This window comes from Glycine soja, chromosome 13, assembly GCF_004193775.1.
Source record: "Glycine soja cultivar W05 chromosome 13, ASM419377v2, whole genome shotgun sequence".
In the NCBI taxonomy this organism is placed as follows: Eukaryota; Viridiplantae; Streptophyta; class Magnoliopsida; order Fabales; family Fabaceae; genus Glycine; species Glycine soja.
Genome location: NC_041014.1, coordinates 27,882,660 through 28,026,838, shown reverse-complemented (window position 1 = coordinate 28,026,838; position 144,179 = coordinate 27,882,660). Strand labels below are relative to the sequence as shown.

Sequence of the window (144,179 nt, the reverse complement as noted above, 5' to 3'; positions counted from 1 at the left end):
CTTTTGTGTCTTTGATCCCTAAAGTGAATAAACTGGTGAAGTTGTGTGAATGGAAACCCCACTGACGAATTCAAAAACCAAAGGGGACTGAGGCAGGGCAACCCTTTGGCACCATTCCTCTTCCTTATGGTGGCAAAGGGTCTAGGAGGTTTGATGAGAATGGCTACTGATAAAGACCTCTTTGTCAGGCCCAAGGTGGGTAGGTAGAATTTTAGTATTATTGCATTGTAGTTACGGATGATGTTGTGTTTATAGGATGACCTTCAATTCAAAATGTGTTGACACTTAAAGTTGTACTCAAATGTTTCAAACCGGCCTCAAGTCTGAAAGACAACTTCTTTAAGAGTAAGTTGGCTGAAGTTGCAGTGGCTTCGGATCTTCAACAAAGATTGGCAGCCATTCTAAATTTTTGGGTGATGGTTATTCCATTCATCTACTTGGGGATACCAGTGGGTGCCAACCATAGAAGGGTGAATATGTCGACATGAAAATATTAATGGATTGTTGGACTAAAAATAGCACACCTCTTCATTGTCTAGCACATTCTTTAAACCCAAGGCAATACTTTATATCCTTAAATTAATTTGATTATATTTTTTTACATGCATTTCTTTGTAGGTTATATTAATTCATGTTTATATATTTTTTAATTGCTATAGATATTATAGTCATGAATGGTTAAGTAAAGATCCATCAAGAGTTCCCCCACATCAAGATGTGAAACTTACTAATGAAAGGAAGAAATGCTTTAAAAGATGCTTTGCTGATGTGGATGTAAGGAGACAAGTCAATTTGGAGTTTGCAAATTTTTCTAATGGAAGAGAAGCCTTTCATAATGTTGACTCTTTAAGAGATAAAGGTGAATTGGATGCAAAATCTTGGTGGCTTGTTCATGGTGCTTATGCACCAACACTTCTAAAAATTGCCCTTAAGCTACTTGGGAAACCATCTTCATATTCTTGTTGTGAAAGGAATTGAAGCACCTACAATTTCATAATAGTTTGAAAAGAAATAAGATGACACCTAAAAGAATGAAGGATCTTGTATATGTTCATAGCAATCTTCGCCTCATTTCAAGAAATTCCTCAAACTACAATGAAGAGGAAACTAGAATGTAAGATATTGCAGGAGATAGGTTTTCACTTGATGGCGATGGAATCCTTGAAATATCCAATTTATCTCTTGACGAACTAGTTTTAGAAGCTGTCTTTTTCAACAAAGATGACCAAGGGCTTTGACAGACTAATATTTAAACTTTTTGTTAGACTTGATGCCTCTTAGTCTTAGTACTTTTTGTTAAGCATATCTCTTGATGTCTCTTAATAGTTAGTACTTTTTCTTAGATTTATTATCATATGAATATATAAATTTTATTATCATGTTTGATCATATTTAAAATTTTGTGATGTTGATATTGATCATATTTTACATACATACATGTGTGTGGGTGTGTGTCCCATGGTTTTGATTATAGGTGTGTCTCCATGTCTGTGTCCGTGTCCGTGTCGTGTTTGAATATATGCTTCTTAGGTTGTTAACAAGCTCACTAGAATACACTAAAACTTTCTATAGGGAGCAAAAGGTGATGGAAGGAGAATGTATTGGGTTAATTGGAAGAAAGTGTGCTCCTCAAAGGATTTGGGATGCCTAGGTATCAAGGATTTAGAGACTTTTAATAATGCATTACTGTATAACTGGATGTGGAGGTTTTTGGTAGATAATAATTCGACGTGGGCTAGGACAATTAGAGAAAGGGCTAAAGTCTATGAGGATATTTTGTTATCTCCTTCTACGTCACTTGGTGGAAGGATGTTAGCAAGGTATGTAGTACAAGGAATAGCCAAGACTAGTTCTGGAGTAATAATAAAAGAGCGTTGAGGATGGACAAAATATAAGCTTTTGGGGTGATTACTGGTTGGGTCATGAGAAATTGACAATCAAATATAGTAGACTATTTTATGTATCTGCCCAACACAATTGTAAGATTAGTGATATGGGCGAGTGGTCAAATGACAGATGGAGTTTGAATTTGTTGTGGAGAAGGCCCCTTTTGGTATGGGAAAAGGAGTTGGTAGATAATCTGTTGAGTGAATTGAACTCTGTAAAACCAAATTTTAGGGAAAGGGACAAGTGGTGTTGGGGGGATGGAAGGGAGATTGATGGTTTCTCTGTGAGGAAAGCATATAGTATTATGAAAAATGTAGTATATTTGGAGGAGAATGGTTTTTATAAACAATTATGGGCAGTTAAGGCTCCCTCAAAGGTCATTGCACTTACTTGGATAATTGCCCTTAATAGTGTTCTGACTAGGGAGAATTTAATAAGGAGGGGTATTTCTTTAGTCAATAATGATGCCACTTGTGTGAGGAAGTGGAAGAATCTAATGCGCATTTGTTTTTCACATGTAATTTCTCTTCTGCGATATGGAAACGCTGCTTACATTTGTGCAATACTCAATCTACAATGTAATCACAAATTTAATGATCTCTATATGATTGGACAAATAACATCAAGGTGGTACTAAATATTGAAAGCATAGTTGTGAAACCTTGTTCGGTCCGACTGGTCAGACCGGTCCAATCAGGACCTAGTGGCATAACCAGGCCGGTTTTGCTATTGGACTGCTCATGCATGTGACCCAGGATGATCCGGCCAAACCCAGTTAGTTTTGTGGACGGTTTCAAAAACCCGGACTAGGTTGTGCACGTTAAAAAAATTTGTCACGCTTGAGAATGACGTCGTTTTGAATCAACCCTAAAACCTCAGTCACTTCTCTTCTTCATGCTCATCTTCACGCTCGATGCCACCGTTGCACTGCGAGGGAAGTTGTCGCGCCAACCTTGTTGCCAATAACGTGGACGAAGACGTCGACGACCTGGGAGGGGTCGAACTTCGGCGGCATTGTGAAGCGGTAATGATCGAAGAGGAAGAGGAAGAGGTGCAACAAGAAGAGAGGGTTATATATATTGGAGATTAGGGTTTTTGATTATTCTCAAACTATTGAAAACTTTTATTTGGGCTTAATCTGGCCGGATCCACACACTTGCTTCCTATACTTCTTTTATTGCTTCCTGCACTTTCCATTTTGCATTCCAAAATGGGTTGATTGCATTTAGTAATGGACTTTTCATTATAATGGGGAGTGCAAAAAGTTTATCCACACTCTTTTTGTTTATTGGAAAACTAGACTTTGACTCATTTTGTTTATTAAAAACTGGACATGTGTTTTAATTTAGGTAGTTGCTATTTACATTTTCTTTATTATTAATACACTTCACTTGTGTTATCAACTTTAAGACTTCAATTATTATTTTAAATTTTGGAGTATGAAATTATGAATGGATTTTTCCTAATCAAATAATGTTAGTTATATACTATATATATATATGCTGATAAGATTATGCAGTACAAATATAGTGGTAGACATACTAGTTTATTATGCTTCTTTTTTTTTTTTTCCTGATTTTCTGGCTACTGATTATGGCTTATGGCTTATTTAGTGTGTTGCTTTTCAAAATGAGTTGTAACCTTTAGTAGCCTTATGATGTTCCCGTTTCTCCAGTACTCCTTGTACTGTGTGTATTTATATATTTTTTTGGTCGATACAAAAAATATATTTAATGACATTTCTCAAAATTTCAGGAATGTTTTTTTTTTCAACTAATAAATGTAGTTTAAATTGTTAATCAATCAATAAATATATTCACTCACCTGATACATAAATGAGTGTCTCGCTTATAAACTTTACAATAAATTTAAAATATATAAAAATACATAATTAATGCATTTGAAAATAAAATTGTATTTCTTATAAGTAGAGAAAAAAATAGTACTGTATTTCTTAATCAACGACCGTATCTTATAAAAATATCACAAAGAGTTAATAATTGTTTTGCCGAGATAAACGAAATGGCCTTTATCCCTCTTAAAAGAACTTTTTGCTAAATGGAAAGGTATAAACTTTAGGATTCTGTTATTAATTATTAAAATTTTGACTATAGTTTTGCAATCGTGTCACACTTGTAGCATATGCAAAGAAAGTATCCAAACCATACTGGGGGACATTTCTTCACTTGGTCGGTTTGTCCGCCGGCTCATCTTCACAAGTGAAAGTTTTTCTTTTTTAAAGCACAAGTGAAAGTTAGTTACGCAAAAATTTATTTTCCCGTGACCAAAAAAAAAAAGCATCTTCTTTCTTTAATTGAAAATTTCAAATTAACTTAGTTTAATTATGATTTTAATTATTTAAAATCAATTCTCATAATATGATTTCTGCCAAATAATTAAAAAATTATATTTCATTCCATCAATTACCGATTGAAATACTGTTAAACAATAAAACATATAATGCATATTTGATTTAAGTTAATATTGATGTAACACACATTTCCAAATCAAACAAATAAAAACAAAAACAAAAACAAAAATCATAATGCTTTGGTAAAATTACTTTTATCGTGGGGTGTAGGTGAAAAAGTACTTTTAAAGTAAAAATTATTTTGACAAAGGATCACAATCCTTTTTATATATTGAATTTGTGTTGAAGTTATACACACAACATTTTTAAATTCAATCCAAACAAACATGCAAGCAGAGGTCATCACGTCATTGCAGAAATGGAGAACAGGAAGAATTTTGGACAAAGAGCTTTTACTACTTGTATGTCAATTTATACAACCGTTTCTTTACAAGCCAAATACAAAATCCTGCTCTTTACCAAATGACAACTTAGTTTATTGACAATTACCAGTCACTCGATACCTCCACAATGGCCTGGACTGGCATACTTCACTATGTATTATTATTCCTCTTTTTTTTCTTTTTTTTTCTCGTTTTCTACTATGGAAATTTATCTCACAAAACCCAAGTGCAAAGACCAAAAAAAGTTGACAAAAAAAGTGAAAAAAGACAGAGTTAGGCCAGCGGCAACTATCATTTTGAAGAAACTTCAGAAGCAGCACAGTCAGCTATAGGAAGATCACTTGGGGTGCATACAAGAGCCCTTTGCTGTAAATGTCTCAGACTCTGTTCCATGCTGACTTGAACCATCTCAGCCAGCATCTTCTTTGCCTTACCAGATTGATCATCGCCATCGATCTGTGATATGATGCTGCATACTATATTCTCAAGGGTATCAGGTTGAATTTCAGATCTCGGATAAGGAGACTCTCTCAGTAACTGCAGAAGGCTGCGTGCTTTGGACTGAGACTTTGGTGTTCCTTGGACAGTAAGCTCAAGAAGTCCTGGAATGACACCTTCTCTAAGAATTGGTTCCCGGTATTTACATCGGTCGCTTTGGCACATTGTCAGCAGTGCTCCAACAGCATGCTCCCTGCTTTGGAGAGTGCCAATTTCGAGAACTTCCACGACTGCAAGAACCCCGCCTTCCTCGGATGTCAAGGCAGTCCTGCCCTCATCATAATCCACCAAAGATTCTATCAAAGCACAGCATTTCTCAGCAGTTTTCGAGGATTTTTTACAGGTTTTGAGAAGATCAACTATGAAAGGGATTGGGTTTGTCTTAAGAATGATCCTGAGATTGTTAGGGTGTGTTGATAAATTAGAGAGAGCCATTACTGCCTCAGCTTTAGCTTGGGGGCTTCCATCTCTAAGGATCTTCACAAGAAGAGGAATGGCACCACAAGCACTAATGATTGGTTTGTTGGTTGAAGAGGCAGATAGTGTGAGCAAAGATGCAGTTGCAGACTCCTGCAGATTTAGATTTTGAGACTTGAGGAAACTAATTATCGGTTCTAATGCACCGGCCTCCACAATATTGATTTTATTCCTGCAAGATTAGACCAGGTCAAGTGATGAATACGACTGAATTATGACTAAAGATTATCTAGCAAAAAGCTAATCAGCACTAAATCTGAACCACATAAGAAATTAAGACTAACTGGCTGATACTTGTATAATGGTAACGCAACAAACAAAAAGCACAGGATACAACAAACAAGGCAATATTAGTTCATGATTAACTGTTATAACTTCATCAGGTTATGTAACACATGCCAGGCAAAAGAAATGGATATCCTGGTATATTTTAGACTTTATAGTAATTGGAGTTCATTCTCAAGCCAAAGTAGAATTAAATTTGATTCCCCTGGGTTAACTCTCCTGTGGTGGTTAGATATCATGTCATATTTAATTCCCTTCCTCTCTATTATTGAGCAATTTAGGCACAGCATCAAGTTCATGATGCTGGCTCAAAACTACTTGCTAAAGGTCCCACCAAAAGAAAGAAAGAAAAGAGAGTGGAAGGGAAGGAATGGATAAAGATAAACACAAAAAGAAGTACTGTTTTCTCATCTCAAAAGGATCTAGATTGACAATATTCATGTATTAAAACATGAGCCAAAACAAGAAACTTTAGGTATGCTTGTTTTGCATAGGATGGGAAGGTAGGAAATTTGGAATGAATCAAAATCACTTCACATTGTTTGGTATAACAAAAAATATAGGGAAAAGTGCAACTCATTTACACTCCACACCACAAATTTAGGTCACTCCTACAGCATGAAAGTGATTTTCCGCCCTCTGTCCAAGCAACAACGAGTAAAAATCAAAACTTTCTACCCCTCTTTGGTCACTCTTCACTTGAACAAAAATAATGAGGACAGGAGTATGAAAAAAGCCATTCAGTGGTTGAACATCACGTTCAATGCAGAGATCTGAACCATCTCTAGAAAAATTAAGTACACAGTTGTGAAATCACTAATTTAAAAGCATTGAAGAAAAATAGATAAGTTAATAACAGCTGGATTTCTCCCATTTCTATCCTAAAAATTATTAAGGCGTGCTGAATAGCTCTCCTTTTTAACTTGCTTTTTTAATAATTTTTGTATATGATATGATAAACATGGCAAACCAATATCTAAAAGTTTTAACTAGCACTGCTTTATGCAAATATTTAGTTACCAACTAGAAGCGACAGAAAAATAAAGGAATTAAAACTATTCCTTTTGCCAGAAGGTGAAAATTGACACGCAGCAATGAGCAATAAATGATAGTATAAAAGATTACTTCCGGAATAACACATGAGCGGAAAAGGAAAAGAAACAAAAGGTAAAAAGAAAGAGCACCATGTGAAACAAAGGAAATCCACCTCGCAATCGGATAAGTTTCAACAATGAAAAGCATCCAATTCTTTCTTGTGATATAGCATTTGTGTGCATGCATTTTTCAGCCATCAAAAAGCAATAATTATCATTCATAAAGCAACGTAATCGACATTCTAGAATTCACAAGACTACTCACCACAAAACACAAAATTAATAATAACAATATTATTATTAATTAATAATGATTAATAAAGAATAAATAATTAATTTCATCCCTTAAAGTGTGAGCTACTCCCTTAAAGTGTGACTTACTGATAAATTTGTTTCTGAAAGATGAAAAGTTCGCAAAGTATAAAAAATACAACAAATTAGTTCGACAAATAATTTAATGACAAATTGATCTTTAAATTTTGTATCTTAATATTAATTTGATATTTGAAAAATATAACTTATTGTTAAATTAAACCTTAATAAAAAAATAATTTCATAAATTTAACAAGAATCAATCCCACATTTATTTGTTGAAAGACTAAATTTATATTTTTCATTTTTTATATCAATTTATTTTAATCTTTCTGAGACCAATTTATCACCTCATCACATAATTTGTCTATTTACCCATTAATAAAAGGTAAATACCGTACCAATTTGCTGGCCATTTTCTCTTTTTTATAAAACAAAATATTTTAAAGAATTCAATCAACCACAGAAATGTGTGACTCTTGCATTCTAAGGCATGATAAAGTGGTATTTCAATTTCCTATTTTCTGTCAAGGATGCTAACTAACTACCCCTCCCTTCCCCCAAGAAAAAGGAAGGTATATCATGAATCATCCATCATCATCTTTTCAAACAAATATCTATGTAGATTTTAAAAACGAAAAATATAAAACAAAAAAGAAAAAGGAAACTGGGGGGACAGAATAAAGAACAGAATCAGAATCTCAGAGTATTACATCCACCATATATGCTATATAGTACCATATAGTATACTATATTATAGTATTATATTATACAGATACATGGAATCCCAAATTGACATTATTTTATTTCAATTTTATATCAAATCCCCAACTCGATGGCTTCAAGGTATCGCAAATGTTTCATAAAGCACACGAATTTCCAGAATCAGGAAAAAAAAAAGCACGTCAAACAACAACAACCAACAAAAACCATATAAATAAATTAGTAAATAAAAAATTAAACCCACTACAAATAAATTAATAAAACACAACAAAAAAATCTAATTAGTCAATAATTTAGGGTTTTATTTTATTTATTTTTATAAAAAAATATAATTAGTCAGGCTTAGTTTTGGAGGAAAGGTGTAATTAGTAACTAAAAATTAACAGAAGGCAAAAAAAAGGGGGAGAGATGTACGGTACTTTTCGTCTTTGACGGCGAGGTTGAGCAAGGCGAGGAGAGCGGGTTCGTGTGACTCGGGCGAGTCGACTCGGAGCATGGAAACGAGTGGACCGACAGCCTCGGATAACTGGCGCCGACAACGTTGTGACGTCTTCGTGAGGCGCCGGATGTCGCGAGCGGCTTGGAGGCGCAGGTCGGGCTGGCCGGAGTTGAGGAGCTGCAGCGCGCGGCGCACAGCCAGCGGCGTCCGCGGTTCCTCCGTCTCGAAGCCGGCGACGCCGTCGGAGGAGTAAGAGGAGGAGGATGAGGAGGAAGAGGGAGAGAGTGAATGGGGACTCTCCATTGAGGATGTAGTGAGAGAAAGAAAGAGAAAAAAATCTGTTTTATTTTAAGAGGCTGAGAAGAAACGCAAAGTGTGTCTGTTGTTTTGGGGTGGAGGCGTCTCGGAGAGGCGTTAAGCAACAGTTATTTGTAACACGTACATATAGAGAGAGAAGTTGTTGGTTTGATAGTTTGGTAAAAATATGTTAGAATAAGTTTCATTTATTTAGAGTCAAAAAAGAAGTTTCATTTATTTATTTACTTATTATTATTAGACACCAGGTGTATTTTTTACCTAAGACAACTAGCTTAATCAAATGAATGATATCATATTCGAGTTCTAAATATAAACTTATATTTATTATTTTAAGAATTTTTTTATCATTTATAATAATTTTATCCCGTTCAAATAAGATTTTCTCATTTAAAATATATATCATTTAGAAAAAAAAATCTTTTGACTACAATTAAACTTGAATATTTAAAGTGAAGTTTCATTTTCAAACTTTGTAAATCATTATAATGTTTTCTTGATTTTAATAAAATAATTATAAAGTTTTCTAATTTTATCTCTTTCTCTTTGCACTTCACAATAAATACTACATGAATAAATTTATTAAAGATTATGAGATAAATGAGAGTAAAATTAATAAATAATAGTTAATATGATCTTAAATTTTGCAAGAGACCAATAAATATAAATATTTCTTTTATAAAAACTCGACAATTATAAAGAAATGGAGGTAATAATAATTAAAAAAATAATTCAAATAAAAAAAATCTTGTAAATAATAATTTTTTTAAAAAAATATTTAACACAATTATATATTAATATTATTTATTTAACTAGTAAAATCTTATATTATATATTAGATTTTATGTTTATTGTATATTATATATTAGTTGATCCACTGAAATTATAATATTTTATTATTCTTTATGCTCTATGCTTATGTTGGTCTAGTCTTCAATCAATGTGTTTTACCATATTTTTTGTGAGCCTTGGGGTCCAGTATCATTGTAACCTTTTCTGCAGAATTGAGAAATGGCCAATATATTCCTTCCACGTGTTTTAAATTGCTTTTAATATTTTCAAGGGAGTAATTTATTTGCATATGGAATGTATCATTTTTTGTTTGGAAATTGGAATTAAAAATTTGAAAGGGATTCAATTCTTATTATCACAAGAATATGTGTATTAGAAACAAGGAAACGAAAAGGACATGGAATATATGTTTTCCTAACTTCACAATACATATCGTCTTTAGGTTTGTTCAATTTCAAACATATGAATTGAATATTCAAGACAATACGAAAAATGAATATTCAAGTGGGGAAATAAAAAAATATTTCCTCGTTGAATTTGTTTCTTTTAGGTCATTCTATAAAAAGTTTGATTTTTAAACGTGCTCATTTTATCAGTTTTTGGGCCGGCCGTAGTTAATTTATTATTGTGAAGTTATCATTTGATTCAATTGTCAGAAAAATAATGCTAAGCAAAAAAAATGTCAGGGAAATATTTATGTTAAATATAAGTTATTATCATTTCCATCTTACAATCTTTCTATATGAATTAAAAAATTTATTTTAGTCAGTAAAATTAAGTTTATCAATAATTTTTATTATTTTAATTATTCTAGAAACGGATAAAAATAAGTTTAGTAATCTCCATAGTATAAAGAACGTTAAATTAGTTTTTTTTTTCTCTATTTATTATCAATGTTTAATTTGATCATTTAATTTTTTAATTCAATTTGATCGTCTATTTTTTAAAACAATTCAATTTAGTCTTATGTTTTTAGTTCAATTGAATTACCTAATTTTAGAGCGGATTCATTTATTGGAAAATATGAGTTTTTGTGATTTTTTAAATCACCTGGTCATAGTTTTAAATTATTATAAGTATGGTTTTTTAAAATTTAGAATAAAGGATCAAATTGAATCTATTTGAAAAATTAAATAACCAAATTAAAGGAGGAAATTGAATAAAAAAAATTTAACCTATAAAGAATTAGTTTTTTTAGTGCATCTTTAACACATTTCCACGTGTCATATTTGTTTAACCTGGAAGAGTGAATAATGAATCAAATTTTTTTATTTTTTTATTAAAAAATTATAATAAAATAATTGATTTGTCTAACAAAATTAATATTTATCGATAAAAAAATAAAAGTAATTAATGAAAGAACTCAAATTATTAGGTAAAGAAGGATGAAACTATTCGGTGAATCCGCATATCATGATTTTCGAGAGAACCGTTTGAAGGTGGATTCCTCGGAGAGGATATGGAGTTTGAGGGTGCCTCCGAGAGTCAAACATTTTGTATGGTACGTAGGGAATGTTTACCTACCAGGGTTGGCTTTGTGGTACAGATATGGAGAACTGTTAACAAAGCAAGTCTGGATTAGGGCTAATATATGGGACGCTATTTCGGATATTGTTAACAAAGCATGCAAATCAACAACATCATCTTAAGAATATGCTAAAGGTACGGAAAGCCACACATAATTGGAGGATGGAAGCTCTGTGAATTTTTATTGGTACGGAAAGCCACAACTAACTGCTCTTACAACGTAGCTGTTATATAATATTTCTTCTTGCTTTTAAGTATTTCTTCTACTAACTATGGTATGTTTTATAGTTCTGTAATATCTTCAAGTGATTAGTGTTGTAGCAGTTTTATTTCTTGCTTTTAAGTATTACTTCTTGGTTTTTTAGACAATACAACCAACTGGTGATTACAGTACAGTTATCAAGTGCATGTCTTTGAATTAAGTGTTGGAGGGTTTCAAACCAATATCGGATATTGCTTAAGCTGTTTGAGTAAACAGATGATAGTGGACCTTATTAATTTATGTATTTAATCCTGAATTTTGTTCCTTAAAAATATTCTTTAATTTACTTTTTTATTGTATTCTTTTCGATAGGTTTGTTCTCTACAAAAATTAGAGAGCTGTAGATAAACAATCCAAACCCGCTTTCTCTCTCGTTCGCCATTCTCTCTCTAGAGCCCTCTCTCTCGCGTCTCCTTCTCTCTCGCATCTCCTTCGCTCTCTGTTGGCATTCTCAGTTAAATTTTCATCTCCTTTGATGGCTTCTTTGAGTTTTTTTTTTTTTTTTGATGCAGTCTCTACTTATCTCACCTTCTTTCCTGTCTATTATGTTGCTTCTAAGAGGCCAAACTCTTCTAATAGGGAATATTAGGTGATTTGGGTATCCACTTTTTTTTTCCCTCTTTACTTCAACATTCTCTTTTCGAAGAATCAGAAGCTTGGGCTGTTGCATTAACATTTGATCCATTTTGTTCTACTATGGTTAACCTAATTTCAAAAGGGAGTGAAGTGCCAGTGAAAAAAATACCACACCATATACATTTTAATTGCCAGAGCATTGTTCATTGACACACGATAATCTTTATTTTTAGGATGATAAATAAACCTCTCAGCTCATCAAAGTATCAAGTCTCCAATATGTAGCATCTAAGCAAGGAAGATACATACTTTTTTTTTCTCATTGAATTTGCAACTCCCACCAGAATAAGTGTTACATCTTCCAGTGACATTTGTTAACATTAGATGCAAAGATTATATATTACTTGTGTTTGCAACTATGGATCAAGTTCTATCTGGGCTTACAAGAATTTTAAATTTTTAACATCATCTTCAGAGCCACTCTTGTCATGTTTCCTAATCACGTACTCCGAAATTAGGCTGATGTATTGTATTTTATATTATTTTATGCAGTGACAATGGTGACAATGGAGAGTGACGACAGTCTAAAGACATGGGTATCAGATAAGTTGATGTCTCTACTGGGATATTCTCAGCCCACAGTTGTCCAGTTCATGATTGGACTATGTAATTCATTTAATATTGTTTTCTCGCCTTAAAAATTCTTCTATAGTCAATTTGGAAATCATGTTTGGGATTCATGTGCAGTATTTTGGTAATCTCTTTTTTGGTTTTGCAGCCAAGCAAGCTAGTTCTCCAGCTCATTTGGTGGGCAAACTAGTGGAGTTTGGGATCTCGTCAATGGACACTCATGCATTTGCGGAAGAAATTTACTCAAGAGTTCCTCGTAGATCATCTGGTATAAATGTGAGTTTTTCTATTTTATCTAACATGCAGTGATAATATACTGCCATCTTTGTGGTGTTTGTCTAGCAAATCCTTTCCTGTAGAAATATCTAATATCTGCTGTCTATTGAGAAGCTGCAATGTTGGCGAGGAAGCAGAAGACTTACTCAATTTTGAAGGCTGATAACGATAGTGACGATGACTATGTAGATAAATCTTCAGTAACTACTGCATCATCTAGAAGGTCTGACAACCATAAAAAACGTTTCAGGAAGAAAACTAAAGTTCAAGATGATCAAGATGATGAGGCAATGTGCTCATAACCTATTAGATTCATTTACATATTTCTTGCTCATGGTAAGCTTCTAGTCAATGGTTCTTCTAACAGCATGTGACTTGTTTTCACCAAATGCAATCCTGCAGGTAATTTTGAGAAAGGAAAAGGAGAGACAAGTTAAGAGAAGAACTTCCCCTAATGAAGTTAGTGATTCTGAGGTATTTTTCCCCTTTAAATGTATAAATAAATGTGCTTATACATGACAGTCTGTAACTGATAATGAAATTTCTGTCATATCCACTTGTTTGATTTATGTATGTTATTGCACTGCCAGCTAGATTGTTGTTTTTCCTAAGGTGTATTTCAGTAATCTTTAATAAACATATTCAACTCTATTAATCATTGAGTTTCTGGCTTTGTTTATCGGGTAATTAGGTCTCTTACTGATATTTTGATTCATATGTGCCATGGTGGTAATGAGCTATTATTTGCCTGACTTAAATATGATTTATGTTTTCAAAAGAAAACTAGATTTTGTGCAGTCTATTTTTTGTTGATAATGTGAAAGCAAAATTTGTTAAGAAAACTTCCCTTTGTGTATATGATGTTTTATTACATCAGTTTTGTAAAAGCATTTATTATTATTATTATTATTATTATTATTATTATTATCCGTTTCTTGCCTTGATATGATTCCTTGCTTATTTGCAAACAGTCCGAAGAAGAAAGATTGAAAGATCAAAGAGAGAAGGAGGAATTAGAGCAGCATATGCGAGAAAGAGATGCAGCAGGGACACGGAAGGTACTTGTCAGTGTTCAAATTGATTTGGTTAGGTGTACTTGGTCATTTTTCTTTAATGATTATTAGTACTATTATTGTTGTTGTTGGTTGAGGGCGAACCCTGGTGCAGCGGTAAAGTTGTGTCTTGGTGACTTGTTGGTCATGGGTTCGAATCCGGAAACAGCCTCTTTGCATATGCAAGGGTAAGGCTGCGTACAACATCCCTCCTCCATACCTTCGCATAGCGAAGAGCCTCCGGGCAATGGAATACGAAATTTTTTATTGTTGTTGTTGGTTAATACCACTGCTTAAGTTAGGGTGTTAAGTAGTAGCTGCATGAATGCTTTCTTATGGATAAAAGAAGAAAGTTTATTGGAAAGAATGAGGGAAATTGTGAGCTAGATGGTTAACAATGCCTAATATTTTTATATAAAAATTAAGATTTTCATATTATTATTAACCTCTGTGTATATTATTATTATTATTGTTTTATAATAGTATTACTTGTTTTTTATAAATGAAGAAGTTTTATTGGAGAGAAACTAGGAATAATGCAATTAGGGACTCCTTGATGACCAAAGGGCCCTCAAGAAACAAGGATATTCAAACTTTCAGTTTTAAACTAGCAACAAATTTGTCCATTCTATTCACATATAAGATTGTTTTGTCCCCCTTAACTGACCATAGCTGTAGCACCAAAGAAAGAGCATACACTAAACCTGCCCCATAGCATATGTAAGGGCATAGAAACACCTTTGAAGATGTCTGCATTCTACTCCAACCATATGCATGGTAGAACAAAAAAATTGCACTCTGCCACCAAGTTTCTGCTCTAGGCTAGAAGTATATAGACACACCCAGCATTCATTAAGAACTCCAAATCAATTATTCTTTAAGAAAGTAGTCACTCCAATTCAAAATAAATAGACACTTAGTGGCTAGATAGGGTAAATCAAACTACTAACCTTGCTTGCCTATCTCATGTGGTTGTATTACTGTAATTAGTGTTATGTTGCCCAACCCTGTGAAAAATTGTTAGTGGAATTTATGCCAGTTATCTTGGCTTGGGGGATGACTTAGATACCAACTGTATCTTGGCACAGAAGATTTTCTAGACTTTGCTATTATCAACCTTTAATGCATGTGGATCATACTTATTGCTCATAACATTATGAATGCTTAAGTTAGGGTGTTAAGTAGTAGCTGCATGAATGCTTTCTTATGGATAAAAGAAGAAAGTTTATTGGAAAGAATGAGGGAAATTGTGAGCTAGATGGTTAACAATGCCTAATATTTTTATATAAAAATTAAGATTTTCATATTATTATTAACCTCTGTGTATATTATTATTATTATTGTTTTATAATAGTATTACTTGTTTTTTATAAATGAAGAAGTTTTATTGGAGAGAAACTAGGAATAATGCAATTAGGGACTCCTTGATGACCAAAGGGCCCTCAAGAAACAAGGATATTCAAACTTTCAGTTTTAAACTAGCAACAAATTTGTCCATTCTATTCACATATAAGATTGTTTTGTCCCCCTTAACTGACCATAGCTGTAGCACCAAAGAAAGAGCATACACTAAACCTGCCCCATAGCATATGTAAGGGCATAGAAACACCTTTGAAGATGTCTGCATTCTACTCCAACCATATGCATGGTAGAACAAAAAAATTGCACTCTGCCACCAAGTTTCTGCTCTAGGCTAGAAGTATATAGACACACCCAGCATTCATTAAGAACTCCAAATCAATTATTCTTTAAGAAAGTAGTCACTCCAATTCAAAATAAATAGACACTTAGTGGCTAGATAGGGTAAATCAAACTACTAACCTTGCTTGCCTATCTCATGTGGTTGTATTACTGTAATTAGTGTTATGTTGCCCAACCCTGTGAAAAATTGTTAGTGGAATTTATGCCAGTTATCTTGGCTTGGGGGATGACTTAGATACCAACTGTATCTTGGCACAGAAGATTTTCTAGACTTTGCTATTATCAACCTTTAATGCATGTGGATCATACTTATTGCTCATAACATTATGAACTTGTTGTCCAGTTGTCCTTTTAAAGCTTGCTAGATTCTTTAATATCATTGAAGAATATAATGATGTTTATATTAGAAGCACATTTACCAAGTTCCATGCATACATTTGTAATATATATCTTTTTAATGTTTTATATTTTCTGTTGGTCCCTTCTAATTGTTTTAATTGTTTCTTGATTGTCAGTTGACTGAACAAAAATTAACACGAAAGGAGGAAGGTATGTCAGTGGTTTGTTAAACTTATATATATATATATATATATATATATATATATATATATATATATATATATATATATATATATCCATGTAATTTCATGCATGTTTATATGCCTTATATTCCTATGTTGGTTAACCTGTCTTCCAACAAAAGAGGCAATTCGAAGACCATTTTTTTATGAGCATAAAAAAATACTAATATATTAGCTTGGGCTGTTGCATTAACATTTGATCCATTTTGTTCTACTATGGTTAACCTAATTTCAAAAGGGAGTGAGGTGCCAGTGAAAAAAATACCACACCATATACATTTTAATTGCCAGAGCATTGTTCATTGACACACGATAATCTTTATTTTTAGGATGATAAATAAACCTCTCAGCTCATCAAAGTATCAATTCTCCAATATGTAGCATCTAAGCAAGGAAGATACATACTTTTTTTTTCTCATTGAATTTGCAACTCCCACCAGAAGAAGTGTTACATCTTCCAGTGACATTTGTTAACATTAGATGCAAAGATTATATATTACTTGTGTTTGCAACTATGGATCAAGTTCTATTTGGGCTTACAAGAATTTTAAATTTTTAACATCATCTTCAGAGTCACTCTTGTCATGTTTCCTAACCATGTACTCCAAAATTAGGCTGATGTATTGTATTTTATATTACTTTATGCACTGACAATGGGGAGTGATGACAGTCCTAAAGACATGGGTATCAGATAAGTTGATGTCTCTACTGGGATATTCTCAGCCCACAGTTGACAATTATTAGTATAAATTCACAAACTTAAATACTTTCTGCACAAAAACTTAAATGATATTAAAATTTCAATTATTCACATAAAAAAGAAAAAATATGAGAGAAAAATTAACAATTCCTATACGATTTAATCCCAAAATATATCTATATACAGCAGTTATCAGATAAGAAACTGACATGCATTTGAGTTAATGTTGAACTTAGTACACCCATCAAAACTGTCAACTAGGTAAGATTTGGACTTTTTTCAACACATAGCCTTGGTGTCTCCGACTTATTATTCATCAGCTATAAAACATGCATCAAAACTTTCAACAAGCTATTTTTCTGCCATGCTTTATGACTATGATACTCCTTTCATGTAAGCTACCCTTTGCAATATTCAGTAGCCTAATGTTTACTAGCATGATGCATTGAATGATTGTGCATCCATTAATGAGACAACTTTACTATTATACTATTCATGAATGTGCCATGCTTCACGAGACAATTAAGCTGTTGCATTTTTTTTACACTTTGATTCAACAATTCACTACATGCAAAAGGCCAAAATGGGATGGTGTAGTTTTTTTTGTTTTTTTTTTTTTTTGCACTTTGTCTCACCTATTCACTGCATGCAAATGGCCAAAATAATGCATTTTTTGCATTTTTCTTGCACTTTGATTCACTAGAAAATGGCCAAAATGGTGCAGTTTTTCTTTCATTTTTCATGCAGTTTGCTTCACAAATTAACAAACAAAATGGTGCAGCTTGGAAGTCAGTTACTTGACCACAACTTCAAAGTTATGAAGGATGGCACAACTTCACCATTTCAATGGACGACTTGGATTCGATTTCATGCAAAATGGATGATGGATGGTGGATGGAGGGCTTCAAAGTCATGAAACATGTTACGACTTCACTATTTGTTAACAGTCAACGTCTAAATCGAACTTTTAGGATTAATTTTACAGGGATTCATAAAACTGAGGGATCAAATATGTGAATTAAATTATAGGAGACCAAAATCGAAATTGAAATAAAACTGGAACATCAAAAGTGCAATTTAATCAATTATTTTTGCCAATTTGATTTGGAAACTCGTAAGAAGAAGACATTGGGGAGTGGTGCACCATGCACTGCACTAAGTTCCTATAAATTTGCCTAGGGTTTATATTTATCTTTTCATTGTTTCTCCTACTTTCCAAGCTTCGTGGCACGCTTCTCATCTCTATTCATTTTTGTTTTTTTTGTTAGCAAATCAAAACTGCTGTTATGGGAATGTGGGAAAGTTAGGAGAGCCTTGGCCTTGGAGCGTCCCCTCAAGAGTGACTGGGTCAGGTCAAATGAGGTTAAAATAATAAAAAAAATATCAAATGTGATAAAAACAAATTACATTTAGATTATAATAAATTTTAAATTTAAAGAATTAAAACAAAAAATTTTGTGTCCTATGAAAATATTTTTATTTTTTTCTAAAAAAATTGTTTAAAAATAATGAAAATATCATTTTTTTTAAATCCTACAAATATACGAGATAACTACAATTATTTAATTATTTAAATTAAACCACTCTAACATATTTTTTAATAAATCAAATTAATATATACAAATATCTTAATTTACTTTAAATTTAAAGATAATACAAAAATATAAATATAATAGGATTTCATAGAATTTTTAAACAATATTCTCCATTTACCTTTTTAAGAAGAAGAAAACTAATTTTTTTATTTTTATAATAATTAAATAAAATATATTAATAATAAATTTTCATATTTTTACGATATAATTGTTTTTACCAACATTCTATAAAAATTCTATAAAAGTTAAACTCTATTATTAAAAACAATTTTTTTATTTATTTTCAATTGAACTAATATCAAATAATTTATATAAATGTTTTATATTTTAAAATTTTAGTTTGATTTGTAAATGCTTATCTTTTGAATTTTTTATTATTTATTAATTATTATATTTTTTAATTAAAATATAATTAATAATTCAATATATGATTTTTTTTTAAATATATAAATAATTAAAAAAAGAGAGTTTGCAGTAATATAACCGATGTTAAAACTGAATTATTTTAACATCAGTTATTTGAAAATTGATGTCGTTAAGCACTTACAATATCGATTTTCAAATAACCGATATTAAAATCATACTAAATTCAGCTTTCAAATAACCGATGTTAATAGGACGATGTTAAAACTTATTTTTTTAGTAATGTGAGTCAGACCCAAACCAATCAAACCTATTGAGTTTTGGGTTGGGTCATGAGTTTTAATATTTGAACTTGCTAACCCGTTAATCCGATCCGTTGACTCGTTAATTTGTATTATATTATTATTATTATTATTATATGTAATATACAATATATATTTTTAAAATTTTAAAAAAGCAAATACTATTGATAATTGATTACATAGACTTATTGAGTAAAAATCAACGCATCCTTAACCTTCAATATCAAAGCGATACAGATTTCATTGATTAAGCCACTTCAGATGAGATTCTAAAAATATTTCAAATCTATTTACAAAGAGTAGATCTCGTAATGTCCCATTGATTTTAGTAGAAAAAAGTATTTGAAATTCATCCCTACTATGCTTATTAAAATTCATTTTCTCGAATATGATATACTTAATTTTTCATCTTCCATGGATATATAGATAGATAGGAGTTAGTGGAGTGGAGTGGGGTGGGATGTGACAATATCACAAAATTTTCTTTTTAATAAAAAGTCTAACAAAAAATAATTGTGTCTAATTAATCTAAACCATTTACAAAGGTTGAATTGAGTTGAGTTACATTTTTTCATTAGAAAATTGGCCCAAACCAACTCATTCAAATTTAATTGGGTTGAGTCATGAGTTTGACCAAACCCAACCCAAATTAATCCACTTACACCTCTAAGATTCAACATACTTAAGCAAACAAGCGTGGGGGCAAACCTAGTTAGATTGCAATATTTGTGTGAACACTTCCGAAGTCCATCTCTTGTCCTTTTTTACATTCTTGAAAGGTTAATTCATAATGTAAAATTACATTTTAAATTGGGTGACACCATTTACATTTCAAAAAGGCTAATCAACTTTAAGGCTGTAATTGTATGTTTCACATTAGCCTTTATACATTTTGGATTAACCTTTCCAAAATGTAAAAAAATAAAATTCAAAGGCAACCATGGAAGTAATTCTTGGGTGCAAGAAGCAATTGTCCACCGTTGTTGTGTTGTACACTTTTCACTTTGGGCTTATGACCACCCTTAGTTACCCTACTATCCCTTAAAACAAATTAAATTCAAAGGCAATCATGGAAAAACTAAAATTGTTCCACTTTGAAAGGTGATAAATTCAAACACACGAAACATTTCATTTGTACAAGATGTTGACATTTGGAAAGTAGTTATGAAAGATGTAGATGTTGGAAAAGTTTGTTACAACTTACATTGTGAACGATGGCTATCTCTCTTCTAGGTGTTAATTAACATTACTTTTTTTTTTACATTGTTAGAGTCACAATAGACTTCAAAACTTAAAAGAAATACTTACTCATTTAATCAACTCTTGTTACCTTATAGACTAACATCAGTGTGTCTGCCCCACGCCTTTATTTGATATAAAAAATATGTTTAATAATTAGGATGGTTAAAAAAGTAACTAGTGAACCAAATTGAGTTATCAAACAAATTGATAATGAGAGTTACAAAATTAAATTATTTTCAGTGTTTCCTTAAATCAAAGAAATTGAATAATTGTTCAAAACATATTAGAGAATAATATTAAATAATTATTTTTTTAGTATACACATTTTAAGACGGACAGACATTTATACATAATCATTTTAAAATGATAATTTTATAATTAAGAATAATAATTCTTTTTATAAAACCTAATCCACAATGAATTTATATACAAAAGGATCGTTATTTTATCACTATCGCGTGTACTTTGAAACTGTAGCCTTCTCTAAAATGGATCCTTTTCATTTCTTCCTCCACTCCCGGCACTTCCTTTGACTCTTGCCTTGGCCACCAGCTCACGGTTGCACAAGAGCATTACCGACTTCCGCTACTTCCTTGAATTATTTTCAGCAGTGCACTGAACCAAAGAAATAGTCTGTTTTTCAGTTCAATTCAATTCGAGACTGAGGAGCCGTTTTTCATCAGTTCAATTTTCTGTGTTGAACCGAACCATGAAGTATGAAGTATGAACAAGTCTATTTAAAATAATACTTTTATTCTCGTTCTTTTTTCTTAGTTCTCAGTTTTCTTTTTCTCTTTGCTTTGAGTTTTACAAAATGGTATCAGAGTTCATTTGAGCTCTAGATCTAGGCCATCATCTTTTCTTCCACTGTCACTTCGTTTGAGTTCTTTTACTTTGGCTTGATTCTTGCATCATGGTTGCTTAAAGTCAAACACCAGACCACACCTCACAAAATCCAACAACCTCGTTTTTTCTCCACTCTAGCAAGAATCGTTCGCTAATTTTGGTTACTTGAGTACTGTGGAAATGAGAAGAACTTCCTTTGTACTCCAAAGTTGGACATTTGAATCCCCTTTTATTGTCTATAATTTAAGCAAATTTATGCATTCTTCCTCTTCTCGCTATCGTGAGGATTAGTATTTTTTATTTCATGTGTTGTTGAGCAATTTCACATTTGAATCCCCTTTTACTGCCGTAATTTAACAACAAAAATTAGGCACAGTAATTCAAGTGTTTTTTTGTCATTATTTTTTAATCAAAATTAAAGTTTAATCTCAATAAACTACACCATAAAAGTCAACATTATTAGAGCATGTTTGGGATACCCTTGAGATCCCGAAACTCAATTTTCTCATAACGCTCCTAGTGTTTTTTTTTCGTTTAGATGCATTGAAATTCGTGTAAATAAGATTTTAACGAAAAAAACAAGCATACACTTAGTTGTTGGGGGCAAAACTCTAATTTTAATAAGAAAGAATAACACCTTTGTAGTATTAGCACCTAAGTTATAGTTCATAAAACAACATTAATCTATCAAAGAATTGAATATTAGTGAGCACTAGCACTTGAACCTTCATAAATTGAGAATGAATAGCCACCGGTTGTGACTACACCTACTCCTTTCCATGTGAACCTTATCAAACAATTACACGTGCGGTTAAGGATGGTTCCCATATTCATTTCCTGAATTAGAAAGGGAAAAAGTTCAATAATCTATATTTGAATTAGAATATGGACTGAATGATCAATAAACTGTATGACACTTTCGGTTAATATCTAAATTCAAATGAATTAAAAAAAATCTTTAAAAATATAGTTTTCTTCTTTACATCCATCTTCCGTTTCAAATAGATTTTTATGTTATCGTTAAAATACAATTTAGTTCTTGTATGATATCATTAAAATGTAATTTAATCCTGAAATATCAGGATTATCAGGATTAAATTACATTTTAATGATATAAAATGCGAGAACCTATCCGAAACAATAGACAAATGTAAAAAATGAAATTACTTTCATAGACTCTTTTTAATGTGATGAGTTTGGGTTAATTTGGGGAGCTCTACAGTGGTAAAATAGAAAATTTCTCCTTTTCCCAAGTAATAATGAAATGAAGATCGACTAAATCTAGATCCTTTAAAAAGCATTGAAGGTTTCGATCTATTTTATATCCGCAAGCCTGAAATTATGGAGAAGATGCCAACATGAATAGGTGGTCCCAATATGAAAGGCCAAAGCTCAATGCGACGTGTTTGATATCAGATCAAGGAACGTGGCTTCTGGTTTTTGTTTAACTTTTAAATGGCTATAATAACATAAACTATTATGGTTTATGATCATGTTTTCACGTGTCATTTCAATTCATTTTTAATTTATTTTATTGGTTGAAAAATTTATTCAAGAGATGGATGCTTCTAGTTATTTTAGTAACTTTTAATATTTATTAAAACGTTACTTATATATTCGAAATGAAAATATTTACCAATAGAAGAGATCACGAGGAGAAATGTAATCGAAAACTATGGGTTCAATAATTAAACCAAAAGTTGTGAAACTATTTAATGTGCAAACTAACCCAAAGCCCGACCAACCTCGATTGTCTTTTTCAGTAGTCTATAAGAGATAACATTTGTTCTTCCTTTTGACATGAAACATGGTCTCTAGCAAATATATAATACAAATTCCTTCATTAATTTAACTCATTATTCATTATAACAAATTGCACATAACATATATTTGTTATTGCTCCTAGAATTTTTAATTTTTATTTGTATTAATTTTATCTGTCAACTGCCAACTTAATTTTTATGCTCAACAGCGAGTTAAGAAGTTGCATATGTGGACCATCATGGCTACTTCTTAGGTAACAGCTCATTCTGATATTGTAAATTTGGAGAAAAGTCTAAGTACAATTTATGATTTTATAGCTTTTGTTCTTGCCAGCAATAGCAGCAGAATAATTTCTTTGGTATTCAGAAAAATTCACGTGATTGATGTCTTGTTGAATCCAAATAATATGCATGCTGAACGTAAGCTAATATATTATGTATAATCGTTAATAAAGAAGGAAAATACTTTAGATCTAGTTATAGAACCCTTCATTATAATATCTAATACAGAGAAAATCACAATGTAGAGATATAGAGATATTTTGTTAATAAAATTCTAGGAAAAGGTAGAGGCCCCAGCATACGCTTCTAGATATTACTTTATAAGTTACATATAGGTCGTGCATTCTGAATTTCTAAAATGCCCTTCAGAACTAACAACTATCAGAGCAAGGCTTTTCTTGGTCTGAAACTTTAATTTGTACTTGAATTATTCTGACATTATTTCCTTGGACACATGATCTTCTAGTCGTCTACTTTGAGCTTGAACTTCTCTCTTTTTGTGATGAAAGAATGGTATCGATGACTTCTTTTACTTGAGAAATATCAGGAGGTTTTCCACCTTGGACAGGCCAAAATTCATCGGTTGCCAAAACCTGCACCATTAACAATAAGAACAAAGATGTTACATTCTAAGTTTCAATTCAGAGCAGTATATAATTTAGTTAGAACTATAGAAAATAATTGGCACATTGATGAACAATCATGGTTTGGAGGAGAGAACCTACTAAAGATAACTAGTCAGATTTTAGATTTTATGGTGGAGATTAGTCATCAGCAAAATCAATGCATACATTGCACTTATATCATAGTTACTAAAAAATATATCAGAAGAAGAAAACTAGTGTTTGAAGCCTCACCTTCACTTGCAGTTGAAGAAACTTCACATAACTAATTGCTTTCTCCAGCATAGTAACCAAATCAACCTGCAAAATTTCATTATCAAAGTTAAATCATCGTTCTAATAAGTCAAAAACCTTGCCTTGTTGCTACAAATGAAATGTAAGAAAAAGAAAAAAGTAAACCACCTTGGAGCCATTAGGCACCAGTTCTTGTAGTATCTTCAACCGCTCACTTATCCTCTCTCTTCGATTCTGTGAGACAAACATTCTATCAGCATCAAATCTCTTATTTTAATTTTGCTTACTTTGCAATCAAAACTTTGCACATATCTAAAATAAATTGACTTAGAATAGAAGCAAACCTTGGCAGCCACACTTTGAGGATCCTTGGATGGGCTTGAATTATGTTTGGTCGTTTTGCTCTCAATTGAGCATTGCTTCTTGGCAGCTTTCATGCTCTCCCCCTACAAACACAAAGTCATAGTTCACCTTAAGTTTCCATTCAAACTTCAGAAAGGTTTCTAAGGACTAGTCTGGAACATGGTTTTTTTTGGTGCATATAACTAAGGAATACCATAAAAGGGCGCTTTTGCAAAACTGATTCTTGTGCTCCTAACTTGTGGAGGCTACTAGCATTAGGAATAGTTGGTGCTGGGTAGAGCAACCCTGATGAACTTTGGCCATGTTGTTTCTCTTTGGCATTATTAACTATGGAGATAAAGCCACTAGAAGTTTGAAAGCAATTGACATTCTCTACCAGGCGCATGTCTCTAGTGTTTCTTGGACTAGTTTGATTCCAATGGTCACGGCCTTGATGCAAATTATTCTCCCAAACACAAACCTCTTTCTGACCATTTTCTTTCATGTAACAGTTGTTAGGGACCATCTTGTTCTGCTGAAAGCTAAGCAAAGATCCACCACCTTGCATGAGATTGCTATACCCTTTGAAATTAATCAGAGGTTCTGCTTCTTCAAGCTGATAGTTTGTGCCCTTATAAGCATACCCTTTGACACTGCCACATAGAGGAGGAGAATGCGTTATAGCTGAATCATTGCTGAGACCATTAGTAGTTGGTGAGCCATCTTCCTGATCTTCTAACACAGATTTGTGGTACTCATTGACCCTATGAACAGTCATGGAGGTAACCTCCACGCTAGTCTCACTGAAAACACAGTTTTGAACCTTGCTGCTCATGCTTGAATCACGTGGAATTCTTTGGTCTTTGGCCAGTGCCATTAGAGAGGTAAAAGGAAAAATATGTAATTGCAAAAGCAATTAAGGTTGGGTTGTTCAGGCTGGTCAACAATGATAAAGACAAACTAGTAAGGGAGGCCTATTTCTAGATGTGGAATCAAATGTTCAACACTCTAATGTTATTTAATGTATGAGTCTTATTAATTAGTATTCTTAGGATATTAATTTAGGAACTAAAAAATATTTATTGTAAAAATCATAACAGAATATAAGAAAATGACATCAACAACAAAATTTTACCTATTACAATAAAAAAAAATGATAGACAATACAATATTAATTTCCCTTAATGTATTTATAGAGATGGGAATAGTGTGTGACACAAGGACAGAAATATTAAGTATGGGGAAACAAGAAATCATAATCTAATACTATAATATTAAGGCAAGTTTATGAATTCCATGATGTCAGATTAATTGGTCATCTTCATATTGGAATTGTTAGCTGGCAGAAGTTAAAGCATTGAAAGGAGAGAAGATAAAAACATTGCAAAATGGCACAAGGGTCGCCGGTTCCTTCGCATAACCCACGTCTCTATTTGATGAAGAAGATGGAAACTACTACTTGAGGTAGCTTCTTACATGCTTCCATTTCAATCACCATGAGCACGTGGAGTTGTATTTTCTTTTATATACAGTGTGTTAACATTCTGTGCTGTTGTCTGGAAATAGTTATTGAATAGGCTAACACCACTGATTGGCATGAAGATTTTGTATTTGTTACATTTATGTACTTCCTGACTCTGAATTGCATTTGGTTGTAGTAAAATTGCAAATAAAGGAGGGGAGCTACATGGAAAATTTTGAATCTTAACATTAGAGGTCTTGTGCACAAGTTTGAATAATTAAACTTCTTGAATTTTCAGTTTATAGTTGATTACTTACTAGTCTTATGGCATAAATTCCAACTAACTTAGTCTCATAAATTCCCTCTAATGCAAGTATGAGGTTTCAAATAAAAATATCGTCCTAGATAAGATAGAGAGATATAAACCTAAAGCATTATTCTCAAACACAATTAATTATTCACAAAATTATAGCTCGTATCTTGTTATGTAGCTCAAATTCTAAATAGAGAAAAAAAGAGTCAATACTGCCATGTACAAAGTACATCTAAGGAAGAATAATTAAAGAAAGAAATTGAAATTCAGCTAAGTACACATGTGACAACTAAGTAAATTTGGAGCCAGAGATATATAAAATAATCCGAATATTCACTAAACAATAGAGTGGATAGTGAACCCCATTACTAATTAGTGCTAAAATGTCAAAATATTTATGAAATGGCAACAATTTTACGTGACACTATAAGAGCATGCAACAGTTTCCGACACAAATTAAACCTAATGTACCAAGTTAAAACAATAAGTCTATCATTAACTATTCTAGTTAATTAATGATTAATTACCATAATAATAACGCACAAATAAATTATTTAACTAGCACATCCAATTTAAATTTGAACCTAAAATCTAAATAAAGAGATAAAATTATCTTTTATATATATATATATATATATATATATATATATATATATATTAATTTTATTCATAAAAATTGAGTATAATATCACAAATTTATATCATTCACATCCGACTGTATCAATTGACCTTAAATTCCTTAAGTTCCTATTTATATATATTACTTTAGTTATATTTAACATACCCCTCATGTCAAAAAGACTAAAACATACCTAAATGATCTGATGATAATGACTGATAATAAGTGATTGAATAAATTTAATAACAATTATTAAAATAGGCTATGATTCTATTCTAAAATCTAAGTTGGAGTATAACTCAATTTCAAAATCTAAGTGAATAAATGAGGACTATTTATAACTTCATTTATACACTATTTTTGTCATATTGCTAGCTATGGGATCTCCAACAAAAGATATCATTCACTTGAACCGATTCCATCAAATGATCAAAATGAATTTTTAAACCAAAAACGATTTTGAAGGGTCAAGCCAGCTTTTATTTTCCTTGGTCATCATGTGTGTGTTCTCATTTTTGGTTTTCTTTTTCTTAGGGGCAGGACCATTTCTGACTTCTCATGAAATTAAGATAGTCAAGTATATCTTTTTGTTGACCCGAAGAAGATCATCATCCACAAGTTTTGTTCCACATAAAAGCAAATTACAGGACAAAGTGGAAAAGATCCAGAGCTGGCATTGGAAAAACGTGCAATTCATTTTCCTAATCTTAAGGAGACTGTCCAACCAAGCCTCTCATCCATGTTTGAAGACTTATTATAATCAATGCACTGATCAGAATTCCAACCCCAATGCATCTTCAAAATTTGCAAACTGCTTCTGTAATCAGATTTTTCATTGTTTGTTTGGGTCTGGCTAATTATTGATGTTATACTTAATCATGGGTTAGCATTAATTAATGATATGTTTTTACATAAATTGTGTAATAGTAGTGTATAAAGACGAGAAATGTTCACGTCATTACTATTTTATACTTTTAGATAAAATATGTTTCTAATCCTTCGATTAAATGTTGATTGATCTTCCTCTTCCAATTATTTTTCCGTTTGATTTTTAGTTTTTGCTGTTAAGTTTTTTAGTTCGATTTTTTCTGATGGATTTTAGTGCCAGTAATTATTTGTTAGAAATATTTTAAATGTGCTGAACCATTTTCTATAAGCTGCCAGAAACTTCTTCCAAAACAACAACACCATAGCCGCACGCACCAAAGTAAGCCTCGATCCTATGCGTAAAACAGCTAACAAATTTTAAAATGTTTCATTTCTTATGTTCATAAACAGACATTGAAAAAATTAGGGAAATATGTAGAAGAAAAAATAAGTAACGAGATTTGTTTTGGCATTGGAAGAGGAGGGGGAAGGAAAGATCTGACTCAGATCTCCTCATCTTTCAATCTGATCATCTTTTTCAGTTAGATCTGCTCGTCGGTGAGATGACAGCGACGGTGATGACATAGCGTTTGAAGTGTTATTGTTCAAAAATTAGTTTGCAATTAAACTATTGTTGTTGACAATAAGAAGAGAAGTGGCACAATCGTTGTAATTGAACAATGTCTGTTGTAGTGTGCGTTGGAAAATTTTGGTTGTTGTTGATTCATTTGGTAGACGATACCTTTGTCCTTCATGTTGAAGAAAGAAAAGAAATTTTGGGCAGACTATTAAGCGCCAGAAAATGGTTCAGCACATTTAAAATATTTTCACCAAATAATTACCCGCGGCAACCAGGAAAAAAAAAACTAAATTGCCCCAACTAAACTGTGACATCATTATTTAACAGAAAAATTTAAAGATAAGGACAAAAATCCAAATGAAAAAATAATTTAGGAACAAGATCGGTCAATATTTAGTTGAGGGACTAAAAATAAAAACCTTAAATAATTGAGGGATTAAAAACATATTTTATCCTATACTTTTATTGGAGATAGTCTAAACTATAACTTGTTCCTATCTCAAAATTTGAAGGGAAACCAGATCGATTTTTATGTACTGTCTTGTAATGTGAATTGGTTTATTGAGTTGTGGTTTAGGGGGGAAATGGGTATTAATTTTGTCCCTAAGATTTTAGACTATGTATTTGTTATTGTACCCTTCGGGTTGTAGTCCGATCTCCAAACCTTAGCATCTACACATTTTGTTTGAGACTCGAGGTTGTATATCCTTTGATTTGAATCCTAGTCTAATTCCCGAGCCTTAGCCTCTACGCATTTTGTTCTTGAGACTCGAAGGTTATTTACCCTTCAGGTCAGGTCATAGTTGGATCCAATTGTTCAGCGCATCCTTTATCAATCCGATCATCTTTAGAGTGTCAAGCATGACATAGGATTGATGTGTGCACAATCACATACCAAGATCCATGGGGATATGATGTAACATACTGATATGCCATAAATGCTCAAATCATGGAATATCATAGATGGGTCGCATAATAAACGATGATAAAATAGCCCTCTCTTTGACCTAGGATTAAGATATACACTTCATCTTGAATGATCCGGACTAGGTCGTCTCCACCTACCAACAAAAACAAACTTATGTGTTGGTCAAGGGGGGCCATGGCCCCTCTTGATTTTTTTTTTAAGTTTCATAATTAATATCGATATTTTGATTGTAAAAAATTTTATTTTGTTAATTTTTAATTCTTAGATAAAATTTTATTCTACTTTAAGGTTTGTTTTAAACATTGTACATGTCTTGTGATTTTTTTTTCATCAGGCCATGACTATTAAATTAATATCCTTAAAAATATAAGATAAATTTAGAAAATTCATTCAATTTTAATTTTTAAAAAAATTAAATTCTTTTATTAGTAGAAATGTAGAACATGTCTTAATAAATTATTTTATTAATACAACATATCATATTCAATTACGTAATTAATATAGACTCACACAAGTATATTATGAGAACTTAATGATTATACATTAACAATATAAAATAATTTTATAATATAATGAAATCATAAATTATCATTTATATAATTTTTAAGTTAGTTATTATAAAAGTTAATAAATTTACTATAAACAGTTATTTGTGATTAAATGACTATGTAAAACTATTTTCCATTATTAGTGCATATTTCTTTTTTCTCATATTGTAGCATGTTTTCATAGTTTATTTGTTTCTTATCTCATAAAATAATTTTTATTTATTTATTTTCATGTGTTAATTTGTATTATATGTGTAAAAAATGTAATTAATTTAAATATTTGTATCCATAATTTAATTATTTTAATTTCTTTTTTTCCTGAAAATTATTTTAATTTACTCTCTGTTATGCAAGATTGTTAGTGACAAATAAAAATAATTTTTTAAAAATTTTTTTATTATTGATCCCCTTATTTTTTTAATCCTGGATCTGCCCCTACTTACAAGAAAGTCTTTTCCTGCAATAGTTATCTCAAAGTTCATGGGTAAGTAAATTTAACCAAACCACATAGCTGTGTTTGGAAACTGGATTGAAGATTTGAAGGGACATCAAGTTGAATGGACATTTTCCTATCATATGGAGTGTGAGAAATTGGAATGTTTAAAAAAAAGGGTAGAGAAGAGAAAGATACCCAAACACTGCACGTATTGATAGTCAAAATCCGTTTATTATTTCAACTTAGTAAAGAAGAAATAAGGAGCTCATGAGTTAAACTATTACCTGAAACTCATTGAGTAAAATAAAAAACTTTTAACTTCTTCCACACCAAATAAACTAATCACTAATCTTTTGATAGGCTCTCTTGTGCTTAAAGCATAAGAGTTTATGTTTTCATTAAGAGTTAGACTACAGAGAGAACAACCTATAAGCTAGATCAATATTGCAATGTAATAATACTTAAGCAATGAAACTTTTTCACTTAATGAAATAGTCTTGAGTTAAACTCTCCCTAGTTTTTTGCTCTAACAACTTAACAAGACCACATCTGAAGAGTATCCAAATCCCAAATCAAAATTCAAAACACTCTTGCTGATTATATTCGCACCATTAACGGATGCACCATTCATTCAACTCTTCAATATTCTCATAATTTTCAAATTCATCAATCACTTAATTGCAAGTCATAAACGGATGCACAATTTATTCAACTCATTGTATTCTAATAATTATCAATTTCATCACTCATTTAATAGCGAGTAATGGCATGGCATCATCACACTTGCCATAATTAAAACTAATGAACAACTTGGAAATATGCAAGTTAGCAACAACTCAGCATAGAGCCAAAAGTCAAAATGAGCCACAGCCAACAACTTGGCGCCATTGATTCAAACGGATACAAGCTAATACCAAAATGCACTAGCAAATCAGTTTTCATTCTACAACAGAAGTTTCAAAATCCAAAGCATCACAAAATAAAACAAGTAAAAAAATGTCCCAAAAGCATTCAAATATAACCAAAGATATCTATATTCTATACAACTCTCCCGACTCCCGGCTATGCTGCAAAATGATCATTAATCACTTTCACATGCTCCTGTGCCACTGAATAAGAAGCGATTCTGTTCAAAGAAAACGCCTCAATTGCCAACCTGCAAAATTCCCACAACAAAACGTTCAATTAATTAATATCAAACACGTCTACAGGTAAACATCAAGCTTTGCTTCTAAACCAACATCTCTTCGTACATACAAAACTTGCTAGCTTTAATTACATAGCCACTAAAGCAAGCACATTCTCCCCACTACAATACACACACACAAACAAACAAACTTATTTTACCCAGAAATACAATACCCCAATGGCTCATCTTAAACATGGTTGAATAAGTTTTATTTAGAATGAGAAGCATGCAGAAGATTGTTATAGGGATGGAATCAAATGCATGACTTATTACTAAAATAACACTTTTAAATTTTAATAAATCCTCTAATAAGGACCCATTCTCCTTTACTAAATATCCATTGGCTTATTGCAAGTTGACCCCATTAGAATTGACAAAGAGCATTAAGATCAATCTAGACAGTGGGAATGGGAAATGAGAACTTTCAAAATTATGGACAGATAAGGAATATACCAAAAAGATAGAATAAAATTTATTGTTTACAGCTAAAGTTACACAGACATGGAAAAGTATAAAAAAAGGCTGAAGAGAAAGGGAAAAGGCAATATGATAGTAAATAACAACAATGAGATATTAAGAAACTTACTATTCCAATCCCAACTTCTTATTAGCCTTTGACTTGTTCCTTTTCCGCTTTTTTGAACCTGAACCATCACCAACAGACAGTTCACGTGACCCATCACCAATTGACAATGCACCAGAACCAATGCCAATGGACAGTTCACATGAAACACCAGCAGTAGACTGTTCTGGGCCTGGAAGGAGATTCAGATTTGAAACTTCAGTAATGGTGATGGCTTGAACGGATGATACATGTTCCCGCATCTGACATTCCTGATTGAAGGAAGGCACAGTAAGTGCAACTTTTGTCTCATTCCCATTAGCAGCCACAGGAACTGCAATCAGGGATGGTACATGTTCGACGACTGCTGAACTAGCATTAATGCATTCCGATTTGGTCGATCTGACTACACCAAAAGTACTATATTTCGACTTTATTGTCTCATATAGTAGCCCTGAGGTAGCACCATCTGCTTTATATATTCATTCAATTCAATTAGTTACTGCACAACCAAAAAGGAAAAAAAATCTAAAAACATGTAGTAAAGAATACCTAGAATTGACGTAATAGCGTTACGTGCTGCTAACTGTTCAGCCTCTTTTTTGCTTCTAGCTGCATCACCAACGTATGTTGTACCCTGAAAGGTCATAGATGATACGAAAAGAGGAAGCATCCCTTCTAGCTGAACAGTGTTGTATGCAGGCTTTTCCACCTTCAGCTTGGCAGCATATTCATGTAAGATAGATTTTGACAAAGTAGTGTTCTGGAAAAAAGATCACAAGTAGTAATATAAGGATTTTATGACAAAATATAATATTGAATCATTTCCTATATGTCAATAGAAAGTTACTGATGACATCAGATACCAGCAGCGATCACTCAACTCTTGTACAATGTCACTTTTCCCAAGCCTATAAAATAAGAACACAACTACTTCATGCTATACTGGACTGTTTCAAACCTTTAACAAAATAAAATAAAAAAGATAGAATTGTTTCCCCATAAGCAACAAAATTCATTTTTCATTATGATACTTCGATAGAACTTGTCACTAGTGAACAGATTTTGTGTACAAAACAAAAATCTGAAAATAAGTTAAACAAGAAATATAATTTCCACATAATTCAGTAGCTTAAAAAATTGATCCAAACAATCGAACAGCCAAGCATGTGTTTGGAAAGCTGTTCACTTCTGATGAAAACCAATCCAATGTGAGAGACAAATTAGCATTGAACATCCTTTGGATTGCATATTGGGCGTAAAACAAACACACTATAAATCATTCAGACCAAAAGACATGATATGTGTCACATCATAGTTCTGAGTTCTCAAAAGGTCAGTGGAGAGGCTAGCCTAGAATGTCTTCACATGGACATGCATAAATCTATGCGGCCAAAAAAGATTATATGGAATATGGAACACACTGCAGTATTACACGCAGAGTCACAGACCCAAGATAGTTAGTTATACATAAAAACATTTTATACCCAAAATTGGATAACAAAATTTGGATCAACCAAAACTAAAATACAAATAAAACAATCCTAAGAATGCAAGACACAATGCAGTCTCAATGCATGTAGAACATATGGTCGACAAGCATAGCAATCTGAATCAAATAGCACTAAACAAATTACTCAAGGGACGACATTGTATAACACAAGTAGACAAGTAGTCAAATGATCGAGGTACTATGAATAATCAATCTATCTTAACTTGAAGTTAGTTAACAGTTCTCAAATTTGACATGAAAATTAAATTACAACAAACCTCATGAGTAACAGGGCGTTCTTCTGTTTTAAATTTTACATGTAGGTTCTCTAGAGCCATTCTAGCCACATCCGCCTCGGCCGCTCTTAGGTGAGAGAAAGTATTGGGGGAAGTGTATTTCATTCCATCAACCCATACTGTTGACCTAAATTTTGGATCATGTTGGCGCCCCTCGTTAACATTTATGTACATAGGAAGTGATATGTTACACTTTTGAGTGAAAGATTGCAAGCGAGTCTTGTATGGCACATCAGGCAAACCTGATGAGATCAAATAACAAATTACAAATCTTTTGTGATAAAACTCAATATATTTAGATTCAGACCAAAACTTCCACAATAAAAAAACAACCATAGTAAGCATACAACACAAGTAGACCAAAGGAAACCAGCTTATACTGAACATAATTTAATCACAATGTGGTCAAATTTAAATATTTCAGGTTGTCTCTATTTTTTTCTTTCAACAATTTTTTTAAGACACTCTCCAAAATGATAAAATAAAATATTAGCTACCAAGGCCATGCTGAAAGTGATTGCTCACAATTCACAACATCTAAAAAAAATACTAAAAATATTTTTTAACATATCAAAACTAACCCAGCAAACTCGTTCAACTGGCCTGATACATGAATTTCACCTCATTCAACAGAGATTTTTGGCTATTCAAAAGGAACTTTATAGTAAATGGATATCATATATGAGGTACATAAAAAGGCTACTAACTGAGAATCCATTTTACACACACTGAGAAGTCTCACATACACAGATACACATATCCTAAAAAATGAAAAGCTAGAATAAAAGACAACCCAGAAAATAAAATGCTTCTTTTATCGAAAGGGTGAGAATCCGGAAAAAGGGGTGTTCTTACCAGGAGGAAGAGAAGCAGAAGAGGATGATAAAGGTTGGGGTTGGGGCTGATAAGCAGCTGGAATAGGAGGTGATGATTGTTGCGGTGAAGGTGAAGGGGAAATGTTAGAGGAAGAAGCATTGAATTGAGGAGTATCCATGAAATGAAATGAAGTGAAGAAATGAACTGAGTTTTCAGTGAAAACAAGAATTTGAGTCAGCCAAGGTAACAAGCCGTTCTACAGATGTTTTTTCTCACTGTGTAGCATGTAACAAAAGAGATTATGACTTTATATACTTCTTTTTTTTAATAATAATAATAATAATAATAATAATAATAATAATAATAATAATAGTATTACTATATCAGTCTAAATGAAAAATAATAAAAATATTAATATTTAATAGTAAAGTTAGAAAATAACATTGATTAAATTTTCAAAACTATAAATGTCTGATTCATTTTCCTATACTAAATAGTTAATTTTGTCTATGAAAGTGTGATGCATTAATTAATTAATTTCTTAAAAATAAAACTTATAAATTTAATTGATTCATTTTCCTAGACTAAATAGTTAATTTTGTCTATGAAAGTGTGATGCATTAATTAATTAATTTCTTAAAAATAAAAAATATAAATTTAATTCATGAATATGTAAAAAGTGTATAAATTAATCTTATCGTTAAATTTGTGAGATTAAATTGTCTACATAACTAATTTGTCCCACTTTTGTACAATCAGATATTAAATATGAATTTTTATCTTTTAAAAATTAATTTGTTAGTGGATCACATTTTTATGGATGAATTTAGTTATTTACCTCATTTTTGTGAGTTATGATATTCAATATTAGAGAGAAAGGTTAAACAGCTATGTACATTATCATTTATTTAATCCCTAACTATTATGAAAAAAGATTTTTTCGACGCTCAAAAAGCTATTTGACACCTAGAAAGAGAATTTAAAAAGAGAAAAAAAAAGTATGATAAGTGACATGAAGAGATAGATAGAGATAAAGTTGACGTTTTTTCAATTTTGGTTCTTATAATTTTTATTTTTATTTTTAGTCATGTAAGTTTGTGCGCTTTTCAAATTTAGTCTCTTTGAGAATCTAATTTTTTCTATCTATAGTCCCTATATGTTTTCACTTACAAGGACCACAGTTGGAAAAACTCAAATTTACAAGGACTAAAAATGGGCAAAATATCTTATAGGGACTAAAATTAAAAAAAAGAATTTACAAAGACCAAAAATGAAAAAAAAAATGTTAATTTAAACATATTTAAACTTTTAAAAATTATATCAATAATGATTTGTAATTAAATGATATTGTAAAACTATTTTACATTATTAGTGTATAGTTGTTAGACTCTTTATTTAATTAATATTGTTTTAAAAAATTAGAAATGTAATTAGTACACTTGATCTTTTTAAGAGACTTTATTTTTGTATTTTACTCCTCTTGAGTGTGTATAACGAAACATGTAGAAGGAGTTAGTTTGAGACAATATAAGTGACATGTTGAAGTTAGCACGGAACAATGTGTGTGAGACACAAAAGTTAGTGAGGTAGTGTACATGATAGGCAAGAGTTAGCATGTGGCAGTGTGTGTGTGACGGGCAAACGTTAGCATGGAGCAATGTGCGTGATAGGCAGGAGTTAACATGGGACAATATGTGTGACAGAGAAGAGTTAATGTGGGATAGTGTGCATGACAGACATGAGTTACTATAGAGCAGTGTGTGCGACAGACAAAAGTTAAAGTAGGGGCAGTGTGCGTGATAGACATGAGTTAGTGTGGGACAATATGCATATAGGAAGGAGTTAGTGTGGGACAATATAAGTGACATGTAAGAGTTAGCATGGGACAATGTGTGTGACGCTAAAGCTAGAATGGGACAGTGTGTGTGACAGACATGAATTAGCATAGGGCAGTGTGTGTGATAGGCAAACAGTAGCGTGGAACAATGAGCGTGTCAAGCAACAGTTAGCATGAGACAACATGCATGACAAACAAAAATTAGTGTGGGGCAGTGCGCGACATGAGTTAATGTAGAGTAGTGTGTGACAAACGTGAGTTAGAGTGGGCAGTGTGCGTGAAGTTAGTGTGGGACAGTATCCTGTCAGGCAGGAGTTAGTGTGGGACAACGTGTGTGACAAGAAGGAGTTAGTGCAAGACATACATGGGTTAGCATGGAGATGTGTGCGTGATAGGCAGGAGTTAGTGTGAGACAACATCTATGAAAGGCAAGAGTTAGTGTGAGACAACATGTGTGAAAGGCAAGAATTAGTGTGGGATAAGGTGGGTAGAAGTTAGTGTGGGACAATATGTGTTTCATGCAGGAGTTAGTGCATGACAGGCAGGAGTTAGCGTGGGACACTATGTGTGACGATAAGAGCTAGTGTGGGATAGCGTGAGTGACAAGCATGAGTTAGTGTGGGGGCAACATGTGTGACAAGAAAGAGTTAGCGTGAGACAACATGTGTGACAGGTAAAAGTTAGTGTGGAACAACATGTGTGACAATGGCAACAAGACCAGTTTCTTAAAGTTGATTCATTTGGGAGTGGTTTACACCTATTGAATATGATTTTAAGACCGATTAGAGCTAGTCAATGACATTTTCGACTAAGTACTTGAACCAAACTAGTTATATTATTTCTTTTTTATCGGACCAATCCAATAAGCTGATTTGAGCCAATTTTCAAAACATTTATGTGCAACATGTCTTATTTGCTTTTGTTCTCTTTGGGGTGCTTCATAATACATTTCAAAAATGTTTCTCTTAACAACTGTAGTCAACAATTAAAGGCAAGAATAAATAATATATGTTAAATTTAAGCCAGTAATAAATTAAATATTAATTTTAAGGCAACAATAAATTTATTAGTTGAAATTTTAAGTATCCAATTACATTAAATACTCAAACTAAAATATTTGTCTTTCATAGTAATTCTATCCAACTTAGAGAGATTGTCTTCCCCAAAGAATGCTCGCGATTTTTACCAAAAAATAGTATATACTTTTTTTATCCATGATATTGGTGCAAATTTTTTTATCCATGATATTGGTGCAAAGATCCACCAACTTTATTGGTGATTAATCTTCGTTGAAAAATTTGACTCAACACCTTTAGTGGGATCACTCCTTCCGGCCACATTTTTTTCATCCACAAAACTTGAACTTGAGATCCTGGTTAAGGGAACTGAGTTCAATACCATTCGGACCAACGATTTATTGGTGTATATACATTGATAGTGTAAAAATATTTTACATAATCATTTAATGACAAATAATCATATATAGTAAATATTTTAAAATTTGAAAGATAAATTATAATTGTACAACAACATATGCAATTAAGAGAGAGAAAAATATTTTTTTTGAATTTAAGTAGTAATAAATCATAAAAATGAGGAGAGAAATACACATAAAATATGATGTTATATAAATTATTGTATGTCAGGATGTGTATCATATCTCAATTTGAAATAATTATTTTAAAAGTGATACTAAAAATGATTTAATTTTGTTGACATATATAATTTAGTAGAATATAAATTAAAAATCTTATTGCTGGCAACATCCTAAAAGTATAATTATTTTAAGTTTTTAATCATTAAGATCATGGATTCAAAAATAAGAAAATAATTTGATTTTACTATGTATTAATGTTTATATGATTATTTCCTTAATATTTTCCTTTTTAATAATATATGCCAATAAATATTTTTAAGTAGTGATAACAGATATTAAAATGCTGTAGACTGAGTAAAATGAAACTTAAATTTACTAAATTAAGTCTAAAGGAGTGTATTGTATTAAGATTTTAAAAAAATTATTTTAGTATTAAAAAAGTCTTGTGAATTTTAAAGATCATATAGGAATATTATGACATATTTGTTTTGAAGACTTATGAAATTTTGGATTTTAATGAATTTATATCGTAAAAATTTAAAAAATTTGAAAGAATTTTATAGATTTATAAGATTTGAAAGGAATGTTAAATTTTTAAAAACACATTCAAAATTACAAGAGTTGGTTAAAAAAAAATACGAAACGATGTAGTTTGGATTAAAAAAAAGTACAACCAATATAGTTTTTTTTAATCTTTTAATAGCTAAATAAATTTTAATTTTATGTCCTCCTATATTAATCCTTATTGCAATGACATTTTCTCATTCTTATTTTTAGACTTGAATAGATTTAAAATTATACATTTGCTTTTTGATTTTTTTAAATATTATAATTATTTCATGATAAATCTAATAATATATTTAAACGGGATATAAGAAAGTGGTGATGATGAAAATTTTGTAAAAGAATTACTGAGTTATATGGATGACAAAATTAAATGAATTAGTCACAAAAATATTACGTCGAGTCGGTGATGAACATAATCAATATAAGAAAAATATTGTTAGCCTTAGCACATAAGACAAACTTTAATTTAGAAAACAAGCAGAAAAAGGCATAAACGAGAAATATATTTGACATTTTTTTATTCCAAAAGAATAGGAGAAGCATATACGACACACATATTTTAAAGAATATTAAAGAGAGAAGAGAGTATGTAGGATGAGAGAAAAGAAAGTTTGGTAACCAATAAAAAAAAAAGAATCTAACAAAATCTCAAGGGTTTAGGTAAGATTGTTTGATACATGTTTTATTATAATTGGTCTCATGAAGTCCACGAAAATTCTTCTTAAAAAATAATTCATTGAAATTTGTATATTTTTAATACCATTAGATTTTATTGTCCTCATTAAAAGATCTTTAAAGTCTTAATTGAATATCATAAAACTTATTTATATCATTTGTAAAAAAAAATTAAAATCCTAACCTAATACATCCCCTAAGGTTTTGAATACTCCATACATGTAATATAATGAAAAAACAGTGATAAAAAGGAAAAAATATTATATAACAAATTAAAATATTTTGAATTGAAGGAAAGTCACCTATTATTTTTTCCCTTTTACATTTTTAATGTTTTTGAATATTAAAAAGAAAATTAGAAAGAGAGAGAAAGAGAATGAAATAAAATATTGGCAAAATTGCACCTTTTGTCCCTTAATTTATCTCCAATTTTGGATTTGGTTCCCATATAATTTAATTTACAAATTTGGTTCTCAATCTTATAAATCCCTGCAAAATTGGTTTTGGAAGTCTGATTTGGACGTTTACAGGGGACCACTCAGACATTGACACGTGACAATCAACGTCTGAGGTTAACGGCCAACGTCCAAATTGGACTTCCGAGACCAATTTTATAGGGATTTATAAAACTGGAGGACCAAATTTGTGAATTGGATATAAGGTGGATGACCAATTTTGCAATTTTGCCTAAAATATTTTGTAGTATTATTCAGAAGGAAAAAAAAGGAAGAATGATATGTTTTTCTCTATTTTATGAAAATAAAAAGAAGAAAAAGTATATCTCATAACTTTAGTATTTTTTTAATTCTAATAAATTAGTAGATAAGTATATTGATCTAAGTAAATGGTTAATGAATGCAATATACATTTTATGTTGTCTCGTGGGTTTGCGCAGAAAAAGTATATTATTTTTTTTTTCAAAATTTCACTTTTAGTTTTTAATCTAAATTTTGATTGATAAAGTTTTTAAAAAAAAAATTTCTGACCAATCCAATCAACCGATTTTCAAAACATTTATCACATGTCTTATTTGCTTTTGTTCTCTTTGGGGTGCTTCATAATACATTTCAAAAATGTTTCTCTTAACAACTGTAGTCAACAATTAAAGGCAAGAATAAATAATATATGTTAAATTTAAGCCAGTAATAAATTAAATATTAATTTTAAGGCAACAATAAATTTATTAGTTGAAATTTTAAGTATCCAATTACATTAAATACTCAAACTAAAATATTTGTCTTTCATAGTAATTCTATCCAACTTAGAGAGATTGTCTACCCCATAGAATGCTCACGATTTTTACCAAAAAATAATATATACTTTTTTTTATCCATGATATTGGTGCAAAGATCCACCAACTTTGTTGGTAACTAATCTTCGTTGAAGAATTTGACTCAACATCTTTAGTGGGATCTCTCCTTCTCGTCACATTTTTTTCTTACACAAAACTTGAACTTGAGATCTTGCTTAAGGGAACTAAGTTCAATACCATTCGGACCAACGATTTATTGGTATATATACATTGATAGTGTAAAAATATTTTACATAATCATTTAATGACAAATAATCATATATAGTAAATATTTTAAAATTTGAAAGATAAATTATAATTGTACAACAACATATGCAATTAAGAGAGAGAAAAATATTTTTTTTGAATTTAAGTAGTAATAAATCATAAAATTGAGGAGAGAAATACACATAAAATATGATGTTATATAAATAATTGTATGTGTATCATATCTCAATTTGAAATAATTATTTTAAAAGTGATACTAAAAATGATTTAATTTTGTTGACATATATAATTTAGTAGAATATAAATTAAAAATCTTATTGCTGGCAACATCCTAAAAGTGTAATTATTTTAAGTTTTTAATCATTAAGATCATGGATTCAAAAATAAGAAAATAATTTGATTTTACTATGCATTATGTTTATATGATTATTTCCTTAATGTTTTCCTTTTTAATAATATATGTCAATAAATATTTTTAAGTAGTGATAAGAGATAATAAAATGCTGTAGACCGAGTAAAATGAAACTTAAATTTACTAAATAAAGTTTAAAGGAGTGTATTGTATTAAGATTTTTAAAAAATTATTTTAGTGTTAAAAAAGTCTTGTGAATTTTAAAGATTATATAGGAGTATTATGACATATTTGTTTTGAAGACTTCTATGAAATTTTGGATTTTAATGAATTTATATCGTAAGAATTTAAAAAATTTGAAATAATTTTATAGATTTATAAGATTTGAAAGGAATGGTGAATTTTTAAAAACACATTCAAAATTACAAGAGTTGGTTAAAAAAAATAATAAGAAACGATGTAGTTTGGATTAAAAAAAAGTAAAACCAATATAGTTTTTTTAATCTTTTAATAGCTAAATTAATTTTAGTTTTATGTCCTCCTATATTAATCCTTATTGCAATGACATTTTCTTATTCTTACTTTTGGATTTGAATAGATTTAAAATTATACATTTGCTTTTTGATTTTTTAAAATACTACAATTATTTCATGATAAATCTAATAATATGTTTAAATGGGATAGAAGAAAGTGGTGATGATGGAAAATTTGTAGAAGAATTACTAAGTTATATGGATGACAAAATTAAATGAATTAGTCACAAAAATGTTACGTCGGGTAGGTGATGAACATAATCAATATAAGAAAAATATTGTTAACCTTAGCACATAAGACAAACTTTAATTTAGAGAACAGACAGAAAAAGACATAAACGGGGAATATATTTGACATTTTTTTATTCCAAAAGAATAAGAGAAGCATATACGACACACATATTTTAAAGAATATTAAAAAGAGAAGAGAATATGTAGGATGAGAGAAAAGAAAGTTTGGTAACCAATAATAAAAAAAGAAAGAAAAGAATCTAGCAAAATCTCAAGGGTTTAGGTAAGATTGTTTGATAGATGTTTTATTATAATTGGTCTCATGAAGTCCACGAAAATTCTTTTTAAAAAATAATTCATTGAAATTTGTATATTTTTTTAATACCATTAGATTTTATTGTCCTCATTAAAAGATCTTTAAAGTCTTAATTGAATATTATAAAACTTATTTATATCATTTGTAAAAAAAAATTAAAAATAATTTAAAATCCTAACCTAATACATCCCCTAAGGTTTTGAATACTCCATACATGTAATATAATGAAAAAATAGTGATAAAAAGGAAAAAAATATTATATAACAAATTAAAATATTTTGAATTGAAGGAAAGTCACCTATTATTTTTTCCCTTTTACATTTTTAATGTTTTTGAATATTAAAAAGAAAATTAGAAAGAGAGAGAAAGAGAATGAAATAAAATATTGGCAAAATTGCACTTTTTATCCCCTAGTTTATCTCCAATTTCGGATTTGGTTCCCCTATAATTTAATTCACAAATTTGGTTCCCAATTTTATAAATCCATGCAAAATTGGTTTTGAAAGTCCGATTTAGACGTTTACAGAGAACCACTCAGACATTGACACGTGACATTGATACGTGACAGTCACATGTGGCATTGACACGTGACAGTCAACGTCTGAGGTTAAGGGTTAATATCCAAATCGGACTTCCAGGACCAATTTTACAGGAATTTATAAAACTGAAGAACTAAATTTATGAATTAAATTATAGGGGGACCAAATCCGTAATTGAAGATAAAGTGGGGGACCAATTTTACAATTTTGCCTAAAATATTCTATAGTATTATTCAGAAGGAACATAAAAGGAAGAATGATATGTTTTCCTCTATTTTATGAAAATAAAAAGAAGAAAAAGTATATCTCATAACTTTAGTATTTTTTTAATTCTAATAAATTAGTAGATAAGTATATTGATATAAGTAAATGGTTAATGAATGCAATATACATTTTATGTTGTCTCGTGGGTATGCGCAGAAAAAGTATATTATTTTCTTTTTCAAAATTTCACTTTTAGTTTTTAATCTAAATTTTGATTGATAAAGTCTTTAAATTTTTTTTCTATGACCACTTTTAGTCCTTACATTTAATAATGTTAACTAATGACGTTGACACTCCAATGTCTTATTAGACATCAAGAAGTTAGATAAGATAGTGAAGTTTAATCTTTGGTGTAAATCGTACTCATCTATTCAAACTAGTTAATTTTAGATTAATTGATGAAGGAATTAAAAATAAATTTATAAAAAAATAATATACATAATTATTGTATTTGAGTTCTTGGTGATATGAGATATCACTAAACTATCAACATCATTTTTATTTTATCAATGAACATTATTACTTAAAATACAATAATTAAAAGTGGTAACAAGAATGTGTTTTCACTATCAAAATTTAGATTACGAACTAATAAAATTTTAAGGATCAAGAAGATAAGGAGATAATAAACTTTTTACCATAACTAAACGTTATGTGATATCACGAGGATTATATATGCTAATTTTTTTTAATGAATTGAACAAGTAACTTAAACGAAGGACTAAAATTTTACATATATTTATTATTATCAAATAAATATTACAAATATAAATTAATAAAATACTACTTATAAATTATTATTATTATTAAATATAAACTAGTATACATTAATATAATTAATACTATTGATAAATTGATATTAATAAGAATACATTTTTAATAAACAATAAATATATAATAATCTACAACTATTAATATGAATTTTAATATTAGTATAAATTTAGTAAATAATATTTATTAGTATTTAATATTATCAGATATTTATTATCTTATAATTACTAATATTTAATATTATTAGTACACTATAATATCAATAAATATGATTTGTTAATCTAAAAATATATATATAAATTAGTATACAGTAATAAAAATCAATAATTTTTTAGTCATGGACTAGAGATCATAGATGTTCATCAACTCACTAGGTGAGAGACTAATTTTAGTTACACTAGGTAATTGTAATTGTCCTAAGAAAATTTTATACAGAATATATATATATATATATATATATATATTTAATAATATCCAACAAATATATCCTAATTTATATTTGTTAACAATAATTCATTAATACTAAATTGAAAATTTTAGTATATACTCTTATTTATTAATTTCTCATTTTAATACTATACATTTATTAACATTAAATATTATTTCATATGTAACAAATTAAAATTAAAATTAAAAATATAAAATATTTATTAATTCAAATTCAATAATATTTAACAATATTAATCTATATTGATTAATTAATATTAAAAAATATAAATTTATTGATTGTGATATAAATATTTTTTTAGTAAAATACAAAAATAAAAATACTACATTAATAACAATATCTTATTTCAGTCACTGAAATTTGTAATGAAGAAGTATTTTAAAATATAGTGATTAAATTATAATTGAGATGCATATAAGTTATTTTTTGTTTAATTTTATAATATTATATTATTCATTTGTCGTAAATATGTGTGTAATTTAAATCCTCCATCTAAATTAAATAATTACATGTACTATAATGTTTACTTATATACCAAACAACACATTGCCTTGATAGTTTAAGGATATTTTGGGTAAGGTATTTTAGTTAGTTTTAAGTTTTTTTTTTCTAGTCTATTTAACTATTCGGTAAATCATTCTTTTTAATATTTTTTTTAATAATTTTTAGCATTTTTAAAATGGTACTTGAAAATTGAAATAGCATTAGTTTTTAATTTTTAACTTTTTATCTTTTCTTTCACTTTTATTATCGATGTATTTATTCATTTTTATTATTATCTTTTTAAATAAACTAATTTATTTTTTTATTATTTTATATTTTTTACTATTTCAACAACTAATTTTATCGAATAATTTTAATTTAATAAATTGGTTTTTCAGTTTCAAATTATCAACTTTCAGCTTCTAACTAATTTTTAAGTTTTCAGTTTCTTTTGTCAAGAAAAAAAAAACAAGTGTAATTATTGAAATATAGGTTGGAAGTTTAAATGAATCAAATTCATCTTAACATTTTGTCAATTTCTTCCCTTTTTACTTTAATGTCACCAGAGTCATAGTCATAGGCGTTTATATATAAAGGGAGTGAGGAAAAAATTGGATCATAAAAATTTGATAAAGCATATAGTTTCGATTATAAAAGATCATGATTATAGTTGGTCGAAAAATAATCTAAAAGTTGTCTAAAACGTCAATTTTGACAAAATATGGTTTCGATTATAGTTTGTCAAAAAGGAAGAGAGTTGAAAATTTTCTAAGTGTTTCTACGAGAAAGTTTCATTCGACAGACTTTGGTTTCGGCGATATATTCTACATATACATTTGGAAGACTCTTATCCGGAATTTCAAAATTCAAAAAAGTAGTTGTAGCAGTTATTTTGAAAGCAAGTGACACCTTTAGAAAAAGAAAGAAAGTTTATAAACTGTCTGTACACGTGTCAAAACATAAAATTAGAAGTCTATAAATTAGGAATTTCATATATAGTTATTACTCTTTAGATTGAATCACTATTATTGTAAATATCACTCACACCACAAACACTTATGGTTATCGATTCTAAGGTATTCATGTCACTTATAATCAAATTTCTTTTCCTTTAACTTTTTTATTGCACTTTTCTCTTAATCCTTATTACTCTTATTCAATCTTCTTTTCTTTTCGGAACTTAATCTTTTTCAATCTCATTTTCTTACAAACACTTTATAATTGTTTTGAACTACTATAATGAAAATTAGTATTATTACCAAAATAATAAGTGTGTTCGTTATCATATAAACAATTTTCTATGAAAATATAATTACTTGTTTGAATAAATAAAAACTTATAATGGAATTATGGATTCTATATATGCCTCAAACTTTAAAATCATATTTGTTGACAGAATCTTACATGAAAAATACAGTCATATTGATAAAAAAAATCTTTTCGAAAATAGGTTTTTACAATTTTGAAGGTTAATAGAAGGTTTTAAAAAATTCAAAAAGGATTTCGACAAAAGAAAAAAAAATCTTGATATAATAAATTATAGAAATAAGCCTATGTTGGCACCCAATTTCATCCTATCCTCTAAAACCTCCCCGCCAGAATTTATTGCTCAAAAAGGAAAAAAGACAAACACCATGGGGGGACAACACCAAATCCATGTTACAGATGAGTAAACCTATAGTTGGAGCAAAAGGAAGAACCTATGTCCCACAAAAAAGATAACCTATTAGAGCATCTTAAATACTAGAATAATAAAACATCATTCAAGATCACGTTGGAAATCCAATTCTTAGAGAAGAATTTTATAGATTCGCACAGTTTTTTTAAAAAAAAGTCTGAAATTAGCTAATGAGTCCGCACAACTATTTATTTCCTATGTTATTAAGTCTGAAATGAAGAGTGTTCATATGATATAAAAAATTATCCCAATAGGTCCTAAGCTTCCAAGGCACTATGTTGGAATTAGAGTACGCTTGAATCACCATGGACGAATCACATTCAAGCCCAAAACGAGCCCAATCCTTCTCATGAGCCACTTCCATAGCTGATATAACTCCACAACCTGCATGTGAGAAACCCTTGGCAGCCCCATCAGAATTTCCCTTTACCCAACCAACAGGCGGATTTAGCCAACGAACTTCTTTGATAGAAGGCGCTTTTGGAGGATGATACAGGTGACATTTAATGCCTTGAGAATAATGTAAGTTTTTATTATTTATAGGTGACAACGAACTTCTTTCCCACTTCTCTCATCTTCTATATAAGTTAAGTTTTTATTATTTCTAAGAGAGGGAGGGAAGCTACAAAATTGTGAAACTTTGAGAGAGAGAAAGATTTTTAAGATAAAAAACTTCATGGGTCATCTTTGTTCTCACCGAATGTTGGAGAGTTTCAAGATTGTATGCTTCAAGTTGTGTGATTATCATATGCTAAGGAGAAATCTTTTCATACTTGATTTATTTGTTGATTAGGGATAAGTGTTCTCAATCATGTTTGTATAGATAGAATGACTTGCACATGTAAAGTGTTCTCATGTTTGTGTTTTCAATCTGTTTTCAATAAATAAAAACATTGAAAATATGTTTTTAAAAAAAAATATTTTTATATTTGTTTAAAATTATATTTTTTGTCACGTTTTCATTTAACTAAAATGAGGTTCTTGGTTTTAACTGAAAACAAGATTTTATTGTTTACAATTTTTGGTTCGTTTGAAAAAATATTTTCACTGAAAATGAAAATAAAAATCCAACCAAATACATTCCATTACCATTTTCTATTTCCAGTGAAAATGAAAACAGAAAACAACTAAATCAAATACCCCTTAAGTTGTCTCATCTTTATCTCTCAATTCATCTTTTTTTTTTATTTGAATTGTTTATTGAATTATGCAATATGACATCATATAGGATCATGTAAAATGTATTTTATTTGCATTAACCGTTCTCTTCTCATCTTAATAATCATTTGAGTCTAAAAAAAGTAAAAACTATTATAAAAAAAGGAAATTGGGACCTATGTTAAAAAAATCAATTAACCCCCTTATTGGATTCTTATGCCACTTTTCTGACATAAACTTGGAGGGAATGACTCAAGCATTGCGAGGCCAATGATAATTATAGATAATTTTGAGATTAAATCAACATTTCTCTAATTAGTTCAGCAAGATGAATTTGACTTTAGGTTTAATAAGGCAAGTACGTGCCGTTTAGCTCTGGATTATGCACACATAACCTTTAAGGCATGATATTTGTGGATTATGTCATTAGAATGGGCATTGTGAGTTGTGACACCAATCTTATTACAATTCCAAGACTCAAAAGCAAGTAAGTTTCATGAGACACTCATCTTTTTCAAAGATCGTCTAAATTTCTATTGAAATAATAACTTTCATATTTAAAATCAATCTCCTCAATAACATTAACCATGAGATAAGACATTCACTTTTGAATAATAAGTGATTTTGGAAAAAAGTAAAGAAGGTTATCACATTACTCTTACTTAAAGCCTCCTTGAAAAGCCTGAAGTGTCAACTTTTGACGTTAAATAAGCATGAAGTAATTCATAAATTTCTACTTGAATTTTATAGATACTTATGTGTAATTAATGTTTTTTTATCAATAGTATTCGAATTCAAATACTAAAGAGTTTAAAATAATGTACTTACACTACTCAATCAACTAAGTTATACTTTTTTTCATTACATACATAACAGTAGTATATTAATTAAGTGGTAGGTTTTTAATGTCTTTATGGACTTATTCTTAATTTTTTTTCTCAAACAAGTTGAGTTCAATGAGAACAAGTCTTAGATTGATAGATGGAGACAACAATTTGAAGTGTTTCGATTGTTTAATGTTTCAACAAAAAAAGGTTATTTTAAATTTTGTTCACTAGTAGCACGGGTGACCATTTGGATATTGATCAAGTGAACCGGCCGGTCAACTTGTCAAAAATGATGGGGTGGGGTAGGTAACTCAACTCCCCAACCCGCATTGGCCTATCCCGCCAACCTACAGGCCAAGGAATAGGTGTTTAAGTTTTAGGAAATCACTTTGTATGTTATTCAAAAATTAAAATACATATTTTTTTTATTATTTTTATATTATTTTATAAATTCATTTCTTTTAATACTAATACGAAAATTTATATTAAATCAATTTTTGGATAAACAACTTATATACTTTAAGTTATCTAACTAAATTTGTTCTTTTGGATTAATTTTATGAAATATGATATAATTTTCATTTTTGTCATGTCAACCCACTGACCACTAATCCACCCCTTAGTGGGGACATACCTATCTTGTCAAACCGACAATAAAAGGTAGACTAGCCTTTGTGACACATTTTTAGTGAGCTAATGACTGATTGAGTTAGCCTGTTTTATCACTCTTAACCGACATTGATTTATATGAATGTAGTTGTTGAAATTAACATCATTTACTTATGTATTACATTTAAGCTTTCAAATTAGGACACTTAACTACATGAATCATATGTTTTTGGATGTGAACTTTTGAGGAAAAAAATGTTTTAATATTTAAGTAAATTATAAAATATCATACATCAAAATGACTTATTTAGATAAAAAAAAATTCAGACTTCTTAAATGATGATAAAGTGTTTTTATTATTATTGATTCCTATAACCATCAAACATATGACATAGATTCTTTCATTTTAACATATGACATAGATTCTTTCATTTTAACCAGGTTGAGGTTTAAGTTTTGGTACATAATGTGGTTTAGATAAAAAAAAAAATTCCATAAAAAACAATAAAAAGGAAAAAAGAAAAGGAAAAAAGATTGGAATTTTTCTGGAACATAATTCGTTCCTGGGAGTCTCTCTGTCTTCTACTTGTTTGTTAGGGTTCCTTTTCCCGTTTCGTGTCGTTTCGTTTTTGTTTGCAATGGAAGAAAGCCCTCGTGGTCGCAGAAAGCGAGCACACCCTTCTTCTCCTTCTCCTCCTTCGCCAATCTCCAAGAAGCCCCAAACCTTCCCTTCGTTCCAAGACATCCCCAATCTCCCTTCTAACATCAAATCCCTCTGCCACCTCATCGCCACCACCTCCGCCGCCACCGTCGAGCACTCCCTCCAATCCGCCGCCATCTCCGTCATCCCTCACGACGTCGAAGAAGTCCTCAAACTCTCCTACGGCTGCCAATCCGTCAAATTCTTCCGCTGGAGCGGCCGCCACCTCAACGACAACCACACGCCCTATTCCTGGAACCTCGTTGTCGATATCCTCGGCAGAAACCGCTTCTTCGACCCCATGTGGGACGCCGTTAAGTCAATGAACAAAGAAGGGTTACTCTCGCTCGCCACATTCGCCTCCGTCTTCAGCAGCTATGTTGCCGCTGACAGAATCCGTGAAGCAATTATGGCGTTTGAGATTATGGACAATTACGGTTGTGTGAGGGATGCTTTTGCTTTGAATTCGCTTTTGAGTGCAATTTGTAGCAATGGTAGGACTCTTGATGCTTGTGATTACTTGCAGGTTGCTAAGAAATTCGTCCGACCGGATACGGATACTTACGCGATTTTAATGGAGGGGTGGGAAGGGGAGAAGAGTATGGTTAGTGCTAAGGAGACATTTGCTGAGATGGTGATTGAGATTGGATGGGATCCTGCGAATGTGCCGGCTTATGATTCGTTCTTGTGTACACTTGTTAGAGGGCATGATGGATTGCTTGAGGCTATTAAGTTTGTTGATTCCATGAGGGATAGGAGGTGTTACCCCGGTGTGAGGTTTCTGAAGGCTGCATTGGATGAGTGTGTTAAGTGCCATGATGTTAGGACAGCTGAGTTTTTCTGGGAGGTGTTGGTGGTTGGGAAGGTGTTGCAGCCCACCTCTGAGATGTACAATTTGATGATCGGTTTGTGTTGCTATCGCGGTGACACCGATGCTGCAAGGAGGATGCTCCATGAGATGGTTTACCAAGGGGCTTTTCCTGATGTGGTGACTTATAACTTGTTGTTTAAGTTCTTGCTCAAGGGGAGGAAACTGAGGGAGGCTTCGTCGGTGTTTGCGGAGATGGTGCAGAATGAGTGTGTGCCGGAGCAGGATAACTGTGATTTGGCAGTTAAGGTGTATGTGGATTGCGGGGAGCCTGTTATGGCGATCAAGGTTTGGAAGTGTTTGGTGGAGAATTATAAGAAGGGTTTGGAGCAGACCGCGAATTTTCTGGTTGTGGGGCTTTGCAATTTGAACAGGCCACAGGTGGCGGTTAAGTATGCCGAGGATATGATTGGCAGGGGAATCAGTTTGTCCTCTTCCACATTGTCGAAGCTGAGACAAAGCCTTGTCAAGGAGAGAAGAGAATATGTGTATGAGGATCTTTTGAGAAAGTGGAAATCTCACTAGGTAGTTTGGATTTTTTTTGCTAAAACTGTGTAACTTAATATTAGTGCCGAATTTGAATGTTTTGCTTTTGTCTGATAGAGAGGGGAAGAATTTTGAAGTGGTTATTATTATCTAAAAGATGATACTTTGGTTCTGCATTGGGATAAATAGGCTCCAGCATGTGTTATCTTTGTATATAGTTACTGCAAAAGATCCTACTAGAATTGCTTTAGAAGGTTAAAGGTAGAGGAAGTTTATATAGGTTTTTGTATCAGACTTATATTATAAAAAATAAAAAAAAGCTTTATCTATTTACCTATCTTAATCTGATTTTTCATTTGTTTCTGATTTGATCTAGATTGTCAATTTTGGCTATTGATACTTTTTTGCTTGCATTTTTGTTCTTATTAATCTGGTGTTCACAGTTCACATACTTGATAGAAACAAAAATAAAAAGAAAATGTACTTGAAGAGATGGACTACAGATTTTTTTTTTCCAATATTTTATAGACATGTAGTTGTTATAAATGATTCACTTTTTGATCTTGAGGTGCCAATGAGCACCCAATAAATCTGACCTTATATGTTCTGCTCTATGGTAATAGAAGTTATCTGGACTCTGAACTTGGTTGTAAAGGTTCATCAATTATCAATTCTCCTCATCACATTCAGTGTATTTAGGCTGATATTTGTTTGTAAAATTATCCTTATGAGATTGAGAGATCTTTCGGTGACTTTGAGATGCTTTATTATTAGATTTAACACAGGTTTCTTCTTAGCAGCCCTGCTTGAAAACATGAACTCTACTTTCTAACTTGACTCATTTTTTGTTTTTCTGTGGCATGTTTGGTTGGAGCTGATAATAATAAGGTAATTTTTGTTAGTCATGATTAACTTGTGCTTCTACTCTTCTAGTATTGAACTATTGGTGTGTAATTGTGTTTACCATTTGAGATCATAATCTCGGTATCTGAATGTTAAAAAATAGTAATAGTAAATTCAAAGTTTTCTGTGTGATCAAATTGCCTTTAGATCAGGACTTGACAATTCAGTTCGTTCTTTTATAAGATATCAAGCCAACTGAAGGCTTGTCACCTGTTTGGTATCCCTTGTTGAATTGAACTTGGATTACCCTTATTTTGATTAGATTTCTGATTTCAGTATACAAAATGTTTGGGCCTTATTTTGATTAGATCTCAGTACATGCTTGGGCTTTATTTTGACTATATCTCATTGAATGCTTGGACCTTATAGTATACGTGGCAAGTTGTTTCCTGCACCTCCAAGTTACTTCCTGCACTACTTTTTTGGCTTCCTGAATGACCAATCTAGAAAAATTACATTCCAAATTGATTACAGATTTTGGCTTCCAGAATGGCCAATTTGGAAGGTTAAAAAACATTCCGGTAAGGATGCAGAAGCAACAACCTACGCGGTAACGTTAATTTCTATATCTAGTTGAATACTGAACGGTCTTATTGTATATTATTGTGACTCGATGATTAAGTAAATTATTGAGCAGATCTTTGACTAATTCCTGATAAAAAAAATCCCCGTGACATTCTGACCAAAATTCTGCTCACGTTTACAGAAAATTCTTGGAAAATATGTTTTTTTTAATCTCGATGATACTTTTATTTACTTAGTCTTTAGATTTAACAAAAATAATGTGATTTTAGTCTTCTATTTGGAAAAAAAAAAAAAAAACCACATGGTTTTGTCACTCAAGTTAGATGAAATTTTGATAGAATAACAATTATAAACTGGTGAGAAGAAAATACTTATGAGAGGAGAGTTTTGATATTTATAGTGAGGGTAGTTAAACCTTAAGTTAATGATGTTTACGATCTAATCTAAGTAGGATAGTGTTAACTAGCAGTCACATTTTGGTGTGAGATGTAGGGAGTCATACGATATTTGTTGTTATACGTAGGATCAATAATCAAGCTTAGTGCTATTGTCTTCTCAAGATACTCTTTGACAAAGCACTCTGGTATGGCAAATTAAGAACTTTGAACCTTTTGAAGAGATATTATCTCTCAAATGTGATTAGACCATCCTTAAAATACGTATTTCTGTAGAGTTTGTTAGGTGAGTTAAGGTCGATCTCCCCCACGACTTAAGATAGACGGCTCCCTAAGGACTTTATGAAAAGATGACCCCTTGTTTCGTCAAACTGATACATGTTGAGTCAATGACCTTGCAGCCTTGAAAGTTTTTTTTTCATAGCAAAAAGGCAATGCTAGGACAAGGAGGTTGCTGTGATCCCAACTAAGTTGGAACCCACCCCTACAACCACTTGCCCGAACAACAAAAGCCTGCATTCATTAATAGAGCAAATAAAAAGCAGACGATAAGCCAAGGGAGACATCAAAAGCCTAACCCAGGCGTTACTAAACAAATATCTAACTAAATCTATAACAAGGAAAGTCTTGCTTGTCCTGCACGAAAAAAAATTGTGATAAAGAATGGGGTGAAATCCCATCAACAAAAATCATGTATACTAGACCTGTGAGAGACTAATCTATCTGCACAAGTGTTGTCCTTACAATAAATGTGACCTACAACAAAATTAATATTGAGTCCTAAGCACAACGTTTTTTTATTTATTTCTTAGCTGCCAAGGAACCAAGTGTTCACTTTTGAAGGCTTGAACCACCAACATTGAGTCTCATTCAAGCCACAGACTCAACCCTTTTTCATGGGCTATTTCAATTGCCTCGATAGCAGCAAAAAGCTCAGCATATAAGGTGTGCTTGATGCTAACAGATAAGGCAAAACAACCCATAATCCAAACACAATGGTTCCTAAAAATACCACCACAACCCGCAACACCTGGAGAGTCTTTAGCAGTCCCATCCATGTTGCATTTGACCCAGCCAGCTATAGGGGGATTTTATCTCTCTTGTTTTATAACCTGAGCCTTTCTAAGGGCCCATGTCAAAATAATATGGTTTCAACTATTTCATCCTAATTTAATAAATTAAAATATTACTTCCATACTTTCCTAGTGAAAACCAAACCCACAAGACCACAAATTAGTCCAGTCAGTGTGAGTAGTAAAATTTCGTGGTTAGTAAAAATGCAACATAATCCAGCAATTACACAAGTGAGGATCAAGTTACTAGATATCTTTGGCTATGATATTTGAGTGTTGGTGAGAAGAGCAATAGCCCCTCCTCTGGCTGGACCTGAAAATTTCAGCTTACTTTGTTACAGCTGCCAGGTGGGAGAAAAGATGTTGAGAATTATTTTACAGATACTAGAGATAACTTTTCAAATGTAGAATATCAGTCTTGTAATTAATAATAATTTTATCGAAGAAACCTTAAGAAAATCTGAAGCATGTTAGTGTCCCTAAGTTTCATGAGATACCACGCTAAGAGGATTTCAAAATTTATTTGAGAGAGGCCATGACAACATTATTGGAAGGTGAAATTTTCATGATTGAGAATAGGGTTTTTATGAATGGTCCAATATGATTTGACAATGTGGAAAATGATACTGCTGATTTGGCCCTACTTATCTTTTCCATACAAATATTATTTTCAGTTGGCTAACAATAAAGCCAAACACTACCTAAAAATGACCTTTAAATATGGCACTTTAAATATAATGATATATATAGGTAGGACTGTAGGAGTCTTTCGGGATTTTAATTAGGAAAAACAAATGAAAAAGGGAGATTAGGGATTGATTTGATCCTTCACCATATATCCGCAACTCCATGACATAGACTAAATATTATAAGAAATACAAACCAAGTTAAGCTACACCACTAATTTAGTTTGCACTTTAATTTTTACACAGCATTTCTAATACAAATAATGCATTGCAAATTCATACCACTGAATCACCTACAAGAGTCGGCACAACTCATCTTCATCAAGAGAACATTTATTATTGCTGTAAAATTCGAGAAAAGCATTCCCTCGAATCTCATAAATTTCCTGAAGTTCACTTTGCATGAACGTGATTGAGAGTAAATATTCTAACCTACATGCAAAGAAATGCACCAAATCACGTGAAACCAACACTGCTTTCTGTTAAAGATATAAATTCCCAACATAAATATTAGAATAATTTTCCAAATATACTATTAGCATGGTTGCTGCTCGTACGTACTTCAAATCAAATCGATGTTCATTCGGTTCCTAAAGACCCACCAGCTAGCCATAACTATGAGTTATGTTTTGATCAATTTATGATCAATTTTTTTTATTAGATTGGCTAACATAATATTAATGGAAACTCCAGCTAATTTCGGCTCAAAGATATACAGTATTGGATTGGATGTGCTTATCATTGTCGAAAATCTTGTTTAGGCCAACATTATTGCAAAACAGCAAAAGACTAGTTCAACATGACATTTTTGACAATGACCCGCTAATCAATATCAAAATGTGGCTTAAGTGTTTCTCAACTCACAGAATCAAAGATGAATCATTCTCGTAACGCATGACTGTCGCTAACATAAGTCTATTTATTTTAAATTGAACCAACACCTAAATAACGTTGATTAATATATTATTTTGTATGTAATTAGTTGATGTGGAAGCACGAACTTACAAGCATTTATAAACGAATTTAATTTTGATTAAAGCAAAAAATTACTGAATTGAAAAATATTGATTTTTTGTACCCTGAAACCGGAAAACAAAATTTTGATTTAATAAATATCATTGTGGAGGGATATACCACGAGCACCTTAGGAAAGTAAAACAAAACGAAAATTCCCGACATGGTAAGAACCAGTAAATCTCAAAAACAACTATACCAATAAACTTTATTTAACTTTCTTAAACTATAAGGTTGTACTATGGGGAGGGTATGCATTAAAAACGTACAATATAAAAAGATTAGTACTTCTTAACTTATCAAATTTAATTTCCTTAATTCTTATGACTTGATAGTCAACGTACGTCATTTATGTTTGTGTCATTTTGTATATTCCTAATTTATTTTTATGGCATGGGGGTTGTTGTTGTAATTATTTGTACTAATTCGATAGTTTGTTGAAACATCTATAATCGATAGATCCATGAAAAATTTGTATCTTTCTATACGGTAGTACACAATGACATTATATTTACAAGATTTTCTTAACCTTAGAAGGGTAAGGAAAATGAAACATCACCAAACCTAAATTGTTTGCTTCGTAAGATATATATTATAAGTGTCCTTGCCGAAATAAACCCCGACAATAAGAAAGTTAGTACGTAACTTAATTTCATTGTAAGAAGACAAAGAGAAAGACAAATACTCGGCGACTAGTGCTAGAGGTAATGTATATAATTTGCTAAACATCTGTTCCCAAATAATTCAGACTTAGATCGATTGGGTAAAGTGTGATACTAACAATTATTTGAAGATCAAATAGACAATACATTTTCTTAAAAAAGGAAAAATGAAAAATCTATGCTGGATAGCAACGAGATAATTCAGGTTTCAGTTGAGTTCAACTTTGAATTTCACAAGTACACTATTACTCGAATTAATGCTACTTTTTTTTCACTGATCAAATGGGTAGGGATGATAAATTATAGTATGCAAAAATGGTAGTTACACAAAAATTTCCGATGATTTTTTTTATGCATATGGCTTCTTGAAAGCTATGAATAATATACATATATGCAATGTGAAAAAGAAAAATATTGTAGTATAGAAATAGAATTTTCAAGATTAAGAATATCACTTGGTAAAGTATGCGATAGAAGTTATTGTGATGCTTGTTAATCAACTACTATAACACATGTCATGAAAAATATCATGAAAGGTTTTGTTTTTATTGGTACAAAGAGAAAGAAAAGAAGTGGGGAGGAAAAGCAAAATTAGAGAAAACTACAAAGAAACTTCAAGTAAAACTAACCTAAAATTTAAAACACAATCCCTAGAAAGATTTTGCCGCTACATCTTTCAATAACTAGCTCTGTTTCGAAATGTATAAAGTTTTCTAGTCCAAATACAAAAGAATATCTGTTTTATTCGAATGAAAAAGAGCACGGAATATCATGGTGATAAGGACCTAATATAAATGGATATAACTTTTCTTTTCAAGGTCAAGTGAATCAGCTTCATCAGGAATCAGAATATTTCCATACAACTTGTGATAGACCCTATCTGAAATACGGTGCTAGCAGTGGCATTTGCTAGAAACTTGACTTTTTTAATTTTTAAATAGAAATAATGTATTAAAATAACTTTAGTAATTAACTCTTTTAAGTAAAATAAAGTAAGTTTTTTTTTTTATCTAAATATTGTGGTGTATGTTATTAATGTAAGTAAACTAAGGTTTTTTTATCTAAATATTGTGGTGTATGTTATTAATGTAAGTAAACCAAAATTTAGATTAATGTTAACAAATTTCTTCTCTCTCTTATTTAATTACGATTTTTTTTATTCCTGAGACTTAAATTTAATATCTTGCTAGCTTAAAGAATTCAAGATTAATTTAACTTAGGACTAAGAATACGTTGATATTCTATCTCTATTATCAATTTTTATTTGAGAATGAGTTTGAACTGTGTGATCAGATGATTTTAATCATTCAACTTTAGAAATGGGATAAAGAATGACAGTATATTAGAATTGATGATCTGATTGAATTCTAAGGAAATCATAATAAGAATTGATAATTTTTAAAAGTTAAATTTAAACTTTATCAACTTTAATATTGTGGTTCCAGATATATATAAAGAAAATATTTTCCATCTCTGAAAAAAAAACTTATACATAATGAAAAACTAATTAAAATGTTTCTTGCTTTTTATGTCCATATAGATATATATTAAAAAGAGAACACTTTTATGAGAACAGTTAATTATTGTAAGATAAGAGAATAATAAATTTAAACCATATATATGAATTAGATTTAAAAAAATACACGATCTTTTTAAGTGGTTATGTGACCGTGGACCACCAGCTTATAATCTTGATAATCATGTATGATGTATGATATGTATTTTGTCAAATAGAATTTTTTTATATAAAAATAGAAATCTAACCCTTACAATTATATATATGATCAAAACTATTTTTTTAAAGTCTTTTAAAGCACTTGGTTTATATGTTTAAATATATTTTCATCGTGCATACTCAAATTTAATGACTAATATTTATTCCTTCAATTAATTCTCATGTGAAAAAATATTATCTAGCACATCTTATAGGGAGAGACACGCGCTTGCAGTAATTAAAAAAAAAATACAATTGCTTACGACAAGTCACTTGTCACAAAACTAATTATGAGATTAATCTTACACGTATATATAGTGACCTATAGAGTTATAGACACGTTTGGAAGTTGGAATTGTACAAGTTTTCATTTGAAAATTATATTGAATTGATTTTCCCCGCAAGCGATGTCCATACCGTTAAAGGAAATGCAAATTCAAGTTATCTTTTCCTAATGTGCAACAAAAAAGAAGATTCAGAAAGCTTATGTTTATTAATTAAAGTAGCAGGTATAACCTTTCGCCATTATTATTAATTAAATAGCACTATATATAACAACAAGGATGGTGGGCATGGCTTTAAAAAATCTATATAAAGAAAGTCTCAACTTGCCAACTTTCTAAACGTATGGACTTTGCGGCTTTCGTATTATGGAGGTTTAATTAGGATAAATATATACAAATACTAGTAAATAACGCATGAAAAACTATGCAAACAGGATATATATATATATATATATATATATATATATATATATATATATATATATATATATATATATATATATATATATATTGTTTCTTTTTCTATTTTCAAACCACACTGCATTGTGGGAGTGGCATGCAAATATTCATGCATTTATTGTTTACCTTCACATCTAGACATTTATTGGCCAAATTAATGTCTCGAAACTCTGTAGATAATTATCTGGATAAGCACACAGTACAAGCATCATAGACTTGAGCCTCCATGCACGCGAGAAATACTCTTAGGAAGAAAAAAATAGAGCTACTATATTCTAAGAAAACTACTATTAGCCATATAGATTACAAAATATTAAAAAACAATACCCTAATATGACAAGGGCATCTAATATAATCTTTTAGCCATGTAGATTACAAAGCATTTTTGGTCTTAAGCCCATCCTATATCACACACTAAATATTTGGTGATTGTTAAGGAAAATGATTTTGTCACCAAATTTTAGTTTGATTAAAAGTGATAAAAAAAAGTATGTTTTTATATATGCTAATTTGAAAATTTTATATCAAATTTACTTTCAGATAAGTAAATAAAACTTCATTTCAAAATTTATTTTAAACAAAACCAATTTTGTAAAATTAGTTTCATATAAAATTTCATAATGCTTACGGCACACCAATGACCAAACACCCATTTGGAAGAGTTTTATCGTAACAACTTGGCAACATTCATGCACCCATGCATCAATGTTTGGATGAGCTAGCTTTCCTTTTTGGGCATATTTTCCAAGAATATGTAAAATGATTTATGTGTATTCGTGGAATATATACTTTATTATCAATTCGGTTAACTGTAGCAAATTTTTTTTTATCAATTCGGTTAAACCCATAAAGTTTTGAATTTTATGCAGTAGTTTTTTCAATTTAAATTATGTGTGTTAGGACACCGCAAAACACAGCACGTGCAAGAACAGTATTATTTCTTACATTCTTGTATGTTAGAACACATTTCTCACCAAATCAAAAGAGGGAAAAAAAATGTAATTCATACCATGTAATGTGGAGATTGGTAATGGAAAAGCCCTTACATGTCAGTAACCTAAAAAAGTTAAGTTAACAACATTTCTAAAAAGTGGGTCCTCTATGACTAGCCATACGTAATATAATTTCCAGCCTCAAATATAGAAGAGCAGCACTGTCAGGTAAACAACTCCGTATTATAAATTTTCTTCTTTATCATTAAGCAGTAATAATGCGTTAATATTATTCTAACATCTAATTAATATCTAAAAGATTACATTCATATTAGCTTTCATTAAGTTAGATTTTTAAAGACATGATCATTAACATAGATATTTTTTAGAGAAATAAGTGGATGCAATCTAATATTTTGACATTAATAAAATTTACTCAATTTTTGAAACATAAATTTAAAACATATAGTTGCATGTCCTGCACGTGTATTTTATTATTTCGTATAAACAATTGTGAGAATCATTTGTAATCATCTCGCACGGGAACTTTAGTGAATATAAGTACAAAAAGTTGGTGTTTTAGTCAGTCCTTAATTAAGCATTGACGGTATTATTTTTGTTCTCTGTAAAAAAAAAAACAATTCTCTGTTGCAGGTTGATCTTCAAAGAGTTGTTGTATAATAATAATAATAAATTAAGGTGGACATTTTTCTGAGACATTTTATTGAACTAGGATTCATGATTGGGGTTCATAAAAAATCAATTCGGTTCATAAATGGTGTTTTTTTTTTATTAGGGTGTGCAAGAGAATGAAGATGGAGGGACGGAGGAAAAAGAAGACGATTGGTAAATTTGAAAAAGAGAGAAAGAAAAAGTAATAATAATAAAAAAAGAAATAAAATCTTATTCCAGTAATATATCTCTTGAATAGATCTTCAGTTATTTTAACCATTGATTATCAAGAATGCAGATCTAACGGTCTCAATTATTCTCGCACCTTGCATACCAATTAAGAGGTACACACGTTAGCCGGCATCTATTATTTATTAGTAATATTAAAGGGGTAGGTTTCACTCGGGAACCGACACATGCCACACGTGTCAGGCCAAAACTTCAATATGATAGGGTGGGTCCCACTCCACTCATATATGTTTGCATTCTTTGACCACTCTAGTCTAAACTCCCATACCATGAACTCAGACTCCACCTTGATGTTTGAAAGATTGAGACTAATTTCGCTTTATAGTACAAACATTTGATTAATCGTTTGAATTGGGAGTAAAATATAGAACCAAAATAAAATAGAAAGAAATGAAAAGAATAAAAAATCATACATAAAAAAATTTAAATGAATATGAATATGAAAAAGAGAAATATAGAGTTTTTTTTTCTATTTATTTGAAGAAGTGGTATAGAGTGAGAAATAAATAAAACTGTGTAAAAATATTTTTTATTAATTAAAAATAATTTTCCATTTTTTATTTTCTAATATAAAATTTTTCTTTAATTTTAATTTTTATGCTATGAAAATTATTTAGTTTTTAAAAAATTAAAAAAGACATAATTTTCTTCATGTTTTATGTCAATTTGCTAGGAAGAGTATTTACAAAGTCTTACAAAAAAAATCCACTTTTGTTTAAATAAATAATAGATTAATATATATATATATATATATATATATATATATATATATATGCAAGGGTAAGTTAAATATATTTAGTTTATGTAAAATGAGAAAATTTTGGTTTCAATCTCTAAAATATTTTTTTATGATTTTCATCCTTTTAAAATTTAATTGAAATCATTTTTTTTTCATTCTTATAAAATGAAAAAAATTTAGTTTTAATCTTTGATTTTTTTTCTTTCTAATTTTCATCTCTAGGGTATTTGAAATCTCTGTTTTTAAGTATTAGCATTTATTTTATGATAAATGAATGACATATACTATAGGGTTTAAGAGAAATAGGAGTCATGTGTTAGCATGATAGTACCACATATGCATTATTATGTGTCAATTAGCTAAGATAACCATGTGGCTTTCTGTTAACTACATTTTTCTTCATATTTTTTATTTTGGGACATTGAAGCCTCATTGATTCAGGTTGAGTTAAACGTGTCTATTTAAGGAATGAATGTTAGCTGAGACAATCGTCGCCTAAGAAGGAAGTGAATTGGGAGATTACAAATTTGAAACTAGCTTTTCAAATAATATATGTATAAGAATAAATACAAATGTTATAGAGAACTAAAAAAATACTAACTTAGAATAGTAGTATAAAAAAGTAAAATAAGTCAAGACAAAATCTAACTTATTTTCATTGGGTTATGAACTACTTGTGACCTATATTTAATTTTTAATGGAACTTGAGATTTTCTTCACTATATCAAAAAACTGAAAAACAATGTTTGTTTATAATCTTTTGAGATATATACCATCAAGCGCATTGGAGGATCATGCATGTGGTATAAACCCAAAAAATAATCTTTTGAGATATATACTACATTATAATTTTAATGGATATATACCAAGTAAAATAATTAAATGAATAAAAAATTGATGATTAATGCATCTATATATATTAAAGATATACAATCTCATCACTTATGATTATCGTCCTAATTAAAATCATTCAAGATGATATTATGATCATCAACAATCTAATAATAAATATGAAAACTACTTCAGGACATTTCTTTACAATTGCACAAATATGACAATTTATTTATTTCTTACAAAATTTTATTCGTATGATAAACAATTAGAATATTAATTTAGTGAGTTGATGTTAGATTATTAGTTTAATTAATTATTTTAAGTTTGAGTTTTAGATATATATATATAATTGTGTCAAATAGAAAGAAAATTTTGTTAACTTAAACCCCCCATAAGATTTAAAAAAATAATAATTCAGCAATGTAAATGGCAACACTAATGGTAAAAATAGTAATGATAGATAACATAGACTTACATTATCTTCCCAAGATGTTGTGAACGCAGTACCAAATATATAGTTTTATAGAGTTGCATGATGAAATCTGCCATACGGAAAAACAAAATGAAAGAGATATCTTATTTTAAACTACACAATGGAAATAATAATGTTTTACTTAATCAAAATTAGACACAAGAACAACAAAACTAGCGAAGCTGGGCTGTCATATTGTGGCTGGGAGCAATTGGATGGTCACCAAACTGCAAAAAGCCAATGAATGGCGTTTATGTGTAAGGCTTCCATGTTTCCAATTCCATTCAGAGAACCAATCACGAATCTTTGTCACAATATTAGCATTATTATTTTACTATTTCCCCCCCTATTTCAGACCAGGTTTTGCCATTTTTTGTCCCTTTCCCACTCAGCAAACAATAATAAAAATATATATTTTTTTTAAAAAAAAACATTCTTCCATCTTAATTTTGCAAATGGGTTTTTTATATATCTTATATTAGTTTGATACATCTCATAAAACAAATGAACTCGATTGATACAAGTATAACTTTTTATATTTTTTAATCAAATGAATGAGATTGTTTGAATTTTTTACTTTTAGATATATATAGAATAAATTATGTTTTTAAAAAAATATTTATCTTACTTTTCCTCTGCTCATAAAAATTAATCACTTCTTTAACTCGAACTACTTTATACCCAACAATAGCTTCATAAAAAAAAAATTAAAAAAAGTTTTGATGTGTTCTTTTTCAAAATCATTTTAAGGTGAATTAATATGTTTAAAGAAACATGAAGAATAATAGCGAAATGATTACAACTACTTAAGGAGTAAGGAGTGCACATCGCCTCCAAGGTTGTCATCTCAATTTCGCAAAACCCCTTTACTCATCGGAAAAAACAGAATCATAATTATGACTTAATTAATGGCAGTTGTCTTTCCTCGCGAATAATAATCGAAGCCCACGTGCATTTAATTTAAGTTACTAAAAATAAAAACTTTTCCCTTAAAAATAAAATAAAAACTTTTATTTCGAGATCAGAGAATAATGAGTTTTAATACTTCTTGTTATTAAAAATTATGATAAAATATATTAATAATATTTTAGGTAAATATTAATCTTGCTGTAAAAAAAAGTTAAATATTAATCAGTGTTCTTACTTCTTAGCACACTAATTTAAAAAATTTGTATTTTATTATGATTTTCAATACATTCTTAATATAATTTTTTGGTTCAATTTCTTAATCAATGCTCATATAGAAAATTTTCTCATACTTAGCATGCATATACCACCAAATATCTTATTTTACATTTATAGAAAATGTTAAACCTAAATTGTAAATATATAAAAGAAATAAAGTCAAACTTGTTACTACCATTACATCATTTTATCAAATAGTAAAAGTAAAATGAAAATATATATAAAAAAAGTCGCTAAAAAGTAGTATATTTTTATTATTAAATAAATTTTATGTATAATTATTTGATGACAAAATGAGATTTCTATATTTAATATGTATCACATAAATTTTATTAAACATTAAAAATAATATAACAAAAAAATATTATTAACATTTTCTCACATATGAATTGTAGAAAAGGTTAATTTTTTAACATCTTTATTATTAATTTAAATTAACAAAAAAATAATATAAAAAATAAATATTTATTAAATTTTTTGCCAAAGATAAATAATTATTTTTTAAATAAATAAAAGCAAACGTTTTACGTTTAGTTTTTTTTAGTGTGTGTGCATGGTATACATGCTCTATGTTTAGTTTAGTTTAAATAATTTTTTTTAAAAAAACTAATTTAAAAGTTGAAAAAACAAATTATTATTATTATTAAATAAGTTAAACAATACGAGCATCATGTGAAAGGATTATTCTAACTTCATTAGACCCTGGTCCCTAACAACTAAAGGATGTTGTCCTCCTGTGGGTTCCCAGTCTTCTTCAGCTCTTAAAACCACAAGATTCCCTTTCCTAACCAACCCAATCCCATATCCTAATCTATATAATTTTTCTTACAATATTTATTATTATTATTATTATTATTATTAAATAATTTATTTTTAAAGCATCAAATATATTTATTGGAAGGGGTCCATGAGGTCTCTGTGTATATACAAAAACATCTTAGATGAGAAATAAAAAAAAATTAAACCATCATTTTGATTTTGAAAAATATAATGCGTTGTTATATTAGTTTTTGAATTAAGACAATTCTATACAAGTCTATGTATTAAGTTTTGGAAAATATAATGCGTTTTCATATTAGTATTTCATTTAAGTTTTAAAACTTAACTATTTATTGTTATTTTAGTTTCCAAAAAAGCATTAATATTATTACTTAAATCATATATTTTTTATTTAAAACATATGTGATCGACAAATTAGACTTTTATATACATATTTAAAATTTCTTTAATTTTATGGCTATCGTCACAATATTATATTATGTTTTTAGGAACTAAAATTATATTTCACTTTGAAAATAATCTCTTTAAATAAATATTAGCATCTCAGTTGTAACATTAATTCCTTGAGACTTAAATATCATTAAGATAAGTTTTGTCTCATATAATAAAATGTTTTTCATCTATCAACTGTATAGTAAAAAAAACATGAGTTAAAACAAAATATTTGTATTCAAATTTTCTTTTTATTATAAATTGTAGAAACTAATAGAAGGATGGACAAAAGAATAATTTTGTTCTATAACTGCTGTCTGTTGTTTTCATATTTTTTTTCACCTTCTCCCTCTCTGCATTCTGCATCAGCAAGCATTACTTTAAAAATCCAAAAAATTCAATTATTTATACACAGAGCCATGCCTCCTTCCCATCTCTCTTGCATCTTCTTTTCAAAATTCTTCCCCACCCCACAAGCAAAGCACCCTTAACTTTTCCACTTCATTTATTTTTTTTGGTTCCTCTTTATTTCTTTCTCTCTACCCCATTTTTCTTTTTCTGGGTTTCTGTGCTTTTTGTTGGGATCTACTTCACAATGGGTTTCTCACAAGACCCCTGCACTGATTCCAATGCCCCAACCTCAACCTCTTCCACCTTAGTTGTAGATCACTACTGTGACTACGACAAGCTCAAATTCAAAACCTTTCTCAGAAAAATGTTCTGGGAATTCGGTCTCGCCTGTGTGGCCAACCCTTCCCAGCGCCGGAGAAGCTCCGGCGACGGCAAAAAGACGAACATGGAGAACAACAAGGCGTGGCTGCTTGCGGAGTCTGGTGGGTGTGGAGCAGAATTGACCAATGCTGACCCTCAATCGGTTCACTCCTCTTTCAGGTTCAGCTTCTGTTCTCAGGTTGAGTTGGAGTCCCTGAACATGAGTTCTTCGGCTGCTGCAACGGTTTTGATGGTGAATTTGGACAATGGGGTGAGTGAATCGCGCGCCAATGAAATGAAGTGGAGGAGAATGGAGTCGTTGGAGAAGAGCATATCCCCTGTGGCTCACACCTTGATCAGGTTTAGCTATGGTGAAATTATGTCTGCTACTAGAAATTTCTCCAAAGGTAAGCTTTTTTTTTTTTTTTTCTTTCTTTTTTGGTTAATAGTGACTTTAGAGTTTAGTTCATGAAAAAAAAAATACTTAATTTTGGTTTTAGTCATTGTATCTTTTGAAATATCTGAACTTTAGTTCATGAGCAAGAGAAAAAGTGTTAACTTTAAACACTAAAATTTGAGTATGTTAAAAATACAGGAGCAAAACTGAGGAATTTGTCGGGGACTGAAAACATTATTAACCTTTGTTTTCATGTTTTTTTGATAAAAGTTGATTGGTTTGAGTTAGATCATGATTTTGTTTATTTGTTATGGTATGTGTAGGGAGGGTGTTGGGGAGAGGAGCATTGAGCTATGTTTTTAGAGGGAGAGTTGGGATTTTGAGAACTGCCGTGGCGATCAAACGGTTGGACAAGGAAGACAAGGAATCTGCCAAGGCCTTTTGTAGAGAACTGATGATTGCAAGTTCTCTTCATAGTTCAAATGTTGTTCCCCTTTTGGGGTTTTGTATTGATCCTGAGGAGGGTTTGTTTTTGGTGTACAAGTATGTCTCAGGGGGAAGCTTGGAGCGCCACTTGCATGGTATTATTCATTTCTCTGGTTTTCCCATGGCTTCTATTTTGTGAGGTTGTGAATTGGTGAATTTTACTGATTCTAGCATGCCTGTTTTGCAGGAAGGAAGAAGGGTAGCTCGCCTCTTCCATGGCCTGTGAGGTACAAAGTTGCAATTGGGATTGCTGAAGCTGTGGCTTATCTACATAGTGGAACTGAAAGATGTGTTGTGCACAGAGACATTAAACCCTCAAACATTCTGCTTTCTTCAAGGAAGACTCCCAAGGTGAGACGTTTTCTTGTGAATCAATTGTAGGCTTGTGGTTAAGTAATGTGGAGAATCTAGTACACAGCCCGTGGGTGTTATTCTGATTGTTTTTGTTAATTTGTAGCTATGTGATTTTGGATTAGCTACATGGACTTCTGCACCTTCAGTTCCTTTCCTTTGCAAAACTGTCAAAGGAACATTTGGGTACAAACTTAAGCATTTCATATTGATTCTGCATAATATTTGTCATGTGTATAATTTCTTTTTGTGTTACGGTTAACTGAAATTAAATCTTCTATTCCTCTGCTTTCCCTACAGATATTTGGCCCCTGAGTATTTCCAACATGGGAAAGTATCAGACAAGACTGATGTATATGCTTTTGGAGTGGTTTTGTTGGAACTCATTACTGGCCGGAAGCCGATTGAGGCAACAAGACCTTCAGGAGATGAGAACTTGGTCTTATGGGTGAGTTATTTGTTAATTTTTCTGTAGTTGCCTTAATTCTTGATTATACGATAGTTGAACTTATTCCTTTTGTGGACGAGATTGATAATAACCAAAGCGCTCTTCAGCATAAGCTACTCCTTTATAGTACATTAAAGCAATAAATCAATAATATCAATTGCACAGAAACAATGTGTTATCCTAGCTGTTTACTCCTATTACAAATCAAAAGAGAATTGAAAATTGTTTTATCCGCTTCTGTAATCAAACTTACTTGATCTAGTTGTGAAGTATGAGAGTTAGATTTGAAATGCATCTTAATAGTTCAGATAGATACTTTGTTTGGCAGGAGTCGATGTACTATATATTTTGAATTAGGGAGTTTATTTCTATCAATTCTATGCATGGCAGTATCCATGGTGAATTATATCTTATCCTTTACTCCAAAGTTTGGCATTTATGACCACATTTGTGCTGGTAATTACAGCACTGCATTTAAGAAAAGTAATATCAAATTGACACGATCTTGCTAACATACGCCGAATGTGGCATTTGTTTGCAGGCTAAACCTTTTCTACAAAAAGGGAAAGGAGCAATTGAAGAGTTGCTCGATCCTCAACTCAAGTGCAGTCTTAAATTCTCAAATCAAATGGGTAGAATGATTGAAGCAGCAGGTGCCTGTGTCACAAATGAAGAATCTCGACGACCTGGCATACGTGAGATTATTGCAATACTGAAAGGTGAAGAAGAACCTCTTCTCTCCAAAAGAAAGAAGTCCAGTTTTCTTGGGAATGGATGTGTGATTGATTGTTATTCTCAGTTACAACAAACAAATAATGAGATGAAAAGTCACTTGGCATTAGCAATGTTAGGTGTTGCAGAGTTTGAGGATGATGATTATCTCTATGGTCGATAAAACATGATGACAACACTTAAGTAACCTTTTACTTTTTTGCCATGATTGTCACTAAGAGTGCTTAAGGTTAGATGTTGTGAGCGAGTTGAAATTGTAAATAGAAATAGGAGCTTAGATGAAGATTGTGTGTAGATATCTTCCCTTTTCTCTAAAAGGTAACGCTAATAGATTTTCATTCATGTTTGTGGATCACGTTCAATTCATATTTGTAAATTTTATGATCTTTTATCTGATCCTTCTTGCTCATAAACACACCTTTTTGGTGGGATGGGGATAATAACTTTCATTTCAATGAAGAGCGTTAGGGTATGAGTTGCCATTTTGAGAAGACTCCTCTTCTACTTCTCCCTCACCTAATTCATAATGACCCTAAACAGATAAAAAGAATAAAAAAGAGTAAAAGGCACACACAAGGAATGCATTAAGAATAGGTAAAGATGGACGAAATGTATTAAGTAAAGATACTTTTTAATCCATAAATTATTCTTGAGCATATGTGGTATAATTAATTTTATATATTTTATGGAGTGTTAAGGTTGTTAATAAATAACTGAATTTTGTTATGGGTTTTTAATAATTTTATGAATTAAATATGTTAAGGTTTTTGATAAATAATCAAATTTTATTATTGATTCTTAATAATTTTATGGACTAAATATGTTAAGGTCAGTTAAAATTATTAGTAATAAATTCGGTCATTTATGAGAGATGTTAAACATATTTTAATTTTATTTTATTTACTAATTGACACATATGGTTTGATATATAACTTTATACATTTATTTTCTCTTTTATACAAGACAGTGTGTTATGTCAACATCAAAAAGAGGAAAAAAAACGTGTCGTGTCCAGTTTACAACCTTAAGAATTAAGATTTTGATTTCCATAACTGCTCTCCTATTTTGTATTGAAGCTGGTCTCGATCGAGAAAACATAATCTCAACTGCCTCTAATGTCAAGGGCCTTGCTTTATAATTAATGAACATGAGAAAAACCAATTAGATTAAGTATATCGCAAGACATGACCGTACAACTAACAACAAAAGCGTTAGGCCATACACAACTTCAAAAAACAAAACCCCCCAAAAGAGGCTAACTAACACATCATGAACCTATCATTGTTACATCTTATATCTAAAGGATGAACACACATTGATAAATGATTGTATGTCATAATAAACATTGTTGACAATACAGCACAAAGAAATAATAAAATTATTAAGAGCAAGAACTTAAAAAACCAAAAATCTTGGCTACATCCCTCACTAGGCCACGGTTGGCTCGTGCAAAATTTATGAACTCTTCGTGTGAAATGAAGCCATCACCATCTGTATCGTGTGAAATGAAGCCATCACCATCTGTATCAATCTCTGCCATCATCCGTTGCACTTCTTCCGGGGTCACCGATCCAAGTGCTTTAAGGGCATCACCAAGCTCTTGTGAAGAGACTTGGCCATCACCATCGGAATCAAAATGCTTGAAAATGCGTTCCCTATCGGCTACATCTTGTGGATCATCATCAGCCATTGTAGAATGTTTGTATTGTATACCTATAAGAATGAGTTTCTTCTGGTTTTGGTGTTACTCTCAAAAATGGAGATTGAGAGGTTAAAGGCCTATGAACTTGGCTTGTAAACAGTTTGCATAAGGTTAAGCCATATTTAGTATAAAGGGTTTTCTTTTTATTGACAATAAGACCTAGTCACAAAGATAACATAATTCACAACTGGTTTACCAAACTTGGCCAAAATTCATTTTTTTACCAATATGAATGGAGGTACATGGTCTTTAAGAGAATGGTTGAAAGTGTTTTGCCAAATTGGGTCATTTTGGCTATATGAGATGTGACACAGTCCTATATGCATGGCCCTCTTCAAAGGATTTGGTTGATCCTATGTACCTGATTTAACATCATGTTACAGATGAAAACAAACCATAATTAGCAAAAGAAGAATGGATTTTCAAACCTTGGTTTGACTAACCGTTGTGGCGGTTATATCCAACATTGTACTATCTCTTTATTGGCTTTTATTTACGTAGGTTTCTCCAAAATTTCTTCCAGACAAGGGGATAAAATTGAGTAAATGTTATTTGGTTGACAAAATCTTATCTAACTTATTTGAGGAGCGCAATAGAGAAATTATCCACATCCTAATCACTAATAATTAATATATACAACCTGCATGCATTGCACGTGACAATACTTGGACAAAACCATAGGTTCCAATTCTAGAATGCCCATCCCCCATCCTCCTCTTTTATTAATTTTTTGTGGAATAAAATTTAATCATGTGTGCATGGTTTGTATTTGCCAAGGAAGGGAAAAGAAAAAGGAAAAACTTTGTTCACATTAGATATTTTTAACTAGTGTTACGAACCAGTACTGGGCCCAACAAATGACCCGGTCATCTAGCCCAATCCATCAGGAACATTTCAGACTTGCACCCAGTCGGATACTTTCTTAACCTCACCAACTTCACTCCCAAGCCAATACAACACTAGTGACTCTCCTTTCAAGTAAGTTCTCTAGGCTCTTTTTTTAGCCTTCTCTTATTGAACTCATATGTAAGATTTGATGTCTTGCATGAGAGAGATGTGACTTATTAATGACTAATAAATAAATAATTGATTATTATAGACTAAATTGTAAATGAACTTAAGTTGAGTAGTTTATAAAAATAATTGTTATTTGATGGGAGTAGTGATTTAAAAGGTCTAATACCTATTAATGTGAAATACGATCTTCCCTTCCTAACATTAGAGTATTCTTTAAACCCTAATAACCATTATGAAAGATAGAAAAAATAGAAAGAAAAGTCAAAGGAAGTGAAACCTTATTTCCTTCCTCTATAAAGGAATCAAAGTGCACTGAAAAAAATCTTATTATAGAGAAAGATATAAATTATTTATCTATTATTTATGAGAATCATTAATTTTAAGACTGCTCTTAATTTTCTACTATCAAACCCTAGAAGTATAACTTACATCATAGGCATAACTTACTTAAATTTAGTGTATGTGTTTGGTTGAAGTGAAAACAAATTAAAAGAAGAAAGGAAGGGAATGAGTGGATTGTGCATAGCTTCTACTGTTTGGTTTGGTTTGATATAGAAGTGAAAGAAAAACTTGTGAGACTTTTGAAGTAAGAAAGAAAAAGGCACCTTTTATATTAAAATATTAAATTATTCTTATTTTTACACTTTTATTTTATTTTATTAGTGATATTTGTGTCATAATATATGTTATTTATTTTTACACATGTACACTTTTAATAATAAACAACTGGTATTAACAGTAATGCTTAAAACTAATCATCTAATAAAAAGTTCTCACCATCTTCTCTCCTGAAAAAGCAAAATTTGTTTCCTCTCAATCAGTAAGATAAGAGCCCTGAATATTGGAAAACTAATCATCAAGAATTATGCTGTCAAAGAGCCTTCGCCGAGGAACACCTTTGTGAATGTTACAAATAAAATAGTAATTTAGCAATTAGGTCCTTTAATTATTAAGTAGTTTAACTAGATCTTTTAATTATTTAAAATGGTTCAGTTGGATTATTTCTATTGATTAGGTGTTAATGTTGTTAGGACAATTATTGTTGCTTAAATGTATTAACCTATTGTGAACGATCTTAAGTCACAAAGAAATATTTGTGTTCAATCGAAGTGTGAATATGTTAGGATTATTTTGAAATTTTACTCATCTTTGTGGTGAAAAATTTGATGGAGGGAGATGAAATTATCTGAAAAAAGAAGAAGACCGTGTTGCTAAGAAGAAGAAGATTGTTGGGTGTTTGACTAGGGTTTGTTGACGATTGGGGGGAGAAAAGAAGAAGATCCTATAGTGAAGAAGAAGACGGAGATCGTGAATTATTTGGATAAGATTTATCGACGTAGATAGGTGGAGTTATTTTAAGATATTAGATATCATGAAACATAAACTATAAGGACAAGTGAAGTTTTCATAATCTCTATTAAAATATGCATAAATGAATATCTCTTTGTGACTTAATATCATGCACAATAGGTCAATATTTGCTTGTGACTTAATATCGTGCAGAATATGTTAATATACTTCACCAACAATAAGTGTCATGTAGATGACTTGTTGATGATGTTAAGACTTAATTGACAGAAATGATCCAATTGAATCATTTTAAATAATTAAATGATTCAATTGAACCACTTAATAATTAAAGAATCTAATTGAACATTAAAAATAAATTAAAAGACCTAAAGAATCTAATTGAACACTAAAAATAAATTAAAAGACCTAAAGAGTAATTTAACCTAAAATATATATTTTATCCATTCGTTCGAGATAAAGTGAAGCTTTAGTAATTGCCTTTTAGACATCTGCCAAGAAATTGAAATTGCAAGTTTTTGATTCACATATATAAATAATATAATAGTATTTATATAAGAATAGTTTTTGTCAAGAAATTTAAATTATTGATCCTTTGGTAGCCATGTGTTACGAAAATGGTTTGAGAATTTCTATGATTTATATTATCATGAAATGATGAAATAAAATTTGATGCTATTTTGCATTTTGCATAAACTATTTGATATCGTTATTTATACTTGTGAAATATATAACAGTATCATTGAACAAACAAACTATCTAATGATATTTTATTTTATCCGTAAAAGTTAAAAATAATATCATAACATTTATAATAACTCATATACTATGTTTAATTAATTTTACATGTAATGTTAGAGATTTAATATTCTAGATCCAAAACAAATAATAATAAAATTAAAATAAGACAAACTCTTTAAACCATCCAATTTTCGCATAATTGTTTAAGTTTTCGTTTTATCAACATATTTTTTTAGTAGTTTAAGCAATTAGAGAAGATAAATTAAATTTACCATATAGCACAGTAGTCCTAGAAATATCTGTGAGAACAATCGAATCCATAAATTGGAAACCAGATCTAAATAGAAAGACGTTGGAAGCAGCAAATTATTCTCCAATAGTCAATGATGGATTAGATGACCTAAAAGGTTTCTTTATAATTTAAGTTCAATAGGCGACAAATTGAAGGGTATAATTATTGTACAGCTATGTGTGATAATGCTCTCTTGCCACAAAAACACCGGCACCAGTGTTGTCAAAAGCATCCACCTTAAACCCTTGACTTCACCACTGAAGTACTGCAAGGAAATAGATGACACAGGTTTCAAAACATAATTATTAATTATCAAGAATACGATATAACTAGCAGCATTTAATAAAAACAACCTGGATTGATGCTATAGTTAACAGCAACAACAAAAACTCTTCGCTATTGTTTTCAATAATTTTTAGTTGTATATGTAAGTCTGCAACAACTGCACATAAAGGATTTTAATGTGTGATTGGTTTCATGTTAGAAAATTAATTAAGTTTAAAAAATTGATCTTAGATAAAGTTTCACAAATTTTGATTTTACTTTCTGGATTGATGTTATAGTTAACAACAACAAGAACTCTCCGATATTGTTTTAATAATTTTTAGTTGTCTATGTAAGTCTGCAACAACCGCACATAAAGGATTTTAGTGTGTGATTGATTCCATATTGAAAAATTGATTAAGTTTAAAATTAATTTTAGATAAAGTTTCACATATTTTATTTTACATCAGATATAATATTAATTATGAATTGATTATGGGTTGAATCAAACATTTAGCATTCGATAAAATATTTTATATAAAGTTTTAATTTTATAATAAAATAATCTAAATATAAATTATACTACTTTAAAATAAATTTTATTAAAAATCAATTTAATCAAAAGTGATCCAAACACGCACCTAACAAACATAATAAAAAGATGTTCTGAGGGGATTTAAAATCAATTTTATTTAAATAAGCTGGGGAATGATGCATGCATTTATCGTACAAGAAGTCAATTCTTAATCTGTTCGGAATGTAAGAGCACAGTGTAAGCAGCAAAAAAATTGTCGTTAATTGTTAACATGTCTGAATGTGCATCAGAGGCCAAAAATAAAATAGTTACGTTATCTGTACAATAGTTTATATAACAAATTACATAATAATATTTTTTTTCTTTATTTTTCTTTCACATTGTTGATTATATTTCATACTTCTTTTTCTGTTTTCTCTTTTCTTTTTGTAAAATTTATCATACAAATTATATTTCTCTAAAATAAATAAGACGGAACTACACCAGCATCTTTTACAGCAGCTATTTGTGCTGAATTATGGATCTGCATGTTCTAAGACAAATAGAACCATTAAGATCTTGACCTGCCAGAATAGAAAGACATAGACCAATATTGATACGATAACTTGATTAATCAAATAGAGTTAAAATTATGGTAAATTGTATAAAGCTATAAATGGAATGATTTTGATCGAGTAACTGAAAATTGTGAAATGTGTACGCGAAAGAATATTGAACAACTTTCCCAGCAGTTATTTCTCATCTATTCAACTTATCTTTTTTCAGTTGATACTACATATGTTTTGCAAGAGAGATAGTCTTACTCGGACAAGGTATGATCATTGTAGCCGCAAAAATCTCCAAGTATTAACATAGGTATATATTCATGAAGTCAAAATGAAAAACAATCTTGCACCAATTAATTCATGGATTTGGTGGTAACTTGTATGGATCAATGGTATAGATTTTGTTTTTTTAATAATCGTTAACAATTAACATTTGTCAGATAAAAAAAATCATTCATTGCAGCTTTCGTTTTAGCTTTCTTATGAAGTCAAAATCAAGTTCAGCAACTTCTTGGAGCAGCATATCAGCGTTGGGATTACGATAAAACATGAACTCTCGTAGGCTTCAAAATTGAATTTGATGCAATGAATCAGATTCAGCTTCTATTGGAGGCAATAAATTACAAATTTTCTCATAGGCAAATGACTCTAATCCGATGGAATTGGACGTACTCCAATGATATTTTAGATCATATGGAATTTAGGGATACTTAATATACCATTTTCCACTACTATGTTCCGAAAGTGTACAAACAATACAATACATAGCCCACACAGGCCACAGCATGCAGTCTAAGAGTATGTTATGAAATAAGCAGAGGCATTATATTATGGCCTAGAACTGCAAATTGAATTATGAAATATATTGTTCTTACTTCTTATCTAAAAAATGAAGGTACTGAAAAAGAACCCTAACTAGAGGATGAAAATTGAAGACTAGCACCATCTTATGAGCAAAGTTTGGGCAATTTGCAAGTAAAGTCATCAATAGATGCTTTAGCACACTAAAATATGATGCTTCCTGCTCCTGTCAAAATTTAACAAGCCTTGGGAATTGGAATGGATATATTGCTATAACAACTTCCCAATGAATGCTCCATAACCGCCTAATGTAGCCATGCCTAAAGAAACATTAGAAAAGTTCCTCCAATTTCCTTCTTACATAATGTTTGGTTGATTTAGTTTGTTTGGTTAAACTATAAGGAGGGAGCCCAAATTCATTTCCTTTTCAGTTGAGTCGCCTTGAATATTGAAAAATTTAAGAGTAATTAAAAGTACTTAAAAACTTTGATATGTATAGTAACAATTGGATTATAAAATACTAGTTGAAAAAGAAACATTTATGCTTCTATCTTTATTTTTTTTAAGTAGTTAAAAAAATAATAGCGACAGTTTTTTTTAGGGAAAATAACTTTAGTTACATCTTAAAAATTCATGAAGGAAATAAAAACAGTTTTATATATTAAAGGATAATTTAAAAATAAAAAATGTGTATATTAAATGAAGTAATTATCTTTATTAATAGTTATAGATATTGTTCAACTATAGTAACAACTAGATTATTTTGAACTTGAATATTTGAATTGAATATCTTTTATTTGTGTATCACAGAAATATATTTATTTTTCTCTTCTTTTGCAAATAAAAAAAAAGGTGTCCCTCATCTTTTGCTTTCCTTTGCTAAATTTCTTTCTTCCTTTCAACTAATCAGTACAAAAAAAAAAAAATAAAGACACCATCTGCCAAAGAAAGACCATTAATTACTTGGCTCAAAATCAATAAACATTTCATCAGTACGGTCACTTTTATCACATATCCTGGCTTGTGGACCATATCCTTCACTTCTATGAATATGTGACCATGTGAGCATGCATAATCACTGCAAATGGAAGACAGCTTATGTTATATCCTATACTTTAAGGGTTTGTTTGAGTAAATTTATCCTGAAATACTTCTAGGTTCTAAAAGAAAAAATGTGAAGAAAAAAATGAAATTACTTTTTTATTAGTTAAAATTAATTTATACATAAATTAAAAATCATCTTTAAAAAAATTATACGAAAAAACTTTTGTAAGTCAGCTTATGCCCAAGACCAAACATAAAACTTTTGCCTAAACTATCTTAGCTTATTTTTCAACATGACTATCGATAATTCAATGTGAATTGAAACACGTACTAAAATAAAAAGCAAAATATGATGACAGGTTTGTTTCCACTGGCAAAATTAAAGAGCATCGCGATTTGGGAACCATTTTTAGACACGAGTAATGTTGTTGTGTTTTGATTGTTGAAGATGTTTCGAAAAAATCCATGTCCCACGTTGCTTGATTTTGTTTATTTTTTAAAGAATTTTTTAAGTGTTTATAATCAACATGTATTTAAATCTTCAAATTAAATAATTAAGAAACATAGACTAACGAACACCAAATCGCGCTAAGTGAACCTTAGCAAATCTGTCCATATAAACTAAAATTAATGTTAATTCGATTTTTGAATTTATTTAGACCTATATCTGAATAAAAACATTTTTTTGTTAGTTTTGTTGTCCGGTTATTATTGAAATCGAATAATCATTTTATTTTGATTTCATTTAAATATTTATTTGAAAAATATCCTATTTTTATGCTATTTTTAATGTCCTACTAATAATTATCCGAAAGCGCTTGTTAAATTTGACAAATTTATTTATGCATTATTCAGATAAAATTCTGAAGAATATTTGCGATAATCATATTTTTAGGATTTCCAGTATGGATTGAGTTCAATCAATATTGTGGATTTTTATAGTACTTATACATATAAATCATTAACCAAATTTTTTTTTACATTGATAACAAAAATTAAATTCACATTTTTGTGTAATATTATCAACTGAATCAACATTTATTATTTAAATAATAATATTCTTTATAATAAAATAGTGAGTGAAGAAAGAAGAGAGAAAGATAGAGATTCAACTGAGATTTCTAACTAAACTAATAAACTCAGATAAAAAAAATATAAAGAGAAAAAAGATGTGTGTATAAAATTATTATCATAAAGGATTTTTGTAGAGCAGAAATGGAATCCTTTTTAAACACGATCACGACATGATATCTTGATTCTCGTGCACTCCACGAGGACATGACACGCGTCCAAATTATGTGGTTAATAAAAGCCTTCCTTCGCTTTCAATTAACTAACTACCTTACATTCACCACTTCAGCCACACTCAACAACACCGCGTTTGGCTCACACACTAACACAACTGTTCTGTACCTTTCTTCCTCTCCTCAACTTGTTTCCTACTTAACGCGTTTCCGTGAACCAATCGCCGATCTCGCGCTTTATCTATAAAGCGCGAGATACCTCACCGCAACCAGTGGAACTCACCGAATTGAACTCAAGTTTTTTCTCTTCTCTCGGTTTCATCGCCATGGATGAAGAAGTGCGCAAGATCTTCAGCAAGTTCGACAAGAACGGCGACGGCAAGATCTCGTGCGCCGAGCTGAAGGAGATGATGGTGGCGCTGGGATCCAAAACGACGTCGGAGGAGGTGAAGCGCATGATGGCGGAGCTTGATCGGAACGGCGACGGCTACATTGACCTGAAGGAGTTCGGCGAGTTCCATTGCGGCGGCGGCGACGGGAGGGAGCTCCGGGAGGCGTTCGAGCTGTACGATCTGGACAAGAACGGGCTGATCTCGGCGAAGGAGCTGCACTCCGTGATGCGGAGGTTGGGGGAGAAGTGCTCCCTCAGCGACTGCCGGAGGATGATCGGAAACGTGGATGCCGACGGTGACGGCAACGTCAATTTTGAAGAGTTCAAGAAGATGATGACTCGCTCGTAGTGAGTCATTTATTTAAGTGAATGATGAATGACACCACATTTTACGATAATTCTGGTAACAAAAAAATATTGTAGTTTCATTTTAATTATGTGTGTGGATGAGTAGAATGTAGTGTTCAAGTACATCTTAATCAATGGGAAAGAAAAAATCATTTCTTATCACGTTAACGTTAAGATTCCATTATTTAATTTAACTACAGATAAATTTAACTCATAATTAAAAAAAAACATTTTTAATATGAATAAATCATCATTTTAGTATCTTAATATGTATTAAAGACATGGCAATTTAATCTTTTGAAAGAAGGAAATTTTAATTTAGTTTCTGAATATATAAAAGGTATAATAATTATGTTATGTAATTAATTTTTTATGAGATTATTTTATTATTAAAATATAATATTTAATGATTAATTTAATAATAAGTTATATAATTAAAAAATTAATTTTTCATTAAATTGTAGGCTAAAACAAAATTGTCACGGTCTACACATTTATTTAGAACTCTTTTAATAATTTTTATAATGAGACTAACAAAGATTAACTCTCATCGAGAGTCTAGTTAATTAGAAACACAACAAACATCGTAGTATTTCTAAGACAAAATTTATTATACAATAAATAATCTTATTCGTTGACAAGTTAGGTAGTACAACTATTATTCACAACAAAACTTTTCTTTTAAATATTTAAAAGTAATATGTTTAAGACTTAAATTTAATACTAATAATTAAACTAAAAAAATCTCATATAACTTACCCATCCCTAGTAATATGTGCCAAAGAAATAAAGAAAGAATTTCATTTTAATATAGTAATTTTATTCTAGATATGAATTTTGAAATAATTATTATAAAAGAAAATAAATTATACATGATCAACAATAATTGAATTAGTGTGAAAATATTTATAAGTACATTCTAATTAAATTTATAAATAAAAGGAAAGTAATGTGTGGAAATAGCCCAACCGTAGGATTTGCCAGATCGTAGGCTTGTATCAAACTCTTTTTTGTATTGACTCAAAATTAAAAAAAATTACACAGCTATGAACTATCTTCTCCAGAACCTCTGGCACTACTCATATAATGTTGTGGTGACAACTAGGGTTTTAACTTGTGTCCATTTCTTCTCCATCTTCGTTTTGGTCTTGACGAATCTTATTACCTTTTTCATTTTTCAGTGTTGCGGTTTCTTCGTCACCCTTGGTGATTTCTTCCTTCTTCATATTGAGAGGCAGTGGCAATGTTTTCTTCACCAGCTCTACTATTTCAGTTACACCTTCATCTCCAAAACGCTCATCAGATTCCTCTAAGATCTGTGTAATGAAAGTGAACAAACTGATTACAGTTTCGTAAGGGTAGTAGCTATTGAAATAGACAAAATATTTAAAAGCATATTAGTAGTCTCCTAGATCAAAGTCTTACTAAAATGGGAGAAATACATAACAAGACTCTTAGCAGAAATTTCTTATCAAACAAAACACAGCACACTAATTTCTTGGGTTAATAATTCACGCATTGCTATTTCTTAATGAACAGTCAAACATAGCAGACTTGCAAACCTGATGAACCCAACCTCCCTACTCCATAGACAATTCCAAAACAAACACCATTAATCAGGAATTGTCATATCAAAAAGCAACTTTGACAAAAATACAATCATCAACATAGTCACTGAAGAAGGCAAATATGTAGATAGATAATAGTCATATTGCTCCGGAAGAATGGCAATCTGTAAGGGCTGTAAGATACCAAGATTAATTGGATAAAAGTTGTGGTGATGGAGCATGTTGAAGTCCCACATCGAATAAAAATAGTGCCGAGATAAACTATATAAGTGGAAAGTAATCCTCACCTTACAAGCCGATTTTGTAGGGTTGAGCTAAACTCATGAAAAACTCATTTTCTAACAAAAGTTGCACCATCATTATTTGCTGATAAATTACAGACAGGGTCAACAAAAGTCATTAACCCCAAATCCCAGTGGTCAACGCTAAAACCTTGGGCGTTTTTAAGTGCTGGTTCAGAGCATGGGTGAGATGATGCACCACGAGGCAAAGTAATTAATAGTGAGGGAGAATGAATTATCCTTCGAAAATTGATTCATAGTTAAGTTTTAGTTGCCCCTTATTACCTTAAATGAACAAAGCTTGTGGTAAGTATAAATTCACAAAGGTAGCACAATTAAAGAAATTCAAATACTTCAAAGATTGGATCTTCTTGTAGATTTGGTCCATCATGATTAGCCCATCCTCACATGTATTCGAATCAAAGGCAACCTAGTGCATGAAGGCTCCCTTATATATATATGCAGCTTTAACCTCGCAAGTGGAGGCTGGAGAGTCTGTTTCCAAGATTTGAATCCATTGCTCTATAGTTCACCACTTCACCCTCTAATTCACTAACAGGTCTATATACAAGTTGGGACCAAAGAAAGTTAAAGTTTAGTCTAATTGTCTCTTCCAAATGAGATATCATCACAAGATTCCCTAGAAAAGCAATTCCGGAATTGATAACAAATATAACGGCTGATTCATTCAAAATTGAATCTTATAACCTATCAGCTAAATATTTAGCTAATTGTACTATTTTGACTGCCACACCCAAGCATGGAGCTTCTTATGTATAGAGAAGTATTCTTAAAGCTATGGGAGAGCTTCATGCAGGATTTGGCCCTCAGTTGGCAGCTGGAAATTCATCTTTCTGGTTAGAAACTGGCTGGGGTTTGACCCAACTAACTACTTTTTTCTTTTTTTTTACACATTAAAAGTAATTAATAATGCAGGTACTATGTTACCAAGAAAGTTAAATCTCAATTAAATGCGAGAAGGATTGAGCGGTCTAATGTCAAAGGCTATTGACAGAGGGCTCTATAGGGGTTTCTTAGTGGGCACAAAGAAGGTTGAAGTTAGCATACTCCAGCAGGCAGATGACACTATATTTTTGGGAGAGGCAACTATGGAAAATGTAAGAGCAATCAGAGCAATATTGCGTGCTTTTGAGCTTGCATCTGGGCTAAAGATAAATTTTGCTAAAAGTAGCTGCGGGACCTTTGGTGTGTCGGATCAGTGGACTTATGGTGCATCCAATTATCTCAATTGTAGATTGATGTCTTTTCCTTTCACATATCTTGGCATCCCTATTGGTGCCAATCCCAGAAGATGTCAGACTTGGGACCCTATAATCACTAAATGCGAGAGAAAATTAGCGAGATGGAAACAAAGACATTTGTCTTTTGGGGGGAGAGTGACTCTCATAAATTCAGTGCTAACATCCATTCCGATTTATTTTTTCTCATTTTTCAGGGTCCCCAGATAGGTGGCCGACAAGCCAGTCAGACTACAGAGGAATTTTTTATGAGGTGGGACATCTGATCAAAACAAGATTCCTTGGATCCGGTGGGAAACGGTATGTTTGCCAAAGGTACAAGGAGGACTAGGAGTCAAGGATATCACTTCGTTCAATATATCATTGTTGGGAAAGTGGAAATGGGACCTGTTTCAGAATCAGGGGGAGACTTGGACAAGAGTTCTTGAATCAAAGTATGGAGGGTGGCGGAGTCTAGATGGAGCTTCGAGGACTAGTATCGAATCCTTATGGTGGAGGGACCTGAAGACGATAAATCATCATTCACATCAGGGACAGCAGTTGAATAGGTCAACTTTGAGGAAGGTCGGGTGTGGGGACAAGTTCAAATTCTGGGAGGATAAGTGGATAGGTGGAGATACTCAATTGTTAGAGAAATATCCAAGATTATACACCACATCGGCTCAGCAACACCAATTCATTCAGCAATTAGGATCTTTCAATGAAGAAGGGTGGGAGTGGCAATTTCAGTGGAGAAGACCATTGTTTGATAGTGAGATAGACATGGCGGTCGCTTTCCTTCAAGAAGTTGAAGGGTTCAGAACTAGGCTGGATTTATACGATCAGTGGATCTGGACAGCAGAGCCAAGTGGCAATTATTCTGCTAGGAGTGCTTATAAGGTAATTAGAGAAGCCATATCAGGTGAAGGGCAGGATGGAGGGTTCAAGGATTTATGGAAGCTCAGGGTACCATCGAAAGTGGCTATGTTTGCGTGGAGGTTAATCAAAGACAAATTGCCAACCAGAGACAATTTGAAAAGGAAACGGGTTAAGTTGCAGGAGTATTTGTGTCCTCTTTGCAGATCAGCGGATGAGAGTGCAAGTCACTTATTCTTTCATTGCAGTAAAGTTAGCCCTTTATGGTGGGAAGCGGTGTCTTGGGTGAATCTGGTGGGGGCCTTCCCATATCATCCGAGACAGCATTTTATACAGCATATTCATGGAGTGTATGAAGGATTGTAGACGAACAGATGGCAATGGTGGTGGTTAGCTCTGACTTATACTATTTGGAAGCACAGAAACAACATCATTTTCTCCAATGCCACTTTCAACGCTAATAAACTAATGGACGATGTGGTGTTTCTTCTATGGACATGGCTCAAATGCTTAGAAAAGAATTTCACTCTTCATTTCAATCAGTGGTCTTCAAATCTCAAAATTGGTTTTCTTAGGACACGAATATAGGAATATAGTCTACATTCCTGTTCATTTACCTTGCTATGGGATCTTTCAGCTTGTGTAATCATTGCTTGTCAGTGAACTAGCTATGAAAGGTCTTTTAAAACCTGTATTTTTTAGTACCTCTGGTACTCATTAATGATATATTATAACTTGGCTGAGCAAAAAAAAAATCTCAATTAAAAATTAAAGTTTTTTCCAACTTACCTTTCATTGCAACTTGGTATAAGGAATAAAAAGGAGTCATTGGAACTAAAACCTCAATTAAATGAAGGGTATTTTAGAGATAGTAGCATTAAATGAGATAAAGTTAGTTGAAATTTTCTTATATTTGAGACCAAGAAAAATGTACTTTTTTCTTATATTTGAGACAAGAGTAGTACTATATTATATTTATATATCAGAACAAAGTAATTCTTTTGTAGCTTATATGTTGCTTTTTATGTTGGTGTTGACAAGTTTACAACACAGCTTAAAACCTGTTGTAAATAATAAAAACATCTTAGGGGATCAAAATATGTGATATTTTACTTTGTTTCTTTTATTTCCTCACAGTTTCCTTGTTTCCTAATTTAAGGGACAATTGTTCCCCTATAATAGAAGAATTAGAGAATGTATTATTTGTGAACAAAATTAATAAAAGCACTGCCCCTTTCAACTTGTACTTCAAAGCTAAAGGCAAATAACAGAAAACATGTTGCAGATAATGTGGTTACAGCTAAAATATTGCAGAGCTAATAACTTCTAACTATGCTTGGGTGTAAAATAAATGGGAAAATCAAAATTTTGATACTTACTGGGTATAATTCAACTTCGGCAGCTGGCCCAATGTTTAATATGTTCAGAACCTCAGCTTTTGCCAGGTCATGCTGTTTAACACTTGTCAAGAACTCATTGATGCTCTCTCTTGTTTGAACAGAGGCAGCAGTGTCAACCAAATAATCATAAACCTGTTAGATATACAGCACATTCATCTACCAATAAAGCTTACAAGTATTGCCATTTATTAGAAAAAGAAAATCCAACCTTGTATTCAGACTGTGATACTTTGGCAATAACTCTTGTTGGATCCTTTGAAGCTCCTTTAGCTCGTAAGAAATCAAGGACCTCAAAATTTGTGAGTGCACCAGCATTGCCCTCTAAGCTGCGACAAAGGTATTAAACATCAATCATATCCCAATATAAAAGAGAAGGTTCAATTGAAATTAGTGTATTAATTTTGAAAACAAACAAAAAGGCTGGAAACATACATTTTCATTTGTAACACAACAGAGTGAGAGAAAAGGCAGTAACAACACAAGAGAGTGTCTCCTTTGCTTCTGCAATAAAGCCAATACAGAAACAGACAATTACAGAATTAAATTTCCAGTTTTCACAAAATACAACAAATCACACTGCTAATACAGCTTAAACACACAAAATTGGGTTGGGGTGGACATCAGAAGCAAAAAAAATGAGTTGGGTATGTTTTACCCTATGAAGAAAAATAGCAATGTTCAAATATTAGAGCAGTGCATATAATTTGAGCAACTAAACAAGAATAAAATAGAGAAGACAGAAACTGTCACAGTGCTACAGATCTACAACACAACACAAGGTCATCATTTTGAAGAGGCAACACGCATCACATACAATTCACCAAGCTGTAAAACAATATTCAAATTGAAATTCTTATTTGCTTTTAACTTCAAATTTTCCATTATGATACTCATGGTAAATTTGAGAATTTATCTTACTTAAGTTCCTAGTCAATACCTTCAGAAGGCGGTTTAGCAATATTGCATCACGGCACATACTCTTCACCAAGTTAGAATTTTGTTAGAGACCTTTCCAAGGATTCCCAAATCCCCATTAATACCTAAAGATTTAACAACAATATTCCATTTCAAGTAGGAATTCAGACCAAGTTTACCCAATTTTCCTCAATCAAACAAGAATAATAATATGCAGGGACCATTCTCTAATCTCTTGGTTTTTCACTGTCCATGCAAGGATGGAATCGTGACACTCTCTAAAACTCAGAGCAACACTAGCAGAATAGTTTCATATAGGGAGAAGTTCATAGCTCCACAAGACATGAAAGTAGACATATGGAACATGAGTTTTTAAACCATAGGATAGAATCATAAACACAAACTGAATATGTAAGACTGGAGTTCAGTCCACCTGTGACTCCTAGAACAGGATCTTATTCTGATTTCAGTACATCTTCCAAATCAATTTTTCACAACAAGATATAATAGAACCCACCATGTAGAAAGGAATTTTTTTATTATTTTTATGCCACTCAACAGTAACTAATCGAAGAACTATAGCTTTCTCTTCTGCTATTACAAATCTTTGGCACCAAAAAATAAAAATCAAAATCAAAATAATGCATTTCAAGTTTTCACATGCAGGCATTTTGTTAAACAGTATATCTACAAACAATAAAAATAAAAATAACACTTTTGAAGTTTCACAAGCAGAGTCAGTGATATAACTGAATGAATAAAACACGGTGCTGTCAATGATATCAAGAGATAAACTGAGAAAGGAACTAATTTAACTGTGACAACGTTGCTGGTTTTGAAAGAAAAAACAAACAAACAGGGAGAAGAAGAAAAAAACAAAAAGCAAAACGCTAAACGTACCAGAGAGAAAAGCTTGTCAGACTAGGTCGTGGTGAACAACGGTGCCGGAGAGAAAGGCTGCTGAAGGAAATAGTGCGGCCGTGAACTCGCGGTGAACGACGTAGCAGAGAGAAAGGTAAAGTCACTATTTCAATTTTCAATTTTTATCAGGGTAGGAACCAGGAAGGAAGATAGGAATTTCAATTTTCATAACCCTGTTTTTTCGTGTTTTTTAAGGGTATTTTCTATAAATTTTAAAACTTAATTTTGGTTTTTGATTTTAAATTGGATTATTGAAGAAATAAAAAAATTAAACAATTTTTAAAAATAAATTTAGTAAAGAATTAAATATGAAAAAAATTGGAATTTTTTTCATTTAAAAAATAGTGGACGGATTAATAAGTATTAATGAGATTATTCATTGATTAAAAAAAATGAGATTATTCATTGAATTTTGAAAATAGTAGATGAATAATTAACCATACATAAAATTAAATAGATGAATTGAATCCAATCCATTTTTTTTATCATAAATAGAATGGATGAATTTACTTATGAAAAAATGATGGATAAATAAATTAATTTGTCACCCTAGTCAGAAATAGATGGACCACTTATCAATTTTGTAAATAAGTTATAAGTTATATTTTAGCTTACGGACGATATAAATGGTTATTTTTATATAAATAAAATTTATAATAAATAGATATTTTTAGTATATAAATTACATTATAATTAAATTTTATAATAAATAGTTATTTCAAATATATAAAATATAATTTAGGCTTAACAACAAAAACAGGTTTTTTTGTTGTATACCTTAACAAGTTCTTACCAAAATACAGACCAAAAACCTTGATGGGGAAGGGAACAGAGACGTACGGAGAGAGGTAGAACATTTATATATATATATATATATAAAGAGTGGGTGTGTCCTACGCTGCATACAAGGTTTTGCTTCAGACACTAGCCGATTTGTTGATACATCTAGCAAAATTTTAAAAATACTCATTATATCCTTGTGTTATAAGTAACACTTTTCTTTTTCATTTTTGTCTGAGCTTGTTTTAATTTTTTCCTTCGTCATCGTTTATTCTGTGAGAAGTTATTTGTGAGAGTTTGTTGTTCATTCTTATGTCCTTTTTGGTCGAATTATATTGTTTTACGATGATTCGTTGATAAATGGTGATTGTGACGATGGCTGATTTGGTCTTTAACGGTTGAGGTAAGGTGGCCATTTTTTTTTTGCGTAATACTAACGAATTGGTAATCCATGAGTTAAACTAAATTTACAGATTGAAAATTCATAAATTTAATATAACTTACAGATTGATAATCCGTATGAATCATACAGATTATTAATTCATAATTTTGTTTTAAATTTATGTTTTTTTTTAAAAGTTATTTAATTGTTTAATTAGAAAAAAATTAGAATTGATAATTAAAAATTTTAAATAGATATAATTAGAATATTCATTTGATAGTTATAGTTTGTATAGTAAGAAAGTGATATTTAGGGTTAAAAAATTTATACATAAATTTTTTTCATTTTTAATTTAATTTAATGTATTATATTAATAAATGTAGTAAAAAATGAGAAAATTATATGATAGTATAATTATGGTGTGGTTAGGGATTTTTTGTTTGTCATTGAAATTTTTGAATATTTTGTTAAGATGGACGAAGATAAGTGGATGTATGATAGTGTAATGTCTGAAGAAGTTTATATGAATGGCCAAAATGAAGACGAAGGTGGTGTGAATGAAGAACATGTTGATTGTTCTGATACGTTCAATATTTCTCAAGTATTAATATGATTTATTGTTATTAAAGTAATCAAATGAATATTCGTTGAAGACTAAACTTGTATGGATTACATTATAAGTGCTTGTTACCCATGATGATGTTCTGTATTTGGCTCGATCCATTGCTTATGAAATTAGATTTGTGGCAGTGATTATGAGGTCAGACACAAATAATGGTATTAGAGGAATGACCTCATTTGTTTTAATTAGTTGTGAAAGGAGTGATCAGTATAGGGTCAAGAAGAAGGATCTAGTAAGAACATGTACTGACAGTAGAAAATATGGATGTCCATTTAAGCTGCGTGCAAAACTAGTTGTGGGAGGCGAAGGATGGATGGTGAATTTAATTTGTGGAAGTCACAATCATGAATTGGCGAAGTCTTTAGTAGGACATCCATATGTTGGTCGACTGATTAAGGATATGAAGATCATTGTTGCTGATATGACAAAGTCAATGGTGAATCCAAGAAATATCCTTCTAAATTGAAGGCACAATGACAGTAGTTATACAACTATCAAGAAAATATACAATGCAAGAAATGTTTACCGTTCTTCCATAAGAGGCAACAATACTGAAATGCAACAACTAATGAAGCTTCTTGAATGGGATCAATATATTCATTGGCATAGATTAAAGGATGAAGATGTTGTATGTGACATATTTTGTAGTCATCTTGATGCAGTCAAATTAACAAATGTCTGTAATTTGGTATTTTTGATAGATGATACCTACAAAACAAACAGGTACAAGTTGTCGTTAGATATTCTCTATTGCTTTTGCCTATTTGGAGGGAGAGCGTCTGAATAATGTTGTTTGGGCTCTACAACGGTTTCGAGGTCTTTTCCTCAAACATGATGCACTCCTTGGAGTTATTGTTACTGATTGAGATCTAACATTGATGAATGCAGTAAAAACTGTATTTCCTGAGGCTACCAATTTGTTGTATCGGTTTCACATTGATAAGAATGTGAAGGCAAAGTGTAAAACCCTGGTTGGTAAAAAAAAGCATGGGATTATGTCATGGAAGCCTAGGGGTGTTTGGTGGATTATCCTTCTGAGCAACAGTTTGATGAGTGTCTTATAAAGTTTGAAATTACTTACTCACCATGGCCAATGTTTGTTGACTATGTCAACCAAACATGGTTGATTCCTCACCAAGAAAGATTTGTTAAAGCCTGGACGAATAAGGTGATGCACTTGAGAAACACAACAACTAACATGTACGAAGATTCTAAATTTTTGTTGTTGTCATGGTTTACAGTTAAATGGATTAAAAAAATTATGTTTCTTTACCTACTTGCATATTTCATTTGCAGGGTTGAGTCTGCTCATTGAGCCTTTAAGAGACTACTACAAAATAGCCTTGGAGACCTATGTAGTGTTTAGGAAGCCATGAACAACATGATCATGCTGCAACACACTGAAATTAAGGCATCTTTTAAGACAAGTACACATGTGGTTGCACATGTTTTTAAGGTTACCTTATACAAGAGACTACTTGGTATGGTATCAAGGTATGCTTTTAATCAGATTGTTGCTGAGTTTGAGCGTGTACATTATGCTGGCAAAAACCTTTCTCGTTGTGGATGTGTGATGAGAACTACTCACGGTCTTTGATGTGCATGTGAGCTATCTAAATATGTTCTAGGTACCATACCACTTGAGACAATCCATATGTTTTGGCGAAGGCTAAGTTTTTCAGACCAAGGGTTATCTGAGCCCCAAGTGAGCATAACCGAAGAGATGTAAACCATATCCAAACGATTTGAAGAGCATGATGTTTATGGAAAAGTTACTTTGAAGAGTAAACTTTGGGAAATTGTTTACCCTAATCTAAACTCTATGTGTGCTCCTCCAGAAAAGATGAAAACAAAAGGTGCTCAGAAGAAACTGATGACCAAACAACAAAGATCAACAAAGCGTGATCTGTCTTACTGGAAGTATGTTGATGCATTACATTTTGTACAGAAGCGTAGTGCATCATCATCTGAGCAACTAATTCAAAGAAGGAGCATGCCGATGTTGGATCAATTTCATCCATGCATTCATGATTTCATTGTAAACATTGTTGATGTCAAAACTGATGGTAATTGTGGATATCGTGCAATTGCTGCCTTATTAGGTATGGGTGAAGATTCATGGTCATTGATGCACAACCATTTGCATAAAGAACTTACAAAATGGTCTGATAAGTATATCAACCTAGTTGGTGGCATAGACAAATTTAAGGAATTAAAGTTGTCCTTGTTGATGGATTATCCATGGTATATAACTTTAATGGTACATTTTGTTCGATTTGATTTGCTTTAAATAAATTCAATTTGTTTACTGTTACATGTAGGTTACCAGGGACAAGTGGATGAATATAACTGACATGGGATATTTCATTGCATCAAGGTATAATATAATCCTTGTTTCTCTTTTACTCCAACAAATCATGACATTTTTTTTCTTTGAAGTCAACCACCAACAAATTCTTCTGTGTATCGCGTCATATGTATTGGTCATGTGTATGAAAATTATTTTGTTCAGGTAAATGCATGATCACCATGTGTTGTGTAATTTTTGTATAAAATATGTTATGATATTTTGAACATGTATGTCCTTATGTAATAGGTATTCTTAAGAGAACATTGTTCGTTACTGCCACTAGTGTTGTTATGGTCTATACATTGTCATCATCAGGAAAAGCAGTAGCCCACACCATAATTAGTAGAATGCAACAATATAAAAATTTGTCAAGGTTGAAAATAAAATTTATTGATTTAGGTGAAGATTGAAGATTTAGTTACTTAAGTGGTTGTCATGTAATACCATAATATACGTGTGTTTCACTAAATTTTCAGATGATATTTATTGGGAGTATGTCTTTGTGTGTTTATCACAAAGTCAATCCATTGATCAAAGTTTACTGTGGCGTAACTAATTAGTGTAATTGGGTTGGTTTGCCTAATTAGGGTTACTAAAGGTTTAACATAATAATGTAATTTGGTGATTACTTTTAAATTCAAATACAACGTAAACCAAATTATTTAAATAACTTATCAAATAACATTAAATAATAAACATTGTATTCTCATATCTGATACATAAATCATATGAAACCTAAATAATCGCAAAAGTCTTCATGCATCTTTCATATGTCGCCTACGTCTATATCGAGCGTAGACATTCTTCAGTGACAGTGTATGCTTTTGTTCCCTCAGTCAGTATCCTTAGGTTGAGCAACCTTTCCAACCTTTCAGCTATTGCTTGGCAAGCCTCCTAAGAAATTATAAAAAAACCATAAAAATATTTAGGGTTAATGCATGTTTACATAAATTGAGTAACAGTCACAATTGATAATTTTGTTTACCACTACATGTCAAGGATGGTCTACATCGGCATGTGCATCTTTTGTTGTTTCATCCATAGTCGCTGCCACCACTAGGTGCTGGGCAACATCTGGTTCAACAAATGTGTCATGGTGCTGCGCGGGTAGATGTCTAGGAGGATCCCCAAGCTGTACCGGATTCATGAAGGGATGAGATATCATGTAGAACCACTCCATGTAGTCTGGTGAACACTGTCCAAGCGCTACACATATCTGACCCATTGGTGCAATGTATTCAAAAAATTGAATCCATCTATCATCAATGTCTTCTATACATAGAGAAAGAGGAGCAGGATGTGGAGGAATGATCTGCACATACCCAAATTGTCGTATTACCTTCTCCGATCAATGTATGACAATAGATGGACCCCATCTGATATGACCGGAAAATAAAGAGATAACCTCAAACTCTTTGAATGCACGGTGCTCCCCATACAGAATCTAGCACACAACATCAAATGTCAATCTATCCAAAAACTTACGGTACGTCGATACTGGTAATGCCTTCCTAGACTTCCAACGACAGACACGTGATTTCCTCTCATCATAATCCTCAGTAGCAATAGCAGAACCAACAGTCGAAAAGTGCTCATAGATCCAACAATGCACATATTTTAAAAACAAATAAATTCAACACGATTGTCAAAAAAAAGTAATCAATCCAAATTAATTTTTTTTAAAAAAATCAAATTATCTTGCAAGTTGTCGGGTCGTACTTTTTGACGCATCATTCAAATTTTCATACATATGCACCAGTGCAGCGGCTCCTCATGCATAGCTTTCACTCTGCATCAGGTCACGACATGTGTCCAAGAATACCACATGCACATGTATGGCACTCTTGTTAGCAAAAAGTGTGCTACCAAGAAGATGCAACAAATACGCTCGAGCTGCTACAGTCCACTGTATTGCGTTTCATTTTCTCTTATATACGTCTCATTGCTAGGATAGTCGCACATATGCCCCATGGCATTGTACTGTCTCAGCTCTTGCCTCTTTAGCACTGACTTCAAGCAATTCGACTAAGAGAAACATGACATCGTCCACATGAAGAGGCTCAAAGGTATGGAACATGCCTGTAATAGGCAGATGCAACAACGATGCCACATCATCCAAGGTAATAATCACATCTCCTTCTAGCATATGGAAACTACAAGTTTCCTTATACCGCCTTTCCATGAAAGCAAACATAAGTCCTTAATCACCTGTGTTCAGCAAACATGCGATTAAAGGACTTAATCCAGTGGCAACCACTAAGCCTTCGATCTCTTGAGTAGGTCTGCCAAATTTCTCAACCTTCTTTCCATGGGAGGATAACTTCAGCTCAGGACATTCCTAAAAATCATAATTTAACTCATTTAAGCAATAATAACAAATAGTTACAAAAATATTTTTATTTAAAAATATAAATACCTCTCCATTCCAAACTTCCGTTGCCACATGATAAACATAGTCCATCAAAACTGATGTATCATGGGGTTCGCCTGAAAAACCCTCGACATCAGTAACTACATCATCAACAGCTGCTTCTTCAAGCTGTTCATAAACCTCGTCATCTGCATGATCCACATGCTGAACATCCTCAGCATCAGCTCTAGCTTCCCATTGCCTACGTGCAAATGTTGTGAGCCTTCACAGTTAGGGGACTTCATCTGCATCACCAGTGACTTCTCTCCCTTGGGTTCTTCCTATAATTCTGCCTATAGCCCAACCCAAACCTCTGGTTCTAACCATAATCTGTGCATTAAAACAGTCAAAACAATTTATGTAAGCGTTCAAAGAATACTTCAATCAATTATTATTTAATAATTTATAAATAAAATTTGTATTATTTTTTAATAACTTTTTTTTATTACTTTAATATATTCATAAATGCATATAGATTTTTGTTCAAATATATAGATTACACAACACTAATTCTAGTAAAGTTAAATTAATGACCCAAATATAACTACAATTTTGGTTTTTATTTCTAACAAATCACTATTTCATTTTTCAACAAATTACTATAACAATAACTTTAAATTTTTTTTACTAATGAAAATATTTTAATTTTATACTTCCAAACACTATTTATATAGATATTTAATACTATGACTGTAATAATATATACGACTATATCAATAATCACATATATATATATATATATATATTTATATAAAAATTGAAATTTACAAATTATAAAATTTGTAATTTAAAAATTTACATTTTCTTGTTAAACTAACTAAATTGTCAAATATATACTAATAAATTTATAAAACACTTACAAATTTATAAAACACTATTTAAAATATCAAGTATAACAAATTGTAATTTACTAATACTTTTTAAAAATAATTAAATCACAATAATATTTGTTTTAAAATAAACAAATTACTTAAGTTCTTAATAAAATTTAACTTAAAAAAATAAATATAATTAATTAAATAAAATTACACAAAAAATTTACAACAATATTTATATATTACAAAAAAATTAAACAAAAATATTAATTTATTTAAAATTTTAAAATAATTATAAAATATTTTTTTTATCTCAAATTGAAAAAATAAATATACAGATTGGTAATCCTTATAAAGCATATGAATTGCCAATTCGCATGTCTTATACATTTTACTAATCTGTATAAGCATACGGATAGGTTATCCGTATGCTTTATAGGGATTACCAATCCGTACAAGGCATACTGGTTGTCAATCCATATGTCTTATACGGATTTCCAATCCTCCCCAACCGTGAATGAGCATAAAATCCAACAAAAAAGAATGACAAGGGCACTTACGACGACGAGACAATGACAACATAACTACGGTGGTGGTCATTGGTGGCGCGAAGGCAGCATGAATGGTGGCGGCGTCGGCGTGATGAAGAACAAATGCAAATAAAGGGAGAAGAGAGACACAAGTATTGCAGCGGGGAAAAACAAAAGGAAAATGCTTTTAAAAATAGATGAAGAACATTAATTTGTTGGGTGTATCAGCAGTTGGGCTGGTGACAAAGCAAAACCCCTGCATCCATAATAGGCTAACGGCCCAACAGCAAAGTGTTATATGTGCATAGAAACCCAATTACAATATATACCAACAAAACCACATTAATTCAATGGATAATAGTTTTTCAAGATTATTGAAGAAATGTGTTTGAATACAAAAGCAGAAAATAAATCAGTCATTGTATTTGAGTCTGTAGAACAAATGAACTTTCTTTTTCCGCATGTCGTGCCTACTCTTGGCAATTTTAAAGAATGCTTGCATTGTGGAATCCTTGTTCTGTGTGAGAAAATTTTTAATTTAGAAAGACTCTACTTCAATCCAAGGACCCACTAAAGACAATTTGGTCCGAGATGGGTACTAAGCTAACCTAGAATAAAACATTTCACTGATCGAACGACATGATATGCAGAATTATTTGGCCTGGTTTTTGTGGATGGCACCAACTTTACATTCGAACTTGATCACTTACGAGTGCTAATCATATCAATCAACTCTTCAAAATAAAACTACATAAAATTTGAAAAAGAAAGCTTTTTTCATTTGGGTTTAATTAATATTTTGGTAAATCTAATATGATTCAAGTTATGTTAGAACTGGGAGAGTTAAAATTACTAGATTTCAACTTTTTGTAATCCCTTAAAAAACTGTTTTTTAATCTATATATATATATATAACTTTTAACTTCAATTAATTCAAAATAGGGAGTAGAAAATAGCAAAAGCATAGCTCACATTCTTTAGGACCGTTTGGGATAATTGTGAATTTTTTATTTTATGTTTTTCAAGTATAATTTTTAAAAATAAAATATGTCTAGCAATAGAGCTGAAATAATGTTTTTGATAAAGAAATTAAATTTTATTAATTAGAATCAAACTTGACAGAGGGCGTGTGAAAGTTTAGTGTAAGAGTCATAGAAGTGCATGAAATACATAAATACATAATAGAGGGTAGAATCCTCAGGATCCTTCCCTTCTTGCTCTGGCAAACTGCACTAGAGGACAGACCATTATACTTAGAAAAACGGAGTCTATTAAATTTGTTCAGCTCATAAAAAACAAATATCTCCTGCAGGCTGATAAATGATCCAAATTCTTTCATGTTTTAATTAAGCGCAACAGACACTTTAGGATGAGCATAACACTTCCTCCTGAGATGAAATTGCCCTTACTTTTGTAAATCACTTTAGGAATTTGTTTAGTACTCATAAGCTATCTACATCTCTGCCAGTCCATTATTTTCATGATAGCCACCACAAACTGAACAATTTTTTATTGAAACAAAATATATTAAGTCTTTTATAAGATAATAATGTAGGCAGAGGCAGACAAGTTCATTTATTGGTCCAACCAATTTATTTCCTTCAAAAATCGACAAATATGTCTCGCACGCCAAATTTGTGTCCGGAATGGTGTTCCATCTCAACTTGACATGCTTGTTACTTGGAAGGTGCTTCAGCACTCACTGCAAGTATTGTCAAAGTTCAAATGACTTTTGACCTCGTTTTTTATATGTTTTTTACTGCTTAAATTAAAACTACTTTAAATACTTACTTCGCAATTGTTTCGTTTTTATTTATTTAATAAAATACATTAATTATTAGGGTATTTAAAAGATATTTTGGTTTTAATACATGACTTTATAAAATATTTGTTTTTTCAGTTTTTTAATAAAATATTACTAGTTTATTTTTTAGTATTTCAATTTACACCTTCATTTGTTGGTCATAATTTTTTCATACTTTGTATTAAAAAATTTACTTTTAAAAATAAAAATCTCATATGCAAAAAAAAAACATTTTGTTTCTATTGTTTAGTTTTACTATCATTGTTCAATAACAAATAATTTATGCATTAATTATTATTTTTTTGTCTAAAATGTCTTAGATTATCTCTTTTTTCTCATGAAAATTAAAAAGATGAATAAGTTTCCAATAATGTGTTTTCTCTTCAACCTTTTTTTAATGCAAAACGTAAAAAATAAATTATTTGTATTTTAGAGAATTGGGTAAACCTTTCACAATTCACTACTTAGCATTAAGATTACCACTAACATTGGACTAATTCTCTTACTCCCGGACGCCATCTGGAGAGTCAACGTGGGATACTTCTATGATTAAACAATGGAAAAATTGGAAAAGCGTGTTATTCAAATTCAGAAACAGCCCACATTATGAGTCTCTTTCAATTTATTAGTATGAGACTAATTTCGTTTATAACATGTAATTATCATTGATCTAAATTTATTTTACACATAATAAAAGTCAAACATAAATTTTTTTATTAAATAAATTATTCTAACTCATTATATATATTAATATGGGACGAAAAATTAATTTACTATTGAGAATTATCGTAACTTCTGAAAGAAAAAAAATATCATTTGTATGGATCCTATGAAAAGACAGGTGAGAACAAGTTAAAAAAAACGCTCTGCTTTTCTAAGTTCTAGCACAGTAACTAAAGAAAAAAGAGAGAACAAGTCCTAAAAAAAATAATAAATAGAGAGAGAGAAAACCTTCTACAGATTATAAATAGCTGCAACCACTTTGATCTTGACTCATACAGGTCCCTTGTAGCCACTTGTTCTGTCTTGAAAATCCATTTTGCTTCATTTCATTCCTCACATTTATTTTTCTTCCATGGAGAACTTGTTGGGTCTGCTGAGAATTCATGTTGAAAAAGGTGTCAATCTTGCCATCAGGGATGTGGTGAGCAGTGACCCTTATGTTGTCATCAAAATGGGCAAGCAGGTCAGTTTTTTTTCTCCACTTTTCTCTGATCATCTTTTGGTTCTGTTCTTGAGAGAGCTTGTTGACTTTTTCTCTTTGTTATGTTAGTTTTTTCTCTTAATTTTCTTTCTCTTTTCTTTAATCCCCTCTTTTTATGTGTCTACCCCTTTGCTTCTGATGCATACTCACCTTGATTGACTAAAAGTGGAGTATCTGTTTCATTTTTTCATGTCTTGACTTCTCAATATACATAGATGATAGATGGTTTTAGAACTTTGTTGGAGAAGAAGATGAGTTTAAAACAAATTACAAAAAATATAGTTGATATAGCTATAAGTATTCTGTGTCAACATTTTTAAGACAAAGAGGCTAATTCAAGTTAAAAGTTAATGTTCTCCCACTCTTGCACATCATCTGCATATAAATTTTAGGATTTGATTCTTCAAAAAAATCACTATTGTACTATTATGAGTGCATTTTATTATTCTTTAAAATACACCCTTCAATTTAGAGAAGATAAATCTGAAAATTTTGAATTTGCTTATGTGGTCAGTGAAGAACATAAAAAGACAAGTCATAACTAGCCAAACCAATACGTTTTGATGGCTAGTGTCAAATAACATGTCCCACACTGACATTAAAAATATATAAAATAGTATAAAAACAAAAAATTAGTAATCTTCGAAGTATTTAAAATATTTTTCAACAAACAAATGGATATGGCCGGCACATAAATTATATTATAATAACCTTTGTCTAAGCTGTTTTTTGTTAGCCAAATCAAGTTTTAGCTCTCTTCTCATCGTTTTCTTGGGGGTGTTTTCCAATGAATAAGTTAGTATAAAATTTCTGTTTTCATCCCAAAATAGCCTTTTCTGTGATTCTTTCTTCATTTGAACTTCATGTGTAAGGAGTAATTAATTGTTTATTCTAAATTTCTAACTATATGGTTTTCCATGATTTGGCTCAATATGTTAATTGGTACTATCAAATAGTAGACGGGTAGAAGAAACCTTATGTGTTTCTTGTTGTCTGAACTCTGAACATCCAATTCATTACTGCATTTTATGTCTCATATGCAGAAGCTGAAGACTCGGGTAGTCAATAAGAATCTAAATCCTGAATGGAATGATGACTTGACCTTGTCTATCTCTGACCCTCATGCTCCAATTCATCTAGTAAGTAACTGTTCTTATAAATTATAATCTTTGTGTTTCAATACTACAGAGCAAAATTTGAGGAAAAAAATATAAAAATTGAAAGTTGCATTAGACCATCTGAATCAGTCATGTTACTGATATGCATATTCACTGTTATCCATGTAGTACTGAACATTTAAGCCATATGAACAATTTCTTAGCATCAAAAGATGTTGAACTTTAGGGACTAATGTGGAGTTTGCTGAAACAATGCATAGCTTTGTTACTTACTGTGCATATGGAAGATCATGGAAGTTTGAATTAATTCAAATTACCAGCAAATTCTATTGAATTGGCAGTAATATTTACTGTCCTTTGATGCAGCATGTGTATGACAAGGACACATTTAGCATGGATGACAAAATGGGGGATGCAGAGTTTTTCATAGGTCCATTTATTGAAGCAGTGAAGATGCGCTTATCAAGTCTCCCCAACAATACTATAGTTACAAAAGTGCTACCTAGCAGACAAAACAGTTTAGCTGAAGAGAGTCACATTGTGTGGAAGGATGGCAAAGTTGTCCAAAACATGGTTCTTAGACTAAGAAATGTTGAGACTGGGGAAGTGGAGCTCCAGTTGCATTGGATTGACATTCCTGGTTCAAGGCATCTCTAGATCACAGTCCAAAGCATGGTTCTTACTTCTTAGACTTGCCATATTGTGAAAATTAGATTTGCAGCTTCATAAACCAGCAGGCAGCAGCACCTTATGCTTTAATTTCTCCTATCCTTTTATCTCTTTCGCACAACATAAAAACTGTTTAATACGTTGGTATTGCAATTACTAGTAGTTACCGAAAAAGAATGGGAGATGTAGTTTCCCTAGCTGTAATTTAGACTTTGAATTATCTGCTAGTCTTGTGTAATAATGTACAAGAAATGTAACAGAAAGATGTTGCACTTAATTAGAACATCCTTAGTTAACATGTTAATCGCGTGATCATATATTAAATTTTGTCGTATTAATTGTTTAAACATTTTATTTTCCTCTTTATCCCAAACCTTTCTGCAAACAGCAGTTAACCCCTTAAAGAAAACTTTTGCACCTAAATATTGTTGGGAACTTATTTCAACTTGCGGTACAACTTATATGTCTGTTGGACAACTTCATTTAAGATCATTTGATTTTAAAATGAAATTTAACATGATATTAATGCCTATCATTCATCTTGGTAATCACCTATTAGAGTAGCACTCGCTTGTTTTGGCAAACATATGTGGAAGGAGTGTTGGGAAGTTCCATATCGTCGGTCTCACCTTTGAGGGTGCAATGCGCTGCCTGCATCGAAGCATTTGCTTGGCCACCTCTATACGATGCACAACAATTGGATGGGGAAGAAAATTCTGAGAAGGCTAATGATAATGGTGATTGCTCGATACTTCACAGTCAACAGGCTAAAAAAAAGTGTTGCGCATTTTGATTGATAGTGATAATGGTAGCATACTTCTCATGGAGATGCCATATAAAGGATATTCCATTATCATTGAGATGCGCATTTTGAAGTTGGTGGGGACAGTCACCAATGGTGGGCTAGGAATTAGGATACTTCTATAATCTCTTCCAATGTTTGAGTAATAAAATCTGAATCCGGAACCCACTTCTCATCAAACTTTATGACACGGAACTTAACCTTCAGGGTTGACTTTAAGGAACCTAAAACAGCAAAACAAAATATAAGGAAAAGAACAACTAAAGTAGTATGAACAACTTTATGAAGATAGCAACCCTAAAATAAAGGGGGCGAAATTATGCGCTCCTCCAGTGTGAGCAATACCCTTTGGTCAAAAGGGCCTAAAAAACACAACTTATTATCGGTACTACTCCGAGTTTAAAGCTCAAATAAATGTCAACAAAAAAGCATAATTTGTTTACTTTAAATACAAAACATATGCATAATTAGCTCTCTATAGTTCCAGGATAAAGTCTCTCTTGGCATTACCTACATGGAATTGAAACAAGATACACGAAAAGTCAATCCCTGATCCCTATTCTCAAAACATGAGAAATCATAAAATTAACCATAAGCATATATATAACCTGGATGGAGTCTACCGTGCAAAAGTTGTGTAAAAGGTTTTTTAAACAGTTAGATCTATTAAAATTTTAAATTAATGGTTGAGATTATTTTTATTTTGATTTTTTATTTTCTTTATTATCTTTTGTATTTTTCAATTTAACTCTATTCATGTTCCTTCTCTTCCATCGGAAAGTGCAAAAACCTTTGAAACCAACCATGACAGCCAAGTTTCTTCAACACCCAAAAAAAAAAAATTAGTTAACAAACAACACCAAACACCACTCAACAACATCAACACAATGGAGGATCAAATTTTTGTTTCCTCTTTTCTTTTCTACGAAACCTCAAACACAATTTGCAGAAAAATCGATGTATATCAATTTCAAAGAGTGATCAAAGAAGACAATCCCCTTTTCTCAAATCCGAAGAAAAATCGGTACCACTCTAAACTAGAACATCCAACAAATAAAAAAAATGCAATCCAAATTCAAGAAACAAATCCAAATCATTTTAAAAAAAAAAAAACGGGAGCCTCTATCCCTTCCTCTTCGTGCACGGGAAACACTGAAGAGAAGAAGAACATAAAGTGTAATTAAAAATCAAATATTTTGAGACCAAAGCCAACACTCTTTCTGATAAAATGGATGCATTCCGTTTATCACATCCATTTATGCTCAACACCAACTTCCCCAACCCCTCCTTTATATGCACCCTTCTTTCCTCTCCTAAAATCCCCATAGCATTTGGTTCAAGGTGGAAGTTGTAACATGAGGGTTTTATAATTAAATAAATAAGAAAAAATAATTTTATTAATTAAAATAATAGTTTGAGGGAAAATAAAAAGTACGCTGCGAGTATCCCAACTATAAATACATACATATTAGATAACTAATGACACGTCTCTACACTTTCTCTTCCTTTCAACTTAGTTTTTCCTTCTTTCTCTCCCAAAATCTTTTCTTTTATCCCGCATACACCTCAAACCTGTCCCAGTAAAATGACAATCTCGGACTCTTCAACCGTTGGATCGTCATAAAATTTGAACACCAAGTTTAAAACTCATATTCTCACATACCAACCGTTGGGATTTACAGAATAATTTCTGTGGTGAGGGGAATGTCTCTCGAATGTAGCTCTTTATTTTTCCCGCATATACCCAAACATATCCCAGTAAAACTATGATCTATGACTCGTTAACCGTTGGATCATCGTAAAATTTAGGCACCAGGTTCAGAATATATTTTCACACATTCCCACCGTTGGGATTTGTGAAATAATGTTTGTGATGAGATAAGTTCTGCTCGCACGAGGACAATGGAATGAATATTTCAATCCCTTCTCTTTCTCTCTAACATTTGAAAATCCTATCAGAGCAACCAGAGAAAAAATTTGAGAAATCTCAAGGAACCGCTAGAGATTCTGCTATCGCTGTTGGAGTACACACGTGAGCTCGTTTAAAGGTAATGAATGAGTTTATCGCAATTGGGGTTAGAATTAACATGTGTAGGGATCCTTAGAGGATTAAATTGGGATTTATATTTGGTATGTTTGTTGAATTATAATTTTCCTTTACGATTATAAATACAATATTGTTGTGTTTGACGGACCAATGGATGTCTTGATGTGAATTGGTCGATAAAATTGAATGCTTTTGGTGTTTTCGTGTTTTTGACCTATGATTTTGATTCATTGATTTTAATATGATTGTGTGAATTGTTTGATGGGTTTTACTTTCCATGCTGTGAGAAGTATTTTTGTATAGATTGTTATATTCATATTATGAAATGGTGATTCAAATTGTGAGTAAGTGACAAATTGAACTTGTGATGAATAATGAGATACATGTGTATTGAGATGTTGTATATATTGAGTTGTGAGCTACGAACATCAAACAATTGTAATATCTTTTAAGGGCGACGATTTTTTGCGTGACGAGTATTGTGATAGGATCCACTATGAGAACCCGACAAGTTGAATCACTTTAAAGCGCAAGGAGTTAAAATGATTTTGAAAATAATTGAGTAGTTATGTGTATTGCATAGTTCATAGGTAAAGTGTATATGATTCATGAGGTGTGATAACATGTTAAATTAGGATTATACCATTGTGCTTGAGACCAAGTGTATGTGATAAACTAAGTATGTATTGACTTGTAATATATGTGCATTGAGATGTTATGTGCACTGAATTGTGAGCTATGAGTTGTACAATTACACGATTATAAGACTCTTTAAGGGCAACGAGTTAATGTGCTACGAGTATTGTGATAGGAACCAATGAGTTTAATCATAAGCACGATGAGATAAAATTATTTTGAGAACAATTGAGGAGGAGTATGTTTTGTACAGTTCATAGATAAAATCTGTGTGCTAAAATGTTTTCTGGGTTAGACTTAAATTAGGAGGGAGAGACCCTAACGAACTCTTCGGAGTCTAGGCCTTGGGGGTAAATACATTTGGTTTAAGTGCTCCTTTAAGCCTATGTCGATCCCACATGGTTGGAGCATTTTCGCAAAACAGCACGACCCTGACTGGTCTTCATATGATTTTACCTAGTAAGAGTGACCTGACTTACTTGTGTGTGGTTTGTTTTGTCATGTACTCCTAGGCGCCCGACGAGGTTCTTCATTGACATGGTACCACATTACATATATGATTAAGTCTTAATATATCTGTTGCATAACAGTTGTGTATTGATTGATATTGATTGACTGAGTGATATTGTATTTGATCCTTGACTACGTGAATGATGTGAAAATGAATGAGACGTGTTGTGTTGAGATGTGATGTTATGTAACAAGAGGTGGAATGATATGAACTGTGTTTAAGTAAATTATATGATATGTATATCTATGTTGTTTTGTTTCTCTCTATTAGTTGGGAATGTGATAACTCACTCCCTGGGTGTTATTTGTGTTTGGATCCTGTGATGATCTCAAACTTTGTGTTTATGTGAGCAGATGATTAGGTGGATGACTATGGAGAACCTCATGCTAGAGGATGCTGGAACACAATGTTCTGATAGGATGTGACATTGGGGTATATGTTTCTATATTAATTGCATGAAGTCTTGGATGACCTTGTTTTGAGTCGAGATGATTTTATTATTTATTTGGACAAGTTCTATTATGATGTTAGAAGAGTGAATGTGAGCATTTTACCATTTGAAATAATTTTATTGAAATGTTTTAAAACTTTTAATTAATTCTGCATTCCTATTTTTTTTATTATTAATACATATATGTGTGGGATAAAGAGTGTCATAGAAGTCGCCGTCGACATCCAAAAGAAGAAGAAGAAGAACAACAACAACAAGGCCTTTGATGCGACAACATTCAAGGTGGAGTGGTTAGTCCTCGACGCAGAGGCCCAACGAGCCATGGCAGAGGCTGCCAATCCCAAGGCCTAGAACAAAGAAGAGGAAAGTAGAAGAAAGAGATAGTTAAGGAAAGATAAACATAAAAAGAAAATCAAAAGAAAAGCAAAAATGTTAAAAAAGTTGAACCATCAGTGAACATTAAAAAGAATTGAACGATAAATATCTATTTTCGTATTGTGTGAAAGTTTTTTACTTAGATATGTGCGACTCCATCTATAACCAAAGTAAATAAGTCATGTAGTGATCTTCACTCATTCAATAAATTTTTTTGACATGCATTAATAAATTTGTTTGTTTTTTATAATAATTATTTTAAAAATTATATCTATCATAATTTTTGATTGTAAAATTTTTTACATTAATCATATATATACAAATTAAACTCATAACAAATCACAAATGCATTGTAATACTAATCGTCAATTTTGATTAAGGATAGGACTGATATCACTTACTTTCCTTACTTTGGATGTTTTACTCTTTTTGTTTTAAAAATAATGAATAAATAATCAATGGATGTACACATATAAATGATAAAAATAAATTACAATAAAATTATAAAAAAAGATAAATAATTAAATTGGTCTCTAAAAATGTGATATCATCACAAATGTTAGACCTTGTGGCCTCAATAACTCAAGAGGGATAATCTTAGAATGCAAAAGAAACAACAATCAATTTAATAATGTTCTTTAAACATGCAAGACACAAATTGATTGCAACAACATAAATAAGATAAGGGAAGAGAGAATGCAAACATAGTTTTATACTGGTTCGGCCACTTCCCGTGCCTACGTCCAGTACTCAAGCAACCCACTTGAGATTTCCACTATCTTTGTAAAATCCTTTACAACTTCTGAACCACACAGGGACAACCCATCCCTTGTGTTCAAGAATCCTTACAACTCAAGAGACCCTCGGTCCCTTAATCAATTTCATTGAGTAAGAAGAATGGAAGAAGAATTCTCTCTTCAAGAGAAGAATATTACAATGAAGATCCATGGATGAACTCTTAATGAATTTGCAAGTGTTTTCCCAAGAGTTCTTGAGAGAGCATTTAACAATGAAGTTCTCTTGGAATCTCTCTCATTTTCTTTTGAGAGGATAAGACATTTTGATTCAGGAAAACTCTCTGCAATTTCGTCCCAAGTCGCACATATATATAGGCCTTTGATGACCATTCAAAATCCAAATGATAAGATGTGACTATTGACGATATTCCTTGAAAATCCTCTTTGGTAATTGTTTTTCTTGAACAGTTGTGACTCTTCATTTAAAATTTGATTTCCCAACGTTTAGAGTCTCTGGTAATCAATTACATATAATGTGTAATCGATTACAAACTTTCAAACCATTGGTAATCGATTACATGTGCCTTGGATGACTTGAAACCTTTCATTGTGAGACAAGGCTTGATCTTAAAGAAATATTGAATCAAAGCTTTGTTTGTTGAAACAATCTTGTATTAATCTTGAAGCAAATAAGTCTTGTTTGATTTTTTTTTGACATCATCAAAATCATGTATACATACATTCACAACAAATTGATACCTTCAAAATAATAAATATAAATTTAATTTTTAAATATAAAAAATATAACAAATTAATCTTATAATTAATTTTGTGATATTATTTTATTATTAAATTATAATATTTATTGTCAAATCATAAATTATATTTTTTTATATTAAAAATGTGATATTTACAAAGTTTAGGAACAATTTTTTGAGAATGTCCCTCTCGGGAACAGAGTATTTACCCTAATAAGAATAAGAATTATATAAAATTAAAATTCACTTTACATTAGGGAAAGGAAGTGAAAAGGTTGTCTGGTGTTGTAGTCTTATTTTCGTATGGTTTGAGTACACCAAGTGAGAAGAAGCTGAATCCTCCACCGCTCATTCATTTGAAAATCCCACGTGCCTGAATATTGGTGCATTTCTTCTTCTAAAAATAATAGTTGTCACTTCCAAACTATTCACGACAAAACACACTAACATATAACATTATTGGCCTCGAAAGAGGAGTGAACATCTACCCTAGCGGTGTGAACTGAACCAACTTCACTGCACCAGAAAGGCTTTCAACCATCTACTCCACTTCTTCACACTCTGTGTGTGTAAGTGCTTACATTACATTACAATTCACTCATCAACTGTGCTGGATTTTTGTTTCTATTGGTTGATAACCTTTTTTGTGGACAAAACGGTGTTGCTTAGTATTAACAATGCACAGCCTCAACCAAAAGCATCTTTGGTTTTAAGTAAACATTTGGTTCTGTTTTGTGCTCATCTAATTGCAGTGAGCAATATGATTCATGAAAGAAGAATTTTTTCTATCTTGTTTGTGTTGTTCTTCTAAATACCTCCCTCCATTCAAGAACAGAAGAGATTTGGTTTCCATAATTCCCATTAAGAAATTGTGTTTATAGCAGGAAAACTTGTTTTGAGTAGAGGTTCATGGTAAAAATTGTGTCTTTTGATGGGAGGTTTAATGCTCTATAGTCTTAAGAAAGTATTGGAATGGAAGCACAACGCAAAAGGTGAGCAATATCATCCTGTAGTTGCTATGTGGGCCTCACTTGCTTTTGTGCTTTCTCATACTGTAAATTCTTTTGGTGGATGATTCTGCCAAATGGGAGTTTCAATTGCTGGTTGAGATTATCTTCATGTTAGGGGACTAGGGCCTCCTTCCATGGTGGAAGTTTGTCAATCTGTGTTGGAGATATGATTTTTGTGCTGGACACACCCTTTTAGAGTTCACTGTTGATTGGGAATGATATGTTTTATAAAAGGGTTGTGTTTTTGGTAGTTAGCAATAAGTGAAATAAAGAAGTAAAGAAAAAGTAAATCATTTTTATGGCTTCTCTTTTTTGGGGTTAGAGATTTCAATATTATGCCTTATTGATGAGGAATCTCTGGATTTTAAGATGTTTCAGGCCAATATGAAAATCTGGCCTATATGATTGATCTTTTTCTAGAGTAAGCCATGACAATTTAAGTGTGAATTAATTTTGAATAATGAGCTATACCAGGAAGGAAAAGGAAATTTGTTATGTTGATGGACAGGGACATTGTTGTTACTTGATAGATGTAAAATTGAGCTGCTTGATGCTGAGGATAAATCTTGTCTCCACAACTTACTTTACTTTATTGATATTTTAAAATTTTTGCAATAATTGAATTTAATTGTCAAGATAATTAGTTCACATACATTTTAATTGGGACACCTTGGTGATCAAAAAACATTTATTTAAATTCACATGATTTGATAACTACAAGCTGAGAAAATCTTGGTCTCTATTTGTCCATCACCAAAGGAAAAGAAAGGGGAAATAATTATGGAAAGTGGTATCACCTTATTTTATAAGATGGTTGCGATGCATTAATTGGCATCCCCACACTTTTGAAGCCTAAACCTGTCATGCATAAAACGTTCCTAACTTTTTGTTTATGATGTAAATGTGGAAATCGGCATTCAACTTAATTTGAAACATCTCGTTTGGAATACATTTCATATTTTCCCATTAGGTCATTTATCCTGACATTTTGGTTTTGTGGTGTTACTCTGTTGATTCTACATATCTGCTTGAATAGGTCCTGACTCCTGATGTTCTGCTTTGTTTTCTCTTTGACAAGGAAAATAACAATCTCTTCTTAATGGAAATAAGTATTGCAAGGTAAACTTACACAATATATTGTATTGAGTTAACCTTGAAATTGTTTAGATTGTTGTACATTATTGTCATGTTTGAGGTTGAGAATTATCCAATACTAATTATCATATTTCTTTTATAATTTGAGTAGGTCTCATCTTGAAACACAGGGAATATTCTTTTCAAATGTTTCAAGAACGATAGGATGGGAAAGCACCAAGAAACTTCCATGTAATGTGGCTTCCCAGAGTTCAAGATGGGACTTTCACAGATTGGCCTCTTCCCATCAAGCTTTTACTGCAGTGTATCCTAGAAGGCCTTTTATCTGTAGAGCAAATTCTATGCCAATTAGTTTACAGGAATCTGCATCATATGGAGATAATTCTATTGAGGATGAGGATCCATCTACAGACTTGGAAGAGGAAACTTTGGCAAAACCACCTACCAGTGAACAGGTATTTTTTTAAATACAATTTATAGTTGTGTTTCTGAAATCCCACAACTTCCATATGATTACAGAAATGTTTGTAACTTCTCAAACACCTGAAATTGAAATTTTTGTCCTAACCATGCTATTTTTTTTTTCTTTTTTGAGAGCATATGGAGCCACTGATGCAGTGATGTACCTTGTGAAACATAAAAAATGTTTGCACTGTTAAAACCACTAACCACTTCTTTTCTCTACTTTTGTCTTAGTTTTTTTTTCTGCAAAACTAAATCTGAAAAGGGTTTAGATGATAGTCTATTATTCTATTTGCACTTTGTTAGAGACCTAGGTTGGCCTATCTTTAATAATCTTAAAATAGAGAATTGATGAACCTTTATCATGTGCATGTCAAAAATAGTGAAAAATAAATAGGCTAAGAAATTAGAATCAGTTCCTTCATTTGCTGTGGTGTTATTTTCTTTGTCTGTCTTTTCTTTACTTGGCTTTGGAGTGTCTTTTGTGTGTTGAGAGGTTACTGGTTAGCCTGTTTTTATTTATCCTGAAACACCACCTTGTATCACATATTCCCTAAACCAAAGGTGATTCACCATTTATATACTCCTATCATGGGGATTCAGAACAATAAATAGACTTGGGGCAAATGTAAGGATCGAGGAAAACTAATAAGGAGAAACTATTTCAATTTTCAAGTGCATTTTTTCTATGGAATATTATTTAAATGGATCTCACATTTGTTGTTTGTTGGGTTATTACTTTCTGAAATGACAGAAATCAAACCTGAAGGAATAGTTTCAGCAAGTTCCAAAAACTAAACACCCTTTATTTTGTGCAGTTATTTTGAACAGACAACAATGGTAGTGACTAATTGTACTTTTTCACTTCTTTTGTTTGAATATTTTGGGGAATACTTTGATATGGTGAATTTGCATGTTTTTGCGTGTTTACTTTATTGGGCTTAAATTATCTCTAATTCTAAGAAATGGTTAGTGTGTTTTTGGCCTGGGTGATTACACTTGTTGAAGATACCTTTTTTTTTGTGTGTGTATGCAACTTGGATTAATAAATCATACTGAGATCTTCTGTTTCAAATCTTATTGAGCAGATAATGGCACTGCTTGCTGACACACAGGGAGCAAAACTCACTAAGAAGCTTAGTGAAGCCAACCGGCAAAATCGGTTCCTAAAAAGACAGGTATCTGCATATATATATATATATATATATATAGATATATAGATATATTGTATTTGTGCCAAACTGTAGATGGATCATTGGGAAGAAGATGTATGGGATGCCAATAATACATGGGATGGATTTAGTCAATTCAATCTGGATGTAGCATCTTCTTAATTATGATATTGATAGGTGAATGAATTCATTAGAGGGAAAAGGGCTACCATTGGGTCAATTGTAGAGTGAAAGCCGCCTTAAACATCGTCTCTTAAAGGAGGTGACAATGTTAGGAATCCCATATTCAGAAGAATAAGAAGCTCAATGTGGTACTTAAGCCATGATAATATTTTTTTGTTATTTTGCTGGTAAAAGAAATGGATAAACAGGAAAATTTGATAATTATAATAGTCCATTTGCATAAGCGGTTAGAGCTGAAATTCTATTTTGAATTTGATTACTAAAAGCTATCATCATTGACTGATATTGTTTGCCATAAAATGGAAGTACAAATGCTGAGAGTTTCTTGGGAATAGACTTGTTTTCCAATATTCTTCTGTTTTTTTTTCTCCTCATCAGCATGAGTTGAGCATAATTGTATTATGTTTTTGTTAAAAGTTGTTCGAGCCTTCTAATTTTCAGCCTTTTTTCTATTCACTTCTCTTTATTTTTTGGTTCAGGGCTTGTCTGTATAGGTTTTATTATTGAACTCATAAGTTATACCGACTTCTGATTATACACTAAAGAGTTTTTGGGGAGATTTATTTTCCCAGTATTTTTAGATGCCATAGTCTGAGGATAGAATGTAGATGTGTAAATGACAAAGGTCCTTGCACTTAGAACCTGTACCGACTTCTTTTTTCCTCTACAGTTGAATGTAACGGAGGATGCATTGGTAAAATTCAAAAATGAACTTGCAGTCATGGAGCTTGAAATTCAGGTTAAAATTTACAGCCACCTTCTCACTTTTTATGCTGTTTTTATATTGCCAACTTTTCTTTGTTTGACATTTGTTGACCAACAGTTTTCATACTGCATAACTGAATGAGTATACCTTTCATGACTATGTCTGTATCTTGATTGCTATTGATTTGAGAATTGACTCTTGAAATTTTAAATGACTTTTGATGGTGGTTTATCACTTCTATCCCATTTTATACTGATGTTGCACCTTATGAATACTCTTCCTTCAGTGTGCTTGCTGTAGTGCTATTCTCTTTTCGTTGTTAGAAATCAAGAACTCCAAGCCATTGATATTAAAAGCATAAATCATGTTATTTTTAGCATTTTAATTGTTCAACATTTATGCATATGTTATTAAGCTTATTATTAGTTAGAAACTGTGTGGATAAACATGAAATGGGAGGATATTAATTCAAAATTTTGCTGAAGTTTCTACAATTTTGAACTAACCTTAATATATAATATCAAATTTGGTGTCTGAAAATGTTAAGATACTTATTGTTGTAAATTATAAAATATTTCAACAATTAAATTAATTTGATCATGAGTAAACAGAATGTCATCTAACAGATAAATTGAAGTTTGATTCTCTATCCAATCAATTATTGAGCTCTGCAAGCTTGCATTGTTAATTGTAGTATGTGTGACACTTGCTTTTCTCACTGAAATTCATTTGTTTCATCATATTGGGTGCTAAGATATTGTTTACTTTTGGGGTAGGCCTTGGCCAGATTAGCAGAAGAAATAGCTCAATGTGGTATTCCAGAAGGTTCAAGGAAGATCAATGGAAAGTACATTCATTCTCACCTTGTTGCTAGATTAGAAGGTATAGTGGTATTTGCTCTGACTACTACTCATGATTAGAGCCAACCCTATATGATTAACAAGTGTACTTCCTAGTTCTGGATAACTGTGTTAATGTTTGTGTGGAATATGCTAATAAAGCTTCTCAGCAATGGTCTTTTCTTGCCAACTTTGCCCCATTTGTGTCCTTATCAGTGCAAATGTGTTGTTTTTGCCTACATAGCTGTAAATGAACAACTGAAGGAACAAATAAAGGATGTTGATGCGGCACAATCAAAGGAGGTTTCTGTGTTTTGGGTTGGCATGGCTGAGGTAAACACTTCAAGATTAGACTTCCAAATGTTCAATAAGAATCAGCTTGATCAATAAACACATAAAACTTCTTTGCCTATAATATATCACCAAGCTATTTCAAATGTGAGATTTGATTTCTCTAGAAAATGTATCCCATGAAATATATATGGCATCCTTGCTTGCCTAGACTGATACTAATGTTACATAAGTACACTAATCTGTACAAATTTGATTTTCAGCACCAAGCATTGGCTTTTAATGTTTAGGATATAAAATAATTGTTTCATGAAGTCTATGTCTATGCTACATTATGGTATAGTGTGGTTTCAGAAATTGAATGTGTTTGCTAATGCCTAAATTGTCTGTATGAACTTTTATTTTCCATCAGAGTGTGCAAGTTATGGGCACCTTTGATGGCTGGAGCCAAGGAGAGCACCTTTCACCTGAGTATACTGGTTCTTACACAAGGTTTTCAACTACATTGTTGCTTAGGCCAGGAAGGTACTATTTTTTGTTAACTTTCTGAAGCTTTTGAACTGACTTTATAACATGGAGCCTTCTTCTAACTCAAAAACAAAAACTATTATGTAGGTATGAAATCAAATTCTTAGTAGATGGTGAATGGCATCTGTCACCAGAGTTTCCCATTATTGGTGAAGGGTTAACCAAAAATAATTTGCTAGTTGTTGAGTAATGAATTAATGATTCATATTTTCAATCCTAGTAACTGATACATAAGCAGAAACTTGAGTGTTATTTTCTTAAAGTTATTTAAATTTTCTTTCTTTGGTGTATAGGCACACACACTTTTTTGAGTGTTTTGTGTTGCTACACTTTTTGATCTGCAATTATATTTTTAGGTTTTCAGCTAAGGGTATTTCTTGGTTGATAGTACTTAATAGATAGATAAAAATTACAGAGATCAAAATGAATATTACCTCTTCTATAAAACTTTTTACGTACTCACGGGTTAACAATTAAACCTTAACAGTTAAACCTTGTTTGACATGCTTAAGAGATTCAATTATTTTTCAGCTAGGTTGAATCTTGTTAGTACTTGTAATTTCATTTTAAATTCATGCTTGGAGAATATTATTTTTTAAAGTTCCTTTAAGAAGTTGGTATTTATAAATAAAAAAATTAATTCCAACATGTAGTAAGCTTAATTTTTCTTTCATAATTAATTTTTTTTCTTTATATAACATCTTTTTAAAGTGTAACAAGTTTTTTTTTATTTTTTATATCGGGAAATATTAGTTTTTGTTAAAAATATCACTTTGGGAGATTCAAAACCATGATTGCTCCCCTCTCCCAACCAGTGAGCCAACTTATATCTCCTGCATAACAAGTTTTAGTGTGTTTAGTTGAAATTTTCAATTGCAATTCAAACATTTTATCCGAATAGTTGTTAATGAACATGACATAGTGCCGGTAACAATGTGTGGCATCCTGCATGGACATTACTCACATTAGTACTTATCTGCTCAATTGCAATTCTCTCCTCTGTCTCAAATTATCATTTTTTTCAATCTATCATCTTTTATTTATATATCTAAATTGAATTTAAATAATATTTATAAATAAAATAATTAATATTTAAAAATCCTTATAACACAATTTAAATAATTTATTATTTAATTATATATTTGTTATGAATTTTAATTAAATATAACATATATATCAAAAAGGTTTTATTTATGATAAATTTAAATTATATAAAAATATGTATTCGGTGTAATTTACTGATCAAAATATTAGTTTATATAATAATTGCTGTTGACTGATAAAAATTAATAAATACTAATAATTATTGTCGACAAACGTCAAATATTATTCATAACCCATGAGTGAGCGATAATCATCCACCTGTCAAATTATTGACCAATAAAATATGAATAGTATTAGTCTGTTGGCCGTTGACAATAAAGATATTTTGACTATTGCATAAAATATATAATTTTCTTCAATTAAAATTAAAAATTAAAATGATTTTTAGCCTGTTTTGTTTTTAGTTTTTCATAAAGGTAATTTTCAATTAAAAAGGGTTTGATATTTGTTGCAATTTACGTCTATATTATAAATTACAATACATATCATAAAATCTCTTAATTAAAAATATAATTCATATGTTTAAAATTATTTACTTGTTATAAATTTAATTACATAAAAATAAAGCTTTATTTAGGGTGCACACAATAAAACACTAGTCACTCAAAAATGTATTTTTTCGATATACCTAATTAATTAATAATGTAAAAATCTTTATACTAGTAATATATTAACATTAACCTCTTTCCTAGAATAAATAAATGACAACATGATAGAGTCAGCAAAGTGGTATAGCTTTGCACGCAAACATTCTGTGTTTTAATATGTATTATTTATTCCTATCATTAATTACATTGCAAAGGTTTTTGTTCTTGCTGTATAAATAAATAAATAAATAATATTACCTAAACCTCACCTCCACACCTACTTAAAAAACATATCATACGGTTAATACTCAGTTTCTCAATCTTCTTAAAAATAAAATAAAATTGTGTACTTACTGTACGCCAACGCAAGAGAGAGTGAGAGGCTTAGTATCTGACTGAGACAGAGACACAATAGCAAATTAACAATAGGAATTATAGGATAGAATGATGTTACCATTTTCTCCTCAAGTTCAAAGGAAAGAACATAAAATATGGAATATTTAGGAGCTAGATATATGCTAACTTGGACAAATTAGTTTATGAATGAAAACAAACAAAGAATAAACAAAGCTTTCTCTAAGACCTTACCTGCCCCATCCATCCATTCCTTCACTGCACGATTGAAACTTGCCTGCTCCATGCAACCCCTCAAAAAGAATTTCGCACCAAATGGATATGCCACCTTTACTCATTAAATTTTTATATTTTGTTATTGTGTCCATAACTATTCCATCAAATCAAATAGTGTCAATTGAAAGAAAAAAACTAAAATAAAATAAAAAAGATATTTCAAGTAAATTATTGAAGATAAAATTGATATAAAAACTAATAGCTTAACTATAAGCTAGTTGAGTGGCTAAGCTTATGAAAATAAGAGAAAGAAACTTTTAAAATAAATTTGTATATTAAACAAATTATTTTTGGTCACCTTGTTAAATAAATATTTATTTTAGTCAAATTAATTTATAAGTTAGTCGAATAAACTTTTATAATCTAATTAACTATTAGAGCAATTTGGCAATCATACCCATGGTTAAAGAAGTTATTTAACCAGTAAAAAAAACTTTTAGGAATTAAATTTACTTAAAATATTTATAAAACATATATACTTTTTTAGGGTAAACGTATGTACTTAAAATATATCCTTTATTCAATTTTGTTAGACATTTTAGTAATTTATTTGTTTCATTTTAATTGTGATTTTATAATATTGATGATGTATTAAATATTTTTTTCTTAATATATCCATTATCGTTCATCATTAAGTGAGAAAACAAAAAAAAGTATAAATAAAAGATAGTCCAATTAATATAAAAGAAAAAAATATTATAAAAATTGCATAATAATTTTAATAAAATCTATAATATTAATTACATATCTAAATTTCTGTACCAAAATCTTGTACACAAAATAAAATGGGAGGGATTATTATATTATTGGTTTAAGTGATATTGAACTCAAATTCTTTACCTAAAATCTTGAATTTTAGTTTTGTAGATGACAAAAAATAGTTAAGTTGAGAGAGGAAATTTCACACTAAAAATATTTAATCAGGCTAGGTTTTATAGCAAAGATGAATAGTCAGCAATGTTAGTAAATATGTCGACTAATATCATGTTAAAAAAAGTAGGAGGGAAGAAGTAATATTTTGATGCTACTTAAATGCACATTAATAATCAAATAAATAAATATACATTTAATATGATATATTAAATGCACATTTACTATTAGTATACTTTAAAACTATTTAAGAAGGTCCCAGGGAAGAAAAAAAAACTCGAATAAAGTGTGCATGTGTATCTGTATATTAATGAACGATCTAAAACAAGTCCGAATAATGTGTTTTTTTCTCCTGAAAATAACTAATGTTTTATTAATATAGTTGGGGCCAAGAAATGAATATATAAGCAGAAGCATTGAGTGCAAGCTTATTCACATACACACGCATGTACACCTTAATGTTTATATAGGGTGGTTTCTTCTTGGTGTTATTCTTGTTCTGGCTTGTGCTTTAATGCATTCTTCTTCTTCTTCAAACCTCTTAATGACTACTGTGCCTTGAATGTTGGGTTTGAGTATATCTCTTTCTCCTCCAAAAGTAGTGCCACTTACGTAGGGCATGATGATGAAGAAGAGTGGTTTTGAGAAGATGGTGATGTTGCAGAAGAACAACAAGAACAAGGGAAGCTATGATGATGAGAAACCAAGGAGTAAGAGGTTTTTGGTGAACATCAATATCATGGGGAGTGCAGGGCCTATTAGGTTTGTGGTGAATGAGAAAGAGCTTGTTTCTGGGGTCATTGATACTGCTCTCAAATCTTATTCCCGTGAAGGGAGGCTTCCTGTTCTTGGTTTTGATGCCACCAATTTCCTTCTTTACTGTGCTAATGCTGGCTTTGATGGTATGCTTCCTCTCTACCCTTTTTTTTGGAATTAGACTAAACTTTTATGCTGTTTCCTAATCAAAATTATGGTTTCATTTTGGTAGTTTATCTTGAACTTTATGTAAGCTTTTATTACGTAGATAACCATGGCTAAACTTCAATTCTGTTTTGAAAAATAACATCAAAGGCACTTGATTGGCATTGCATCTACGTTTTGTCTCTTAGAAAATGAGATTTTGAATCTTAAAGGACGAAAAATAAAATAAATATAATTAATAAGAATTAAATTAAACAAAAAATTACAAGAATAAAAAAATACTAAATTATATGACTAAAAAATAATTAAATCATATTTATGTAGGTTTTCATGCGAAACTAACTCCCCGTCGTAATTATAAAACAATACTGAGAACACCTGTAGAGTTTTCTCAAATTGTCATTTTGAAAATTTTTAATCGCTTTCCGTTTGGTGCATCAAATTGTATTTGTTTTTCTTTCTTATTTTGGTCTCTCTGCATGTTGGATCCGAAAGGCCGTTTTGATGATGTATGGCCATTGGCTCCTATTTCTTCCTATGATGTTTTCATGTCCCTCCTCAAGTTGTCGTTTGTTTTTTCTCAGGCAAATGTTTCATAATTTAATTAAAATACAACATAAACTTTATATATATATAGTCATTCAATGTATTGTCATATTCTTAATTGAAAAATGAAAATGATTGTCTTATTGTGCTCAACTGCTCATTATTGTACCAAAGTATTAAAGGAGGAGTGAACATGAACCATAGCTTTTGTGGTTTTAGACTAGTAATTAAATTACCACACATAACACGTGTCATGTGCTCTATATTGATAGAACAGTGTACACCATATATTATGAAGTTTGGTTCCATGTGAATATTTTACATGTCTTAATTAATCAGTATTCTTAAGTTATTAAGTCATTGTTTAAGAAATTCAACGAAAAATTTAAAAATCATAACAAGACATTAAAAAAAAGTTATAGATAATTCAATTTTACGTATTTCAATAAAAAAAATTCTTTTTTTTAAAATTTCTTAATCAATATCTCAAAAGCATTAGTTGATATTTATTTTATTTTAATTTACAAACTAATTAAGAGTTGTTCTGTTTGATATGATATCTTTGATAGCTTTGAGTCCATTGGAACCGATAGGATCTTTTGGAGTGAGGAATTTTGTGCTATGCAAAAAACAGGTGTACTCATCTTCAAAGGTAGCACCACAATCTGAGTTGGCGTCTCACAAGAGCAGTGGTGGCCATGGATGGAAGGCATGGTTGAATAAATCATTTGGTTTAAAAATCGTATCCCATTGAGATATAAAGGTGTTATAAGTTCCCTTTGTATTATGGATTGTGCTTTAATTAGTCACTATATAGTATATATGAGTGTGATTGTGGCAACTATGCTATAGTAATTCATATGTTTTGCCCAATCTCCCGGAGACAACTTAATAACATTGAATAATTTAGGTTATTCGCTTCTTCATTGTATAAACAAAAGATGCTCGTTCTTTGGAAGTTTATATCATGGGTTACTTTACATTCAACATGTGCTGATATTGTCTTTGAATTCCAACGTTTAATTACTGGTCCTAGATTTCTAGAGAAGCATAAAAGGTGGAATGGGATTCTAGTAATTGAAGGCTAGTCGTTTAAAGAAAGGCTGGGAATTAAAGAATTATCTTTCATAATGTTTTTTTTCTGGATGGTAAGAAAGTGGTAAGAGAAGAATATTTAATTCAATAGTAATATTAGTTCATTACCATATAGGACTAAAAAAAATCGTCTCTTAATAGGTTTGACCAATTGAGTTTCAGGAGCAAGATCGTGTTCTAATATGATCTATTCGACATGAAATATGCATGTCTTATGTGATTTGATTTCTTCACAATCCAATCACGGTAAGTCACCAAATATACTAAATTTATTAATTTTTATGATAGTCACTGTGAACAGTATCTTGTAATTGAATGATAATGTTAATGTATAATTATTGAACTCTAATGAAAATAAGAAAAGTGATAAAAAAAATGAAATGAAAATAAGATAGAAGAGAAAGAAAATATATGAATATAAGAATTCTATCTTTTAATATTATCACTTTATAAAAATTCCGAATATTGTAGTCCTTGTATGTACAATAATCTCTTCCACAGTTCCACCTTTCACCAACACGAGAATAACAGATCTTCTGAAGAACAACACAACTTTAACGTGGGCCGATTTCTCTTGGGGCCTGGGTCACCTTAGATCAAAATGTTTATTTATAAAATTATAACTTTATATGATAATCTGATTTTTTTCAATGCCCCCCAAAACAAAGCAACGCATGTTTTCTCCAATTTCTTTTTTTTTTTTCAATTTGTCAATTGATAACAATTTTCCCCTCAAAGATGGTCTGATCATGATCAAATTAACTATTTATCCACCTTTTTTATGTTATATCTCTCCATTGAATTTTTTAACATAAATATCTATTTATTTTAAAAAATTGCTCTCCTTGTAAGAGATAAAATGGGTAATACTTTAGTTCATTTGGCGTTCAAGATTCCTAAATACTGCCTAGCCGAAATGTTCTTCTTACCATCAATATATATGATTTGGGCCTAGCAGGCTTTGATAGGGCCCATTCTGAGATGGGAGGTTCCACATGGGGGTTATGCTAGGTGCACCTAGCATTATTACTGGTGCACCCAGTATTTTAAGTGAATGGACGAAAATGTCCTTCACTCAAGTTGATCCGTATGACTCATACGGATCAAATTCATCTGTACAAACCATACGGATGCACCAGTATTTTAATTGAATGGACGAAAATATCCTTCACTCAAATTGATCTGTATGACTCATACGGATCAAGTTCATCCGTACAAACCATACGGATCAATTTGATCCGTATGTTTAAATTATACTTATGAATTACATGATCCGTATGAAATATATGGATCATGTAATCCGTAAATATAATTTAAACATACAGATCAACCATGAACTCGCATACCTTTAAGGCAGAGTAATTTTAGAATTAACACAAAATGCTGGATGCACAAGCAATAAAATTGGTGCACCTAGCAACACTCTCCACATGGGCATCTTAATCCTACCAGAGAGAGTTTGGCCTACTAATATTTTGGAGACATTTATTTCCTGCACTTCCTGTTGCATTCCGAAAAATTCATTCCACAGTATACATTTATATTTCAAAATAAATTTTTTGAAATGCAATGGGAGATACAAGATATAATAATGAGAATGCATGATACAATAGCCAATTTTCCGTGAGAGGATCCATAACAACTCATTAAGATGGTCCAAAATCCATCATGTACAGATAGTAATGGAGTAGAGGAGTATTCATATCTAAGAAGGATTGTATATCAATGGCTCTAAGATTATCTTTGTTTGTTTTACAAGTAGAAAATTTTCTGTCACGTGAATTCTTTAGTGGGATAGACCTTCTCTCTATAACTGCAAGCCTCCTAATCGAGTACTTACCTGAAATGGAACAGCATAATATAATAGATGTGTGTTTTTTTCTTTTTCTTTTCAATACTCCGAACTGATATAAGTTTCAAGGAATTCTCTTCAATGTTCAGGCTCTTGAGAACAAACGTTCTTTTAGAAACCCTATATACACATGTTTAAATATAAACCATTAAATAATATTTAAATTATATAGATTAAAAGATAAATATACACATGTTTTCTTAACTAGTCATCTGACTAATGACTAATTTTATTGGAGTTTAAAGTAAAATCGTTCTTTTAAAACACACACGTACATTATTCTTGTGGCCTTGTGGGGGAGACAACGAAAAGTAGTAAGTACTTAAAGGTTGAATATATAATCTAAAAAATACCCCATTAATAAAGTGTCACGTGAAATAAGATCTCAAAAGGGTGCATTGAGTTGTTTGTCCATGTGTGAAAAGAACAGGCCATATGCCAAAAGTAGATAAGAAATTGTTTGATGAGTACTACTTATAGTGACATCCAATTAACAATTAAATTGTGCAGGGTTCTAAAAAGTAAAAACATATTATATTACACATTTACATATATCAAGTTTTGATTTTGCTACGATGTTTCATTTTCTTAACTCTGCATTTATTAATTTGAATAGTGTTTACGTAATAATTTCTTTTTTTTTTGTTTGGGCCAAATGGATGGGATGTGGGACTAGATCATTGACTGGCTAAGCGCCTGAGCCCAATAGAACATATAGGGTATGTACAGCTTTATTAAGTTTAAGGGAATTGCTAGGGGCACCCAGCAACATTGCTGGTGCACCCAGCAATTTTTAAAAAACCCAAAAATGCTCTTGTACGTTTTCCTTTTATAAAAATCTATTTTTTTTCATTCTTCCTTTTTGCTTTCTCTCTCCTGCGTTTCCTCCATTCCGGTGCGCGTTTTTTCCATTCTGGTGCGTTTTCTCTGTTCTGGTGCTTGTGTTGTGCGATTTTTGTCGGTGCTGGTTGTGCTTGTGCTCTGCTTTGGTGTGATATTTGTCAACTAAGGTACGTAGCTGGTTTTGTGTGGTTGATTGTTTATTTTTGGTAGTAGAATGGTGTAAGCGTTTCAGATTCGACGCAAAAAATTTTCTTCCAGGGAAGACATTACAAGTGCAGAAGAAAAAAACTTGTTCCGTGGAGTCTCGTGGAAGACGTCTTCCGTGAGATTCCACAGAAGAAGCATTCTTCCGCAGTTGTAATGTCAACTGCGGAAGACAGCTTCTTCCGTGGAGTAATTCGTTTTATGATTTTCTTGTTTTAAGATTATTTTGAATGTTATTTTGGTTAATTCTATTTGTAATTTATGTGAAACATAAAAATATATTTGTTGGTTGAATTGTTAATTTTTTTTGCCTAGGTTGAGGTATTTTTTGGTTAAATGAGCTTTGTAGGTTATAATTTTGGAATTATGTAATTAAAAGTTGAATTTGGTTATGTATATGTAGATTAAATATTTGTGTGAGGTTGTCAAATGTTGAATTAGTTTGATATTCATAGTTTGCAAATTTTTTTGGGTTGCTGTATTATTCAAATTATTTAGTTGAATGTTGAATCAGGTGATAGTTATACTTTGAATTAAGATGGACGAAGATCAATGGGCATATTACAGTGCGATGTTCGAAGAAGTTGATATGGATTTTCAAAATGAAGAAGATTGTGGTGTGAATGAAGCACATGTTGATTGTTCAGATGCTTTTAATACTTCTCAGGTAATCATGTCGATCAGTTTTAATTGTTTGGTCTAATGTATGATTTGTGTAAAAATTAATATGTCGTGGTTGTGTCCTAGGTCTTTGAAACCCGAGAAGATGTTTTGAAGTGGGCTTGAACAGTTTCCCATGAAAATGGTTTTGTTGCAGTAATTATGAGGTCTGATACATATACTGGCAACAGAGGAAGAACTTCATTTGTGTTAATTGGGTGTGAAAGGAGCAGTAAGTTCAAGGGTGGGAAGAAAGAATTTGTTAGAAGAGACACAGGTACTAGAAAATGTGGTTGTCCATTTAAGATTCGTGGAAAACCAGTGCACGGATGTGAAGGTTGGGCGGTGAAGCTGATATGTGGAATTCACAACCATGAATTGGCGAAGACCTTAGTTGGACATCCATATGCTGGGAGATTGACAGATGATGAGAAGAATATCATTGCTGATATGACGAAGTCGAATGTGAAACCAAGAAACATCCTGCTAACGTTGAAGGAGCACAACAGCAGCAGTTACACCATAATCAAACAAATCTACAATGCAAGAAGTGCATACCGTTCTTCAATAAGAGGAGATGACAGTGAAATGCAACACCTAATGAGGCTCCTTGAACGTGACCAATACATTCATTGGCATAGATTGAAGGATGGAGATGTGGTGCGTGATTTGTTTTGGTGTCACCCAGATGCAGTTAAGTTATGTAACACATGTCATCTTGTTTTTTTGATAGACAATACCTACAAAACAAATAGGTACAGGCTCCCATTGCTTGACATTGTGGGGGTGACACCAACCGGGATGACTTTCTCTGCTGGGTTTGCATATCTTGTATGGGCATTGGAACGGTTTCGAGGCCTTTTTTTAAGAAATGATCGCCTTCCTGTTGTTATTGTCACAGACAGAGACCTAGCCCTGATGAATGCTGTGAAAGTTGTGTTTCCGGAGTGTAAGAATTTGTTGTGCAGGTTTCACATAGACAAGAATGTGAAGGCAAAGTGTAAATCACTTGTTGGTCAAAAGAATGCTTGGGAGTACGTAATGGATAGCTGGGGTAACCTGGTAGATTGTCCTTCGGAACAGGAGTTCTCTGAGCACCTTCAAAGGTTTCAAGTAGCGTGTTCCCCGTGGCCAATGTTCACTGACTACGTATGTGAGACATGGATTGTCCCACACAAGGAGAAATTTATCTTGGCCTGGACGAATAAGGTGATGCACCTAGGCAACACAACAACAAATAGGTATTTAAATGTTTTATTATATTAGTCAAGTTTCTTTTAATGATTGTTTGGAACATTATTGTTATTAATTTGTCTTCTCTGTTGTGTGTTTTAAATGTAGGATTGAATTTGCTCATTGGTCTTTGAAGAAGATATTACAGAATAGCGTTGGAGACCTCTGTAGTGTTTGGGATGCAATGAACAACATGATGACGCTGCAACACACTGAAATTAGAGCATCATTCGAAATAAGTACGCATGTCGTTGGTCATGTTTTTAAGAAAACATTATACAAGAGGCTTCTGGGAATGGTGTCAAGGTACGCTTTAAATGAAATTTCGATTGAGTTTGAGCGCGTACGTTTTTCTGGGAATGGTGTCAAGGTACGCTTTAAATGAAATTTCGATTGAGTTTGAGCGCGTACGTTATTTGAAAGACAATGTGTCTTCTTGTGGGTGTGTCTTGAGAACCACGCTAGGTCTTCCTTGTGCATGCGAGCTACAAAGGTACGAGGGTGGTAGCATCCCACTGGATGCAATCCATATGTACTGGAGGAGACTTAATTTTTCAAACCAGGGGCTATGTGAGGCCAAAGTGAGCATCAAGGAAGAGATTGATAGAATACATAAAAGATTTGAGGAACTTGATGTTTGCGAGAAAGTTACTTTCAAGAGTAAACTCTGAGAATTTGTGTTTCCCGATGAGACCTCTATGTGCCCTCTTCCAACAAAGGTTAGGACGAAAGGTGCCCCGGAAAAGGTAATGAAAAGAAGCGAAAGATCGACAAAGCGTGATCCATCTTATTGGGAGTATGTTGATGCTTATCATTCGGTTCAAAACAGCAACACCTCAGTCAGACCTAGTGCATCATCTTTTGCACCACCGAAGCCAGCAAGGATGATCCCCATGTTGGATCAATTTCCGCCATTTATGCATGGTTTCCTTGAGGATGTTGTTGATGTGAAAGTGGATGGTAATTGTGGATATCGGTCAGTTTCCGCTTTGTTAGGTATGGGAGAAGAGTGTTGGGCCATGATGCGTAATGAATTGATTAAAGAACTTGGCAAATGGTCACAAGACTACATAAAGATCTTTGGTGGCACGAAGAGATATGAACAGCTGAGGTTGTCCCTACACCTGGATAGGTAATCCAAGGTATGTGTTTTATGCTTTTTATTTACATAAGTAATGTTTATATGACTGACACGTGTATTTGTTATGTGATTTAGGTTAGTATGGACAAATGGATGGATATAAAGGATATGGGATATGTAATTGCGTCAAGATATAATGTAATCCTTGTATCATTGTCACGCCAACAGAGCTTCACATTTTTTCCTCTCAGAAGTCGACCACCGGCCGATTCTGTTGTGCATCGCATAATATGCGTCGGTCATGTGTATGGCAGTCATTTTGTTCAGGTCCATTGAAAATTCGTTTACTCAAATAATTTCAATTATTGAATGTGTTGGTTTGTTTGTTTAACTTATTATTGTAATTTCACTTACAACAGGTTTTTCTGAAAGATCGTTGTCCCTTACTGCCTATGGCGTTGTTGTGGTCAAGCAATGCGTATCCAGAGGCAAAACAATGGCCAACTGCATATGTAGGTAGAATGCAACAATACTTAAGCCTAATGACAATTAATACAACGCATGTAGACCTAAGCGGACACTGAACTTGTAATATTTATGTATGTATATGTACATTGGATTTATGTTCATGTAATTAATCAATTGTTCCGTGAACAAGTGTTATTGTGTCAAATTGTTATATTTGTGTTGAATTGAATGCTAGTTATATGTTTCTAATAGGCCGAAAACCAACTGTTTTGATTTTTGGTGCCTCCGTTTGAGGTGCGATTCGATGGAACGGGGCACTGCTTTTATTTTTTTTTGGGTTCCATGACGTGAAAACATGCCAAATAGCGGCCCTGGACAATCTCAAGCGGCTCCCATATAATTTAAAAAAAAAGCCCGAACAGGGATACTTAGGCATGTTTCTAAAAGGCACAAAACCAATTTTTTTTATTCTTTACTGTACATATATATATGGTTAAAATATATAATTTCAGAATAGTTATAAATTTTAACATTTAAATTACAAATTATTTTATCTTCTTTATTTTATATATTCAAATGTCATTATAAATGTGACTCATGTGTGTGGTTTATATTTAAATTTCAAACATATATTTATAGAGAGACAAACAAAAATCATAAATGATGTAAGTAAATGTGTTTTATGACATACATAAACAAATACAAAAATTAATAATTTAAGTACAATAAAAATATAAATCCTAATCTATGCGGCGTCTCTGGCGCAGCCTAAGACTTTCATCTGCTGTGTCACCTCTAGCTCTCCTTAGACAACGAGTCATGATGTCATGTAAGTCAGTGCCCTCAGTGACCATCCTGAGGTTGATGACCCGCTCCAAATCCTCAACAATCGCTCCTAAATCCTGAGCCATCCCTTGACATCCTTCGCAGTGAACCTGTCACAGTCAAAACAACAAAGTCAGTATCACATTTTAAAAAAAAATTAAATTATGAAAAACTACAGAAGTTATGCTTACCACTGAATGCGTAGGGAGATCGGTCGCGACTGAAACCTCGGAGATGGGTGGCTCGACGAACTCCTCATGATGAGGGGGAGGCGGATGTCTCCGCACAGCTGTCTCCTCGGTCCGCGTGACGAATGGGTGCGATATCCGAAAAAACCACTCCATGTAGTCTGGCGCCACCTGTCCAAGAACTACACAGAGCTCCCCTGAAGGCACCAAATGGTTTGAAAAATGCAGCCACCGGTCATCTATATCATCACCCGTCAAAGAATCACAAACCGGCGGCGGAGGGACAGTCTGAAGGTAGCCAAACTGTCGAAGAACCCGCTCAGGTCGAACGTACACCACAATCTGACCCCATCAGAGCTGGCCGATGTACGACGATATCAAGTCAAAGGCCCTGGCTCCCCGGTGCTCACCATAGGGCATCCATCACACGTCAGTCACACTCAGGGCATCCAAACGTCTCCGATACGAGGCTCCCTTGATCCTCATCATATGAGCCTTACCTGTAAGCCACCTGCAGGCATGTGGGCTCCCTTCATCATAAGCATCATGAACGACGGATGTATGCACTGTAGGAAAGTGCTCGTATATCCAGCACTACAAACACATAGTCAACATCAATACATAAAAAAAAGAGATTCAATGCTACTTCAATTTAAATTATCAGTGATAATACGTACATGGAGAAGTGTAATATAACCGCCCAACTGCCGTGTAGAGGCCAGCGACGCGTCATTCAGATGGTCGTACATGTGGACTAATGCAGCTGCTCCGCAGGCGAATCCCCCTACCTGGGCCAGGTCCCTGAAAGCCTTTAGGTGCACGACATGTACATGGGTTGAACTCTTGTTGGCGAAAACAGTACAACCCACCAAGTGGAGCAGATACGTGCGGGCTGCTACAACCCATCGTCTGGCCCTGCACGGACTCTTATACAAGTCCCGAAGCCACCCCAACTAGACATGAGGCCCACCAGCTTGTCAGGTCTCAAATGTAGCCTCCTCATGACTAACCTCAAGAAGCTCCGTCAGTAGACCAATGGCGTCTGAAGTGACAAGCGGCTCGAACGTATGCAGCGCGCCAGTGATGGGAAGGTGTAGGAGTGACGCCATGTCACCCAACGTGATCGTCAACTCGCCTACTGGCAGGTGGAACGTGCTAGTCTCGCGATGCCACTTCTCGAAGAAGGCGGATATGAGTCCAGGATCAGTGGTGATAACATAACACCTGATCAGTGGACTCAATCTGGTGCCAGCAATCAACCCTTCGATCTCAGGCGCTGGTCTCCCAATTTTATCTACTTTTCTACCGTGGGAGACCAACTTCAGATCGGGTCGTTCCTAAATTGAATAACAATTTATAATAACGTGTATATAAAAAACAATCCAACTACAAATAATTTTTATGTAATTAGTCAACATTAAAAACTACGTACCTGTCCACTCTAGATGTTATGTGCGACATGCTCAGCATAATCGGTCAAAATCGATGGGTCGCGTGGTCCACTGGGGAATCCCTCATCTGCAGCAGGTGACCCCAAGCTCCCATCAGTAGCCACTCCCTCTGTCTGAACAGCATCGGCAGCGCCTGTCATCTCTGGGGTGGCATCAGACACATGAGGAACATCCTCATGCAACTGAGGCACATCCTCATGTCTCTCAGTGACATCCTCACGCAGACGAACCTATTGCCTACGTGCTGAAGCAGTAGGCCTGCAATGCCGAGGAACATCAGCCTCATGCGCATCCTCACTAATGCCTCTACCTCTACCAGCTCCTAACGCACGACCTAAACCTCGTGTTCTAACCATGATCTGAAATCATGAAGAACATTTATTTTTTTTCAGTCAAATTAAATATTCAAATAATTGGTAACAAAGCTTTGTCATTACAAATTTGTTCAAACACATGTTTTGTATGTTTCTTACTAATATGTTCAAATTAAGTTTTCAAACCTCTATTTGCATGTAAGGTTGAAATGCCACTGTGTATTTCATAAGCTCTATCGTATTTTCTTTTGATGCTTAAATGGAGCTCCCTTTGTACACATCATTTATTTTTATTCTTTCATATATAAGTATTTCATAAGCTCTTAATCTCTTCAATGAAGTAACTCTGCTTAGGTGGTTAAATGAATTAGGTGCTTAAATGAGTCTCATCAAAATGCTTAGATTGTTACATTTTATCGATAACTTATTTATTAAGTTATAATTATCTTTATTTATGAATTAATTAAAATTAAAATTTAGATTGTTACATTTTTTCAGACTATTATTATGTGAAATATTTATGATAAAAAAAATAATAATTCAACTATATTTTATTTAAAATGATAGTTATTATTATGCTAAAATCACATAGTTACTTCCTAATGCATATATAAATCACACCAAATATAATTTCAATTTAGACATCCTAACAATTCAATTTAGACATCCTCATGCATATATAAATCACACCAAATATAATTTCATTTTACATACAAACGCAATTTTTAATAGCAACTAAATAGCACAAACTACCTAATAATATGAACAAATTCAGGTATAATCTAAAAAAAACAAAAAAAAAATACATAGCAAAACATGATCCGCGGAAGAACTTCCGCGATAAGAAAATGTATCCTGCGGAAGAAGCTTCCGCAGGTTCTTTCGCGACAACAAAATGTAGCCTGCGGAAGAAGGTTCTGCAGGATCTTCCGCGGGTCCGCGGAAGACAACGTTCTTCCACTGGATCACGCGGAAGATCCTGCAGAACCTTCTTCCGTTGGATCACGCGGAAGATCCTGCAGAAGCTTCTTCCGCAGGAATTCGCGGAAGAACCTTCCACACTTCTTCCGCGGGAGTTCCCAGAAGCCCCTTTCCTACGCGTGGAAGAACCTTCGTCTTCAACCTCCGGCACCACAGGTCACTAATGTCGTCTATCTTAAGGTTCCTACAGCCATTTACGCCATTCAAACAGTTACGAGGAGGTTAGAAGACTAACCTTGATGGCGGAGGACACGAACAACAACTTCAATGGAGGACACGAGGGCTCGGAGGAAGGAAATGAGGGCGCAGAGGAAGAAGGCCAATATCGGGGAAGAAGAAGCACGAATGGAGATTGTTGGGTGCACAGGGAAGAAACAAGCGCAGAAGCAAGGGGAAGAAGAAAGCTATCGCGGAAGAACAATCTTTTTTTTTTTAATTACGTTACTTTTATTTTTTAAACGAAGGGTATTTTGGGTACTTCATTGAATTGCTGGGTGCACTAGCAATTTTGCTGGGTGCACCTAGCAACAACCTAAGTTTAATTAGGTCTTGAGTCACATTTGGTTAACTTACGGTTATCCAATCTAGTTAAGACAACTTAGCATACCCCAACTATTTGTAAACCCAACCCTACTACAACGGTGAAGCCTAGTACCCACCATGGGTCCTTGGCCAGGTTTATCCCAAAACACACTCTGCAATATTTCAAGGGGAGTTGATATTGACCCTTCCAAATTTGCTATTGGCCCCTAACAACACATGGAAAAGACTAAAATATCCTTTCTTCTTCCTCCAATTATTGGCACCCACCCTTCCCACCACCCTCTCTTCCTTTCTTTTCTTTTTCCTTTCCTCATCCCTTCCTTTCTCCTTCCCTTTTTCCCCATCTATTCCCTCCTTGCCTCACAAAGCCCTCCCTATTCATGGTATTTCTTTTTGTGTTTCTCAACATAATGGAAACACAATTTCATTGTGCAATTTGAACAATGGAATTGTGATTCTATTTTTTTTCTTTTTCTGGTTTTCTAGTAACCATAATGAAATCACATTGTGTTGTAGAATTCTCCTTATAACAAAATCGTGACTATGTTGTGTTGTAATTTTTGTACAATACACAACAAAATCACATTTTCATTGCATATTTTGTCGCACCTCACTAATGTAACAGAAGTGTGTTTCCACTATACAAAGTGGGGAAATGTATCTTTAAAATTTTCAATGTTGATAGGGCCAAGAGCAATGTTGTTTGGAGTCAATAGTAACTCCCTATTTCAAGGCATTGTCTACCATGAATAAATAAGACTTATTAAATATAAGTAGGACACATAAAATTATGTGATTTTTAATACATTTTAGTATATATATATAGTAGAATGCATTCAAAATAATTTGTTAGAGATTTATTAAAATTGTTCTTAAACATTATGGGTGAGTTTGTTTAAACTTTCAAAAAAGCAACTTTAAAATAAACCTTTTTTATGTATGAACTTTTTTAGGAAACATATAGTATTTGCTTCTTAGAATAAGCAGAAAACCATTTTTTAAGCATAACCAATTTAGACAAACATATTAAAAAAAATAGAAAGTTACTTATTGTTGACTCATTGGCAACTACACCAATTTGTTACAAGTAGTAAAATATTCAGAAGTTTAAGTGTCGAATTTAACGGGACTTTGTTTGTACTTAGATTGATACAAACCCAATTTACAAGCAAGAGATAAGAAATTTAAATGTAAAAATGAAAGAAATTAAGAGAGAGAAAGGATAAGAAATTTAAAATAAAAGATTAGGAGATCAAATAAAAATTAGATTAAAGTAAAAGATAAGAAATGTAGAAGATAAAATAGATAAGATGAAAAGTAAAAGATAAAGATAATGATAAAAAGGTGAATTCAGAATGTGATAATGTTGGGACCTAGCATGCCTTATTTGTTTAAGATGTATTATTTTGGATTTTTTTTTTCTATCAATTAGTTAATTTGTTCCTACCTACATCTATTATAATACTTGTCCCTGATGTCTCACGATGACAAACCTATCTTACCTATCTATCTCCCAGATGTCTTCGCAAAGACTCAATAGATAAAATGCATGAAGTTCTAATTTTAGATGTTTGCTTTGATGCATGGGCATAATGCAATCACTCTATATTTAGCAATGATTTTATTAAGATATCTCTTCCTTTGAGTTTTATTAGAAATTACCCTCTTTCGAACAAATAATCTCTAAAATTGATGCATATAAGACATTCCTTGTAATTCTACTGAGGATTATCCTCTTTCGAGCGCCTAACCCTTAAAGATGATGCAAGGATGAATGATACATGAAATTAAAATAAGAAAGAATAATAGGAAAGAAAACATTTGTTTGCATTGATAGATATGAAGCATATAATACATCTTTTGGCCCTAACTAAAGGGGTTTAGCCTCTCATTGTCATGAAAGGCTTTCAACTTTTTCTTCAAGTTTTTGCATCAATTTTCCTTCAAAGCACTTGAAATCTTCTTCTTTTAAATTTTGCTGATAAAAAATTATAAAGATATTAATTTTTTTATTATTTCATTAAAAACAACATTAAAGTAAAGTAATTGCAATTATTCTTAGTCAAAATTGACTATCAAATTAATTCAAATTTCGTAGTTATCACTTATTTTATTAAAATAAATATTAATTTTAACAAATAAGTTTAAACAAACTGATCTATAAGTGAGGTGAGTGTCGGACAAATTTATCTTTATGTTTATCCAACATGAAAATTTGTTAGGGTTATTTACTTGAATTCAACCCAATCAAGACCTGTTAAGTTAAGAAGATGATCAAGTCAATTTGATCTTAGTGTTATGCAAAGAGATATTAGTGTTATAAATAATACTAGAAACATATTCTCTAACGTGTTCTTTTAAATATATATTTTTTATTGGTTAAAATTGATTGAAAACTATAAAATTAAGAAAGAAATTCATTAATTAAATAAGATATGAAATTAATGAATTTTGTAATTTTTAATAAATTTTAATTAATGAAAGAAAATTTATTCAAAAGAGTGTGTTTTTGGTTCTTAGCATTTCTCCTAGTGTTATACTTAGTGGGGAAAATATGAGAAAATCAATTAAGGTACCTAGGTTGGTTAGGTGTAAAGACTATTGGATACCACCATTGAAAAAGTGGAATGTATAACTTTTAGTCCCATAAAAAAAAAAGGTCAAAGGAGACTAATAAATGACATGGAAAAAATTATTAAAAAGGATTTTATAGTGAAAAATATCCCTTAGAATTTGGTTTTTTAACTCATTGGTTTTTAATGGTTCATTCAAGTAACTAACCTTGTTTAGTGAGATACGGCTATTGTTAGTGTTCTTTTAAAAACAAGTATTTTTTTTTTGTTTTATTGGTTGATTTTGTTTATAAATATGATTTTGAGAATTAAAAAAAGTGAATTGTGTTTTTTTATAATTACCATAAGAGTCTTTGGCTCTTTAGTGAAATTGTGAATTGTGAAGTATTTTCATAAGTTATAATCTTTTCAGTGGATTATGAAATTAATTTTTAATTAATACTTAGAGACACATAAAATTATTCACTCTTTCTTAAAATTAAACTCGGATTCTCCTTTACAAATTGAATATGTAATAGATGTATCATAAAATTAAAAGAAAGATTACAAATGGCCTAGGTGTCTAAGTGTGGTGGCTGTCCATACTCCCAGGTGACTGGTTAGACCTCAGCATAGTGCTTTTATTATGAAAAGAACTATTCTACGAGAGAAATGGAGGGGATAAAAGAAGAGAGTTTCGACAATAAGTTATTACCAAAGAACTTTTATGCTGGATATTGTTTCAATCTCAAATATGAATTGGAGAGCAAATATCACCATCCACTACCGCGGATTTATTATGTTATGACCATCACCGCCAACAACAAAAAGTTTGTGATCTTTGGATTTTTCCGTCCAAAATAGACTATTCAAAATAATTGGGAAATCTCAGCTACATTAACTGATCAAGATTCAATCTAACAGTCTCTAATTTTTCAAAAGAAAAGTAAGTTTTAACTTAATAATAGAAAAGGGTGAAAAGCTTAAATGTAAGTTCGACCTGATTGGAAAGACACGTAGTTTCAATTGTTTTGTTGCAATCATCATAATCCCGGAGCTTTGATAAACAATAGAACTCGTTTTTGCTTTCCAATTATTATAGATGATCAGACATACACGGATTTAAAATTGTCACATCAAATTAAAGTTCCTAAAAATAATTTACCAAAATAATTAATTATAATTTAATTTTTGCTGTATGAAAGTTGTCGTGTTAGATGAAATTAAACCATGCATTAACAAATCCATTCTCAATTTGGATGAGAGAAAAAATAATTATGCAATCATAAAGAGTGTATCTTTTATAACAAAACGAGATATCATTAAAATGATATTGTTTATTTTATTAAAAAAAATTGACGGGGTATATTATATGCATTCTCTGTTTATTGGAAACTACTACATTAATTTCAAGAGAAAAAGCAAATCTATCAATCTTTCGCCACAGAAGAATAAAATAAATAAATAAAAAACAAAGCTTAATATTAAATTAATGGTGATGAGTTGCCCACTTGTCATATGACCTAAATTCGATGGATATAGAAACGGCAAAGGTTCGTAGAATATATAGAATAAAAAAGTACAAAATGACCATCCGAAGGATAGAAAGTCAATTCAAGAATTTCAAATAGCATTTATATCAAACAATCTTTTTTTAAGCTATGCATAATCCATAGGATTGATCGATGTAGATGTGATAACCCATAGGCAACGCTAATTCCTATATATTCTATTGAGGGATCAGCTGTACTGCAATAATCAGGAAAAATAAATAAATCACCGAGTACATATATCAACTTACATCAATTATTCAATCTTAATTAATAATTTTGAATTTGAGTTTAGAATATGTGATTAACTTGAGAAAAGAGTTTTTCTATATATAATACATAATGTCTTTTAACAAAATAAAAAATTCAGGAAACCAAATAAAGCTCGCAAATTATTGGCTTTCCTTTCTTCACTCCTATTGATGAAAGTAAGAGATTAATTGGATGATGGAAAACTTTTATGGGTGGTGGATGAGTTATATGAGCTTGACAATTGGCCTTCAAAGCAAAACCCTTCTACTTTATTTTCTTTCTTTCGTTCTTCTTTGATTTTTAATATATTATTATTCATTCAAAAGTGGACCTCTTAAGCTCAATAGTGGAGAATATTTGATGGATGATTTACTCGTACTAATGGGAAAAGGGAAAACGAAGAAGTGGTTGGTTGGAAAAGAGGCTTGTGCACTTCAAAGTGGAGGATGCAAGAAAAACCCTTTTTCATGCTTGGAGGGGCCCTATGTTTTTTTTTTTTTCCTAGGTAGAAAAAAGGTAGTGTTGTATGATGGAGGCTGTCATAGTGAGGCAAAACCCTTGTCCATGTCAAGAACACTACATAAAATACTGGTTTTCATTGATTGTGACCCTAAAGGTCAATTGCTTAAGAGTGATGTACCATGAGAGATTTGATTATTGTAGCGCGTATTGTGTTGGAAGGAAGTGCTTTTCACATAATAATAGTATTATTAATTGTTAATCATCATTCTTTGGTGCCATAGCTAGCTTTGGTGCAATGTTTATCCACACCACCAGTCTTATTAAAATGGACCTCTGCTACATGTCCATATGGACCACATCCATTCATATATAATTAACTTCAAATCATAGTACAAATTAAGATGAATTGACCAATGGGAGTCACATAGGTATAAGTTTGACACCGTGTGACAAATCTTTATTTTTTATTTGCAGAAATTTTGTATGTTTTAATCTTAATATGAACCCGTATTATCAGTAATATCAAATTATTATAATTTATTAATATAAGTTATTGATCTGGCTAGTATTAAATTAAACCTCTCGAATAAGATATTGAGTTTAAGTTTTTATATTAAAAAAAATATAATTAAGAGAAAGTCAAATTTTTTTTAGAAGAAAATAAATTTTCGATAAAATTAATAGATAATTTGTACCAATAATATGATAATAAAAAATATTATAATTTATAGTCGAATTGCACACCGAACCCTCTCCAGCCCCACTGACCCGACACCATCTGATAGCATCACCTCCCACACAGTTGGCGAACCCATGCAGCCATTGACGCCCCATAACACAGCATGCTCAAGCCCAGACATACGTAGCTCTCTCTTATCGTATTATAATTTATTATCTTGTTTGTTTCCTTTTTCGCTTATTTCTATTTTTTTTTTGTGTGTCTGTGTTAGTGTAGTGTTCTGTTCACGTGCTATTCTTCACTGTTCATATTGGCAATTTCTTTGCTTTTCATTTCGGATTTTATTTTAATTAATGGGTTTCTAAATGAATGTTAATCTTGAATTTGTGTACATATATAATGATAAAGCCAAGTGACGTAAAAAGTTGTTACATGTTCATACTCCATTTTTATAGTTAGGATGATAATCATAATAATAACAAATTACAGCATTTATAATCTAAAGTAATTAAATTGAGATTAAAGTTGGTTTGATGGTAAAACGAGAAAAAAAGAAAGAGAAAAGTTATGAGTTTGATTCTTTTCACTAACCAATGAATTAATAATTAATATTTGGTGATAAAAGAAAATAATTAAATTGAAATTAAGTTTTATGATTAATTAGACACAACATTAATTTTAAAATGAAATTAGCAATAGGAAAATGATTGATCGGAGGTGACATCCTCATAACCTTTAAAATTTAGGCCCAAATATGATAGTTTGATAGTTTTTTTTTCTAGAATAAAAATATTGTGCAATTGTGATAAGAAATATTAAAATTAAACTTTTTGAATGTGTTTGTTTTATGGATTAAAAGTATTTTCTCGAGAATATATACATGTGAATGTAATATTTTTATGTTTGTTACAATTTTATAAAAAGTATTTATGGGTATTATTATTTTTGGGAATGTTATAATATTTTTTATAGTTTTCCTACATTTCTAGTCTCATTAGGAGGGAGTGGGAAACTAATATTTCCATGAAAATTAAATATGAGAATTTATTGTCTAATACAAATGTAATTTTTTTTTATTTTATTTAATCAAACATATTTCTTTTAAAAAATAATCAAAAAAATAATATTTTCATATTATATTCTAGGATTCCCGAAAATGTAACCTGAAATAAATCTCCCGTTTAATTTAACTAGCACAGACAAAATTATGATGGTATCTTAAAAAGAAAAAGGGATTTATTGGACGTGACGCTTTCTTGATTAATCCTTAGGTTTTAAGACACAAGCTGCAACAACTTGGTGTTTAAAACTCTTCTTTAAAATAAAAATGTCATAACAAAATTAATTTGATAAAAAAATATTAATTTGAAGTTAAAACGTCTAATGGATATGAGCTATGATTGGAAAATGGCTGGAGCGTACACTTTTGCGAATAATAATCTTACATTTTAGGGTGCATGAGCTATGGTAGTTTAGAAATCTTAAAATTAATAAAAATTAAAATTAAAAATATCAAAATAGAGATATTTTTTAGTAAAATAATTAACTCTAATTCTTTATTGTACCCGTAGTCCGTAGATACATAGGAACAGTAAAGATCACTCTTATTGAGTTAAGATAGAAAAATAATATAATAAGAATTCCTTTTTTTCAAAAATAAAAAATTAATACGCATCAAAATAAAACAAATGCACTTATTAAATAAAAAAACCTTTGTCACATAGTTTTTAATTATTTAATTTTAGGGAGAGATGAATATTTTAAAGGTTATCAAAATTACTTAGTTAACCAGGTAATTATTTTTTTATAAAATATACATGGTAGGATGTTAATATATTTCTGCATATAATTAACTCTTGAACTTAAAATATTATTTTTAAGAGGTTTTTTCATTATTTTTCCTTAAAAAATATTGGGTGACAACTCCGTATTAAAAATATTAATTGTCATCCTAGCCCGATTTTGATTGCGACAGTATGAACAAATAGTTCACATAAATATGAATTAATAAAGTCATAGAGAATTAACTGATATAAAAAATGAGTTTAACGCACTGTATAAAATTATTTTTACACAAATATTTAATAAAATTTGACTGTCTTATTATAATATTAACCTATTAATTAATATGAGGTGGCAGTAAGATAAATTCTTATTACATGTATGTGACAAAATAAATTAAACTTTATATTGACGTATTAGGTATTAGATAATGATTATATATGCATAAATTTAATATAATCAAATATCTAGAAAAGAATATTTTTTAAGGTTTTAGATATGTGATCAAAATGTAATATATATTGAGAGAGAAAGTTTGCTACAAGTACATTCAATTCCAGATTTTGAGAATGGTAGAATGAGGATAAAATCTTGCATTGCTTCTCTCTGTAAGCAATTATTTTGAGTAGGAAATGTTTTATTGATATCATAATTAAGGGCATCCACTTGATCTTTATTTTGGCTTAGCTTGGAATGGCAAAGGGAGTTCAAACCAGCATCGAATATAGTTGACAAAGATTACATTGCATCATTAATGTTGATTGGGATGGTTGGTCCTTTAGAGTTCGAGGACTAGGGGTCTCTCAAGCATAAAGCTAACTATTAATTTATTGGAAGTGTATCAAATTTGTTATAAGTAGTAAAATACTCAAAAGTGCAAGTGTTTAATTCACAGAGACTTTGTTTGTACTTAAATTAATGCAAATATAAGTTAAAAATAATAAATAAAGAATTTAAAATAAAGATAAAAAAATATATTATATAAGATAAAGATTTAAAAGAAAGGATAAAAGATTTAAAGATAAAAATAGAAGATAGAGAAGATAAAATATTTAAATTAAGATATGATAAAGATAAAAGAAAATAGAAGATAAAAGATAAAATAAGAAAAGTAAAAGATAAAAATAGAAGATAAAAATAAAATAAAATCAGAACTTGATAAGGTTGGGACTTGGTCTGTCTTGTTTGCATAGGATGTATGAGTTTATGATTTTTCTTTATCAATTTAGGTAATTCTATTATACACACATTTGTTCAATTACTTGCCCCTGTTTCCTCAGGATGACAACCCTATTTTATTTATCTATCTTCCAAATTCCTTTGCAAAGACCCAACAAAAAAGATACATGAAGTATGAATTCTAGATGTTTGCAAGAATGCATGGGCATAAAATTATCATTCTATTCCTAGCAATAATTTTCTTATGAAATTTTTTCTTTTTGTTCTATTAGAAGTTACCTTCTTCCGAGCGTCTAACCCCTAAAACCAATGCATATCTTCTTTAAATTTTATTTAGAAGTTACCCTCTCCCGAGCGTCTAACCCCTAACAGATATAAAGATGAATAATGCAAGATAAAAGCAGAAAATATAATAGAATAGAAAACATCTTTGCATTGATAAATAGTGAGTACATCATATATTGCTTGCCTTTTAGGCTTGTCAGGCCCTAACTAGGGATTTAGCCACTCATGGCCATTGAGGGCTTTACAATTGATGGGGTATAAGAACTGATGCGATAAGAGGGGTGAAAGAAAGTAAATGAAACCCTAGGAGAGGGATTCTATGGTGTGTCTCCTCCTTGGTTTGTCTCTCTTTTTATAGTTGTTGAAATGAACTTGGGTCTAATGCTAAAAATCTTCCTCAAGATATTTTTTTAATATTTTTTGGATTTGTTTTTCTTTTAATCATATTCCTGGTATTTTGAATATTTTCTCGATCTTTTTATCTTGTAATCTCTCATTTTCATATCTGCAAGCCATAAATAAGAAAAATATCAAATCTTAATAGTTAAGCCAAACATAACTCCTAAATAAATATTTTTAAAGATATTTTCAATATATTTTTATTATCAAAATAACTCATATTTAGCAGTTATCAGTAAGAAAAAGGGATTCATATTTCTTTCGGTTAGCCTTCTTACAACATACATAGGTATATATAAAGCATCATGTAGGATGTTGTGTGCCTGAAACAAAATTACCAATTTTGCAATAATAGAAATATAAAACAGAAAGGATAATGGTAGACAAAGGTGGGACAACATCTCCTAGCTAGCCAAAGCTATTATGTCTACTCAGCAATCTCTAACAGATTCTGTTAAACAAAATCCTCAAGGTGTCTTGGTGGAATGATCTTCCTCTTGGGCCTCCCATTCAAGCATATGTTGTGCTCCTGCTGTATTTCCTCATTCCTATCATTCCCTAGCCAATAAAAAAACACCTTGTCCTCAAGGTGCTGAGACTTTAAACCATGGCTCAATGAGGCTTCAAAATAGGATCTGTATCCATAGCAAGAAAAAATACAAAAAGTAATTGGAGTGCAAAATTGAGTATGAGAATTGGGCTTGGGAATTACTATGGGCTATGTGAGACTTGGAATATTTTTTTAAGAAAAAGGAATTGACATGTCAAACGGTGATTGGAGGATTGGGTCTTGAAAGCAAGGACTGAGATTGAGAGTAAGGAGAAAAAAACTGGAAAGCAAAGGATGGAGATGGGAACGTGAGTGGGCAAATAAAAATGAGAGGTTAGGAATTGTATTGGAGGTGGGTGGGTGGGTGGCAACTGATAAATGAGAAGCAAATGAAAGGCAAATGAAAGGTGTCGAAGGAGTAGAGCAGGGTGGTCGTGTCCTCCTACTCCACGGGCTCTTTCACGCGCTGAGCCACTAGTTCCTTCTTCGCCATTTCCTCAAGAGCGACGACAATATTATTATTATTGGCGTCGTCGTTGTCCATGAGAACGATTGGTAGAGAGGGTGAAATTGCGATGATTTTGGAAAGTAAATTAGGGATCGTTAAGGTGAGAAAAGGCCTGGCATTGACGATCTGCTTAGCGATTTCACGAGTGCTGTTGAAGGGAGAATTGACCAAATGGAGCAACCCAGGTGGTTGAGCCAGTCGAAGAAACAAAAGGCCTCTTCGCCAAGATCGCTAATTTTGTAAGGGCTGGGAAACGACGTTGGATGGAGCAGAATGTCGCATCTTCTATGAAGCTCCGGGTCGAGGTTGGGAAACCAATCACCGTAGTTGGTGGTTAAATCTTGGCCCATGTTGAGTTGAGTTAAGGAAGAAGAAAAGAAAGCGAAACCATAACAATTTGAAGGCCAGTGACGACGTCAAAGATGGGAGATAGGAGCACATTGTAGAGATGGAAAAATTTTACCATGACATATATGACAACATTGAAATCCCTCTGACAAACCCTTATGCGCGAAAAATTGTTTCGTCACCAGAGCGGTCACCTCCGATGAGAAATCTGGCTCTAATATTGATCATGACATCATCGAAATGAGTTTTGCTGCCAACTGCTTCTCTAGAGACATCGACGACATGATTTCTATGTTGTGTTGCTCCATCGATGCAATTATCGTTGTGGAAGCCATAAGTAACCTTCAAGAGTTGTCTATTGGTGGTGACTTCGCAGTGGCAGAAAATGGGAAGTATTGAGTGGTCTCAAGAAGAGCCATCCTTTGAAGAAATTTGTCCAGTTTGTGGACATGGCATTTTGAGCAGCAATGAGGTTGAGTTGATTGGAGGTGAGTTTCACGATGACTTCTTCAATGCGGTCCATATTGAACTTGGAACGAGTGGAGTCAACCATTGATGCTCTTAATGAAAGCACGAAACATTAGGATTCAAAAACAGGATTCCTAGAGTTCGAGGACTAGGGGCCTCCCAAGCACAAAGTTAAGAAAGAGGAATTTATATTTTTTCTGGTCTACCTTCTTACGAGATACATAGGTATACATAAAGCATCGCATAGGATGTTGTGTGCTTGAAACAGAATTTCCAATTCTGCAGTAACAAAAAGGATAAAACATAAATGATGATGGTAAACAAAGATGCGACAACATCTCCTAGCTAGCCAATGCTATTATGCTAGCTCGACGGTCTAACAGATTTTGTTAAACAAAATCCTTGAGGTGTCTTGGTGGAATGATCTTCCTCTTGGGCCTCTCATTCAAGCTTGTGTTTGTTGGAACAAGAGGCCTCAGAATAATTAAGAAGGGGGGGGGGTTGAATTAATTATGAACGTGCTTGACTAATTAAAAATTTATCCTTCTTAATGTCTAGATTCAATTAGGTTTTACTACTAAGTTATGAGAAAGTAAAGAACAGAAACAATAACTTAGACAAAAGTAAAGCGGAAATAAAAAGTGCACAGTTGAAAAGTAAAGAGTGTAGGGAAGAAAAAAACAAACACAAGTTTTATACTGGTTAGGCAACAACCCGTGCCTACATCCAATCCTCAAGCAACCTCTTGAGATTTCCTTTCCTTATAAAAATCCTTTACAAGCAAAGAGCCACAAAGGATGTACCCTCCCTTGTTCTCTTTGAACAACCAAGTAGATGTACTTTCTACTTGAAGCGAACCACAAAGGATGTAGCCCCCCTTTTGTTCATTATTACAACCAAAAGAAGCTACCCGCTTCTTGCACAGAATTCTCAGACGATTAGTTCTTTGAATTCAGTGTTTGGGCAAAGAATTCTCAGACGGTTAGTTATTTGAATTCTTTGTTTGGGGAATCAAAAGAATTTTCAAACGGTTAGTTCTTTGAATTCTTTTGGCAAGAGGGAAAATGAAAGAAGAAGAAGAGAAAAACAGAAGGATAGCACAGTTTTTGTTTTTGCAGAATTTTTCTTTCTTCAAGGAAAGATTGAACAAAAACATAAAATGAATTTTGCAAAGGTTTTGCAAGAGAAAAGCAGTGGAAAGTTTTGCGTAATCAGATGTGTTTTTCTGTGTTATTGTATATTTAAAATGCATACCAAGGTCTTATATTTATAGAACCTTGATACCTTTTGAGAAAACCATGTTAAGAGTTATAACTTTTAACATTTTCTTTAAAAACATTCACTGATAATCGATTACCATAATAGTGTAATCGATTACACAATGTATTTTATGAAAAATTGTGACTCTTCACAATTGGATTTGAATTCTAACGTTCAGATTCACTTGTAATCGATTACTAATATAGTGTAATCGATTACACTATTTGAAAATCAATTTGGAACGTTGCAAAGCATTGAAACCAGTTTGAAAACCATCTTGGTCACTGGTAATCGATTACTACCAAATGGTAATCAATTACCAGAGAGTAAAAACTTTGATAACTTAGAAGATTTCAAAAAATCCTTTTTAAAACAAAAAGTGTGCTATTTGATGTTTTTTTGAAAAATACTTTTTACTACCTACTTTGACTTGGCTTAATGCTTCTTGATTTCTTCATTTGATTCTTGAATCTTTGAGTGAAATCTTGAATGCTTGATTCTTTAATCTTGAAACAACTCTTTGAGCTTTGTCATCATCAAAACATCTTGGTGAATCATCATGGTAACTTTGCTTATATAGTGTTGTGCTCCTGCTGTATTTCCTCACTCCTATCATAGTTTTTATATCCCCACTAACACACAAGTTCATTTATCACAATAAGGAGCTAGTAAAGGACAATCATTGTAAGCCAAATGTCTGCCACATAAGACCATATAGAGAAAGAAAACTAATGATAAAAAATATCACAATAATGTCTTTGCATTTTGCAAGCCTTGTAAACAGAGACTATTTCTTGGTTCTTGGTTTGATTGGTTTCTTTCTAGTTTTAACATATTCTAGATGAAGGGTTTGCTAGTCTCAATCTGATGCACTTCACCTAAGGGGAAATTGTTACACAAGTTTCAAATTTTGCAATAATTTAGTTGTTTGAAAAATAAAATATAGATGACATTTAAATTACAATTATATTAATGTTTTACCTCTATTTAATTCTTTCTTCATAATAATTCAAACAATAGGGTTGACAAAGGATACATGGAGCAGAAAGTGTTTTCATTTCATTTCATTCTCTCTATAAAAAAATACATGAAGTATACATGAAGACAAACAATGCAACATGGAATATATATATTAGTGTTTTTATATGTAATGAGAATTGAAGACAATTCTAGAGATTTATAACATATAATTACTCTATTCAACCAATTAAACTAAACTCTCTTATATATTTTAATAATGTGTATAAATAAGATGGAAGTCATGCATTACAATTTGCAAAAAATGAGACTCCGCAACGCTAATCAATTCGCACAAATAGATTATCACAAGCTTTATGTTGGTTTAAAGCTTTCGATTAGCTGTCTTCTACCTACATATGTATGTGTGATTAAGTAATAGGATAAACATCGACCAACCTTCCCTTTTGATGTCAATCGCTATCAGTAGCCTTGGTTCTAGGAACAAGCCTTATTTCTTTATATATCCACCTTACACCGAGATGATGATGATGATAGTGCCAAACAAGAATAGCTAAAATAGTCTGTGATATTCAAATTATGATAGTATAGGTGGTATGGCTTTTCAATCTTTCATAAATCAAACAAATTTAACTTTTACAAAAGCAGAACAATGACTTGCAGTGGTGTACAAAACTCACATTTCATTGAACCATTAATGACCTTCTGCAAAATACTAATTATCTTGCAAAACAGTAATTGCATTATTAAGGCACACACATCAACTTTTAAAATGTCCCAACATTATGAATAAATATATAGGATCTACTAATCAGTGCTCTTAGGTTAAGAAATAAAAAAAATAGAAAGATTTTATCGAAGATTACATTCGAAATCATGAAAAACTATATATATACTGTGAGATCTGATAAAAAAATATTATAAGATTAGCTCTTAATATATTGATTAATATTTTTCATAAATATATTATAAGATGGTCGGACTCTTTATTAAAATTGGATCAATTGAACTCAAAATTCAAGGTTATTAAGATATTTTATCTATTTTTTTTTCATTTTTTTTAAATCAGATGTATTTTTCTTTAGATACAATCCTATTTAAATTTGTAATTCACGTGATTATAGGGGTTTAGCTATCCAAAACATTTTTTTTGAAGGAAATTAGGTTTGTACCACTTGAACTAACTATCATTAGTTCCCTCCCATTATTTTGATTATGTGCCAAAATTTTAAAGTTTTAATCACAAATATATTATAGAAATAGATGTTTGGTAAATTAAACTATTAAAATTGCATTTTTTTTAAAGAAAAGCAAAATTGATATATTAATGTAACAAATTGCAATTAGTGTTTACATAAAATTAGCATAAATTAATGTTTAACTTTTTGTGGTCCAACTATGATAAGAAACTCCCTTATACTTTTTCTACAACTGTACCTTTTTCACACAAGGTAAATTGAGATGTCAATTTGCAATGAATGATATATACTATTCGCTATGATAGTGTACCCAGTACCCTGCACTTTTGTAATTTTCTCTTTGACTTTCGTTTAATTCAAGCAAGTGTATATTTGACAATATTGGTTTGATCTTTCTTATGATTTAATTATAATTATAATTTACATTTAAACAAATATTTAAAACGAGTCTTTAAAAGGCTTTGTTTGTCATAATCAAATTATGGTTAGGCTAGCTTAGGGTGAAAATATACGGGGTCAAACACTGTTTTGTTTAAATAGATTTCACATGTTTTTAAAAATTAAAGCTCAAACTATGTCTATTAAGTGTCATAAGGCTTTTTTATAGGTTTGACCTAAGTTTTATGAAAGTTGGATTTAACATGGTTATATACATATTAAAGCATATTTTATATTAAAAATTTTATAGGTCTAATTATTCTTAAATAATTGCTAATCAATTAATAAGCCAGTGAGAAAATATGTAAAATAATCTATAAGTTGTGAAAATTAAAATTACTACGACTCTAGGCATGATGAGACAAGAGTATAAAAAGTAAAGTTAGTTAGACTTTTTAAGAGTTAAATTTGACTTGTTTATATCATAAGTCAGTTTTAATGTTTAATATGACCTTCATAATCATTTATTTAAGTCTTTATTTTGCAATCAGACATCTAAGTTAAATAAGCCATACTGATCCTTTATCATCAACCTTATGCTACAGTACTATTAATCTTATAGCAATTTACGTGAAACACTTCATGATTTATCATCTTATGATCGGGTAATCGGTGGATATCTCTTCACTCTAAATACAGCACCTATCATTTTTATTTTCTTATCACATCAAATCACATATATCTTACACTTTTTCTCATCTTTTTTTCTGTCTCACAAGGTGTTATTTATATATACGTGGAGGCGTTAACCAATCTTTTTCGTTCTTATCTCTTGGAAACCACCTCTTATGCATGAAAGATGCATGCATATATGGCTTTGCTGTAATAATTTTGCACGAGGAAATGAAGATTGCATTCTTGTAAATCGTTGAAACTTGTATAACTATTGCAAAACTAATCCTTCAAATACAATTTCCCAGAATATGGTCCTTCCACGAATATCCCTCTTATTTATGTGAAACCATGTGATCTTGCACCACCACCTACCGTTAACACCTTTTAGCAAGATCAGCCCCTAGGAATCCAGGAAGAGATAACCAATAGAATCATATCTAGACCAAATCTTGAGAAAATATTAGGAGGATGGTTTATATACATGTGTATATATTGAGCAGTAAATGTGTGACTGTTCGGACAAAAGGGAGCTAGCTTGGAAAGAAAAAGAGATAAAGTGATAGATTTAATGGAAAAGAAAAAGAAATAAAATAAGAGTGAGCTGTGAAATGGTTAACTACAATTAAGGTGTTAATAAGTGAAAATATATTGTTACAATTAAATAAACTCAATTTTTATATATATCTTGTATTTTTATTGTTACTATATCATTTATGACATTTATTGCTTTTTTCTATCTTTTATTCTTAAGGTGAATGCACTTAAACATACAACCTTAGAATGCGAAGTCAACATATTTTTGCAATTAAAAAATGTGTTTAGTTTCGAACTTTTAGTTCAGACACTTTTCAAAGGGAGAGAGGAAGTAATGAAACCATTTTTATTATTAATCACCCGACACTGCACTGAATAATCACATTCGCTAAGATATAAAAAATGAAAAAAAAAATAATTTTATCCTCACAAATACGTGTATGAAATTGTTTCAATGGGAATCCTAAGGCTAACATAAACGAATGGTAAAGTTAATTTTTTTATTAAAAAAAATCTCTAGACAAGAATTTTTTCCCACTAGTTTCTTTTACGTAAATTGATCTCAATCTTTCAAAAGTTAATCATGATAGTATAATTATTAAGTAGATGACCATGTGATACATGTTAAATAGTCAACCACACTTTTAACATTTTTCTTTTCTCTTGGTAAACTCACTCACTTTTTTTTCTTAAATAATAAACTAATAAAAAGAAAGTGAAGCAAAAGATTCAAGAAGCGACACATCAGATTAGGTTATTCCAAATTAATTTGCTGTCAAGCACCTGGATCCATTTGGCTTCACTCGTAAACCTGGAGAGTGGAACATTCTCGCAATTTAATTGTGGAGTATTG

The 144,179-nt window shown here is 31.5% G+C and overlaps 13 protein-coding genes across 21 annotated transcripts; 8 read left to right on the top strand and 5 right to left on the bottom strand.

The window, feature by feature from the left end:
• Positions 1–4,633: 4,633 nt before the first annotated feature.
• Positions 4,634–8,908, bottom strand: LOC114382797 (U-box domain-containing protein 4-like). Its single transcript, XM_028342415.1, has 2 exons — positions 8,450–8,908; positions 4,634–5,788 (listed from the first exon to the last, which is right to left on the bottom strand). Exons 1-2 carry the CDS (start codon positions 8,770–8,772, stop codon positions 4,933–4,935), a joined length of 1,179 nt encoding a protein of 392 aa, XP_028198216.1. The 5' UTR covers positions 8,773–8,908; the 3' UTR covers positions 4,634–4,932.
• A 3,588-nt stretch (positions 8,909–12,496) lies between these two features.
• Positions 12,497–18,056, top strand: LOC114382120 (probable pre-mRNA-splicing factor ATP-dependent RNA helicase DEAH6). Its single transcript, XM_028341359.1, has 7 exons — positions 12,497–12,607; positions 12,720–12,847; positions 12,962–13,183; positions 13,250–13,321; positions 13,819–13,905; positions 16,116–16,149; positions 17,663–18,056. Exons 3-7 carry the CDS (start codon positions 13,118–13,120, stop codon positions 17,680–17,682), a joined length of 279 nt encoding a protein of 92 aa, XP_028197160.1. The 5' UTR covers positions 12,497–12,607; positions 12,720–12,847; positions 12,962–13,117; the 3' UTR covers positions 17,683–18,056.
• Positions 18,057–23,446: 5,390 nt separating this feature from the next.
• LOC114380877 (putative transcription factor bHLH086) lies at positions 23,447–25,437 on the bottom strand. Its single transcript, XM_028339987.1, has 5 exons — positions 24,688–25,437; positions 24,476–24,577; positions 24,300–24,365; positions 24,132–24,197; positions 23,447–23,867 (listed from the first exon to the last, which is right to left on the bottom strand). The coding sequence occupies exons 1-5, from the start codon at positions 25,348–25,350 to the stop codon at positions 23,745–23,747; spliced, it is 1,020 nt and encodes a 339-aa protein (XP_028195788.1). The 5' UTR covers positions 25,351–25,437; the 3' UTR covers positions 23,447–23,744.
• A 5,606-nt stretch (positions 25,438–31,043) lies between these two features.
• LOC114381825 (double-stranded RNA-binding protein 4-like) lies at positions 31,044–34,848 on the bottom strand. 2 transcript variants are annotated; one of them, XM_028341049.1, is made up of 5 exons: positions 34,621–34,848; positions 33,748–34,007; positions 32,530–32,740; positions 32,002–32,449; positions 31,044–31,382 (listed from the first exon to the last, which is right to left on the bottom strand). In XM_028341049.1, coding segments are annotated over exons 1-5 (1,059 nt in total). In that variant the 5' UTR covers positions 34,760–34,848; the 3' UTR covers positions 31,044–31,381. The 2 variants fall into 2 exon arrangements, with proteins under 2 accessions (XP_028196850.1, XP_028196851.1); XM_028341050.1 differs by having other exon boundaries at positions 32,002–32,446.
• Positions 34,849–49,529: 14,681 nt separating this feature from the next.
• On the top strand, positions 49,530–51,387 carry LOC114382606 (pentatricopeptide repeat-containing protein At1g77360, mitochondrial-like). The gene is made up of 2 exons (XM_028342144.1): positions 49,530–50,127; positions 50,212–51,387. The coding sequence occupies exons 1-2, from the start codon at positions 49,624–49,626 to the stop codon at positions 51,076–51,078; spliced, it is 1,371 nt and encodes a 456-aa protein (XP_028197945.1). The 5' UTR covers positions 49,530–49,623; the 3' UTR covers positions 51,079–51,387.
• Positions 51,388–65,468: 14,081 nt separating this feature from the next.
• LOC114380756 (probable serine/threonine-protein kinase PBL7) lies at positions 65,469–68,587 on the top strand. The gene is made up of 6 exons (XM_028339794.1): positions 65,469–66,167; positions 66,481–66,738; positions 66,831–66,994; positions 67,101–67,180; positions 67,295–67,442; positions 67,984–68,587. Exons 1-6 carry the CDS (start codon positions 65,645–65,647, stop codon positions 68,335–68,337), a joined length of 1,527 nt encoding a protein of 508 aa, XP_028195595.1. The 5' UTR covers positions 65,469–65,644; the 3' UTR covers positions 68,338–68,587.
• A 767-nt stretch (positions 68,588–69,354) lies between these two features.
• Positions 69,355–70,044, bottom strand: LOC114381072 (polcalcin Che a 3-like). Its single transcript, XM_028340250.1, has one exon. The coding sequence runs from the start codon at positions 69,862–69,864 to the stop codon at positions 69,556–69,558; it is 309 nt and encodes a 102-aa protein (XP_028196051.1). The 5' UTR covers positions 69,865–70,044; the 3' UTR covers positions 69,355–69,555.
• Positions 70,045–77,754: 7,710 nt separating this feature from the next.
• On the top strand, positions 77,755–98,862 carry LOC114382710 (probable calcium-binding protein CML27). 3 transcript variants are annotated; one of them, XM_028342290.1, is made up of 4 exons: positions 77,760–78,406; positions 82,752–82,758; positions 87,316–87,320; positions 98,849–98,862. In XM_028342290.1, coding segments are annotated over exons 1-2 (414 nt in total). In that variant the 5' UTR covers positions 77,760–77,993; the 3' UTR covers positions 82,753–82,758; positions 87,316–87,320; positions 98,849–98,862. The 3 variants fall into 3 exon arrangements, 2 of the variants coding, with proteins under 2 accessions (XP_028198090.1, XP_028198091.1); XM_028342289.1 differs by lacking the exons at positions 82,752–82,758; positions 87,316–87,320; positions 98,849–98,862 and adding an exon at positions 79,588–79,870 and having other exon boundaries at positions 77,755–78,406; XR_003660278.1 differs by lacking the exons at positions 82,752–82,758; positions 87,316–87,320; positions 98,849–98,862 and adding an exon at positions 79,588–79,717 and having other exon boundaries at positions 77,760–78,461.
• LOC114382711 (protein C2-DOMAIN ABA-RELATED 4-like) lies at positions 96,187–98,593 on the top strand. The gene is made up of 3 exons (XM_028342291.1): positions 96,187–96,484; positions 97,546–97,641; positions 97,987–98,593. Exons 1-3 carry the CDS (start codon positions 96,374–96,376, stop codon positions 98,275–98,277), a joined length of 498 nt encoding a protein of 165 aa, XP_028198092.1. The 5' UTR covers positions 96,187–96,373; the 3' UTR covers positions 98,278–98,593.
• A 6,028-nt stretch (positions 98,863–104,890) lies between the features above and the next one.
• Positions 104,891–111,260, top strand: LOC114380938 (protein PTST, chloroplastic-like). Of its 6 annotated transcripts, none has more exons than XM_028340077.1 (10): positions 104,891–105,175; positions 105,491–105,598; positions 106,695–106,735; positions 106,863–107,166; positions 108,262–108,351; positions 109,199–109,267; positions 110,011–110,116; positions 110,318–110,406; positions 110,777–110,889; positions 110,980–111,260. In XM_028340077.1, exons 3-10 carry the CDS (start codon positions 106,716–106,718, stop codon positions 111,080–111,082), a joined length of 894 nt encoding a protein of 297 aa, XP_028195878.1. In that variant the 5' UTR covers positions 104,891–105,175; positions 105,491–105,598; positions 106,695–106,715; the 3' UTR covers positions 111,083–111,260. The 6 variants fall into 6 exon arrangements, with proteins under 6 accessions (XP_028195878.1, XP_028195874.1, XP_028195873.1 ...); XM_028340073.1 differs by having other exon boundaries at positions 104,975–105,175; positions 106,727–106,735; XM_028340072.1 differs by having other exon boundaries at positions 104,975–105,175; positions 105,488–105,598; positions 106,727–106,735.
• Positions 111,261–114,504: 3,244 nt separating this feature from the next.
• LOC114381809 lies at positions 114,505–116,537 on the top strand. Its single transcript, XM_028341026.1, has 2 exons — positions 114,505–114,985; positions 116,120–116,537. Exons 1-2 carry the CDS (start codon positions 114,703–114,705, stop codon positions 116,302–116,304), a joined length of 468 nt encoding a protein of 155 aa, XP_028196827.1. The 5' UTR covers positions 114,505–114,702; the 3' UTR covers positions 116,305–116,537.
• Positions 116,538–122,186: 5,649 nt separating this feature from the next.
• Positions 122,187–122,573, top strand: LOC114381751. Its single transcript, XM_028340971.1, has one exon. It carries the CDS (start codon positions 122,187–122,189, stop codon positions 122,571–122,573), a length of 387 nt encoding a protein of 128 aa, XP_028196772.1.
• A 1,153-nt stretch (positions 122,574–123,726) lies between these two features.
• On the bottom strand, positions 123,727–124,905 carry LOC114381749. Its single transcript, XM_028340970.1, has 4 exons — positions 124,747–124,905; positions 124,429–124,593; positions 124,003–124,341; positions 123,727–123,921 (listed from the first exon to the last, which is right to left on the bottom strand). Exons 1-4 carry the CDS (start codon positions 124,903–124,905, stop codon positions 123,727–123,729), a joined length of 858 nt encoding a protein of 285 aa, XP_028196771.1.
• Between the last annotated feature and the right edge of the window lie 19,274 nt (positions 124,906–144,179).

Coding starts and splice junctions, on each gene's coding strand:
- LOC114380877 (XM_028339987.1), bottom strand. CDS start 25,350: ATGGCACTGGCCAAAGACCAAAGAATTCCACGTGATTCAAGCATGAGC. Junction 24,578..24,687: donor TGCAAAAGCGCCCTTTTATG/GTATTCCTTAGT, acceptor TTGTGTTTGTAG/GGGGAGAGCATGAAAGCTGC. Junction 24,198..24,299: donor TGGTGCCTAATGGCTCCAAG/GTGGTTTACTTT, acceptor GAAATTTTGCAG/GTTGATTTGGTTACTATGCT.
- LOC114382606 (XM_028342144.1), top strand. CDS start 49,624: ATGGAAGAAAGCCCTCGTGGTCGCAGAAAGCGAGCACACCCTTCTTCT. Junction 50,128..50,211: donor TTATGGACAATTACGGTTGT/GTGAGGGATGCT, acceptor GATTACTTGCAG/GTTGCTAAGAAATTCGTCCG.
- LOC114380938 (XM_028340073.1), top strand. CDS start 105,579: ATGGAAGCACAACGCAAAAG. Junction 110,117..110,317: donor CCTTGTTGCTAGATTAGAAG/GTATAGTGGTAT, acceptor TTGCCTACATAG/CTGTAAATGAACAACTGAAG. Junction 110,890..110,979: donor TTGTTGCTTAGGCCAGGAAG/GTACTATTTTTT, acceptor ACTATTATGTAG/GTATGAAATCAAATTCTTAG.
- LOC114382797 (XM_028342415.1), bottom strand. CDS start 8,772: ATGGAGAGTCCCCATTCACTCTCTCCCTCTTCCTCCTCATCCTCCTCC. Junction 5,789..8,449: donor CTCGCCGTCAAAGACGAAAA/GTACCGTACATC, acceptor CTAATCTTGCAG/GAATAAAATCAATATTGTGG.
- LOC114382711 (XM_028342291.1), top strand. CDS start 96,374: ATGGAGAACTTGTTGGGTCTGCTGAGAATTCATGTTGAAAAAGGTGTC. Junction 96,485..97,545: donor TCATCAAAATGGGCAAGCAG/GTCAGTTTTTTT, acceptor TCTCATATGCAG/AAGCTGAAGACTCGGGTAGT. Junction 97,642..97,986: donor CTCATGCTCCAATTCATCTA/GTAAGTAACTGT, acceptor CCTTTGATGCAG/CATGTGTATGACAAGGACAC.
- LOC114381749 (XM_028340970.1), bottom strand. CDS start 124,905: ATGGGTTGTAGCAGCCCGCACGTATCTGCTCCACTTGGTGGGTTGTAC. Junction 124,594..124,746: donor GCAGCTGCATTAGTCCACAT/GTACGACCATCT, acceptor ATGTGTTTGTAG/TGCTGGATATACGAGCACTT. Junction 124,342..124,428: donor ATGCCCTGAGTGTGACTGAC/GTGTGATGGATG, acceptor TGATGGGGTCAG/ATTGTGGTGTACGTTCGACC.
- LOC114381825 (XM_028341049.1), bottom strand. CDS start 34,759: ATGGATACTCCTCAATTCAATGCTTCTTCCTCTAACATTTCCCCTTCA. Junction 34,008..34,620: donor TTCTGCTTCTCTTCCTCCTG/GTAAGAACACCC, acceptor TGATCTCATCAG/GTTTGCCTGATGTGCCATAC. Junction 32,450..32,529: donor CGCTATTACGTCAATTCTAG/GTATTCTTTACT, acceptor GAATATATAAAG/CAGATGGTGCTACCTCAGGG.
- LOC114381072 (XM_028340250.1), bottom strand. CDS start 69,864: ATGGCTGATGATGATCCACAAGATGTAGCCGATAGGGAACGCATTTTC.
- LOC114381751 (XM_028340971.1), top strand. CDS start 122,187: ATGAAAAGAAGCGAAAGATCGACAAAGCGTGATCCATCTTATTGGGAG.
- LOC114381809 (XM_028341026.1), top strand. CDS start 114,703: ATGATGATGAAGAAGAGTGGTTTTGAGAAGATGGTGATGTTGCAGAAG. Junction 114,986..116,119: donor TGCTAATGCTGGCTTTGATG/GTATGCTTCCTC, acceptor TATCTTTGATAG/CTTTGAGTCCATTGGAACCG.
- LOC114382120 (XM_028341359.1), top strand. CDS start 13,118: ATGATCAAGATGATGAGGCAATGTGCTCATAACCTATTAGATTCATTT. Junction 13,906..16,115: donor ATGCAGCAGGGACACGGAAG/GTACTTGTCAGT, acceptor CTTGATTGTCAG/TTGACTGAACAAAAATTAAC. Junction 16,150..17,662: donor ATTAACACGAAAGGAGGAAG/GTATGTCAGTGG, acceptor AAAATGGTGCAG/CTTGGAAGTCAGTTACTTGA.
- LOC114382710 (XM_028342289.1), top strand. CDS start 77,994: ATGGATGAAGAAGTGCGCAAGATCTTCAGCAAGTTCGACAAGAACGGC. Junction 78,407..79,587: donor AAGATGATGACTCGCTCGTA/GTGAGTCATTTA, acceptor TTCATTTTTCAG/TGTTGCGGTTTCTTCGTCAC.
- LOC114380756 (XM_028339794.1), top strand. CDS start 65,645: ATGGGTTTCTCACAAGACCCCTGCACTGATTCCAATGCCCCAACCTCA. Junction 66,739..66,830: donor CTTGGAGCGCCACTTGCATG/GTATTATTCATT, acceptor CCTGTTTTGCAG/GAAGGAAGAAGGGTAGCTCG. Junction 66,995..67,100: donor CTTCAAGGAAGACTCCCAAG/GTGAGACGTTTT, acceptor GTTAATTTGTAG/CTATGTGATTTTGGATTAGC.